The following is a 144,179-nucleotide window of genomic DNA, read 5'->3' as shown; positions in this document are numbered from 1 at the left end:
AAAAAAAAAAAAAAAAAACCTCAATAAACTAGGTATTGATGGAACATATCTCAAAATAATAAGAGCTATTTATGACAAACCCACAGCCAATATCATACTGAATGGGCAAAAGTTGGAAGCATTCCCTTTAAAAACTGGCACAAGACAAGGATGCCCTCTCTCACCACTCCTATTCAAAATAGTACTGGAAGTTCTGGCCAGGACAATCAGGCAAGAGAAAGAAATAAAGGGTATTCAAATAGAAAGAGAGGAAGTCAAATTGTCTCTGTTTGCAGATGACATGATTGTATATTTAGAAAATCCCATCATCTCAGCCCCAAAACTCCTTAAGCTGATAAGCAACTTCAGCAAAGTCTCAGGATACAAAATCGATGTGCAAAAATCACAAGCATTCCTAAACATCAATAACAGACAGAGAGCCAAATCATGAGTGAACTCCCATTCACAATTGCTACAAAAAGAATAAAATACCTAGGAATACAACTTACAAGGGACATGAAGGACCTCTTCAAGCAGAACTACAGACCACTGCTCACAGAAATAAGAGAGGACACAAACAAATGGAAAAAAATTCCATGCTCATGGATAAGAAGAATCAATACCATGAAAATGGCCATACTGCCCACAGTATAGATTCAATGTTATTCCCATCAAGCTGCAAGTGACTTTCTTCACAGAATTACAAAAAACCTATTTTAAATTTCATATGAAACCAAAAAAGACCCCATATAGCCAGACAATCCTAAGCAAAAAGAACAAAGCAGGAGGCATCACGCTACCTTACTTCAAACTATACTATAAGGGTATGGTAACCAAAACGGCATGCTACTGGTACCAAAACAGATATAAAGACCAAGGGAACAGAATAGAGACCTCAGAAATAACACCACACATCTACAACCACCTGATCTTCGACAAACCTGACAAAAACATGCAACGGGGAAAAGATTCTCCATTTAATAAATGGTGCTGGAAAAACTGGCTAGCCATATTCAGAAAACAAAAACTGGACCTCTTCCTAACACCTTATATAAAAAATTAACTCAAGATGGATTAAAAACTTAAGTGTAAAACCCAAAACCATAAAAACCTGTGGGGAAAAGAAAGCGAGATCAGCCTGTTACTGTGTCTATATAGAAAGAAGTAGACATAAGAGACTCCATTTTGTTCTGTATTTGAGATGCTGTTAATCTGTGACCCTACCCCCAACCTTGTCCTTGCAAGAGACATGTGCTGTGGTAACTCAAGGTTTAATGGATTTAGGACTGTGCAGGGTGTGCTTTGTTAAACAAGTGCCTGAAGGCAGTATGCTTGTGAAAAGTCATCACCATTCTCTTAATCTCAAGTACCCAGGGACACATACACTGCCAAAGGTCACAGGGACCTCTGCCTAGAAAAGCTAGGTATTGTCCAAGGTTTCTCCCCATGTGATAGTCTGAAATATGGCCTCGTGGGAAGGGAAAGACCTGATCATCCCCTAGTCTGATACCTGTGAAGGGTCTGTGCTGAGGAGGACTAATATGAGAGGAAAGAAGGCCTCTTGGCAGTTGAGATAGAGAAAAGCATCTGTCTCCTGCCCGTCCCTGGACAATGGAATATCTCGGTGTAAAACCTGATTGTATGTTCTATTTACTAAGATGGAAGAAAACCACCTTAGGACGAAAGGTGGGACGTGCTAGCGGCAATGCTGCTCTTTATGCACTAAAAAGATTTATGGAGATGTTTGCATATGCATATCAAGGCACAGCACTTTTCCTTAAACTTATGTCACAGAGATCTTTATTCATATGTCTTACTGCTGACCTTCTCCCTACAATGATCCTATTATCCTGCCATTTCCCTTTTTCTAAGATGGTAAAGATAATGATCAATAAATGCTAAGGGAACTCAGAGACCGATGCCGGAGTGGGTCCTCTGTATGCTGAGTGCCGGTCCCCTGGGCCCACTTTTTCTTTCTCTATACTTTGTCTCTGTGTCTCATTTCTTTTCTCAAGTCTCTCGTTCCACCTAACAAGAAATGCCCACAGGTGTGGAAGGGCAGGCCACCCCTTCAAAAACCCCAGAAGAAAGCTAGGCAATACCATTTAGGACATAGGCATGGGCAAAGACTTCAGGACTAAAACACCAAAAGCAATTGAAACAAAAGTCAAAATTGATAAATGGGATCTAATCAAACTGAAAAGCTTCAGCAAAGCAAAAGAAACTATCATCAGAGTGAACAGGCAACCTACAGAATGGGAAAAAAATTTTTGCAAGCTACTCGTATGACAAAGGTCTAATATCCAGAATCTACAAGGAACTTAAACAAATTTACAAGAAATAAACAAACAACTCCATCAAAAAGTGGGTGAAGTATATAAACTGACACTTCTCAAAAGAAGACATTTATGCAGCCAACAATTATATGAAAAAAGCTCATCATCACTGGTCATGGTGAACAGTTCATAACTTTAGATAGTTTTCTATAAAAAACATTTTACTCAAATGCATGTAATTATAATAAATATAATTTCAAGGACATAAGCCAACAACACCTGGAACTGCGATTAAAATAAATATTTTAACATGATAGGAAAGTATATCTCCCTTTTGGTTAACTAACTGAGATATAAACTCCATTTCCTTAATAATTAGATGCAAATAAGTACAGATTTACTTACATTTTGTGGTAAATGAAGATATGCAAACATTTACGAACCTTTTCCTTTGTCAGTTTAAAAATCAGCTAGTAATTACCTGCTATTCTCAAAACACTTGTGTCAACAGCATATCAGGCTCTCAAGGTTCCTGCTTTAAAAAACAAAAACAAAACAATACAAAACACCTTATAGCCTCAGACTTCAATTTTCATTTTAATCAGGGCTAAATCAAAGATAGTTCAAGGTTTATATATAATATATTTCTGTAGAAATAATAATTTCTACAGAACTATACAATGACAGAAATTTTAGAGAAAATCTAGCCCAAATCCCTTAATTTTATAGACAAGAAAAGCAATGCTGAAAAAAATCCACCAAAAATAACTGAGCAAATTAGCACCAGAGTTAGACTTGAAAACTCAGGGCTTTCTTGATTTCCAGACCTCTGACTACTGATTTGCCCAAATTTCTTTTAAAGTCATGTTTCCAACTAGGCAAAATAGAGCTGAGGGGAATAGGCATCTATTATTTTCATCAGAATATAGGGAATTCATTGGTTGCTAGATTTTTAAAAAAAATATATAAGCACTGTTCTCAAAGAGAATGTAACCAAAAGAGGAATCCAGGTAAATACATATAAAAGATAAAATACAGTAAAGTAACAGAAGAAAACAGTGGTGCACTTATGTAAAATACATATAATCCTAAGAATTACATTTATATTAGCATCACCTTCTCAAAAATGACTGTTCTTTCTTTCTTTCTGTCTCTCTCTCTCTCTCTCCCTCCCTCCCTTCCTCCCTCTCTCCCTCTCTCTCTCTCTCTCTCTCTTTCTTTCTCTTTTTCTTTTTTTTTTTGAGATGGAGTTTCACTCTTGTTGCCCAGGCTGGACTGCGATCTTGGCTCTCTGCAACCTCTGCCTCCTGGGTTCAAGTGATTCTCCTGCCTCAGCCTCCCCAGTAGCTGGAATTAAAGGCACTGGCCACCACGCCCAGGTAATTTTTTTGTATTTTTAGTACAGACGGGGTTTCACCATGTTGGCCAGGCTGGTCTGGAACTCCAGACCTCAGGTGATACACCCGCCTTGGCCTCTCAAAGTGCTGGGTTCACAGGCATGAGCCACTGTGCCCGGCTGAGTGTTTTAATAAATACAACACACAGAAAAGGACAGATATATCTGATGCAATATAGAAGGAAACAGATGTGAGATGTTGGTGGTTCTGAGGACAAGCTAGAGAAAGCAGTCTGGCTCACCATCATTTGGGAAATATTATGGTCCTATAGTGAGGGACTGTGTGGAAGAAACAACGTGACAGTGTGGCACATTTAGGATGTCTTTGATATGTAATTTGACCTACATTTATGAAAATCACTTAAAAATTATTTTTTTAAGTGTAGCAGGAGGTAAAATTTTTGATGTCCTTACTTTTCAGGGCTTGGTCTTTTTTTTTTCCTATGGTAAGTAACAATACTAAGTCAGACTCTGATATTTTCAAGCCTTGTTGCTTTCATGTGTCATAATTAGCACCATGGTTTGTACAGATCTGAAACTGCCTGACCTATATATGCATGGGGCTTAGGAGAGTGGTACATGTTCCCATCAAGGGTTATATCAGGCCAGAGAGATGTATGGATATCGGCAAAGACACTATTGTTAAAACTAGGAAGAAAAGCAAAAAGAAAAAAAAAAAAGAGGAAAATTCCATATATGTAGATGCATCTTGGCAATAAAGATTTCATCTTCAGTTAACATCAAGTTCTTTGTAATGAATGGGGGATTACGACTCTTGACTATTTGTCTGCATAATGTATCCCACTTTAATATCAAACTTTAATATTTCTAATATGTCTTAGCAATAATCATTACCACAATTGATAATTAAACTACTGTCCTGGAAGCCAGTGCAAAAAGGAAATTCAAATTGCTGAGTTCACAGTGGGTGATAAAACAAATTCATGTCAGATCATACTACGTCCATTAAGAGAGTAAGACTTTCAAAAAGGTTCCTATCACATGCAATTTGGATAATTAAATAAACAATATCTATAACACTAAAAATTTAAGTCCAGAGAGTCTGGAGATGCCTAGGTTTCACCAAGAGGACCCAAGCGGAACGATGAGCAAAGGTTAAATGATACGTCGACACATTTTATCTTTCCAGTAAAGTCCCTTCTGCCTATCCCATGTCCTGATCTTGTGATGTTGTGGCAGAGTGAGGGCTCATATTTCATATCTCCCTTGCGGATTTCTGGTTTTAACCAGATAACAAAACTTCTCAATTTTCTGCAAAACAAATTATTCTTCATTCTCTTAAGGAAGAACCCCAAAGAGCCATGGAAATAAGGAGTACTGATGAAGAGCGCTCATGGACTTTATCCTCAGAGTATATTAAAAGAGATATTTGCTTAGAGGGGAGATGCATGGATGGCAAAGTTGACTGCCTTGTCTTCCCCACTTCCTCACAGGGACATTACGTTATGGCTCAGCTGAACAGCTCATCATTGCCAAGGTGTGCAATACATACCCTAATGTCTCCCTGTTCTTTCTCTGGCAACTCATTCTCTAAGACCTGTGATGAATGTCATCCACACATGAAGTCCTCCCCATTGCCACTTCCACCATCTGTCACCTCCCCACTCCCACAGTCACTGTTTTGGAATTCCCACAGCACCTTTTACTTATCTTCATTGCACTTAGTTCATGGTACTTGTTTATACGTCTCAATACGACATTGGGCGGAGACGTCATTACCTCCCTGAAGATCTGTCCCAAATTAAGGACTGAGGAAACATTTGATGAGAAAGCAAATATTACATTCTCTCTGTATGTAACTTCCAGCTCACATCTGCCTCCAGAACATAGCTGTATACATTTTTATCTTTTCTTGATCCTGACACTGCCACTCTTGTCTTCTGGTCTTCCTCTCTGTCTGGAGCTTCCCTCAATTCCAGGACTTCTCTGACTCTTCAGTAACTGCCAAGTAGACAGCAACTGCTGCTCTGCTGCCCCCAAGAGGACCTTGACCAACATAGACATGGTGTGGTTGGTGATGTCATACACCTCACTGGAGAAGCATTCAGGCAGTCATACATGGACCCACCCAGGAGAACAGAATGATGTTTGTCTCCGGAAACAGTTGTAGGCAATGGATATAATAGTAGGTTAAGCCTCAGGGTTGAAACTGTCTCTGCTCATGGAGTTAATCTCTAAGCCTCTCAGACTCTGTAAAAGGTATTGAAATAAATTAATGTCCATTTAGGCTTCCTTATTATCTAGACATTTCCCTTCTGTTTAATCTTCAACATTTCAAATAATTTCTCCAAATGCTTGACCAAAAAGCATAAATGAGAAAATGCTAGATTAGTCTTTCAATCTTCCTAAGACACTTATTTCTCTTTCCTTTCCTGTTAGCCTAGAAAAGCACAATGAATTCATACAGAATTTTAATTGTTTTTCCTTTCTGAAAATGTTCTCTACCAGGCAATGCCTATAAAGTGCTCTCAAAGTCTCTAATGAAAGCAACTACCACACAATGCAAAAGATTTTCTATATTACTATTATAGGGATCAGGAGCTTTAAATAAATATCTTTTAATAACTGTTACAGAAGGCACAAAAACCAAGGAATAGAATAGAGAGTAGAAACATTCATACATCACCAGAAATTCACAATAAAGCCTACAGAGAAATATGTGGTATAGGTTTTTGTAATATTTAAAATTCCATACCTAGGAAAAGGTTTACTCCTAAATTTGATATCTAAATTTTGAACAAGTACAAGTGGCAGTCACTGAAGAAAACATATGTAGAAGAACGTACTCCGAACTCATAGGTAAAATCCAAGATTATGTTATGTTCAAAAGGTTTGAAGGTATGAGTACGAGGAGACATGGATGAAAATATCCACAATAGTATTATTAATAAGTACTAGGGACGAGTTAAATATCCATCAACAGCAAATAGTTAAGTAAATAGTGGAGTGTTTATGCAATGGAATATCAGACAGCATTGGAAGTTAACAAACTACAGCTTCCTGAAACACCATCGATGAATCTCACAAACATAAAATTGAGTGAGAGAAACCAAACATGAAAGAATGATTCCATTTATACAAAATGTTAAAACACAGTCAAACTAAACCATATCATCTAAAAATGCAGAGGGCTACGGAAAAAAACATAAAGAAAATAAAAAGAAGAGATTTTCATAAAATTTGACGCCGTTACATTCATTAGGGGAAAAGAAGGTTGGAATTGGGAAGACGCGCCAATGGGCTCTGAGGGTGCTGGAAAGGTTCTATTTCTTGACCTTGGTGGTGGTTACATGGGCGTTCACGTTTACAAAACTTTGTGAAAGTGAAGCTGCATATTTACCTGTGTATGTATTTTACTTAATGGCATATTTCACAATAAAGACTGTGTGAAAACACCATATAGGAACTGTTTTTTCATTATCTGCCCATAACTATATGTGCTTACTCTTGGGAGTATTATCTCACTCACTTAAAGACTATAATCTCGAAGGTATAAAATAATTTTATAGTTCTCCTTTCGTTATGAAATATAAAATAGAAGAGAAAATTATATCTCAGTAATTTTCCTTACTATTCTCGTTTTGCAGTCTATACTTTCTCTTATTCACCATAAATTACAGTTGGTTCTGAATGACAACTTGGTATAAAACTGAGCAAAGGTGGAAGGTTAGCAAGATGAGACGAGATGTCTTGAGAAAGAAGCAACTTCTGTAATTTCTGTCAGTCCCCAAATACGGAGTTGGAAGGCTGTCACATGGCTCTTTCAAGCTCCTCTTTATAAAGAAGCGCTAGGAACCATTGTCGGGCATAGAAGAAGAAAAGGATTATCTAGTTAAATTGAAAAGGAAATTTAGCTCCAGGCAGCCAGATCGGCACTATCTATAGTAGGAGCTATGTAAATTAAAAGCTGCCTTCTTCATAGGTCTTAAAAGAGATTCAAAGGGACACTGTCCTTAGCCTAGTCCAGAAGAAAGACCTAGCATTTAAAGTGAGGAGGCTGGAATCCACGTCATTTTATTTAAGCCTCAGCCTTGTCAGTCAATTGTAAAATGGAAAATATAATCTTTGCCCTAATAATGGGATAGTCAGGACAAAGATTACAATGATAAGCGAGTGAAAAACTGTTACTTGTGACTTCATCTTACACATAACAAAACAGTAAGCATACGTGAGGGAATTGTTGAGTATTATAAGCTCTAGAAAGATAATTCACATGTGTAAGGTGGATGGTGGGTAACCAAGATGCAGCTTCTTTCAACTGTTCTAACACTAACCCAGTGAATCACTGGCATTAATAGTATTGCATAATATCCCTTGAGAAGGCTGGGTTGGGACAGAAATATGATTGAAAAATGCTGCTTTACAAGTTATGACGGGGACTGAAATAGAAAGCTAATTAATAATTCATCTGAAGATTATAGCACTCATCCTACCAGAATTAGTTTAAGTAGTGATAATATCAAATGAAAGATTTGTCAAAAGAACTTAAACTCAGGTTATTTTGCCAGTTTAATCATTATTTAACATTGGGATATTTGCCAGTTTAATCTGTTAAAATAAATTCCTAAGAAGCTGAGAAGCAAAGAATATGTCTTACCTCAGTGTCCCCAAGACTGCGCAGTGTTGACACATGATGTTTATTAAACAACTGAATTAAGTAGATGGTTTTGTCTCTCTTATGACCTAAAAAAACTATTAAAAACTCTTTTTAAAAATGCAAATGCAAGCCTCCCACAACATGGCATCAGTCCTAGTTGGTTTTAATAGAAATTCCTTTAAATAATCAAGACACAGATAATTCTTAACATTTAAATCCTTAAAATTAATTTTTGATGGCCATCTTTTCAGTTAAATTCACAAAGCCTGCCTTACCTTGATACTAATTTTTTTTTCTTTGAGACAGGGTCTCACTCTGTCACCCAGGCTGCAGTGCAGTGGCACAATCACAGATTGCTGCAGCCTCGACCTCCTGGGCTCAAGTGATCCTCCACCTCAGCTTCCCCAGTAGCTGGGACTACAGGCACACACCACCATGCCCAGTTAATTTTTGTATTTTTTTGTAGAGATGGGGTTTCACCATGATGCCCAGGCTGATCTCAGATTTCTGGGCTCAAGAGAGTCATACCCCTTGGTCTCCCAAAGTGCTGGGATTACAGGCATGAGCCACCATTCCCAGTCTATACTAAATTTTTTCTATAGCTGTTTAACTATTGAGAAAATATATAATGGAATAAGAGTGGAAATCACATTTGTAGTAATGGGAATCGTGAAGAAAACTAGAACATCTACTGATATATTGACACGAAATGAATTCATGTTTCTGAAAGGGACCTCAAGGGTATAAAATATCAATTAATCAATTTAACAAAATACCTCAAAAATATCTGGACTAGCTAAAATAAAAAAATCTCAGTACATGAAAAGACAAGATGTGAGTGAAGATGGGGAAGTGCAATGATCTTTGGTCACTTCTTTTAGTGATTAATTGAAAGCAACAATTGAAGTTAAAAAAAAAAACTTATTTCTCTGAGACAAAACTAGGAAACACCCCTGCCTCTAAGTCACACATATTTGAAGAAGAGCTGTCAAGAGTGGTGAAAATTGGACCAGGGGAAGGTGAGTGGGGAGGGGCCATACCCACTACAGATCTCAAGTAGCAGCAGCTGGCTTCAGTGGCCTCCCAAATATTAGGCACATTAAGAAGGGCAAAAGCAATGACCTTTAGTTTGGAGATGAGGAAGCAGCACCTGGGAGCCTCAATGAACTGCTTTTAACACCACAGCGAAGCCAAAGAATTGAGGACAAATGAGGAAAGGAACAAGAGAAAGCAAGCTTCTGAGATGCCACGTCTGCTACCATGTGGAAGGGTGGGAGAAAATCTGTGATGGCCAAAATGCTCTGCGGTTGCTAATTTTTCTTAGTCAACGTGAATAGGACTTAACCCCTTACAGTCACAAATGCTGCTTTGTGTGGGATTTCAATCTGAGGCAGAGAGAATTCCTGGCCCTTCCACACTCTCCTGTTTCAAATAACTAGCCCAGGAAGAATTCACTTCATTGCAAAACCAGGAGCACATGCCATGGGTCAGGACAGAATGAGGTAGTTTTTAATTTTACCAAAACTTTCTGAGAAAAAAACACCTCCATTAGTACAGGGGGGAACATACATGAACAACATCTTCAACAATATTATCCTAAAAACCATTTGTTATCAAGCCATCAACAGCAGCAGGACCTGCATGAAATAACTGTTGAATAGTGGAAGTTCACTACTGTACCCTAAAAGCTATTGAAACTAAAAAAATATCAATGAATGCTCATCCACAAGAAGAGAAAACACCATTCTGATTGAAAACCAGTATGGGTTGTTCTGGAAAATATTTGTTAAACAAAGACCCTCACAGAGTGAGAACTGTAAATACGAATAGATCAAAAAGTGCTGCAGTAAGTCAGGGCCTTTGAAAATTACATAATCACTAAGTATTCTCTTCCAGAAGGATAAAGTCCTATTTTGGGGAGGGGGGGGCGGGGGGTTAAATACTGGAAACAAAAATCAAACTGAGCAGAGCAGAGGGCCACTGATGGCAAAGAAGAGCGAGAAGCCTCCATAGTTAGGGGAGGGAAGTCTTTGAGGAGGCGGATTCAAGGAAGTACTCTAACAGCAAAACAAAGTCTAAAGCAGAGAGCACCAACCAAGGCCCAGACAGGTTGAGACTGGTGCACACAAAGCTAGAGGCAGGAAATGTTACTGAGTCTAACTCGGCCACACAGAGAGGCCATGTTTTAAGTTTTCAAGGTGATAACAGAGAAGAGCGTTATTGAGCTCTGAAGCTGGGAAAGAAACCCTACTTCCTTTCTTCCACCCAATAGGAAACTCCTTTGTATAGCCCAGAAAAATTCACCTTATTTAAACATGAGAAACAAAAAGTGAATTCAATTGAACCCCTTAAATACAAGTTACAAGAAAACTATTAAAACAAGCCCTGTCATATCTGACTGCGACACAGAAAAAGGTGGTCATGAAGCACTTGAAAATGAACTATAACGCATGAAGAAAATGACTGAACCTTTGAAGACATAGCACAGATCAGAGATAGAAAATCTCAGAAGTGAAAAGACAGAAATTATATATCTAGGAAGAAATGAAACAAGAACTCAGAGATCTCTGAAAATAATTAAGAAAGAAAAAACGTCCCTCTCCTCAAACGATTCAGTCCAAAAATTATTAGACAAGGCCAAGTGTAGTAGGTATTTATGTGAATGATGCATGTTTGTTGGGGAGTTGAGGGAGTGGGCATTTACCCCGGAGAAGGTCCATTACCAGGTAAGGAGAGTATCAAGAGGGAGGGCAGCAGCCCAGGGACCATGTAGGATGAGAGGAGATCCACACTGCGGGTTGGGTGGCAAAGACGTGACAGAAGGAATAGGAGATTAGTTACACACAGAGAGATTGATCAAATACAATATATCAAGGCCAGTTTTCTCAGAAAATAAACATACACCATGAAAACTGAAATGAAAATGAAGGAAACTAAAATGAACCCTTCAAAAGTAGATTACATTTGGGGTATTGGTGTCACCTCATTATTTTCAAATTATAAATGGATATAGAAATAAATACTGGGGGGTGTGTGTGTGTGTGTGTGTGTGTGTGTGTGTGTGCGCGTGCGCACTGTAGTTCTCTCCACTAGAGGACCTGAGAGAAGTAACACACTAATGGCAATTAGCATACCTAGCACCTGTTTTTAGTTTCTATACACCATTCTCTACCAAAAATAAAATTAAAATAAATGAATGATTGCAGGAATGAATGATTGCAGACCTGGGCCAAGGCAGGGAAAATACCAAAGAAGATAAGCACAACATCTTGTTGTGCATGAAAATAAGGAAGTGCTCAAAGAGTGATGGGGATCAATTCAAGACGACATAGAAGCCATCTTTAAGAAACTCCCACTGGACAAATCTGGGACAATTTGATTATCGAAATAAACTATAATAATAATGGATTATAAACTTTTAAATTAAAAACTACGTAAGTCTATCCTAATTTAAGTAAGTGGATTAAGTAATAATATGATGAAGAGCAGGATATTTACAGTTTGAAAGTACCTCCTTACAAAACACTGCAAAAATAAAAAAATAAAAAATAAGCTTCACAATGGAGAAACAGGCAGACAACTTCTTTTTTTTTTTTTTTTTTTTTTTTGAGACGGAGTCTCGCTCTGTAGCCCGGGCTGGAGTGCAGTGGCCGGATCTCGGCTCACTGCAAGCTCCGCCTTCCGGGTTTACGCCATTCTCCTGCCTCAGCCTCCCGAGTAGCTGGGACTACAGGTGCCCGTCACCTCGCCCGGCTAGTTTTTTGTATTTTTTAGTAGAGACGGGGTTTCACCGGGTTAGCCAGGATGGTCTCGATCTCCTGACCTCGTGATCCGCCCGTCTCGGCCTCCCAAACTGCTGGAATTACAGGCTTGAGCCACCGCGCCCGGCCTCAACTTCTTAACTGAGTGGAAAAAAAATGTAAATAATGTACCACAGGATGGAATGCATTAAAAACTCAGCATCTAGTTGATGTTTTTACTGCCAATGATGTAAAAACTAATCCTAAACATGTAGGAAAAACCAACAAGTCTAAATTGAGAGACAGTCTAAAAAATAACTAGCTGGTAATCTTCAGAAGTGTCAAGGTCCTAAGTTTAAGGAAAGACTGAGAAAAGGTGCTAGATAGCAGACTGAAAAAATGTGACAACTAAACGCAATGTGAGAATCTGAACTGGATCTTTTTGCTATAAAAGACAGTATTAGAAAAACTGGCCAAATTTGAATGGAGTCTGAGGATTAGATAATAACAACAGACCCACGTCAATTCTTTAACTTCGACAGCTGTACTGTGGTTATGCAGGAAATTTTCCTTGTTAATGGGAAATAATTATTCAGTGGTGATGGGACATTGTATTTACTATGTACTTGATATGGGCTGCCTCTGTGTCCCCACCCAAATCTCATCTTTAATTATAATCCGAATTGTAATCCCCACGTGTTGGGAGAGGGATTTCATGGGAGGTGATTAGATCATAGATCATGGGGGCAGTTCCTGCCCCGCATGCTGTTCTTGTGATAATGAGTGAGTCTCAAGAGATCTGATGATTTTATAAGCATCACGCATTTCCCCTGATGGCACTTGTCTCTCCTGCCGCCATGTGAAGAAGGATGTGTTTGCTTCCCTGTCTGCCATGATTGTAAGTTTTCTGAGGCCACCCCAATCATGCAGAACTGTGAGTCAATTAAACCTCTTTCCTTTATAAATTATCCAGTCTTGGGTGGCTTTTTATAACAGCATGAGAACAGTCTAATACAATACTCTTAAAATATTCAGAAAAATAAAAGTCTTTGCATTGTACTTGCAAACGTACTATGAGTTGGACATTTCTTTTTCTAAAAAATAAAAGAGTAAATTAGAAGTAAGATAAAAATAGAAAAAGAAATCTCAATAAGAAAATGATTTTAAATAGCAAGAAATAAAAATAAAATAAATAAAACACAAAATAGGAAAAAGAAAAAACGATTTTAAGACAATGAGAGAAATAAAAGACAGGCAAAGGAAATAGGATATGAGTATTAGTAGATTTCCAGAAGGAAAAAGTCAAACAATGCTGTAAAACAAATATTCAAAAACTATAACTCAAGAAAGATTTCTCAAGTTTAAAAAAACTCTTATATAAACTGAAATGAAACTCTAAGTAACTAGTACATACTTCCCAGAATGGTCAACCTGTAAACATAGTTTAATATGGAATTTTAAGGCTAAGAAAGAGGGATCTTAACAGAGGACAAAATGAAGCCAGAAGCAAAATCAACAGTCACTTTTTTTTTTTTTGAGATGGAGTTTCACTCTGTCGCCCAGGCTGGAGTGCAATCCACGATCTCAGCTCACTGCAACCCCCACCTCCCAGGTTCACGTGATTCTCCTGCCTCAGCCTCCAGAGTAGCTGGGATTACAGGCGCCTGCCACCACACCCAGATAATTTTTTGTATTTTTAGAAGAGAAGGGGTTTCACCTTGTTGGCCAGGCTGGTCTTGAACTCCTGACCTTGGGTGATCCACCCGCCTTGACCTCACAAAGTGCTGGGATTACAGGCATGAGCCACCACGCCCGGCCATCAACCGTCACTTTTAAAACAAGACAAATAATTGTAAGTGTTTTTCCTTGGCTCTTGCTGAGCTCACAGGTATTACTAATATTGCTCAGTGATGTTTATTTGAGGAATCAATGCAGAGTTGGATGTGACTAAAGAGTTGGCCTCTAGTAGTGTATGTGGAACAATTATGGGTGAGAATATTTTCAAAGACATTGAGAAAAACACTAATTCTGTACAATCTGAAGCGGAATCTGCAAAACTGTGTGACAACTAATAATGATAAAAATATGGGTGGAGCAGAACAAAATTTTAGTTGGATAAATTTACCAAAATTTATGAAGATATACTGCTTAATCCTACTGTTGTTCATTGTACTATTCATCAACAAGTACTTCGGGCACCAATTTGATTATGTGTTATAAACCAGTCACATCAACAGTCAACTTCATATGCTCTTGTATGCTTAACTGTTGGCAGTTCTGAATATTTTTGTTGATAAATAGAAGTGGAATATTCTTAATTGCCCAACCACACAGAAGGTCAATAACATAACAATGGCAAACATTTTTTGTGTGTGTGACATTTTGGGACACTGGCTGAGACAGAAATTTATCGGGATGAAAAGAATTTCCCTTAGTGACTATTAATAAACCTTGACTGGCTTTGGAAATTCGTGGTTGCTAACGACTTGATAATGTTTCTTTATGAATTCAACCAAAAATAACAAGGTAGAACAGTGTTCACACGTGAAACTTATTTAATAATGAAGTCATTTCAATGACAACTAACTTTTGAATCTCAAATACTGTCAAGCTGCTTTATATATTTCCCAGGCTGACAAAAGTTAAGATCAGAAGTGAGGTTCCAACTCTACTCCAATCTGCTGTAGCTATGTTTCCTGAGTTCAAACTACAGTTCAAGAACCATTTTCAGACCTTTAAGATCAGAAGTGAGGTTCCATCTCCACTCCAATCTGTTGTAGCTATGTTTCCTGAGTTCAATCTACAGTTCAAGAACCATTTTCAGACCTCAATGAATGAAATAATATGATTACTTCTGTTTCTTGCCCTTCTTTCCCATGCGTAGTCTTTCCATGTCTTATTCACTATTTTTTCCTTCATTCTGTAACACTTTTCCAATTGTCTCCATGGTTTTAAGCTACTATCCTTCAAAATCTTCCCTAAATATTCCAGCCCGAGATTTCACCCTAGACTCAATGTCTATGACAACTATTATCTGGTCTTTCATTTAACCGTTCCAGTATATTCGTTTTGCTACTCATTATACTTCTACCTACACAATCAGTTATCTTCGTGTATACACTATCAGTTCCTTAAGAAAAAAGCTACATCTTGAAGAGTGTAACCAGAATCATTGGAAATGCTGGTTGATGAGCTGGTTGAGCAAGCACTTCAATAGTTACAAACATAAAAGCGATGAATGAAGAACTCTGGAAAGCCTCATCAGCACTTCATCTCTTAAAAATGTAATACAACCAACATTAGATGGGCATTGTTACTTTTAGCTAGTCATAATTGTCTGTATCCCCAAGGAAATAACAGGTAAGGTAAAATGTGTCTATATCCCTAAAAAAATAATAAGTAAGGTACAATTATTTACTACAGTGGTTCTTAACCAGAGGCAGTTTTGCTCCCCAGAGAACAATTGGCAATGTCTGGAGATACGTTTGTTTGTCAAAACTGGAGGTGCAGGATTCTACTGGCATGTAGTGAGTGAGGCGAGAGATGCTGCAAAGGGGTCCTGTAATACTCAGGGGAGCCTCCCGTAACAAGGAATTATCTGGCCCCAAAATGTCAACAGTACCAAACTTGAGAAACCTTAATTTACTGTGCCAATGTGGGCTGAATATGTGAAAATAGATTTCAATATTTGTTTTCGACTTTTAAATTATGGCATTTTTACATAACTGCTAGTTTCTATATCTGAGCATCTAGGGTAGATGTTCTCTTCCACATTCATCCGCATTTCACTAGACTGAAAACTCCAGAAAGCTGGAAAGTGGGTTTTGTTTGTTTGTTTGTTTTGTTTTTCAAGGTTTGTCGAGCCTCAGTGCTCAATAAATATTGTTGAGTGAATAATTAAGAATTGAAGTGTTTTCCACTCATCCTTCACTCCCCAACACATCAGCATTTGCTTTCCAGAACTACTGACCCTTAGAAAGCTAGAAAGGCCTTTAGAGATAATCTCATCTCATGATTTTTAATACTTAAAACAGTGACATCTTTTTTTTTTTTTTTCAAATAACTTCCTAGAGGAAATTCTAGTTCAGAAAGCAAATAATCCTAGCGCTGCCCCCATTGAGTGAAAGGTGAGGGATCTGGAGCCCAACCACCTGCACATCGTGGTGTCCCCTAAAGTGTGCATTCAAAATCTAACACACTCACATAGTCCTTGGGAAAACCGAAGTAGAGAGAAAAAGAAACCGGAATCAAGTCACATGACCAGTAGTGGTAGATGGGTCACCAGCTGAAGCTGCTCTAATCATACCCGGAAACACAGGTGCAGAACAGAAGCTCTTATTTGTTTTAAACTAACCTAATACCACACTACGCTTTCATATAAAGATGTGTGTGTATGTGTATTTGGAACCCCTATTTTCTAGAGCTGATTTCTCCCTTCATGTTCAGTCCCATTTCACTAGAATAAAGCTCCACAAGTGCCTACCCACCATAGGAAATTCAAGACTTGAGCAAAGTCTGTGTAGATCAACAAGCTATAGAGACATTTCTTTATAAATAATTCTTTCTAGTGAGGCAGGTTCTTCTATGAGACCAAATTAGGCAGAAGAAATTTAGAAAAGTCCTTCAACATCCACTTGGCCTTCCATGTATGTAAATTATTCTTAATGGAGGTAGGGGGAGGGTTATTGCATCATGATGTTTTAGAATTAGGAGAGTGTGTAGCTTGAAAAAGCACAGTCTCTAAATTTATTTTAAAATCCCCTAATACCTACAATTTTTACAGTACAAACCTCAGAAAGCTTGTCAAAATATTTTTGGCTGTCTAGCGGGAGTACTTAGAAGATAGTGATTCTCTAACAAGTCATAGGAAAGTGAAAAAGGAGAGTCCAAAAGAATTAAGGATAGGCTGAAGCATGAGGTTTCTGTGTTGTTCAAAAGACTCCAGTATATCTAAAAACAGAAATTTGAAAAGAGAAATTAATGTAGAAACTTGGGTGGGGTCTCTTCATCCACTTAACAGTCGATACAATTGTCACTAAGAACAATATAAGCAGACTGGGTCTGGGCATAGAACTATGTGAAACAAACAGGCAGGTGATGCCAAAATTCAGACACCTTCTAGGCCAGGACCTTCACTGTTAAGGAAGCCATTCTTAGACTGTGACTTTGTTATTTATTCTCTTATATTTTGTTAGTTTCTCTTCCACACCATTAGCATAGAAAAACACAAGATGACTGCAAGGTCAATATGACAGCAAGGAAGATTCCGCTGGCTGGAGTCATGCCGTGATCTTGTCAGAGTCACAGGATTAAGATGGGAGACGCTGTCCCCAAAGGTTTCTACCACACAGAGAACACATGGTAGGTAGCGATCAAATTTAAGCAGGTTATATACCCAACCTAGACTTACCTTCTTGTCACGCAAACCCCCAAATGGCTTACTTTTAGGATTCTCATATAAAAAAGCTGAACAAAACTGATGTGTGAATTAGTGAAGGTCAATGCTTGAACTATATTTAAGGACCTGAGAGCCAAAAATAGTTTCTGTTTTCCAGTAAAATCCTTTTGTAAGCAACAGCTTTATAAAATGTCACAATCACAGCTGTGCAGAGGGTACAGAGAGATCCGTGACTATGACCATGAGACTGGCCTTGGAGAGGTCTCAGAACAATGATACCACCCTGATGTAAAGGACGAGACAAGCAGAAGCACCGTCCTCTCATTTATTCCAACCTATCTGAGCACTCCCTGCCACTTCTGTCCATCTCAGTTTATCTACAGCCCCAGCCAGGATCTGCAAATCCCATTTAACCGTCACAGTTTATCATTGCTTAATCTTTGTGGGTAGCTGTTGTCTTGGTGTTTGTTCTTTTACAGCTAACAGCTCTTCATGAAGGCTCTAAAGACAGGCCACACATCTCATCCTCAATTTACAAATGATGAGAGCAAACAAGACCCAGAGAAGGGAAAGCTTTGCCTGAAGTGTCACAGCTAATGTCAGAACCGTCTGCATCCAGGTGGTCCAGCCCCTTGTCTAAACACTCACTATCGGTTCACAGGTTGCCTCAGCACGCCCTTTCCTCCCCAGTACAGAACATTCTTCCGTCAACAGGTTCCTCTTCAGAGGACAGTCATTTGGTAAATTTCAACAATCATTATAGAAAGTACCTGCCCATCACCACAAAAGATCAGATGAGTCTGACTTTATTTTTAATCATTATTATCTTGTGAGATGGGAAGTTTCTCTAGATGTATTAATTCCCATAAATGAAGAGTTTGGCTCATGATAGCAGATACTTGCTTTGGTCCTCCAAGCATAGGCCGTGTTGAGGCTGGAAGGAACAAGGATCAGAAACAAGCTTCTGTTTATCTCAGGGTAGCTTCAACTATCATAACCAAGGAATGCTGTCTTGCCTCTTGGGTCAATCACCTAGGACATCATTCAAACCACACCTCAATCTTCAGTTTGGTGATAGTCTGGAAAAACTAGTTTGAGATTCCAATTTCTATTAAAAAGTATTAATGCAAATTATAGATTTATAAAATGCAAGCAGTAAGATTTTTGTAGTGGGTTTAGTCTACCAAAGTCTACAAATGCTCGGAATTTTTAAAAGGTATCATATCCAAAAAATATTCAAAAACCCCCTCTAAATTACAGAAATAGTGTTTTAAAAATACAAGTGGTCTATTTACATGTATTTCATTTTTACATCAAGGCCAGCTGAAAGATCCATTAAAGTTGTCATACCTTTCATTTGTAGCTAATTCGTAAATACCTCTCTCCCTGTATCTTTAAAAAGAGTAGTATTTTGCTAATAGTAACAGTTCTACTGCCTACTCCTCTGAGCTCAGAAATTAAAATGATAGAGACATTTGTTCCATTTCCTTGCCCTAAACAGAAAATTTTCCATAAATGGTCATTTATCTTCTCTTAGCATTCTCTAAATGATCCATCTATTCTGCTGATGAAAAGTTCTGGAAATACTCAGGGTTCTGTCATCAGAACACAGTCCAAGGTTTACCTGTTACCTGAATGCAGCCCCCCCATGCAGGTACATAACAGAATTGTTCCTAAACAATAAAAATAGATTCTAATACCAGAGGCAGGATAACACAGAAGAAAGTTCCTAATTTTTGAAACAGACAAACAAATGGGTTCAAGCACTGACTCCGCCCTACCACTTAATTACCTATGTGACGTTGAACAGGTTACCTAATTCCTGAGTCTTGAAGTTTAGACTCACGGTGTTTAGAGTTGTTGTGATACTTAAATAGGCTCATGAATATAAAGCATCTAACAAGAACTGTACATGCAGGTGTTCAATGTTTCCTCTGCCCCACTGTAGGTGTTGGTGCAACTTAGTAAGATTTTTAAAAATAAGATTCTGTCAAAATGAATGTTCCAAGTGTGTAGATAGATGTATAGATCTAAACTTGAGGTTAATTTGGAAACTGAGGCAATTTTAGTAAAAGCTAGAACAGCTACCCCAATCCACATTTTATGGATAAGGATATAAAATCAAAGAAACAAAATTTCAACTACAACCAAAGTTAGCCCCTTTTATCTTCTGTGACTAATGGCGAGGCAGAAAATGGCAAGTGAAAAATATATCAATGCACCCTCACCAAGGTCACATTAGGAGTCCATTCATCTAGAAAAGAGAGGGAGAGTGGTCCAGAGGGCAAACATTCTCATCTTAGCTGCCATACCAAATTACGGCTACATATGTCTTCAGACATCTTTGAACAACCGTGTATTTACATGATGGTTAACATTAGACTTTTCTGAGATTTCTTGCATATTCTTAACCACACAAACCCAGTCACACGGTCTCTCTGATGATCACTGAATGTCGAGACCCAACCGCGGAGAAAAACTGTCGATTCAAACGCAGAAAAACAGTCACATTAAATCAACATAAAATTTCAGTGTGATATAGGAAATGGTTTATGAAACATGCTGCTTTTGAACTCATTGCTAATAGAATAGCACTGGAAATGGGCATAGAGAAACAAGACTATTGTAAATTATTACAGCTTCAGTCCTAAAAAATAATTTTTCCAGGTAATTAACATAAGGTAGAATTTTAGATATGTAAGTAATTCTCCATTGGTGAATATTTATTCTAAAGTGTTTAGATTATACATTATCTGTTTAACTGTTGAAGAAATTACAGCATAAGAGTTGCCTCTTTTTTTTTTGAGGTGGAGTCTCACTCTTGTCACCCAGGCTAGAGTGCAGTGGCGTGATCTCAGCTCACTGCAACCTCCACCTCCTGGGTTCAAGCTATTCTCCTGCCTCAGCCTTCTGAGTAGATAGGATTCCAGGCACCTGCCACCACACCCAGCTAATTTCTGCACTTTTTATTAGAGACGGGGTTTCGCCATGTTGGTCAGGCTGGTCTTGAACTCCTGACCTCAGGTAATCCACCCGCCTTGGCCTCCCAAAGTGCTGGGATTACAGGCGTGAGCCACCGTGCCTGGCCAAGAAATACATTTTAAAAATTAACTGTTTTCCTCAAAGAGGGGCATTGATTACATCCCTGTAATAATCTAAAAAATACATTTGTATTTACCTGACGTTAATAAAGAAACAGCAACAGAGATTGATCCCTATTCTTCCTTTAATGTAAGTAGTAGCTAGTGCTCCATTTAATGACAGAAAGGGTTGTCCTCTAGGCAAGACTATGGGAGAGTGAAGAAAGCGTTTCCCAGATGCTTACCTGAGACAGTCAGACAAACAGCCCCTCAGTGACTCAGGGAAAGAGGTTCTGGAGAGAGCTTACCCGGATGGAACTTGAGGCACCTGCACCTTCTCTAAAGACCACTGCTGAGCTTTGAAGACACAGGAAGCCCCCCAGGCCCTGGGAGACCAGCACCGCTGCTTAACACGCCTCCTTTTCCTTCCCAGCATTACCAGCAAAGGCTGAACTCCAACTCAGAAAATTCCTCTTGGTGAGGCAGTGATCCGATTCCAAACCACCAACGTTTAGTTATGACCAGGGGGCTTAATTCTTCAAGGAAGTGCATCATAAAAGTCACCCCAAAGAAACCTCCAATTGGTGACATAAAAACGTGTGTGTGTGCTCACACTCATGTATGTGCGTGTGTGCCTACGGTACACAAGTGACTAGGGGCTCTTACCCTCCTTTCCACTTTTCCCACCTCTCCACACAGAAGTAAGATTAGCCACATATGCCTGCTCTTGTTTTCTCTGAAATAATTCTGTAATTTCAGAAATATTTTTAAAATGTCTGGTCCTGGCTCTACCCACTTCTAAGCCAACCTTTACTGGCATCTTTGGATCTTCCATTTCAGAAGAGAAAGCCAGAGGACAGAGAATAACCTACTCTCAAAATAGGTGAAACAAGGTCTCATTGGAGAACTGAAGGCCTGTTGAGTAATAGCTTATAAATCCCCCCGATCAAAAAGTCAGCCATGTATCATGTTAAAATTATGACTCCAGCCTCAAGGCACTGTATTCTGTGCTTGAAACAGAAGTGATTTTAACCAATCTTCTGAACTTCAGAAGGACAGACTGGTTAGTAACTCAATGGTTTGCTTAAATTTCAGATAAGAAAAGGTATTGGACTACATCCCATTTCTACCCCTCTCAACATCTGAGCCAAAAGTCCTACGTTATGGTACCAATAGGAAATTCCAGGAATTGTTTAAAGGATTTTTAAATTACTAGAGCCCAGAGGCCTTTGGACCTTTTTTGATAAGTTTAACCAAGAATTTGTACAGTGATCTTCACTAGGACTAGAAGTGGCAAAAACAAAACAAAAAACAAAACAAAACAAAACCAGGGTCAAGAGGATCTTTGAAACCAGTTTTGGTTTTTTTTGGCCTGTAATGGAATTTTATCTGAAAACACGGCACTTAAAATATTGCAAATATTGCTAAGTGTATGTGAGACACCAGTTCAGAGAATAGTTATGGTAGTTTATAGTTTAAAGGAACAGTTGCTGTAATATGCTTGCTACTTTGATGGTTTATAACTATTTTAATCTACAAAATGTAATGTAATGGTCAAAGTATGATACATTTTTAACAGGAGTTAGCAGAAGCATAGTTATTATAGAGGCTTTTTTAATTAATCAAATCGGATAGCATAAACTAGCTCTTAGATAAAATACATGGTAACCCTGATACCTATCCCAAGAAAGAAAAGAGGCACACGACAAGTGCAATAGTTTAAATATACTGAAGTAGTTTGGTATACCAGTTTAAATATTTTGATGAGCCAACAACAAACTGGCTAAAATAATTTAGGTGTTGACTCATTTCACTAGGAAGTCTAGAGGAGGAGAGATCTAAGACTTGGAGGGTGTGGTGGGTCATGTTTTAATTCCCAGCTCCCATAACGCCATCCAATGTCAGCGTCATCCTAAAGCTAGCTCTAGCCAAGATTGCCTGATACAAGCTCAGAAAACCAAACGCCGCATGTTCTCACCCTTAAGTGGAAGTTGAACAATGAGAACACATGGACACAGGGAGGGGAACATCACACACCTGGGCCTGTCGGGGGGTAGGGGGCTGGGGGAGGGATAACATTAGTGACGGGTTGATGGGTGCAGCAAACCACCCAGGACGTGTGTGTACCTATGTAACAAAACTGCACGTTCTGCACATGTAACCCAGAACTTAAAGTATATGAAAAATAAATAAATACATAAATAAATAAAGATTGCATGATAGTTGTCAGTAGCAAAAGAATCCAAATGCTTTCTCTTCCATATCGGGGAGAGTGTATGTTTCTGTCCCGGCATTCCAACTTGGAACGCTGAGCATGGCCCTGACTGGAGCGGCTTACGTCCTGTGTCCCTTGTTAATGTTGTGGCCAGGGAGATGGTTTGTGCAGATTGGCTTTTCCAATTATGATGCGTTTCCAGTGCTGGGGATGAAATCACTTCCTGAGAAGGACAAGGATCATGTGGAGGATAGACACTAGTAGTAAAACTGGGGAACGAGGAAGACTGAATGTTGGATGTTCACTATATGGACAACTGGTCTGAAAGACACTAGCAAGTCCATGGCTGCATTTATTGAAAACTGCTGTTAGTATAATACTAATAAGAAAACATACTAATACTAATAAGAAAATAATTCCCAGATTACAAACTAACAACAACAACAAAATTTCAAGGCCAGTATGTTTCCTTTTTTATTATTATTTTTGTGTTTGACTTAAATGGTTGAATGTTTTCATTTTCATTTATAAGCATTACATTAATTTCCATGCAAAAACCCAAGATCGCATATGTCTGATTTCAATTGGCCGAAATCCAACCCATGAGTTTGGACATTCAAGACCAAAATGAACACGTTGCTTGACCTTTCCATGAGTAGACATCATGGGTGTCCTTTGAAAGATCAGCAGGCCTCCTGACCTCTTAAACACCAGTTTGCCATGAGTCCATATGAAAACAGGGAGCCAATGCCTTACAGCACCGAAATGAGGCAAGTAACTTCATTCATGAAGACAGGACACCTCTAGACCAAGGATTGCACCCACAGATATTTCCTGGTTCCTGCTCTATAGTGATACCTGCTTTTGAACAAACGTGGTACCTTCTATTTGGGGATTATAAGTTCTTCCCGCCAGTTTTCCTCAAAACTCTCAGGAAGAGTTAGAGACTTTACAAAAAAAGCTTACCTCGACGACCCCAAAAGGAATAAATACAAAGACACCTACTTTATCCAGTATGTATCTTCCCCAGCTTTAGATGGAGTCAACATGTATAAAGCTTTAAAAACTTCTCTCAGTAAGACAGGAATCAGGAATATCAAAGAGGGTAAAACAGGACCCCACTATTGAAGGAGAACGAGGCAAATGCAAAGAAGCATTCCACTGATCGAGAGAAATGGGCAAAATGAAAAAATGATAGAATTTCAAGAGTGGTTGTTAATTTATACTGAAACACACTTTGCAGTTCTGACAATGGCAAAGATTAGTGCAAATAATAATTATAATGGTATGTTCTTTAACAGGATTTAAATAAGGCTTCAAATAATTACATATGCTAAAACTAACATTTGGAAACCGTAATTCTGTTTGGAAAACTCAAACACACCCTTCCAACCACCCAGTGTTCTCTGATTTGAGGACAATTACATTCAATGAAGTTGCTCCAAAACACAATTTGTAGTATTATCACTTTCAAAGTTTACATTGTTTGGTGGAAAAGGGGGAAGCTACTCTGGTCACTGGTCAAAATAAATAAATCCAGCTAACACGCCAGGTAGTTCCCAGGTTCATATGATTCTCAAATATCAGTAGTGGTGAAAGCTCGCAAGAAAAAAAGACAAAAGCAAAATAATAAAAATAATACAATAGAATCGTTAAGCATCAGAGATTTGTTTCCTCATACCCATGAACAAATCTGCACCAAGCATGAAACAGAAAACAGCAAGAGGACTCATGGGCATTTTCATCTATGGCTCAAGATCTCCTTAAAAAGAAAAAAAACTCCAACAAACTAAAGAGCATGACAATAACTACAAAAAGTAAACAATGAAATCAGAAGCAGAATATGAAATAGTAATATACTGTTTCAGAGCCTGCACCATCCTGCAGAACCAGGAAACTTAAAATTTGTTCTTAACAAATCCAATCTAGGCTGGATATGTAAAAAACAGAAAGATAGCATCATAAACCAACATGACACATTATCAGAGTTTAAGAACCAGGGAAAAAAAAAAAAGTCAGCTAACACTCAGAAAAATTTGTCATCAATTCTGAAATGGGGCCTTGTGACATCGTCAGGATTGATAAAGACAGAGATGGACTTTCCCGGGTTCTCAGTCACTAGCTGCTGCAGTTTTTTTGCCAAACGGTCATCAGGCTGGTTGGGGTCCCCTCCGTCTGACTGTGGGGAGGGGATGCTGGTGGTGCTACCTCGCCTCTGGAGCTCCAGTGTCAGCCGGTTGGCTGCCTTGACATGCTCAATGGCAGTGCGCAAGTGCTCTGCCGGGTCTGAGCGCACAGAGGACAGCTTCCGGGCGTGAAGCATGACTGTCTCCTCAGACAGGTGTTCCAGCATGTTGCACTGAGGGATGAAATAATTGGGGCACATCTTGTTGACCAGACAGTGTTGCAGGTCATCGATGAGGCCCAGCAAAAAGTGGGCTGCATAGTCTTCTTGCGCCAAGTAGTTGGCAGGAAGTCTGTCGCAGGCCCAGAGCATCATGCTCCGCAGGTGATAGGGGCTAATAGCCTTGGGCCGGGACAGCAGTTTAATGATGATGGCTTTGCAGGCCTGATAGGCCTGCATGAGGCTGCTGGAGATGCACTTCTTCAACTGCACCTCGCTCCTGGCAAAGGACAGCCGCCATTCATTGTCCTTCTTACCCTTGTAGGAGCAAGCAGGCACCAAGTAAAACCCACTGATGACCTCTTCCTCAGTAATCTTCCCATCCCAAAAGTGGTTCTCCATGAGCCAGCTCTGGGCCACCGCAGGCCAACCTTTGAAAGACACCACAGGGACAATATCGTACAACATGCGGCTACTCCCTACACCCAGAATGATGGAGATGATGGTCCCATTTTTTTCTACCTTCTCCACCTTTGGCATCCCTCGCTGGGGTTTCTTCTGTATTTCTGATAGGACAATGCTGATAGAATCATAGAACCAGTCAGCCACTTTGGTAGGTGAGAAGAAGTAGTTGGTGGCACCATTGATGTGATCTACAATGGTGCAGCAGTCTTTCCATTTACTGATTGTCCCCTCATCAAAGAGCCGAAGGCTCAGCCAAGAGTGGCACAAGGCTGAGTGGCGCATGTCGAGTGTCACAGGCTGATTACGGTCATGCAGCTTGAGGGCTGGCACCAAGAGGGTAAAGTCCATATCATAGTCAGTCCCCCGGGCATAGACATTAAGCTCGTCTAAGTCCAGGTCCACCACGCCTTCCCGGACACCTCCAGAGAGCAACAGGTACTCATTAGCCACTGGAAGCTTTTGGTCCAGCTTTTGCACCATTCCTAGAAATAAAAAAGGAAAAAAAAACAACATTATTATAGGAAGCACAGACATAAAGAGTCTTATGCATGAATACAGAATGTTCTGAGGTTCCAAGAACCAAAATTCATTATCAGTACAAAATCAGATCTCAGGCTGCTGCACAGATCTGGTCAACGGTACTTTTACACTAGTGCTAGAATCCACCCTTTTCCAAATGGAAGAATTATGATAGATTTTTCTCTCTTAGTGAAAAGCAGTATCATTTTCAATAATAAACCAGGGCCCTTCTTCCCCCAGTCATCATCTCAGTTAACGGAATTGCCATCCACTCAGTCGTGCAGACTGAAAACCTCAGTACATTTCAACTCTTTGCTGCCCTTCTACTGCCAAATCTTTTCCATGAAACCTCTGCCAGGGTTCTCACCTCCTTCCCTGTTCTCCATCTCTCCTGCCATCATAGGAGGTTCGGCCTTTTTTATCTCTTGCCAAAGCAGTTTTCCTTCCCCAGGCTCTTCGCACTTCACTTTCCGTTGTACCAGCGGTTCTCAGTGTGGGCTGGAGACATTTTCAGGGGTAATGAGTTCATAACTCTCTTTATAATAATACTAACACATTGTTCGACTTTTTTTTTAAGAGACAGGGTCTTGCTATGTTGCCCAGGCTGGTCTCAAATTCCTAGTCTCAAGCAATTCTCCTACCTCGTCTTCCCCAAGTGCTGGGATTACAGGCATGAGCCACCATGCCCAGTCTTGTTTGACTTTTTTACTGTGTTGCCATTGTACTAATGGCACAAAAACAACGGAGGATAAAACTCCCAGTGCTTTAGCAGCAGCCAAGACACTGATGCCAAACTCTACTAGCAGTCAGTAGATCCTTTACCACTGACATGCATTAGCAATTTTTTTAAAAACCCAGTTTTACTTAAGAAAATCCTTGATGAAGAAAAATAAGTTATTTTATTGAATCTCAACCTTTGAGCCATTAGAAAGATTATTTTCCTAATAGTCTGTGTGAGGAAATGGCAGTAACCATAAAACCTCTCTTCCTTATACTGAAATGGGAAATCTGTTTTCAGGAAAAGCACTCACGTAACTGAGTTGTGAGCTGAACTAGCTTCTTTGTTCATGGAACACCACTTTTACTTTAAAGAACAATGGAAAACTATGGGCTATTTAGATTTGGGTATTCGGCAGACATTTGCTTCAAAAATGAACAAAATGAGCCTGGCTTCAAGGAAACTACTGACAATATTTATTGCCAATGATAAAACTGAAACTTCTAAGAGAAAATTAAATTTAGAAAATTCCGCACCGTGAGCGTGACAGCTTCCCGAATTGTATACGTTTCTGATTAAACTGGCGGTGACATTAACGAATGTGATTTCTGATGAGATTGTGAGTCCTTTTGAGAACCATGTCTCATGTATTAAGCAGGCATAGAAGACTCCGCACATGCAGTAGGAACATAATTGAAGCTATGACTAAATGATAAGGGAACGAATGCATGAAATTAATAGGTGGATAGCATTAATAGATAGAATGAATTAACATAAATACTTAAAGGCTAGACTAAAATGATTGTTCCATAAACAACATATACGTTTTCCCTCCTTCATTATATATGTGCTTATGCTTGATTAGCTGACAAACTACCAGCATCATCCTGTGATTTATTTAACAGCGTTTCCCCAAAGATCATAAAGACCTACCACAAATGATTATAATATTCCATTATTCATTGTAATTCATAGTTTACTCGTCATAGGAGAATCCCAAATCAAATAAACCATATGCACGTGTTTTGTTACTATTATCGTTACACTCTGAATGTTTGTGCCCCCTACTCACATGTTGAAATCCCAACTTTCAATGTGATAGTATTAGGAGCTGGGGCCTCTAATAGGTGGTAGGTGATTAGGCGTGAGAGTGGAGCCCTCATGAGTGGGATTGGTAGCCTTATAAAAGAAACCTCAGAGCGCTTCCTCACCCCTTCTGCCATGTGAGGACACAGCGAGAAGACAGCCCTCTATGAACCAGGAAGCCGTCCCTCACCGGACAATGAATCTGCAGGCACCTTGATCTTGGCTTTCTTGACCTCCAGAATGGCGAGAAAGAAATCCCTGTTGTTTATAAGCTACTCAGTCTAGGTCCTTTGATATAACAGCCTGAATGAACTAAAACAATTATACTTTAAAATTTAACGCTCATTTATTAAATTGTGCTCGTTTTCACTCTTTAAAATCCTATTTTCCAAACCACATGAACCATGAAAAAGTCTTTTATTTAGTACCATTTCCTTACACACAGAAATATGGCACGTTATCATTTTCTTTTTAAAACCGTAAGTTAGCCAACATTATAGTGTCAACAATTCACCACAAAGAACATCCAGCAAACCTGACTTCTTGGCTGTTTCTCACACTATCTGCACTGTGATATGGCATCCAGGTCCCTCTTCAATAAAGGACTTATGCCAGCTGCTTAAATGCTATCCCTTAAGGATTGTCTCAGCTGCAGAAGGCCGTCTTCACCAGGTCAGGTCCTGTGGCTGGGATGGGGGTTGCAGGTGCACATCCAGTAAATGATTGGTGTGGGAGTGTCCCAGCTCAGGATACTCTGAAGGGCCATTCAAACTGAGTTCCCAGTGGGGTTGGCTGTGGCGAATGATGCGCCTGCAGGGAAGCTCAGCTTCTCCTACTTGAACCTGCTTCCTTCCCCACTTCGACAGGTGTAGATCCCAAGGGTGCTGCCTCATAAACATCCTAACTCCATTTCAGAAGCTGCTTCCTGAGAAACCCAGCATACTAAATACTATCTAAGCAAAACAGAAGATACTACCTACTCCCCAAGCAAAAACTGTCTTCAGCATGGAAAATATGTTTTCTTTTTAAGCCAAACTTAATCTGGATTGAGAGTTCTTATAAATGCCAAGACAAAGATCCGTTTCTCAAATGTCATTATCTTTTAATATTAACCTCATCTTTGCCAGGTAAAGAAATACTACCACCCTACGTTTTGGTTATTGCTTTAAAGGATAAAATTGATTTCTCAGATTCAGGTTAGGTTGTGAAAATCATTTTCATTATTTTATGAACTCACATGTCAGAACAGTCAGTTTCAGTGAGATATATTTGATAATGAAACAGTGTACTCCTCATTATTTCAAACATTCTTTCATTCTAGCATTCAGAATACCATAAATATACGTGAGAAACACTGTGAAATGCTGTGTTGTGGTTAGTAAGTAAGATCTGAATCTATTAAAGCTATATTGTTATTTGAGTACCACACTGCTGCCTCCTCTTAGGCACAACTAACTCAAAATCCTATGTATCCTTTTGTCCTGGACAGAAGAAAACCGGTTTTGAGCCCACCAGCTAAGACTTGTCTATCTAATCAGGGTAACTTGTGCATTAACAACCTAGAGATAATCTGTCTACAAAAGTGCCACTGAATTTTGCCTTGGATTGTCACAATTCTGTTTGGAGAGTCTTGGGTAAGCCATAGCTAAAACTCCCTTCTGCCCTCTGCTGGATATAAGAAGTTTTAATGTGTTTTCACTTGTCAATATATACACTAGAAAATTCCTGCCAATGATAAAATACTCTCTTTCCTCCCAACTGATGCTTATGCATCTCGTTAAAATGGTGATCCTTTATTCAAAGGAGTCAACATCAAGTATTTGGCTAAATTCTAATTTTCAGGAGGTAGGGTAATTTTGAACACTTCTTATTCCTTTTAAAGTGAAGAAAGCCCTTTAGCAGCAGAAAGAATACTGCAGACACACATTTACTAAGCCCCTAGAAGTTAGAAACAAAGTCCCTAAGGCCACACTGTTCCAGAAGCTAATCCCTTCTTACATCCACATTTCCATTTAGCCTCCCTGAGCGCATTAGTCTGCAATTTTACAAATGATACGGTAACACAACTCGAGCCTTCCCCAGCGTTATACAAGCCCAAATGTCTTCCTTGAAAACTTTCCTGGGCTAAGTTTAAGTGAAAATGAGCTGACATCAGCTATCATGGCAGATGGGTTGCCATGCAACCAAAACACAGGGCTGGAAGGGAAAAAGACAGAGGAGGGAAGCATTTCAACTGTACGCTTTGGCTGTACGGATCAGTTCCAACAAGTGCCATCTCTGCAATGATCCAAGGTTTTTTGTGTAATTATGGGAGGATAAGACCGAGTGACCCTGGCTATTTAGCTGTGAGATTATCCAAAGGTAGGCGTGGGAACAAAAGGAAGATGCACATACACCACTGAGCTTGTTAGCAGCAAAACAAAAAAAGGATAGAGGATAGCTATTCCCTTGGGTGGGTCTCTTCTTTTCATGGAGGCACTGGCATATGCCTGCTCTTAAGTAAAACTGCCACTCAACCTCCTTTCCTGTGATTCTCCATTTCTTGGTTTTGATATATTTCAGAGAGTTTTTACTTAAGAATATCTTAATAGTACCCTTTTATATAGATACTCAGGTCCTAAGTTTAAGGAATGTGTTTCATGTCATGCTTTCAGTTATCTGCTGATTATCTTTAGAATATCAAGTGAAAAATGGAACTCTGTCTCTGACTTCTTTATGTTCTAGTGAATAAAACTATATCATATTCCACTAAATTGAAATTGCAAACCTTCATCATGCAAACATATAATGCCAGATTGCTAATACTAGAGCACAAAAACTAAGTATCATTTCTTGTTGTCTTTACAAGCCCACTCCAGTAAGTCTGTGAAAGCTCAAATAGAGAGTTCAAGAAATACTAAGTAGATAAGTCAAAATAGTACTTGTATAGATTTCTTTAAAACACACACACACACACACTCTTACATATTTTAAGGGAGAAAGATTTAAAAAAATAAAATTTTTATGTCTTATAATTAAAGTTACAACATTAGATAAATTTTATCTTTTTACATACTTTTGAAACTATATATATATATATGCCTGAATATCTCAGTAATATTCATTGTCTCATATAAAAGAGCTTCCTTTTTTGGCTCCAACTCATGTAGCACACACCAGTAACAAACAGGGTCTTATTCCAGCAGTGGGTTTTAATGGAAGGAAGGGTACAGGGCGGGATGATGTTGACAAAGTCCTTCTTTGATTCTGATGCATCCCCTAGGATAAGTCTCCTTGGTTGACAATAAACAATATAAAACCTTCCTATAAAAATATTATGGTTTATGTTTCCAGGGCGGAAGTATTTTCGTCAAACTTACTTGACATTCTGAGAAACATCTGAGATGTGGGCATGGCCACCTTTTTCTAAGAAAGTCACTCATCTATGAAATACTTAATGACCCCAGTTGGAAAAGGTTTTAGGCCTTTCCTCGTTCATGCCCAGAAATCATCTCTCTGAAGAAAAAACTGGTTCCAAGAAGAGAAATCACTCATTCGAGGTCATACGGCCTTAGTGACAGACTACCAGCATTGTTGCATTCCAACATTTGTGCAAAGATCAGAACGGCACATGCGTACTGATCTCCCCACGACAATGCACAGTGGCTTCAGGGGGAAGCAGCAGACGTCTCAGGGCAACGTGCCGGCTTTGCATTTTTATTGGTCAAATCTTTAGCAGGACCTGGGACAACTGGCAGAACATGTCTGGCCATCCACACTTATCGTAAGGAAGAAGGGGCCTGGCTTGCCTTGAGAGAGCCATTAGTATTCCCAAATAGACTGTGAGACCCTGGAAATACAGAAGACAAAAACGGAGCTTTCCAGTTTTTCAGTAATATTCTGAGTTATTAGTACTCACAATTATAGTATGTTTTATATGTCAAAGAGTCTGTTTTATTTTGCATAATTTGAGACAACTGCATGTAATCTTACTTTTTAGAAAACTGATTAATTCACATATGGTAATGGCAATGCCCTACTGACCAGACTATATATATATATACACACACACACACACACGCATACACACACACACACACACGTGTATAGTAAGAGGGCTGATTCAAAAGATATCTCTCAAAGGAGTCTTTCTTTGTACTTCCCCATTCTGATACTGATATGTATGCAAGAACACTGGACTCAAGACAGGCTTGGGCTTGGATCCTGGGCTTGTCATTTACTATTTAAGTGAGGCTGACAAATTAACCTCTCTAAGCAATTCTTTATCTATTAAAAAACAAACAAATTGATGAAAAGTAAGTAAATGCATATAAAAACCCACCCTTACAGGATTGCGATGAAATGTCTAAGCACATCTTTGATATTTAGCTCATTTGCCCCATATGTTCTTCCCTTTTCCTACCACACATAAAACTGGAAGAGCAAATAACGCAGACTCCACAGAGTTATTTCAAAGGTTTAATTAAACAAGATAATCTATTTAAAGCCTCTAGCACATGCAAGGCACACAAAACATGTCAGAGGAAGGGAAATGAATGAAGTATTCTCTCCCCCGGCTGTACCAAGACTGCTGCTAGCCAAGGCTGCTTTCTCTGAGTGGATGCCATCGTGTGGCACGACACACAGGGTGGCAGGCAGAGGGCAGGCTGCATTCTAGCTCTTTCTTGTCCTCTCACCCAGGTATCCCATGGAATGAACACCCTGTACATCCTAGTGGAGGGTCTTGACCTGAACTCGTAAGTTAGCACTTTCGACACCTACTGTCATTGTGAGCTGTGTTCATGGTGTATCTTTCCTCCAAAACAAGATAACAATACACAATCATCCCTTGGTCCCAGGAACGCCTACATATGCCGAAACGTGTGCATACTCAAGTCCCATGGCTGACCTTGTGGAATCCGCTTACACAACAAGTTGGTCCTCTAAGTAGGTTTCATATCCTTTTCAAATAGTATATTTTCAATCCGCATTTGATTGAAAAATAGCCACCTATAAATGGACCTGTGCAGCTCAAACCTGTGTTGTTCAAGGGTCAACTGTGAAGCATCTGGCACAGTAACTCACAAAAAGGCATGGCAAATGAAAGATCCTATCTTAGGTGACATCTATAACCTCCTTGTGGTCAAGATTTTTTTGCTGCATTGCTAGTGTAGACTTTAGATTAGAAGGCACCTGTTTTTTGTGTGTACCATTTCTTTCAATCAACTTGAATATCTCATTAACCATAACCTAGGATTATGGAATCTGCTGCATAATAGAATATGAAATCCTGTCAGCATATGTGTATAAAAGTGTTTACTAATAATCTAAAAGACGGGAAGAAAAAAATGCCTCTCTAATCTTCCATTATTTTCCTTCTTAAAAATTAAAACTGAAGGTCTTAAAAATGGGTGGGCTTTGTCAAAGTCTTACAAGCTATTTTAAACAGAATGAACATGAGTTAGACCTGGATTCAAGTCCAATTCATTCATGCCAACATCAACCACTGTGGACCTTGGTTTCCTTAAACAAAATTGTAGAATAACAACTGGTACAAGTTTGTTGGGTGGTCATGGGAATAAAATGAGAAAATGCACAACAAATTACTTAGTGTGTGGTTTTGTGCTTAGTTGGTAATCAGTAAACAGGGGTTGCTGGCACATGCATACACATACCAATATATTATCAATATTTTTTTTCCCATCAACTAAGTCCTGACCTTTCTTTCTTTTCAGTACTTAGGATAGTTTAAGAACTCATGGTTTTTGCCATTCAGAACTTACCGGCAAGACTCAAAAGAGAGTCGTATTAGCCCTACCTAGCAGCTTCCCAAAGTCACAATAGGGTACAAAAGTTACAGATTGACATTTTATAGGAATGGTGTTCACTTGAGAAGGCTCATTCTTGAAAGGCCAAAAAGAAAAAAAGTGAAAAGCAAGAGTAATGCCAATATGGTGTCAAACAGCTACGTAAGGATACAGAAATGTATCAGGGATGACCACGTTCATGCTCTCCTGCTCTTCAAAAGAACACACAAGCTTGTGATAGAGATGTTCGAAACAAAGTCAACTGTACCCCATCACTGACCCTTTGCCCGGGACCCAGCTGGGTCCGGTTTCCATTCCTTTCTCACTTGGAGATGTATACGTAAACATCTCAAATTACTCTGTATACATAAACATCTTAATTACTCCGAAACTGGAAAGCTGTGTTTAATTGGGGAGGAGAAGGGGGAAGTCTACATTTTAGAAGAAAAATAATGAAGTAGGCCAAGTCCAATAAATTGCAACAAAGATAAAAATAGGATTCAAACCTCAGATTTTACTTATTCACGCAGTAAGTATGAGCGTCTCCTTTGAGCCAGTACTGGGCTAGACACTGAAGAGACAAAGGTGAAGAGAAACACACCACCCCCACTGCAGAATGCTGATTATTTAGTGAGAAAGCCAAGTGTTAACTGTATCAATCAGGATGGGTGAAGTTACGCTGAGTAACAAAGCTAATACCTCAATGACCCGAAACAACCAAGTTTTATTTTTCACTCACACTAGATGACCCTCAAGGGTGAGTGGGGCAGGAGGGATTGGGGGTGCTTTTCTTTCCTTCATTGAGGACCCAGATGGATAGAGCAAGCCATGTCTAGAAAGAACTTCACAGTCACTCTACTGGAGGAAAAGAAGGTTCTAGAAGTTCTCTTTTTGGCAGTTAAATGCTCTGGTATGGAAATGACGTACATCATTTTCATACACAAATCATTGGTCAAACCAGTCACATGGTCCCATCCACACCCATGAAAGAAAGCCCAATTCTACCACATGCTGGGAGAACTGGGAATCTGCGACATGCAGCATGAACAGCTCCCACACGAATCAGATAATTACACACGAATCAACATATGATTAGAAACTGAGATAACAGCACTGAAGCAAATGAATAAGGTCCTAGCCAAAATGCATAACAGGAATAGGAGGAGTGAAAATTGTTTAGCCTGAAAAACAGAAAATTCAAAAAGTCTATGAGAGCCATCTTCAAACACCTGATAAGCTGTGCTAGTAAAGGAGAAATGGAATTTACCTATATGGTTTCGCTGAGTAGAACATAGAGAGACGTTTTCAGTGTAATGTTGTGTACTCACTCATCCGGCAGAATCTTCTAGCAAGGCTGCCTGTGGAGGCAGTACCTTTCCTATCCCAAGAGAGGATCAATCAGAATCTTCAGCAGGGACGGAGTCTCAGTATAGATGTCTTCCGAGGTGGCTGCCCATCCCAAGAACCTACTACTTAAAACAGACAACTGTAACGTAGACTTCTAGAGCCACCTATGACCATCCAGGGTGGGCCCAGTCACAGTGGCTGTAAGAAGACCATACTCTGAGCATTACGCCCAAAGGCTGGATGCCGCCCTTCCTTCTCATCTGGCCTACCCTATGTCATTTGTAACCTGCAGCCCTGCTGCTGTCACATCCTCCAGTCGACTTCACCAACTTTACAAAGAGAGAACTAGCACTAGCAATGACACACATAACAGCAGAAGAAGAGCTGAATTTATAGTACGCGTTTGAAGTACATGCATCTCATGACAAGGACTCTCTGAGAAGGGCACAAACATTCATGCCACTACCATGCACTAAGGCACAGGCTGAATGCTTTACCTGTGTCATCTTGTTCAATCTTCTCGGCCCTTTCAAGTGGGCAATAGTGTCCCCCCCACTCCTTTTTTTTATGAGACGGAGTCTCGCTCTGTCACCAGGCTGGAACACAGTGGTGCAATCTCAGCTCGCTGCAACCTCCATCTCCCGGGTTCAAGTGATTCTCCTGTCTCAGCCTCCCAAGTAGCTGGGACCACAGGTGTGCACCACCAAGTCTGGCTAATTTTTGTATTTTTAGTCGAGACGGGGTTTCACCACATTGGCCAGGATGGTATGGATCTTTTGACCTCGTGATCCACCTGCCTAGGCTTCCCAAAGTGCTGGGATTACAGGCGTGAGCCACCATGCCCAGCCTAGTGTCCCCATTTTACAGATAAGAAAATTAAGAAAAATAGCAGCCAAATAAATTGTTTATGGCCATGATAGCTGACCGGGGATCCAAATTCAAGTTGATCCTCTGCTGCTTTCCTGTATTAAATGGGCTTTCCTAGGAGAGAACAAACAACGTAATACCTTGGGCCTTTAGAACTGCCACATAAACAGTATAGGAAACAGTAAGTAGAAATTTATTTCTCCATCCAAAAATGGAACAAATTCTATTTTGGAGTAAACAGATTTCTAGAGCAGATTAAAAACTGACTTTAGTCATCTCTGGGGAATAAAGTATATGAGCAAATGGGTCAAGGATCATAGGAAAAAGATGATTATAAATGACATTATAAAAAGATATGTAGTGCTGAGATACACAGCTATGTGAGTGCACGCGTGTGCAAGTGTGTATGTGTTGCATACTTAGCTCTTGGACAACTTTCAAAGAACATTCCACCAGTGTTTTAATCACAACGGCATCCTTGAAATTCTTTCAGGCTCCCAGGACAAACTCTGAAAATATTCCCACGTATTCAGATGCGTAGTCTAAGATGTTATTTTAACCCAACATCAGAGCCTTCATTTGAAGGTCATACGCCCTAAGTTTCTACTACGAGGTTGAGGAGGCAGGTGGAGGTAGCCAGGAACACGATTGCCAAAAACATACTAACCGCAAGGCCAGGAGCTTTTACTGAACTCTGAGGCAACAAAGTCTTTTCCCTTTACAGACAAGCAGTATCTATCACGGTCACATTATGTCTCTGTACAAAACTCTTATCAGGCACACTGAGATATGGAGAAAGAAACAAAGAATTCTGTGTCTTCTCTAAAAACAAAAACTGGTATCCATCGAACTGTGATAAGGGATAATGCTCCTTGTGACGAGCACCCTAAAAAGATGTGTCACTATCCATGTAAAAGAGACCCTGAATTGGTGATCTACATTACACACTCGAATTTGCTAAATTAGTTTAAAAATGATCCCAATTTATATAAAGAAGCCTCCTCCAAAGGACTTACAATCTATCATTGGCAAGTCAAAGAAGACCCTGTCTTACTTTAGACAAGTTTACTAACTTTGTAAACTTAGGAATTTTCAAACATACACGCTAGTAGGTATAACAGTATAATAAATTCCCACATATCCATCACCTAACTTCAACAATTATGTTTGCCATTCTTATTTCATTTATTCCATTTTTTTGGCCCAGTATGTTAAGGTAAATCTCAGACAACCTATAATTTTACCCATAAACAACACTTTCTCAATTAGACAAAGACATTTGTCTAAAGACTTTTTAAGTATAACCACCACTCTCATATCTAAACAAAATTAGTAACAGTTCCTTGTTATTACAGACCTCACTTGACTTTACATTGTTCCTAATATATGAGTACGCTTGTGTGTGTGCGCACGCACACATGCATGTATGTGATTTTGTTGATATCCTGCCCTGTGTCCCCAGCCCATCCCTGGGTCCACTTGCAGCTGTGACAGGCAGTCCCCCAGATGTTCCCAGTCCCTCTCCTCAAGTGCCAGTGACTCTGCCCCTTTGCCTAAAGGCAACCTCTCTCCAGCCACTGCCAGGAAGTACAGGGGAGTTAATGCAAGAGAACCGACACCATAGGGGCAACTGTCAACCAATGGGGCAGAATCAGTAGATAAATGCCCTGGCTTCTTCCCCAGACTCTGTGCGCGATTCTACATTGGGTTCTACACAACCTCTCAGATTAACCCATTCAACTGCTTATTAATAGACAGAACCTTTATTGGCTTTTCTCCCTTCTGTCTCAATTGCTCTGTTCCCTCACTCCTGTTTCTTTGTGTCACCTCCCATGTGAACTACCACAGCAAAGTAATTCTTGTTTCTGGAACTGTAGTGGATGGGGGGTGTAAATCAGGGACAGACAGGCTCATGTCTGTTAATAATTCTTGATGAAATTATATTTCATACGGACAACTGGCCATGAGCCTGGAAGCCTAAGCTGATGATAAGGGATTACTTGCTCCTTCCCACAACCAGTTATAGATCCATTACACGTCTTATAAAACTAGATCTGAGAACAATTCTCAAAAATAGTTCATTAGCCTTCTCAGAGCAGCAAGCTTGCTTTTCTGTGCATTTACAGCTGGCATCTTCCCTATTATTTCTTGCTTTGTTGTTATCTCAATTCTCACTTCCCAAGGGACATTTTTAAGACCTCTGGAAAGCTCTGGAGAGGTGAAAATCCATATATTCTTCAGATACAAGCATTTTTTTCCTTAAATTCCAAAGAGAACAATGGGGATTAAGGTTGGGGAAGGTGAATTTAAAAAAACAACTCACTCCAGGAACCAACCTTCAGAGTGGAGTTTTGTTCAAACAGACTCACCTTACTCATACATAAAAGCCTCAAGCCAAATTTAAAGACCAAAACGACGTTTCTCTTTCAGCCTCTGTTGATGATTATTCCGTCTCTATTCCTCTAAATTGTACAGAAATAATTCTAAATGATATGTTTAGTCTCTTTGTTCAATCACCTTTTGTCCGTACTTTCTTTTGTGTGTGTTTGGTTTTTTGGCGGGTTTTTTGCATTATTGTTATTATTATTATTATTATTATTATTATTATTATTTTGGAGATGGAGTCTCACTCTGTTGCCCAGGCTGAAGTGCAGTGGCACGATCTTGGCTCACTGAAACCTCTGATTCCCAGGTTCAAGCAATTCTCCTGCCTCAGTCTCCCAAGTAGCTGGGATTACAGACGTGTGCCACCACACCCGGCTAATTTTTGTATTTTTAGTAGAGACAGGGTTTCACTATGTTAGTCAGGCTGGTCTCAAACTCCTGACCTCAAATAATCCACCCACCTCGGCCTCCCAAGCTGCTGGGATTACAGGCATGAGCCACCATGCCCGGCCGTACTTTTTTTTAGTGTAGTGCTTACACTAATTATCAATTATGTGTTTACCTGTCAGTGTCCCTCTGATGGCTTGTGTATCTCCCACCCTAACACAAGAGAGGTTCAGCAGAGTAAGCTGAATCAATAAACAGATGGTGTAGCCTAATTACATAATTTACTAAAATAAACTCTTTTTTTTTTTTTTTTGAGATGGAGTCTCGCTCTGTCACCCAGGCTGGAGTGCAGTGGCACGATCTTGGCTCACTGCAAGCTCCGCCTCCCAGGTTCATGCCATTCTCCTGCCTCGGCCTCCTGAGTAGCTGGGACTACAGGAGCCCGCCGCCTCACCCGGCTAGTTTTTTGTATTTTTAGTAGAGACGGGGTTTCACCGTGTTAGCCAGGATGGTCTCGATCTCCTGACCTCGTGATCCGCTGCCTTGGCCTCCCACAGTGCTGGGATTACAGGTGTGAGCCACGGTGCCTGGCCAATAAAGTCTCTCTTTATAGAGGATAAAACCATCAGGTGCTATAGTTAGACTGACAACACTGTCATTGTCAGACATGATGAAAGGCTCCAGAGCCTCTCTATCTGCAAGCAAGGGAATCACATCACATGCTCAGAAGAGATGAAGGAGAAGCTAGCGGCTTGTTAATGAACTGTACTGTAACTACACAGACACGTCCCCTCTTGTTCTTTGAGGATAATTTAGCTCTAGGACATTCTCCAAAGCACCAATTTTTAGTCAACAATCTCATCAGGGAAGCAGGAGAAAAGTTACTATATAACTATAGTGTGATCTATGATCAAAGTCTAATACCTGATTTCTAAAAAGATTAAAACCATGTATTTTTTTTCCCTTGATGTGTAAGTGGAGAACCTATAAATCAATGGATTCCTTACTAAGCCATTCCCAAAAACTGCCAGGAGATGGCATCCACACTCTACTCATTTACTAAGAGTTTCTAGCTGGGCTCCGACGTCTTACAATCCTAGAATAAAATCTTCGGGAAAACAAGCTCATCGACGGGCTAAAATATGATAAGCCTACATTAAAAGCATCAGTCCCAGGCCTATTTACTTTGAGGTTCCACCAGTGACTTACAACCTTTTCCGTTTAGTTCCCCTGAGAAAATCCTCCTGATAATTTAGGAGCTGAAGGGATCATCTAGGTTGAGCCAAGACTGAAAGACGCTTTGTCTTGGCAAGCAACGTGGCTGACAATGGGTTCCCAACGCATATTCAGGAGCTCTTCGCAAGGCAGAGTGGTCCGCTTGCACTTACTGCAGCTAATTTTTTTTTTCTTTAATGAATAAAGCTTCAGGTTCCAGGAAAAAAAGAAAAAGAAATCAGAGGAAACAGCCTTTGATGTTATGAGGTTAAGACACTACTCTTCCTTCTAGACTGTTTCATTCTGACTACAAGTGAATAAATACACTGAAGACTTTAGAAGCTCAGATGATTAATAAAAAGAAAAATTTTTAACCTGTCTTCAATCAAGTCAAAATAAACAATACATATATTGTGTGATGCTTTGCGGTTTCCAGAGAATGGCCACAATCATTTCCCATTTGCTCCCTATAATTACTTGAAGAGGAGCTCCGGAATTCTCACTGCAGGGACGTGGAGGCTGAGGCTCCTGGCCCTAAGTAACGAGTCAAGATGAGTACACAGAGTATCCACCTAGTTCTTTGGCCTAAACCAGACTAAAACTAATCTGGCCACACACAATTATGTTGAAGGAAAGATAAAGGATCATTTTTTTCCCCATCAAGTTGTCAATCTGTTGCAAGGTGGGAGAAAGGGCTCAAACTGTACAGTGTGCTCTATTGGGAGGAATCTATGACAGTTAGAGCCAGACTGCCTGGGTTACTGAGAAGATTCCCTTCTTTCCTTACCTATGCCAGCAAAATACACACACATCCTTCCTGAAAAATAACTTGTCTTTAAGTGCCGATAGCCAAGTGCTTAATAGCTATTAATCAATTTTCCACACGGCTTATTCACAATGACCTCCTGCTTCTTCCACATGGTTTATTCACAATGACCTCCTGCTTCTATTGTTTTTGCCTTCATTTAAATAAGTAAATGTTATTTCAAATATTAATTTCCTCAATCTAGTTTTCAAATCACAAATCAGTAATATCCTAAAAATATGCTATTTTGAAAAATAATGAGTACGTTATTAAGTCTTAGAAGTATTTCCATCGTGTAAAGCTGGAATGTTCGATACATCCAGAAGATACATCCAGATTAGTATAGCTACACCCATCACTGTAATTTAAGAAAGGACTAAGGGATCAAATGAGTTTTTCCAAGGAAAACAGACATTAAAAAAAAATACTGACAGGCTAACAGACTAATAAAGAGCTGAATCTACTGAGACAGAATTGCCCACCTGATACTTGCTTTCAGTATGTGGGTAAAAACATACTTTATTGTTTGAGCTTGAAAATGTTCAGACCAAAAGAAGTCAGACTTAACCAGCCAAAGGCCTCTGCAGAAGTTGAAATTTGCAGTTTAAAAGCACGGGTAGATCATTTAAGAGGGCAAAGCTGCAGTGTTTTTAAATCCACGCCTGCTCAATAAAAAAAGTCTTAGACAAAGTCAAAGATGAGTCTCGTAATGCTGACATGGGAGAGTCATATTCTGAGAGATGGCTTTTTTCATCTACTTTCCCCCAACCATCTAAAAATGGATCAAGTTGGTGGATGAACAGTGGCATTCAAATATTCTAGCCAGAAATTATTAACCAAATGATGGCTACTAAGGGAGAAACGGAGCCAGAACTGACTTTCAAGGTTATTTATTCAACTGCCATGGTACATATGAGGTTGCTAAGGCCCAAAAAGCAAAGGTGACACAGCACTGCACCTGGCACAGGTGCCAGAAATAGAACCCAAAGTCCTCGATTCTCAATCCAGACCTCTCTACTTCATATATGGCTCTCGAACCGCGAGGCTTGTTAAAAATGCAGGTTCCCATGTCTCACCCCACAAGGACGGAAGCATAATCTCCAAGGAGACATGTGTTTAAAACTAGCAATGTTGAAATGCTTTTAAAAATTGAGACCGCCTCTCTCTCAATTTCAAAGTAGAAAGTTTAACTGCATGAAATCAGTAAAGGCAAAGCTGTCAAGTTAGAGGAAGGAATTTACTGTCTCAGTAATTTTCTAAGATCTTGAAGAGCTGAGACTGGCTACTCTTCAAATCAGGAAAGACGGGCTTTTGGAAACACGGTAGTAAATGAGATTCAGGAGGGATGTGGCAGGTCTCATTCTGTACCACCAGGGAATTCATTCATCTCTAACCACCCAGGTATTCATTTACTTTGAAAGAAAATGATGTTTTTGTGCTAGATTTCTGCTATTTTTTCAGGGCCTGTTATCTCCCTCTACCCATCAGATAGGGATGGATTTTTGTCCTCTATTCAACCTCAAGCATAGACAAAGTGATTGCATCACCAGCCGAATCCTTAAGGACAACTGGCGCTCATACCACACTTTGCATGGGAGCACATATGTGGGTCAGTGAGTATCAAGTGTCAAGCTGACTTGGCAGCCAAGCAATAAACCTGCAGTGATGGCCACAATTACAGCTCAGCTCTCAAAACCAAAGATCACACAGTTTGAACAGAGGTGTACAATATCCAAAGCTATCAATTGTCCCAGAGTTGAATTTAGAGACGATAGATTAAATACAGACACCTGTATTTATACTGTGTCCCTTCCAAAAGTCCAGTTTGGGTTTTATAGTGAAGTGGCAAAAAGACTAGAGGACAATTTATTTTTTTTTTTTAAAGATGGTGCCGACTTTAAAAAGGTTATTAAAGGACTCAAGTGTGCTATGATTGTGAGATGCAAAAATCCCATTTTTAAGATAGTGACAAAAATGACATTTTGTACACAGACCCAAGTCTTGTTATGAGAGTAACTTTCGGATGAAAAATTCCGTAATTCCAATCTAAAAAGAGGTGGTTTGAGGAGAAACTTGCCAGTAAAATCATATGAAGTTTTCATTCTTTCCACTAGAGGTCATGCCTTCCTAATTTTTTTTAGTTATTGGACTGGCTCCAATCCAAAGAGTAAGGCCTGAGGTTGAACATACATTTTTAAAATTAATACCTGATTTTACTGGTATGCTTTCAAAGTGAGTCAGAACACAGTGCTTCTTGCTGGTGAATTTCAAATGCCCACATGCTGTTTGCAGCAATTCTGCTGTCACCATGGGATGTCACATCTGTTGTTGATAAGATTCACAGCGTTGAGGTGAACAAGGAAGACAGAAAAGAAGGATGCCAGAAGAGATGATGTGGATGACGTGATAGAAAGATTATTAATTTAGGATACAGGCAAGCTTGAATGTGGACCTTAGCTTCATGATTTATTAGCTGTGTGACATTTGGATAAGTTACTTGACTTTCTGAAACTTCAGTTTCCTCATTAAAAAAAAAAATTCGGGGTAATATCAATCTTTCTCACAAGGTTCTTGTGACACTTGACTGAAATAGTTACATAAAGCTCCAAGTACAGTTTCTGGAACTTTGCAATACTGAGAAAATGTAATTGCATTTTTAAAATCATATTCTGTTCACACTTCTGTAAGTTAATGAGTAACACTCTTCCTTATCCTGTTATTTGGGCGTCTGACTTTTAAAAATAAATATTCCAATATTTTTTCTATCTATTCTACCACCTTCCTCCTTGTTTTTCTTTTAATTTTAGTTTTTAACAAGTAATGTAGTCATGTGGTTCAACATTCAACAGCACAGATGTGACTCTGGAGGGGAGGATCTGTGTTTGAGTCACCCCTTTATTACCAAGAGCTCCTCATGCAGTGCTTTGTAATGCAAGTAACTGTGTGTCAAGTAATGTGGGTTGAGTGGGTGAAACCTCTTGACAACTCTGACAGCTTTGTAAGGGACAGAAAACACTTGGAATGAAAAATTACCACAAAGCACCTGGTAGATAGGAGAGAGGGAAGGAGGGAAGGAAGAAGGGAAAGAAGAGAGAAAGAAAGGAAGGGGAAAAAACAGACACACGGATTTAGCTTTATATCATCTTTTACAGGACTCAATGATGACAGCTAGCATCACCGCAAGCAGTAAATCTGTCATCATTAAACAGGTACCACCAGAGCCCTGCACCATCATTCAGGTGACAAATACTTCAGATTCTGTCCCTAAAATGTTTGTGGTGTAGTGTGCTCCCCGTACACCCCATGCCACTGTGTGTCCCTGTAACAGTCCAGCCAGGGTCCCCATGCCACTGTGTGTCCCTGTAACAGTCCAGCCAGGGTCCCCATGCCACTGTGTGTCCCTGTAACAGTCCAGCCAGGGTCCCCATGCCACTGTGTGTCCCTGTAACAGTCCAGCCAGTGTCCCCATGCCACTGTGTGTCCCTGTAACAGTCCAGCCAGGGTCCTCACATCTCTCACAGGGACAACTGCAATACCTCCGAACTACACTCTGCTCCCACCAGCGCATCCAGCACGGGCTGCCAGAAGGAGCTTCTTGAAAGATGGGCTCTAATGACATCACTCACCTGCTCAAAATCCTCGCACGGTGCCCCCATCTCCATAGCCAAGGCCTCCCACACTCTGAGGCCAACCTCCATTTTCGTCCCTGTCTTAACCGCTCCCCTATGTTCTGAATTGTCTCCAACCACCAAACGGATCCCCCACAATATGCTAGTCCCCCAAATATGTCCAGTGCTTTCCAGTCCCCAGCCTCTACTCGTTCTCTTCTGTGTACCCTCCCTCCTCCTTGCCTGCTGAAATCCTGCCAATTCTTCCCACCTAAAAGCTTTTGCCTCCTCACCCTCCACAGTCATACACATTATTTCCCGTCCCCCTTCGTACAGCGTTTGTACTACAGCTATCTGAGCTCATTCTCATGTCTCACACGAGACCATGAGTTTTTTGAAGACAGGAATGGAGCCTTATTCACCTGCATCCCCGTGCGTTGTGTGTCTGAGGTTTAGGCCACTGAGATCTAGAAACAGTCTGACCTGCTACAGAATATGTCACGGCAACATGAACTGCTTATACAGGATTGGCAGACAGAAAAATGACGTCAGCACAATTAAAAGTTGTAGTGCTTTCACATGCAGTTTTCCTAGAATGCTAATATTTTGTACAATCAAGAACTAGCAGCTTTAAAAAATGTACTCAAACACAGAACACAGCAAGTCACAGAGTCCTCAGCTCAGACGGACATGTGGTTCTTGGTTCAGAAAGCATGTGGCGTTTCTTTTTGTACTGCTGCCTACTGTATCCTTGTCTCCAAAACTCAACAACTTAATCTATTCCTTACAGTCAATCAAGCCATGTTCAACCATTTTTAAAGGTAAAGTCCTTTTTAGAGTAGTATTTCTTTTTTTTTCGTGTTTCTTTTGCTTTTGTTAATGTCCTGCTTACAAAGTCAAATAGGTTTTGGGTGATATGCTCATAAGCCTGCTTTTCCTGTAAGTCATGCTTGTTTTCAGAATGCAATTGTGCAGAATATGAAGATTTTAAGGAATATATATATTATATTGTTATATAAGTGCCTAGACCAGTGTTCCGTTGGAGATAGAAGGCCAACTGCTGGTCTTAATAAATGAATGATTACAAGGTCCCTCAATACAGTTCCCTTGAATGTCAATTGTTTGAGCCAGCTCTCACCTAACTGAATATCCGAGAGGCAGGAATAGAGCTTTTTTTTGCTAGAATCTGAACTGCCAATGGAAACGCTCTTGGGCAAGACAGGCGGACCTGACCTGGCACTGGAATATAAGTGACTCATAGTTTTCCTGGATAGCTAAGCATGTCTGAAGAATGCTAGGTCTCGGGGCTCCTGAAGAGGGAGAGGCCATCTGGGGGCAAAAGGGAAGGGAGAAGAAGAAAAGAGAGATAGGAATCCATGTTTACAGAGAATCTGCTAAGGCCCAGTTATATATTAAGATTTATATGCAAACATCTTTGAGACTTAATCCTCAATTGACATTTAGAAAGGCAGGCTCAGTGGTGAAGGGGTTTACCCACAGTGACTAACACAGGGTTGCCTGAATCCAAAACACTGGCTTTTCACGGCAATGGTGGTTTCCAAACCTAGCTCAAGGGCTGGACCTCCGGAGGAGCCCTGTAATAAGTGGAGGGTAGAGGTGGAAGATGAAGTGCAAGGAAAGAGTGTGAGAGTCAAGTGAGCAGAACCTGGGCTTCCTACCCCCGCTTCAACCACGTGGATGGGTTTTACACATTGGGCTTCCTCTTATGCTTCTATTTGAAGGAAGAGTCCTATAGTTTTAAAAGGGAGATGGGGAAAGGGTTAGAAAATCACTGCATCATATCAAGCTGCCTATTTCCCAATTCTGCCTGAGGCTGGCCCCTCAGCAGAAAAATAAATCAGTGCTTACAAAAGATCTTCTATGCAGACCACTGTTGGAGGGGTCCCCAAGTTCCTTCTCTAATCATTCCAAAGCTGTCTAAAAAGACTACTCTTCACCAACTGTACCCACTTGTTCAACTATTTTTACCCATTTCCAGGTATTCCAGCTTGGGAGGCACCTGACATCCATCTGTAGAAGTGCAGGCAGCTTGGAGAGCAGGCCCTGCAGCTCCTGCTCTGGGGACGAGCTCTGAACCTGAAGCAGGACACCCAGGGCCTAGTCCTGGTGCTCCCTACGAGGGGGTAGGAGGATCACCTCCTCTCCTTAGGCTTCTGTTTCCTTGGCTACCAAGTAAGCTGGGTGGAATACATGGTTTTTAATGTCCTTCTGACTTTCCGGACTCTATACATAAATAAGTGTGTTTGTGTTTCTGTGGGGGAGACAAAGGGGAGGGAGGTGCGGTATTAAGAGTGAGTTTGTATAACAGCAAGTCAGGGCTAAGATGTATAGAAGTACACACCCCCCAGAAACACATAGAGGCATATGCAGATCCTTCAGACAGATTTCTCTAAAATTTATGGGTGTCATGAAACAGACTGTAAAAAAGAAAACAATGACATTATGAATGCTGATTTAACTTAAGCACAACAGAGGAAGGCAGACCTTGAACTCCTCAGAGATAACAACTTTGGATAATATAAAAGGTAATTTCAGATCTTTCCAAAGGCCTTTCGAAGTCCAGGGATGAGGTTCTGTGTTGCAGGGAAAGGACTCACACATAATTTTTGTTAAAATGATTAGAAAGAAAATAACAGGCACTGGATATACAGCCAGTCTCCAGGCAATGAATGATTTGTCACCTTCTTCTTCCGTTATTGATTCTCGCCTATAGACAGACAAGGAATGACTGCTGATGAAAGTGCCTGTGTAGAGGCCACTCAGACTGTGTCAAACATTCCTCCAGCGTCCCGCCCCGGGCTCTCTGCAAAGGCCCAACCTCCTCAGAGATGCTCTGCTGCCTCATTCAGCCAGCATTTGGAGGTTCAACTTCTGACTACCTATCTCGCAGCTGCACCCTGCTTTCCATCCCCACAAATCCTATTTTCTGACACGGGGGCTCGCTCTGTCACCCAGGCTGAAATGCAACGGTGTGATCATGGCTCACTGCAGCCTCAAACTCTTGGGCTCAAGCAATCCTCTCACCTCTGCCTTTTGAGTATCTAGGACTACAGGTGGTGCCACCACACCCAGCTTTTTTTAATTATTATTTTTTGTAGCGATGAGGTCTTGCTATGTTGCTCAGATTAGTTGCGAACTCCTGGCCTCAAGCCATCCTTCACACCCATCCCTCACAAATCCATTTTAAACAAATAGAACATTATGTACCCTTCAAATAACAATGAACACATCATTTATTTGACTAATGCTGCTGCCTTCCAGAACTTGCTAATGTCACTATCCACTGGCACCTGGGCTCTTAATAACATCACTTATTTACTGGGCACCTACTTTGGGCCAAAAGGTTTCTTGTGAATTGTTACAAATCTTTATAATGCCCTCTTATGATGAAGACCTTGAGGTTAAACAAATGCTCAAAGTTACATAGTCAGTGGATCTGATAGCTGAACCAAGCTGTCTAACTCCAAAGGTGGAGTGGACTCACAAACATCTCGTCCAGAGTAGTGTGAACTATCCACACCTGCTCCCGCCTCATTCCTCAACCTCATCTCACAACTTCACTATTGCCCTGGGAGACAGCAAAGCACCTGTAGCTTTCAAACACTACAGGATCCAGAAATGAAGGAATCTGGGAGATCCAGGCACAAGCAAGGAGCACCAAACCTAGAGGCAAGTTCTCAGTCCAGAATTTTCTGCCCCTTCCCTCTCTTCTTGCCTAATTCTACCAATTAGGTTCACTGTCACACTGAAAAAGAAACTGGAAATTGCTTCCCGGAAGTTAAGGCGCTAATTAACATTTACTCTTTGGTTTCGATGTCTGGAATTGGAGAACAATATTCTTAACACAGCAGAGAACACCTGCCCTGCCACAATGGGAGTTTGATTCAGAGTTGACTCAGTGATTTGGAGGTTTACAAAGTACCATGATGGGCCGTCGGGGTCCTGGAAAGTCCTGAGGACAGAAAGTAGGAGCCAGGGAGGCAGCAAGAGGTAGCACCCAGGAAACGCTTTGTCAATTTCAAAACTGTGCTCAATTTTTTTTTCTCTTCCTCTTCCTTTCCCTCCCCTCCTATATAGTCTCCTACTCCCCAAACCCAAGATAACAGGATGAGTACTGCATTCCAGTTGCAAACTGAGTTAAAATGGCACCTGTGAGGCCGAGGCGGGCAGATCACAAGGTCAGGAGATCAAGACCACGGTGAAACCCCGTCTCTACTAAAAATACAAAAAAAAAATGAGCCGGGCACGGTGGCGGCGCCTGTAGTCCCAGCTACTCGGGAGGCTGAGGCAGGAGAATGGCGTGAACCCAGGAGGCGGAGCTTGCAGTGAGCCAGGATCGCGCCACTGCAGTCCAGCTTGGGCGACAGAGCGAGACTCCGTCTCAAAAAAAAAAAAAAAAAAAAAAAAAGGCACCTGTGAACCTAGGCATTATTTGAAATGTCTTTACATGGAAATACATGATCTGATTCTAAACAAACAAGTGTATACCTAGTGCATTTCTAAATGTGAGGGAGGTATTATTCACAGCAAGTCCCTGAGAAGCTAATTCAATGTGCCACAAACAAGCATAAGAGTTCAAAAGAAAAAAGGTGGGGTGGGGTGGGGTGGGAGGTTGGAATGGGGCATCTGCTTAAAGTTTTCATTCCTAATAGGAGATATTTCTAAATTGAGTTGAAGAGAACTTGTGATACATTGGAGAGTCACTTACACTGTTTCACTTCAATTATTGGTTTCTCCCCAAAATAAGATTCAACAGAAAAGGTAACAAGAGTTCACCTCAGATACCAGTCTCAACAGGCATGGAGGTAGAGACCTCATTAATAGCATAGGAACTCACCAAGTAACTTTATTCCTCCCACCTCTTTTGAATATCCACATAGGAGTTCTCCTAATAGATGTAAGAGCAAATGCAAATGACTCGCATTGTCAAGAATAAGGTCCACCGCGGGGAAGTTCTACCGGGGACCACGAGGAAGCATGAAGGCCAAAACTTAGTCTGACCTATTCCCGATGAGCCACTGGTTTTCCCCATGGCCATGGTCAGGTCACTTTATCCTTTATGGCTTTTGCTTTTCGGTGTGTAAAACGGAAACATTCCACTGATCACATTCATTCACCTTATAACTGCACAGGCCCTTAGAACATCTAATCTAACTGCTTCCTTGTATGGATGAGAACCCTGAATGCCAAAGAGGTACTGCTGGTAGTTACAAGCCACGCAGTGTCCGAACTAAGATTAGAGCAAGGTCTCCTGATTCTTAAGCAAGCACTCGGATACCCTGCTATCAGTCAACTATTACCATACAAAGGTGATGAGATGACCTGAAAATGTGTAAAGCTATATCCTTACAGGACAGTCTGGCCATCACCCTAATGGCAACATTCAGTTGACATTCAATCTCCATAGTTTCTACTAAATGGATATGATAAAATATGCCATATCTGATACATTTATAAGCCAGTATAATATTCATTTAAAGTTAAAATTTACCTTTAAAATACGTATCTGAATTATTTTCACACCAAAGATCCTATGTTCTAGTGTATTTATAGGTAGCATTAACCAAACACATTTAAAATAAAATCACAATTACCTGCAAAGAAATTGTTTAGGTTTCATTTTAATTAATGTCATACAAAAATGAATCCAATTTGCTTTAAAAACATTGAGTAAATGTCTGACAATCTCTATAATGACTTGCAGCTAGAGCATTCCTAACTGCATCTACTCACTGCTTCACAAAATCCATTTCTCTGGCCGGGCACGGTGGCTCACGCCTGTAATCTCAGCACTTTGGGAGGCCAAGATGGGTGGATCACCTGAGGTTGGGAGTTCAAGACCAGCCTGACCAACATGGAGAAACCCCATCTCTACTAAAAAGACAAAAAATTAGCCTGGCGTGGTGGCGCATGCCTGTAATCCCAGCCACTACGGAGGCTGAGGCAGGAGAATCGCTAGAACCCGGGAGGCGGAGGTTGCACAATGTGAGCCAAGGTCACGCCATTGCACTCCAGTCTGGGAAATAAGAGTGGAACTATGTTTAAAAACAACCACCACCACCACCAAGAAAAAAAAAAAAAAGAAAAAAAAACCACCCTTCTCCAAAATAAGTCTCCTCTCCTGGCTGAGAGCTTAAGAGACAGGAAAAAGAATATTTATGGCTAGCTTGGACTGCAGGACATCTATTCATGTGTATAAAAGGTTAATTTAGAACTCTGGTACTCATGTTAACCTGTTTTATTCAAATAAACTTATTTTTTAATAAAACTAACAGATTAAAAGAGTGAAAAAAAATTAAAACTGTGGAAATAATAATTGTTTCCTATGCCAAAACATAGCAGAAATACTTCTGTCTGAGGACATCCAGATGGTCTAACAACCTTTAAGGAAAAGATAGTGAAAATCACTGCATTTCAGGGACTTGTTTTTGAGAGAGCTCAGTGAGTACAACTGGCAATGTCTAGTTTAGTAATATATCCAGCTTCACCAAGAGAACACTGAACAGTGGGAACAGGGTCAGATCACTGAGGGATGTAAATTCCGGGGAAGAATTTAAGACTCTTCACCCCTTAAAACCATGTTATCCATCCTCCCACTTGGACCTGAAGCTTTTTCTGGGGACAAGAACAATGTCACAGCCCAGTGTCTAAGGCCCTCATTGTAAAAGTTCAATTTGTTGGATCAAAGAAAAAATAAATTGCTCAAGTAGGTTGGGAGATGCAGTTGCCACAAATAATATGGCAAAACATTCATGTATTTTTAAATTTTTTAATGATGGAAAGTTTAATTAAAGTTTGTTGTTCCTCTTCTATGCCACATACAGAAAAGGTGCACAGAAAGTCCTGAGAGGTACACAAAACAAAGTCTACCCAAGCGCTTATTCCTCCCAATCTTTACCTTCTTATGTAAAAGATCTGCCTAAAACATTACATACCCCGAGTAGCTGTCCTTGATTATGTCTAGCTTAGGGGTCCTCCTATGTGCTCATGTTCTGCCGTGTAGAGGAGCCCCAATATATTCTACTTTCCTGTCTCCCATTCAGAAAGCCAGCTCTTGAGAATCGAGGTCTGGTGATATTCAGGTCACTTACCTACTTAATTTTTTTGAGACAGGGTCTCACTGTCACCCAGGCTGGGGTGCAGTGGTGTTATCATGGCTCACTGCAGCCTGGATGCTACTTTACTTCTAGTTCCTAACACAGTAATCGGCACATGGTAAGCCTGTTGAGTGAATGAGTAAATTAGTGGTTTGGAAAACACAGGACTGGATAAATGTGTGCGTAGGGGAATGCAGTTCATGTCAGGCAAATCCTCATGCCAGAGCAAGTCAAACAATGGAGTATGGAAGAGGCCTCAGAGATCATCTACTCCAATTCCCTCATTTTCCAGAAGCCAAGGAATGTTGGCATAGTGCCCATGAAATAAAAAGAAAAAAATTAGAAAACATAAAAGAAAATTAGGAAAAGCAAACATTCTCTCCTATTAAATGAAGCTTCCAGCCCACACGATCTGCAAGTGGAATTTAAATAATTAAAATGTTCACAACACTAATTGCATTTGGCCCTTATTAGTGACTTCAAATGTGTCCACCTATTACCTAATGGTGTCAAGTCTACGTCTTCCAGGCTCAATTACTTAGTATGTAGATGAGGCGAGATTCTCCGTTCTCTCCCTTCTGCGTTTCTCCAGCCTTTCAATGCTCATTAGCACCTCCAACAGAAGGCAGAGGAAATGAAACTCCGATTTATCAATGTCAACTGTTGAACCAGCAAATTGCATCAGTCCCGCCCCCACATGGAAGTGTTTGGACAATTCTGAATAAACAAGATGTTGGCAGCTGTATTCCAATGGTTCAGTAATTGCATTGTTTCCTACTGTGCTCTATGGGTTGTGAAATGAATTTATTAAATAACCTACACAAGGGGAATGTGGTGTGCTCTAGCAGACACAGCTCTGGGCTGCTGCTGGGAAACTGTCCATAGTCTCCCATTTTGACCACTAGTCTTGACTCCAATTTTTCTGGTCCTCAGGCTCCTCAACTATTCACAAGGATAGTAATTCCGCCCTGGGCAGTAGAGAAATCTCTAGTACTTAAAACACTATGTGCTTTTTTCTCCCCATGCAGAGGTTTAACATTTATCATATTCTCTATATACTAGAACCTTGCATACTTACTTTCAGACCAAACTATGCCCTTTGAGTACAACATCCATAACACAAAATGGTACACAGGGCTTGTAGGAATGTAAGTTTAACTGACCACTTCATACTGGATGACAAGTCAGGAAAGGAAAATTGAGTCAAGGCACGTGTAGCAAATGGTGGAGGGATTTAAACATATAGAACGGGAAGCAATTCTATTGTCTTCAGTATGTTTGCCAGTTGGTATTTTGCCAGTTTTCTTGGGCTATTAAAACTAGTTGGTGTTTTGTAAATTTAGCCTGGCTGTGTGACAGAATGAGAAACCATTTTCAAGTGAAGATGGAAAACCTACTTATATATCATTGTGATTATAAAAGGGAAAAATAAATTAAGTTTTAATATAAGTCAAGCCTAAACCTAGTTGACCCCATGTCAGCTAGTGTTAAACTGGCCTCTTCATCTCAGGAGGCGGACGAGTTTGAGATTACAGAGAATGCCCTCAGAGAGAATCTCCCTGCAAATCTGGTATTAGCTGGAACCTAAGTAGCCCAAGGTCTCCTGGTGGTTGGAGCATTTTTTCTAGACGCAGAAGGAGGCTGAGTGCAGATAAGATACGGGAGGACAGCTTCCTTTCAGCTGAAGTTTGGCACTCACTCGGCATTCCAAATTAGGCGTCAATTGTTTTCCCTTTCCTTGGTTTTTTTTTTTTTTTTTTGAGATGGAGTCTTGCTCTATCACCCAGGCTGGAGTGCAGTGGCCGGATCTCAGCTCACTGCAAGCTCCGCCTCCGAGGTTTACACCATTCTCCTGCCTCAGCCTCCCGAGTAGCTGGGACTACAGGCGTCCGCCACCTCGCCCGGCTAGTTTTTTATATTTTTTAGTAGAGACGGGGTTTCACGGGGTTAGCCAGGATGGTCTCGATCTCCTGACCTCGTGATCCGCCCGTCTCGGCCTCCCGAAGTGCTGGGATTACAGGCGTGAGCCACCGCGCCCGGCCATCTTACCTGCTTTCTGCAACAAAATGTTGGTGTTTATAGAACATTCTGTTCTTTCTAGACTGACTTAGTGTCCTTCAAGGCACTCTTCTGAATAAACTGATAGTTTTGCTTCCCCCTCCCCACCATAAAAGTAGAATGACATATGTGCATAGAAGTTCCTGCTGTAGCTTTATGTTCCATACGCTTTGGCTGTGTCCCCACCCAAATCTCATCTTGAATTTCAGCTCCCATCATTCCCACGTGTTGTGAGAGGGACCCGGTGGGAGGTAATTGAATCATGGGATTGGTTTCCCCCATACTGTTCTCGTGGTGGTGAGTAAGTCTCACGAGATCTGATGGTTTTATTTGGGGAAACCCCTTTTGCTTGGCTCCCATTCTCTTCTCGGCCGCCATATAAGACATACCTTTTGCCTTCCGCCATGTTTGTGGGGCCTCCCCAGCCGTGTGCAACTGTGAGTCCATTAAACCTCTTTTTCTTTATAAATTACCCAGTTTTGGGTATGTCTTTATCAGCTGCGTGAAAATGGACTAATACAACGTTCTTTGGATTCTGGCTGAATGCAAGTTTGTTTTATTTTCTAATTAGGAGCCCTCCAGCTAAACTGTAGGTCAACAGCCCAAAGGGCAGCACAGTCAAGTGTGGGTTTTAAAAAGCCACACACAATGACGCATGGAGAAGTGAAGATCAGCATCTGAGTCCTACCTGGAGTGTGCTCTGGAATGGGACAGGAGACCAAGGATCCAGCGCACCTCTGCAGCAGGAGTGGGGCCCGAGATGCCTGTGTCCCTGACTCACAAGAGCTAGCAAGCCGTTTCCTCATCTGGGGCCTGTTTTCTCATTTGGAAAATGGTAGATTTGGACAGGTTGATTTTTTTTTTAAGTCATACTTATTAAAGTATACTTTATATACAATAAAACTCACCCCCTTTTAAAGATGCAGTTGGATAAGTTTGGTAAAGGTATAAAGTTGTATAACCTCCACAATTAAGACAGAATATTTCCATCACCCCAAAAAGTTTTCTCACACCCTTTGGCAGTTAATCCCCTTCCCAGCCCCCAGGCAATCTCTGTTCTGATTTATGCCTGTAGTTTCACTGTTTCCTGAATGACATATAAATGACACAGTATATAGCCTTTTATGACTAGCTTCTTTCACTTAGCATGATGCTTTTAAAGTCCATCCACTTTGCTGAGTATCAATAGCTTGCTTCTTTTTGTACAGATGTGACACAATTTATCCATTCACCCGTTTCTGGGTTTTTGCTAATACGAATAAACCTTTTGTAAACATTTGTGTACAGGCCTTTGTGTAGAAATAAATTCCATTTATCTCAGATGAATACTTGGAAGTGCAATCGCTGTTCCATTTTTTAAGTGTGGGTGTGTGTTTGACTTTCTTATAAAGTGTCACATTATTTTCCAAAGTGCTTGTACCATTTTGCATTCCCACCAGCCATGTATGGACTGGATGACATTAAATGGGCAGCCTCAGATAATGACCGTTGTTACTTTGACAAATCAGTGCCTCATGTGTGCACTCTTCTGGAGCATTCCTCTGTTTATGTTTGTATGTATGGTGTATCTATAAATGGTGAGACACGATCTCACTCTGTTTCCCAGGCTGGAGTGCAGTGGCACAATCACAGCTCACTGCAGCTTCAACCTCCTAGGCTCAAGTGATACTCCCACCTCAGCCTCCTGTATAGCTGGAACCACAGGCATGCACCACCATGTCCAGCTAATGTATTTGTTTATTGTAGAGACAGGGGGGGTCTTGCTATGTTGCTCAGGCTAGTCTTGAACTCTTGGGTTCAAGGGGTCCTCCTGCTTCAGCCTCCCAAGTAGGTAGAACTACAGGTGCATGCCACCATACCCAGATAATTTTTTGTATTTTTTATTTTTGTAGAGTTGGGATCTTGCTATGTTGCCCAGTCTGGTCTGAAACTTCTGGCTTCAAGTCATCCTCCCACCTTGGCCTCCCAGAGAGCAACGGTTACAGTTGTGAGCCACTACACCAGGCTACATTCTTCATTTTATTCAAAAAATATATTATGAACATAGAGTTTTTCTGACTTTTAGTATGTTAATGCTTCAAAGATGTGTGTGTGAGTGTGTGTGTATGTGTGTCAAAGGGAGAGAAGAGAAAAAAGATGAGGATCCACTGATGGACATCTGAGCTCTGAGTTCTGAATAATGCATTGACATGTTTCATTTTAAGCACTGTTTGGGTTCCATTCCACACCCCCACCCCCTGCAAGCTAATGACCTCACCACTTTGAGCACCCAGCTGTTGCTGTCTGAAACCTGACTTTCACTATGAACAGACTCACAGCTGCAATACTCTGCCTACCTAATAATGCATGGCTCTTATCTGCTTCATACATCCCTTTTGTTAACCAACTTCACGAGGCAGGCTCCTCTGTTTTTCTGGCTATTTCTCCCCAAACCAGTTATCTCTCTGCAAAAGAAAAGGAAGAGGCAAGTACATCTTGAGAAGGAGAAGAGTTTGGGTTGCAGTGCAAGTGCTATTGGAAGTCTGCCTGTCTGTTCATTTTGCCACTCAAAGTGTTGTTCATGGCCCAGAAGCAAAGGCATCATCTGCTTGCTAGAATGAAGAATCTCAGCCTGCATTTGGGACCTGATGAATCAGAATCTGTGTTTTAACAGAAGACCCAGTGGATCTATAGGCATGTTAAAGTTCTAGAAGCGCTGGAAAGGAAGATAAATCACAAGGAGTTTCCATTTATTCAATTTAAGGACTGACCTATGGGTATGAGATGGCCAAGCTAATAAGGACAAAACCATGTCTAAAAGGCTGGGTGGTCTGAAGGAAATAGCCGACACCCAGTGATCCTCACCTCCTGATACCCGTACTCCTGTGTAGCCCCCTGGAACACTGAATGAGGGTTGGCCTGTGTGGCAAATCAAATAGGTAAATGTGATAGTATGAGACTTCAGAAACTAGGATATAAAGACACTGCAACCTTTTCTTGCCTTGATTCCTTGGATCACATGCTTGGGTAGAAGCCAGTCACTATGTTGCAGCACTTCAAAGGAACCTTGTGGAGAGGCCCACAAGGGGATGAGCTGAGGCCTCCCAACACTAGCACCAACTTGCCAGCCATGTGAGTCCGGCGGAAACTCTAGCCCCAGTCAAATTTTAGATGACTGCAGCCCTGCAACCTCATAAGAGACCACAAACCAGAACTACTCAACTACACCACTCCTAGATGCCTGACTCCAAGAAACTGTGTGAGATCACAAATGCTTAATGTTGTTTTAAGCCACTAAGTTTTGGAATAATTGATTACTCAGCAGCAGAAAACTAGTACAGGAACAGAAAGATGGATCTGAGGCTGAGTTTTCTCAACTAGTAGCAATTTTCCATAGTCACATCACCTTCTTAGTATCTCAGATGACTCATCTGTGAGAGGAGCCATGGCAGTTCGTCAAATCTTCAACACTTTTGAATGTAAGATGCACCGTTACTTTACAAATCACTAGAATAGCGAAAAATATTCATATTTAGACAATCAATTCTAAGATGCATACTATTATTAGGGATGTACAATTGTGAGAAAGGGGAGCATCTTAAAAAAAAATCAATGAAATACAATTATTTTACTTGTTCTGCCCACCACACGGAGATGGTGTAAGGATCAATGGAATAACAGATGCAAGACACCTGGAAGGAACTTGCTGGGCAGCATCCTGAAGCGCCACAGCTTGAGAAGGGGAAATGCCATTACAGTTATCCAAAGTAGCTAATTAAACTGGCTCTGCTGGGCTTTGCCAACTCACTTTTAATGCTATTGCCTCAGGCTCCTATCACAATTTATACTCAAAATGACTGCTACAAAGCCCAGCTGAGAGGAAAAAAATAGTCAAGGAAAACCATCTACAGCAGTGTTCCTTAAACCTGTTTGAGCATAAGAAATCACTTGGTGCCTTTGTTAAATATACACCCAGGCCCCTTGCCTAGAGACTTTGATTCAGTAAATCTGCAGCTGGCATTGGAATCTGTATTTTAACAAGGGCCCCAGGCAGTTCTTACGAACATACAAGTTTTAAAACACTGATCTAAACAAGATAATATTGACACACTTACTGATATTTTTTCTTGGATCAAATTGTAATAGAAAATCACAAACTTAGATTGCCTTAGTTACATCCCCTCCCCATATAAAAATGTTTTCAACTAAGTGAAAGATTTTACTGAAGGCCAATGCAAAAAACTTGTCTTACCAAGTAAAGTTTATCATCAGCTGGAAAACTTAAGTGATGGCAAATTATACTATTCAATGTTTATAATATTCACAAATCTGCATAATAAAGATATGAAAGAGTATGTCTGGTCAGGTGCGGTGGGTCACGCCTGTAATCCCAGCACTTTGGGAGGCCGAGGCAGGCAGATCACGAGGTCAAGAGATTGAGACCGGCCTGGGCAACATGGTGAAACCCTGTCTCTACTAAAAATAGAAAATTAGCTGGACGTGGTGGCATGCGCCTGTAGTCTCAGCTACTCGGGAGGCTGAGGCAGGAGAATCACTTGGACCCAGGAGGCGGAGGTTGCAGTGAGCCGAGAGATCGAGCCACTGCACTCCAGCCTGGGCAAAAGAATGAAACTCCATCTGGAAAAGCAAAAGAAAAAAAAAAGAGTACCTCTACTGACAGACCTGTCTCTTTTAAATCAATCAATAAAAGTTGCTAGGCAACCATTTTTTCCTTTTTTGCATAGACTGCCAGGAATCTTTTATCTAAAATGTATGCGCTCAAACAATAGCTATCTACCTATGTCAAATAAAACATGTCCTGCTACATAAACCTTCCTGTGAGACTTTAGCTTTGCCCTGTATTTTAATGGACACATTACAGTCAAATCTTTTTTCTTTAGACCTTTTTTTTTTTTTTAGAAGAAAGCAGAAAACAAATTTTAAAATCAATAATGTTAGGTAATTTTTGTTGTTGTTTCTAATCACATTCAGACTAAACAACTGTACCACAATTTCTAGCAATTCTTCTTCCAGTTGCTTGGGTTGTCTCCCCTCATGGCAATCCCTTGGCCTGCTTTTAAAACACAAAACAAATGCTAACCCTATCTTGGCAAGGAAAGTCAATGACTCATTCAAGCCAAAGAGTTAAGAGACTAAACAAAAAATAATTTTAGAGCAGCTCCTCAAAAGGCTCTTCTTTTTTTCCTCCGACGTACAACATAATTTTCTGACAATCTGACGCAACTATGGCAGCACCTTCAAGCCATTAAAAATCATTTTTCTGCAAAAACAAAACAAAAACAAAAAACTTCCACTTCGTTTTTAAACATCTCACTTGTGTGCCTTCAGTTTCGCAACAGAAATTCATCCTTGACCTAAACTTCTAAATATTTCACAAACAATAATTAAGTCACTAGAACCCTGCTGTGAAAAGGGCATTTTCTGACAGATGGGCAAGGAAAGTCAGAGCACAAAAATAGATTTGATGCTTTTCCAGCCTTACAGAGCAAGGAGGCATGAGGCAAGGGTTTCCATATCAACCCGCAGATCAACCCTAGAGCTCTGGGGGCACGTAGTGTCTCAAAAGCACACGACTAAGTTGTCAATACTTTAGATCATGTGGTAGTGTTACTCACTGTTGTTCCAATGGAGTTTCTCAATCTCTATGATTCTTCTCATACCAGCCTGGCTGCCCAGGCTAACTTCACCTTCTTCTTCTAGGGAAAGATCTTTTCCTCTGTTGAGTCCTGCAGACTTCCCTCTCTTTCCATCAAGGCTAATCCCATCCTTATCTGTATTCCCATGACACTCACAACATGGCATCACAAATGGTTGTCTCATATGTCTGTCTCTGCTACTGAACCAAGCAGCTTGAGGTCAATGATCTCAGTTCATTCATCTTTGAATTGCAGGATCAATCACACTGCAGGCACATGGTACATGGCAGGTACTTGGCCAATTGGTGTGAATGAATGAATCGAGTTCAGCGACACTGAGGTCCCTCAGATTCTCTGACTCAAATCCAGTTATGAGGCCGGGCATGGTGGCTCAGCCTGTAGTCCCAGCTACTCGGGAGGCTGATGCAGGAGAATCGCTTGAACCCAAGAGGTGGAAGTTGCAGTGAGCCAAGATTGTGCCATTGCACTCCAGCCCAGACAACAAAGCGAGACTCCATCTCAAAAAACAAAAAACAAACAAACAAACAAATCCAGTTATGATGCAAATAAGGACATGAAGACGGAGGAAGTAATTTTCCCCAGTTACATCAAAAAAAAAAAAAAAGAAGACAAAAATCCAGATTTTCTCATCCCCATTCCACTGCTTTTCCATTATGCCTCCTCTTTGCACATGCTGTTTCTCCTGTGGGGCCACTACTTTTTGTGTCTTCTGTCACTACTTTTCTGACCTTCCCAAGGTTTCTCCCAAGTCCTTCACATCTCAGCCGAGGAACAAAAACAAGGAAGCCAAACACAACAAGGAAATGCCAGCTGTTCTACTGTGAGAGCAAGACAAACTCAGAACAATAATACAATGCTGGTGAAATTTCTTTCTGGGATACACTGAAATGTTCCTTGGATTGTGCAGACAATTTCTTTCTATCAGAGGTACAGATGTTTGAGAGGACTGTTCATTTTTTTTTTTTTTTTTTTTTTTTTGAGACAGAGTCTTGCTCTGACGCCAGGCTGGAGTGCAGTGGCGCAATCTCAGCTCACTGCAACCTCCACCTCCCAGGTTCAAGCGATTCTCCTGCCTCAGCCTCCTGAGTAGCTGGGACTACAGGCGCACGCCACCATGCCCAGCTAATTTTTGTATTTTTAGTAGAGACAGGGTTTCACCATGTTGGTCAGGCTGGTCTCAATCTCTTGACCTCATGATCAGCTTGCACTGGCCTCCCAAAGTGCTGGGATGACAGGTGTGAGCCACTGTGCCCGGCCAATTAGTCACATTTTATTCGCCCATGGATCTTTAGAAAGTGTCTTTAAAAAAAAAAAAAAAAAATCTTAAAAACATACAACCACATTTGCAAATTTTATTCCACTTAATTCAGAAAAATGCTAAGCTCTGATTCCCAAGTCACTTATAGATTCCAGAAAAAAATGATAACAATTTGATCTAATTTCTTAAAACATTTTAACTGTCTGTTGGTCTAAAACTATTTATTAAGACATTAAGAATCATTTTCAGTCTTAACTCTGGAATTAAACTAAAAAAATCAGATGAATCACTTCTACTATTGTCTCTGTTCTACCTCTGGTTAAATATAACAAAACTCTGCCAACTTACAGATTTACTAGCCTTGATCCTAGAACTCATGGAGAAAAACCTGACCTCCTTTGGAAGATCAAGAAGAAGAAAGGATTGGAGGAAAAAAAAAAAAAGCCTTCCCTCAGACAAAAAGCTTTTGATTACAGGATGCCACTATTTTCAGAATGTTCTTAGCACATTCCCAGTAAAGCACCATTATATCCTCCCTCTCCGGAGTTGAAAAAAAAGTCCCACCACTCCTAAGCTGGGTGTCTCTGAGGTGTTGGAGTGAGGCAATAGTGAGGTCAGAGAATATGGTTATATGCTCTGGTTTGTTTCTGAGTGGATGGAACTGGGTTATATATCAAGAGATCTAATTATAGACATAGCTCTATCCCTACCTGGACCTCAGCTTCCTTTAATATTAAATAGAGGGCATTCCTTGAAGGTAGCATTCGGTGACTCCCTAACACAGAGATAATCTCAGAGCGTGTTTCTGAAAAAGCAGAAAATGGATCAAATGTCTTTAGGGAGTTCACTCTATTTTACTTCTGCTACAGAAACCCAAGAGTGCCTGGCACCCACCCCAAGCCATTGCTTCACACAGAACTCTGACACACAAAAGCAACCTGGGCACTTGTTATGGGCTAAGTTGTAGACTCACAAATCCTTATGTGGAAGCCCTAACCCCCACTAACCTCAGAATGTTACTGTATTTGGAAATACAGCCTTTAAAGAAGTGATTAAATTAAAATGAGGCTGTTAGAGTGCGTCCTAATTCAATCTGACTGGTAGCCTTATAAGAAGAGATATCTGGATGCACAAGGGTGCACATACACAGAAGGCGGCCATGTGAGGACACAGCAAGCAGGCGGCCGTCTGCAAGCCAAGAAGAGGGGCCTCAGGAGAAACCACACCTACTGACACGTTGAACTTAGACTTCCAGCCTCCAGAACTGTGAGAAAACAAATTTCTGCTGTTTAAACTACGCTGTCTGTGGCATTTTGTTATGGCAGACTTAGCAAGCTAATACAATACTGAACAGATTTAACTGTTTAGATGGTTCAATCATCCTGCCTAGGTTTCTCCTTTCTCTAAAGAAAAGACTTTCATCTTAATGCTCGTAACTAATTTTCCCAAGGTCACACAGTCACTTAAGTGTCAGAAGAGGTACTCGAACACGGCTCATGGGAAGAAACAGGTACCCTCAGACATCTGTACGTTTTTCTTTTTAAAAAATGCAGATGATACAACAAAACACCAAAACACTTGGCATAGACATCCAAAGACCATACCCAGGGTACGGTCATAATGCTTGAAGAACCCATTTTAAATTAGGATTATGACACTGAAGAACTAAAAAAAATACATGTTAAAATATGCCCTGTTTGAGCTCAGAACTATGTCAGCATCTGCTGACCACAGTAAGTATTAGCAGTTCTTCTTTCCCCCTAGAAAGCCCACACGTTTCCTCCTGAGAGAGCTCTCCATTGCTACTTATTCTCCTTTCTTTCCCAAAAGGGCCTTCTGAAGGCTATAAACATGGAGAGACATTCCCACATAAACACGCCTATTGTTAAGAGTATTACCACACATCAGTGTCAACATTAGCGCTGGAACATGTCTCCTTCTCGGCTCCTGGTCACACTCAAGGCCTGAACAGGCAATCCTCCATCCCTGTCCAACCTGGGCTCCCCACCAAGCACAAGACGCAGCTCAAGGGGAGAACTAGCTGCAGACTGTAACAGTTCATCATTCCAAGGCACGCCCCTCAGCGGAGAGGCATGAAGATGAGCTCCTGGGAGAGAACCCAATGGAGGATTCCTGTAGCAAACCTTGATTGTCAGACCTGAATCAAGGAAAGGGCTCTCGCTCACTGGTTTCCAAATGACATTCCCTGGATGAGTCTGGGCTTTCTGCATCTGAATCATCTCAAAAGGTTTTGCAAAAAAAATATAGATTCCAAAATGCCATTCTAGGACATTTCACGTCATGAGTCTGGGGCTTTGGATTCTGTATTTTTAAATGATCCCCAGGTGACTGTCTAATCTGAGAAACACACAAAACTGCCACACATTTTTTAGTTGAAAGACAAAACAACTGAGAAGAAGCCAATGCCAACAAATCACAGTTCTTATCAAGTCAGTATCAGAAACATCAGAAACCCGGAAGTACCGCCCATCTACTTCTATATTAGTTTTCTATTATTACATGACAGAACACTCCCAAACTTAGGGATTTCTAACAACAAACACTTCTTATCTTTTCGTTTCTGTAAGCTGAGAATCCAGGAGCAGCAGAGCTACATGCCTGCACAGGCTCTCTCAGGAAGCTGCAGCGACTGGAGCTACAGCCATCTGAAGGCTTGACTGGGGCTGAAAATCTATTTCCAAGTCATTGACCAGAGGCCTCAGTTCTTCACTGGCTGCTGGCAGAAGGCCTTGGTTCTTTAACACACGGGCATCTATATAAGACATCTTAAGCGTGCTCATGATAGCAGCTATTTCCCCTACAGGAAGTGATCCAAGAGAGGGCAAGGAGGAAACCACAGTGCCTTTATTTATTTATTTATTTATTTATTTTGAGATGGAGTCTCGCTCTGTCACCCAGGCTGGAGTGCAGTGGCCGGATCTTGGCTCACTGCAAGCTCCGCCTCCTGGATTCACGCCATTCTCCTGCCTCAGCCTCCCGAGTAGCTGGGACTACAGGCGCCCACCACATGCCTGGCTCGTTCTTTTTTGTATTTTTTTAGTAGAGACGGGGTTTCACCATGTTAGCCAGGATGGTCTCGATCTCCTGACCTTGTGATCCGCCCGTCTCGGCCTCCCAAAGTGCTGGGATTACAGGCTTGAGCCACCGTGCCCGGCCACCACAGTGCCTTTAATGACTAGTCTATACAGTTGCACACTATTGCTTCCACTTTTGTCCATGCATGAAAAGCACGTCACTAGGTCCAACCCACCTTCAAGAGAAAAATGGGCTCCATCTTTTGAAGTGAATATCAAATAATTTGTGGACATATTTTAAACCAGCATACTTTCCAATGTTTCTGTCACGCCAAGAATGAAGTAGAAATTAGAGATACAAAAATACATACACGATTTTGACTCTGCCCTCATGGAATCTTGGAGCAGGGATAGAAGGGACAACCGAAGTATCCACTGTATTATCTTCCTTTTTGGAAGTCAAACTGGTGAATGCCCATTTAGGTCAGGAGCAGAGGCACATCCTGTACTGAATTAGAAGTCAAAAAAGCCTGGGTTTGAGACCCTGGTTTCCCACTTTTAGCTATGTACATCACTTAGCCACTAAGTTATGACCTTTTTCTTTTACAAAAGGAAAATTACTTATGACTTCATGGTGGTGAGGGGGGAGTGGGAGGCCCGGGTTTTGTGAGGGCTAAAGAAGATAAAGTACGTGGCTGTGCTGGAAAACCAGCTGAGTACTGTAAATATTAACACTTACAATTACTAGCATGCTTATTAGAAGCAAAAATACATACATATCAGAAGGTGAAGAGGTCAACACACACAGGTCACCTTAATTCCTTTTGCATGTACCCACTCTGGATTTGTATACCTTCCTTCTTGGAGCAAAACAGCCTTCTGTGTCTCTCTGGGGCCCTCATCTCCCTGCTCCAAACTATGTTTTCCTTCTGCTAAACCTGTCCTACCTGTGGTGTTCCTGGCAATTAGAGCTGGATGGGCCCTGTACAGTATACTTAAACAAGTACCCAAAGCTACTTCATCAAGCAACTCATCTTGAAGACTTACAGTTAACTGCTCCCTAAATGTTTAAATGTTCATTTATGTTGAAGGTGACAGTAAGAAGGAACAGCACATAAATATAGAAGTTTCTGGAAATATGTTGTATTTGCAGATATGTCTACATATACATTTATGTGTCTGTATGTGTGTGTATCTATTATTTACCTAAGTCTAGATCTAGGTATATGTAAAAACAAACTACCAAGACACAATTCTACTGTCATCAGAATGGGAGCTTTCCCAGAGCTCCAGAGGAAGGAATTTGATTCAGAGTATAGCCGCTAAAGAAAATGTCAATCTATATGTCAATCTATACGGAGAACAACCTTCTAACCACCTAGGAATATAGATGTATTTGAGAAAGTTCATTCTCAATTCTTTTTCAAATCCCTTTCTCATCTTTTCCCAGTATGTTCAGACTCTTAAAAGAGATCCAAAAAATTCTGTTTTAGGGAAACTCACCGTGGAGAAGCATGTAACGTTAAACCAACCCCCGGCCACTGCGGGTAAAAAATAAAAAGCATCTCTATGCAGAGATAAGAAAGGAGGTTGGAAAACAATATTCAAAATTCCTCCAACCATTGGGGGGTAGAAGACATACTTCAATAAAAATGTTTCAAAAAGATATGTCTTTAGCGAATAAGCCAAAAATCTAAAGATCATTACAAGAATAAGTCTAATGTCCCCTGCAGATATAAAAGATGATCATGAGAGGGAACACAAAAACTCGAGGCGTTCAAGTTTCAGAAAGCCCCTGCAGTGTTCCCCTTTCTGCAGAAAAGGGCGAATAACTGAAATTAGAAACATACACATTACACATTTTCAAAGTCAACCAAAGGGACCAGTATTTTGTTCAAAATGAAAAAGAAAATCAAAGCTCCTTTATTGAATTCAACCACCATAACTTTGTGCTTGGGAGTACGCCAAAGACTTTTTTCTCTTTTTTCTTTTCTTTTCTTTTCTTTTCCTAGAACCTCCCTCTGAAGCTAAGTCGCGGTATCCAGAGTGCGTTATTCGGAGAGTTTCCAATTGAATTTCCAGCACAGTCCCTCCAAACCTAGAAAACCCAGAGACTGTTCACAAGAGCATGACTTGTTAGAAACAGGTGAGCAAGGCGCTATGGTAGAAAGTTTCTTGTGGTGGGAGGAGGTGACCAGCTGAATCTCCCCAGATGACTTAGTAAGAAAAAAACTGCTAAAACACAGTATTTGTATGGGCCTCTTAAGCTCCCTTGATCAGCAGAACAGTCAAATAACTCAGAGGCTTTGGCTAGGCAGCTGCTGAACAGATGAAGGCCAGGAAGATGAGGTTTTAGTTGCTTAAGACAACGTCTCGGAAACTTTTCCCCCCTTAAAATTGTTATACACAAATACTTCCCTGCAAGCACCGGGAGCTTCCAAGTTGTTCCTTTTAATGAACACCAAAGCTTACAGACAAGAGGCAGGTTGTAGAAAACATATTATAGAAAGTGAAATCAGCATACCATTTGTATAGTGGACAGAACACGGGTTTTAGATTTAAAGACTCAGGAGTGAATTCACGTGCTCTGTCACACGGTAGTTGACTGACTTAGATAACCAACCCTTCCGGGCCCCAGTTACCTCTATCTCTTAAAAAAGGAGGAGAGGGCAACAGATATTTCTGAAAACAAAATAAGTATCTTCATGAAAAGCACTTTGGATGAAGGGAACCACACAGTCAAGGAGACCAGCCTGCAAACTTACACAGCGCAGGCTAGCTGGCAAAACAGACCACATGCGTGCAAAAACAATATAAGGCAGGTATGGCAGCCCGCCTCCCCGGTGGCCCCTAACAACCCCACCTTCTGGTGTTCACACCCTTAGTCACCTCTCACCTTGTATCAAAGGTAGCAGTCAGTGTGATAAATAGGAGTGATAGTTTTTGCATCCAAGATTGGGTTATAAAAGGCATTGCAGCTTCAATCTTAGTCTTTTGTCTGTCTCTCTTTCTCTCATCACTCACTTTAGAAAAGCCACCTGACATGATGTTGAGTAGCCCTACGGAGAGGACGGAGAGGACGAAGTGAAGAAGTGAGATTTCCTGCCAAGAGCCTCACAGGCGAGCTTGGAAGTGGATGCTCCGGCCCAGTCAAGTGCTCCAAAGGCTGCGACTCTGGCCAACAACTTGACCACAGCCTCATGAGCAACTCTGAGCCAGAGCCACCTGCTAAGCCACTCCCAGATTCCCGACCCTTGGAAACTATGGGAGATAATACATATTTGTTGTGTTACAGTGTGGAGTAATCTGTTACACAACAATGGTAACTAATACATCAGGCTACGCTGGGGGTTGCTAGGGTTTGGAACAGGAAGAAATCCCTGAAAGCTAGGGGTTCTTTGTCAAAGGAACAGGTTTTGAAGGAAGGATGAGTTTGTAAGAAGTGGCAGAGTCTAATGTGCTGTAGACACGAGTAGAAGTGAACCAGGCAGAGGGGTGAGAGGGTTTCAAAAAAGCTCCATGGGCAGTGGGTCAAGAGCCAGGGATGGCAGGCCAGAGTGTCTACACTTTATACAGGCAATGGAGTGCAAGTAGGGTCCTTAAGCAAGGAGATGACTGGGCAGTAGCTAGGAGTGCAAGTCACCACTAGGGGGACATATAAAAGATGAAATAGCTGTTGTAAAACCAGAGGCAGAGAGGTCAACCGGGAGCCTTCCGTAACGACCCAGTGGGGGAAACAAAGAGCTGAACTGGGGCATAGGTGAAGTAGGAATGGATTGAAGAGATGAATGGGAAGTACGGCAAGAACATGGTCTACCGCGTTGAACACTGGCCTCCCGTGGCTGCCTGTCAGAGCCAGAGGTTTCTAAGCACTCACTTGGTCATTTAATATGTGTGCATATTTAGTTCCATGCCTGAGGACAAAGCTACCGCAGGACACATTTTTCAGTCAAAGCACCACCGTTCATGCATATAACATGCTGTTCTGGTACACAATGCATTGCACTACAAAATTAATGCCATAAATATTGTAGATGTTACAGACACAAAATTATAGTAAATATGTAAGCTTCATTTCCTCTTAAATCAACTTGGCCGCAAGAACTGACTCCAAATTACACTATCTTTAATAAAATGAAGTCAACTAATAATACTGATAATAAAAGAGAACACATGGAAGTAATACAGAGAAAATTCAAAAAATAATCCTTTATACCAGTGACAGGTCTGAGGAGGAAAGGCCTGAAGAACAATATTAGTATTATCAATCTCATCAAGTCATCCTATGCAACAAAAGAAAAATCATCAATGGAGATTCAAAGAACATTTCGATCCTGGAATTTTTTGGTTCTCTGGGAAGTGGACATGGTCCAATGACTCCGAGGTTGTCATATCCACTGTGCATGTTAAGTGCAATCAGGGCCATTCTAGTGGAAATTATGGCAGGAAAACTGACAAAAGGGCCCTAGCCTTTGGCAGACTGTGTCTTTGACCAACAGAAGTCTTAAGAGACTGGAGGTAAAGAAGTAACATGCCCTCGGGGTGAAAAGAACACATGTGGCCTTTCCTTCCCAGATATACGAGGTTAGTGCCCAGCTAGCTTAGTGTGCGTGGGAGGTCTTTTAGCCTACACTCATTCTGTAGTTAGGAAAGCTGAGGCTGAGAAATTAAAGCTACTAACTCAGGTCAGAGAGCCTGAAGATGAGGTCAGAGAGCCTGAAGATGGCATCCAGATTTACTCAGGGAATAACATACTTCAACCCTGGGCAGCGAGAGGCTCAATCACCCACATCGGCAGCTTCGCTAAAGGATCCTCTGTCACTAAGTTAGTCCTGTCAATGGAACAACAAAAGACAAGTGCTGAAAGCAAGCTCCTTCCTGTCTCTGACACGTCAGAGTGGAATGTTCGTCGGCTTTCTTATGGGGAACACGTGCTAAAAACCCAGCTTGAGTAACCTATGCTTCTCTGCTTGCTATGATCAGACAAGGAGACTGTCATCACAGCGTAGAGGCCAGTCCTGCTAACATCATACTGTGCTGGGACCACAGAGATGCTCAGCAAGCGTCCTTTTAGATTAAAAAGCAATAGAGGTAGGGACATTTGCTCATGAAAGTTAGACACGATAAATTCACAGAAATATAAACATATCTCTACTTGGGAAACAGTGACGTCTGTATACAGTATGTACATATAAATAGCAAGACAGCTGGGTCAGGGAAGAGAGAGTCCCTCTCCATCCCAAAAATTGTAACAGAAAACCTATATTCACATCCTGGCTTTACCACTTAGCCATGTGACCTGCAGGTTACTTCACTTCCTGGAGCCTTGTTTACCCAAATTATAAAATAGAAATAAATATCCTCTTCTTTGCCGACCTGCCAAAAAGACTGTGAGAGAGAAGTACCTACACAGCCCCCAGCCAGGCTCACAAGCAGCCATGGCAAACCTCCATGCACAATCAGACAAGGAGCCTCCTGAAACGTATGCTCCATTTGTATGTGAGTCCCACACTAGCAGACTTGGGCCAGAGCACCTGTCCTCCCAGCCCCAGAACTCCCACTCCTCCTCTCCTACCATGCTTACTTCATCTGCTGATTATGAAATGTGCTATTTCTGTCCAGGGTTTGATTCCTGCTCAACTTTTTTCTTTCTAGTTCTGCCTCTCTCAGCTAGAAACCTGTCCTGACCCCACCTGAACCCCCCCGTGTTGCAGCCACACCAGCCCACGGGGCATCTAGTGCAGCCGGGCACTCTCACTCACACTGTCCTTACCTCGGTGATGATGAAGCCTGGACACACAATGCCCATTAACAGTCGAGCTTATTTTTATTTTACTTCCGTACTTTTGGAGGCAAGGAGTGTGGACAGCTTTGGCTGCCCTGAATGTCGCTTGGTGCTCATGTGAATTAGATGTCCCATCTTCATCACCCTGTCAGGAGACGGATGCCCCCACTCATGTGGTTATTTCAGAGGCAAAAGTATCTCTTCCATAAGACCTCTGCCAATCTCTAGTTGCCTCTCCCCATTGCTGTGTGCTCTTTAGCTTCCCCTGTCCCTTCCTTTCACCAACTGATTAGTAAATGAGCAGATGCAAAAGCTTAAAATCCAATTCATCGCAAGAACAGAAAACCAAATACCGCATGTTCTCACTCATAGGTGGGAATTGAACAATGAGATCACTTGGACACAGGAAGGGGAACATCACACACCAGGTCCTATTGTGGGGAGGGGGTAATGGGGAGGGATAGCATTAGGAGATATACCTAATGTAAATGACGAGTTAATGGGTGCAGCACACCAACATGGCTCATGTATACATATGTAACAAACCTGCACGTTGTGCACATGTACCCTAGAACTTAAAGTAAAATAAATTTTTTAAAAAATGCAATCCAAAGACCACCCATCCACTTCTGTTTACAAGCTCATGTCTCCTGATACCTCCCTCCTCTGGCAGATGGAGCCAGCACAAGCTTTTGAGGGAGATTAGGTGGAGCCCTGGGACACCTCTAAAACAGAGCTCCCCAATTCTGATGGGCTGGAGACTCCAGGGAGACAGGAAATGCTTCAACACCCTTTCCTGTCAACCTGACCCCTTCTTCACATTAACTCTTACGGTCTGATTCCAGCCTGTTCCTTCACAAGGACACCATTCACATACAACCATGTTTTGCCTGAAAAAGAGAAACCTGAATAAGCCAAGAGCCCTCCTTTGATGTGTAGGAGAAAGTCTGTTTCCAAGCCTCCCATCTCTCGGCCAGGCGGTTGGCAGCCTCTTTCTCTTTTCTCCTCCAAAGGAAGGCCAACATGATTAAAGCTCTGCCCCTTTCGTTCCCACTTGGAACTTTTACAACTGGTGATTAATAGCCTCTTAAACCAGAGTGATCCTCTACTCACTATTGATTTGGCTGCTAAGTCAACTTGATTCAAAAGTAAAAGAAACATGTATTCATTGTCTCAGTTCCTTGGGAAACTCGGAAGTTGCAGACTAAATGATGAAGAAACCTACAGAACAGTAACAGAAGGATGATACGGTGACCAGCACATATTCCTCAAATGACATAAATTACTGAGTAAGGTTTTTTTTCCCTTTATAATTAAGAGCCAGGGTAAAAGTAACTTCCATCAGTTACATGTCACAGGAAGGACAAGGTACCATTCCTAACTCGGGTAACTACCTTTCGCACCCCCAAAGGTTCTCATTTCACTGTAGAGTCAAGGGTAAGCTTTGTGGTAGAGAACATTTTGCAGCTATGAATCACAATTCCCATAAAGAAGTGGTTCCCCTCCACTCCCTGACTTGCTGAGCATCCTCATCTATGCTCCAATTATAAATTCCCATCCCAAGACCGAAGGGTCACAAAGGTGAGCAAATCCTCCAGCTCTGCTCCTTAGCCCATAATTCTTGCCTCAGGTCTGAAGGTTCCCCACTCTAACAGGTTGATAATCTCTGCCTTCCCCACCAGAGTGCTCAGAGGGCCTTAAGGGAAGGAAAACGGAGACCGAAATGTCAAATATTACTGTGGTCTACTTCACTCCCCTCCACCAGAGGCTCAGAAAGAGTGGTACACAAGAGTCCACATTCTTTTATGCTCTCAAATCATGCCAGAGGCCAGGGGCCAGTGACTGGAGGCCAGGTGCGATGGCTCATGCCTGTAGTCCCTGCACTTTGGGAGACTGAGGTAGGGGGATTGCTTGAGCCCAGGAGTTCGAGACCAGCCTGGGCAACAGAGTGAGACCCTGTCTCTACGAAAAATAAAAAATAACTTAACCGGACATTAGTAGCACACACCTGTAGTCCCAGCGGCTTGGGAGGCTGAGGTGGGAGAATCACTTGAGCCCCTGGAGGTTAAGGATGCAGCAAGCCATGATCGTGCCACTGCACTCCAGCCTGAGACCCTGTCTCAAAACTATATCTATGAAATAAAATAAAATAAAAATAATGCCTTTAGCTAAGTCGTTGAAACATTCTGATTAAATGCCCAATCATCTGTCTGGTTTAGACTCTAATCACAGTCATTATCTCATCTTTTAGTTAAATGTTATAAAACTTACATAGCATATCTTATTAATCCATATAAGCCTTTCTTCCATGCACATCTGAGATACATACAATAACAGTAATAAAAACAAGAGCAGTAACATTAAAAACAGTATTTATAGAGTGCTTACTCTAGGCCAGGCTTGGACTAGTTCATATACATTACTTCAATGAATCTTCATAACAAAGTTTTGGTATTTTGTTTATTTTGTTTTTATATATAATTACCTGCTCCACTGTTCTTCCTTCTCTCCTGCCCCAAGGCCACAAACCACGCCCTTGGCCCAATGTGTTCACATGTACCTAAACAAATCCACCCCACAGGGTCACTGGCAACACAGTTCCAACTCCCAGCCCACTCACAGCATCACCTCTTATGGAACCTGGAGATTTGGGGTCTCAGAAACATCTTTCTAAAACCTACCAAGAATACCCTGAACAGGAAAGCCATGCTGTCTCATTCAGAATCAGAGGAACAGCCATCATCTGACCAAGCCACATTCTGAACATGCACTACTGAAAAGCACTCCCTAGAATAAACAAAGCCAAGGACCACTTTTATCATTCCTGCTCCTCATACCAGAAACTTTGAGTCTGTGGTTTTCTTGAGGCTTCTCATTTTCACTTTTCTCTTGTACCTGTTTCAAGATAGGAGGTGTAAGCACAAACACTGGCAGTTGCATGCATGGGCACCTTCATCCCTGCAAACATTTTGATTAAATGCCAATTAATTTAAAATCTCCCACGTGGTCGATTTGAGGGTTCCCTAGACTCCTTTACTTAGAGGTAGCAGTTAGAGCCCCATTGGGGGAAAACTCATCACCATATGGAAGCAGAGGCTCCGGAAATACCTTGGAAAGAGTCATTCCTGAGTCTTCATCGTCTCCAGGTCAAGGGAGCTGTAAGGAATCTAAGCCTTCATTAATCCCCCAGATACTCACACGATTATTTGTCAAACAAGATTCAGATGATTGGGGCTCAGAGACCCAACATTATTTTGCTGATTCAATGTTGAAAATGAATTCATAAACGTGTAAAGGCATAGTTTCTCCATTTAATTATCTAGAGATTAAGAAACACTAAATCTGTCAGACCTTATCATTTGGGACATGCTTGACAAATATCACCTTCTTCCCTCCCTGAAAACAACCAGAGACCGTGAAAAGAGAATGGGCTCTTCAATAGGTTGAAACTGGGTCCTTACCCTAGCTGTGCCACTAACTGGCAGTTAGGATCTTGCAAATGGTGTCTCCAAAAGGCGAATTTTCCTCACTGTAAAATAAGATCAACTCACATGAAACATTAGGATTAAATGAGACAGCCTGTGACACACAGCAGATACTTAACTTCCTTTGTTCTACAGTTATAACCATGAAACACCCCTCCCCATAGTGCTCCAAAATCAAAGTTCTTGCAGGAGAAACAGCAATTCCCAGTTCAACACAGCAGCAAATCAGTTGTCCAGACTCTATAAACTCAGTAACTCCTCAGCCTACCTGACAACTTACTTTATTAACTGGCTAAAACATCCTAAAGCTGTTTGCATAACACTCTTCCCTGGGGAACTAGAGGTGGAAATGATTATTTGGACATGATCTGAAAAACAAACAGTCGCATCCATTTTACATGGGGTAAAAATATCCCAGACAAGAAGGGCAGGTAAAAATCCATATAAATATGAAGGACCATCAAAAAAACATTCAAACAGAATTCAATGTGGGCTTAACTCTGATGAACTGTACATGCTCAAAAATAAAATATAACCAACCAAAATACACTAATGTCTATAGCTGTAACATTAACATTGGTGGCAGCTTGTTTACATTTTCGGCCAAGAAGTGTTCTTCCATCTGGTCACATACCCGGCATGACACACATATTTTAAAGTTATTTAAATATTTCATGTGTGAAAACAGAGAGGTTACTTCATGTAGGCAAATTTGGAAGAAGTCAAGTGCTAAATATGCTGCAAAGATCCTGCTTAACCCACGGAAACTGACATTTTTCTTTCAGCCTGCCAGTTAAATGCCTACTCTGCTTTTTAATTCATTCACCCACTTCTACAAACATTTGCACTGACATTTTGCCAAAGAGCTATCCCACAAATCTCTAATGGGGAGGGAAGAAAGGAGTACAACAAATACAACATAAGTTTTAAACTCTGGGGGCATCTTCAAAAAACTCTGGCCCAGGTAAGGCTCCAAATCAAGCCAGATAAAATAAGTACTTTTGATTCTTGTAATTTTTTATTTCTTGAGCTAATCTGTCTATTCTAATTGTGCTTAACATATCACAAATTCAGTTTCATTATGAGATTCTCAATGGGGCAACCCATTGAGAACTTTAAAGCACATGTCTACATACGGCACCCCTCTGCTCAGTCCTGAAATGGCTGGGATTCCACTATGAGGACAAACCAAGATCCTCTGGCTAGCCAGAGGAGTGACAAGCCGGCTTCCAGGCTTCCCACCACTCCTCGCTCCCATGCTCACACCTGCCTCCCAGCCTGTTACTTGAACCTTCCGAATTCTGCACTGTGAGACTCTTCCTCCAATGCTCCCGTGGCTAATTCGTTAACCATCTTCAAGTGCAAGTTTTTCATGTCTTTTTTTTTTTTTTTTTTTTTAAGATGGAGTCTCGCTCTGTTGCTCAGGCTGAAGTGCAGTGGCACGATCTCGGCTCACTGCAACCTCCGCTTCCCGGGTTCAAGCAATTCTCCTGCCTCAACTTCCTGAGTAGCTGGGATTACAGGCATCTGCCACCATGCCCAGCTAATTTTTGTATTTCTAGTAGAGACAGGGTTTCACCATGTTGGTCAGGCTGGTCTTGAACTCCTGACCTCGTGATCTACCTGCCTCGGCCTCCCAGAGTGCTGGGATTACTGGCGTGAGCCACCATACCCGGCTGTTACCATCTTACTTTATTTAATATTTCAACCACTTTACATCCCTTTCTACTTTGCTCTACTTCAACTTTTTTTCATAACACTTATTTTATTAAATAAAAAAAACATAATTTATGTCTATTGCTTATTATTCTGTTTGCCCTGCCAGAAGAGTATAAAGACAGCAAAAGTCCTTCTCTGTATTATATTGCTCACTCACATGTCCCAAGTGCCTAGAACAATTCCTGGCACAGAATATGCCTCATAAATGTCTGTTGAGTGAATAACTAAACTGTCAGAGACAGAAACATTATGTCATAGAAAATTTTTCTTTTTTTTTCTTTTGAGACAGAGTCTCACTCTCTCATCCAGGCTGGAGTGCAGTGGTGCGATCTCAGCTCACGGCAACCCGTGCCTGCTGGGTTCAAGCAATTCTCCTGCCTCAGCCTCCTGAGTAGCTGGGACTACTGGTGCGCGCCACCACGCCAGGCTAATTTTTTATATTTTTAGTAGAGAGGGGGTTTCATCATGTTGGTCAGGCTGGTCTCGAACTCCTGACCTCGTGATCTACCCGCCTCGGCCTCCCAAAGTGCCAGGATTACAGGCGTGAGCCACCGCACCTGGCCCATAGAACAATTTTCTAGGGTTCCACTAAGAAAAGACTAAGCTGGGAATTCTGATCTCCCAGGAGATAGACTCTACACTGAAGGAAAACACCTGGGTGATATCTCCTACTAGAATCTAGACAGCAAGCTCAAGCAGAGTAACAGAGAAGTGGACAGACTGTATACCTCTCAAGGCAGGCCACTGCAGGGTCTCTTCAATTTGAGGTTCAAGGCTCTCAAATCTAGTACCCACCTACCACATCTCTTATTCATTCCATCATTCATCGCATGTGTGGTGAGCTGGGCAGCGTGGTTAGACCTGCTTGTACTTCTCCACATTCCACAGAAAAGAGGTGCTTCCTATCAAGTCCCTGCGTGCACAGGCCAGGCCCCACCCAGATACACATACATGCTGAAAGCCTTTGGCCTCAGGCTCAGCCCTGCAGGCTGCTGAATCAGCCCTGAGCAATCCTGTCAGTGGACCGGAGCCCACCCCATCTCCCTGAGGCCCAGATCACTTGTGCTGCCCTAAGTCCACTGTGCACCATAATCTGAAGGGCAGTTTAGACAAAGGACTCGAAGTACAGCACACTGTAACAGCCACCCCACACCACAGGCCACCCCCAACTCTGAGCTACTGAACTCCATAGTCAGTTAAGACCTTTGTAACTCCCTCCCACGTTTATAATCATTTTTAAATACGTCTTCTATCCGGTGACTCATGCTGTGTGCCGGGAAGAGTATGGTTAAGAGCGCAGACTCTACAGTTAAACCAAGCTTGCTCTGCCACTTACTAGCTGTGTAACCTGTCTACGCCTTCTTCTGTTGCTGTGTAACCTATGTGTGCCTTCTTCTTTACCGGCAATATGGCAACAGTAACTCTGCCTAGGAAGTCGAGTAACTGTGAAGACAAATGAATTTAAAAGGTAAAGCTCATGGAACAATGAACATAGAACACCCTCAAGATATGACTCCTATAAACAAAATGTGGTATAGCCACACCATAGCATATAATTAAGCTATAAAAATAAATGAAGTATTGTTACACGGATAACCTTAAAAACATTATGCTAAGTCAAAAAAAAAGCCAGACACAAAAGGCCCCCTATGATACAATTCCATTTATATGAAATGTCTAGAATAGGCAAATCCATAGATTCAGAACAGAGATTTGTGTCTGCAAAGGGCTGCTGGGGAGGGGGGAGTAGAAAGGGACCACTAATGGGTATGGGGTTTCTTTTGGGGGCAATAAAAATATTCCAAAATTAGATAGTCATCAATATGAATTTTGTATATATACTAAACCACTACATTGCACACTTTTTTCTTTTGTCTTTGTCTTTTTTTTTTTTTTTTTTTTGAGATGGAGTCTCGCTCTGTTGCCCAGGCTGGAGTGCAGTGGCGTGATCTCGGCTCACTGAAACCTCTGCCTCCTGGATTCAAGCGATTCTCCTGTCTCAGCCTCCAGAGTAGATGGGATTAAAGGCATGCACCTCCACATTCCGCTAATTTTTGTATTTTTTAGTAAAGACAGGGTTTTGCCATGTTTGCCGGGCTGGTCTTGAACTCCTGATCTCAAGTGATCCCCCTGACTCGGCCTCCCAAAGTGCTAGGATTACAGGCGTAGGCCAGCGTGCCTGGCCAATTTTTAAAAGGTTCTTATTATTTATCTTCCTCCTCTTTGAGCTACTCCAAGACAGTGCCCAAGTCTTATTGCTGTATCCTCTAAAGTATCCAACACAAAGCAAGACATGCTGTCAAATAAACTAAGGAACCACGATAAACGTGGAGCCAAAATTTTCTAGGAAACATCAACAAAGACTGGAACAACTGGGCAGCTTCGAGGAATGACTGGCAAACTCGGGTGAAGTTTTATCCCCCAGGCATCTGGAGTCGTGCCAGTGTACACAGATTCACTGTGGCCAAGGGTCAAGGGCAGGTTCTGCCAACAGGGGAAACGATCAGAAAGCAGAACTGAGACAGATCAGTTCAGGGAGAGAAAATACGGAGCGAGACGCCTCCTTCATCCTTTCACCAGGATTCACACTCCAGAGACACTATTTAGGATGCACAGCACCCATTTCCAAAATGCAGACCTATATGTATGGTCACTCTTCGATCGATGTAATTGCTACAAAAGCGAAGACACTGGAAAGAAATGTTGTGAGGCGAAAGAACGCCACAGGAAGCAAACAGCCCTTACTTCAAAGCCGCAGGTTTTTGTTGGCTTTGCTTTTTGCTTGAACTGGCAGTCAGCAAAGAATTCTTCAATTTATTCTAGCACTCAGCTGAACCACCCTTGCAACCTGTTTCATATACAGGTTCTAGAGGTCACTTCGTAGCAGAACATTTTAAAGGAGGAAAAAACAGAAGAGGGAGAAATAAGCAATTGCCTCAAACAAGGAAAACAGTCTCTTTACTTCAGAGTGAAAAGAAAAAATAGATTCAGTTTCTTGCATCTTTTTGAATCCAAAAGCAATAAATACAGGAAATGTTAAACAATGAGAGCAAAATAAAAATCAATGTCCATTTGTTAGCATGGCTAACGTAATTTGGAGATGGACGACTGCCAGAAGCAGGTGAAGACCAGTTGTCTGGCAAGTTCTCCAATTTTGCCCTAGAATTTTCAGAACGAGTTCCCCACCACTGACCCCCACTTCCCGTCACTTTAACCAAGATGCCCGCCATCCTCTGTCTGTTACAGTCTCGCTGCATTTCCAAATTACTCCAGGTTTTCCTGTTCCTACCTTCATGACTGCCTGGAAATCCAGATTCTTAAAAGTGCTTTTTAAAATATTCCATCATCTTTCATTTCTGTTAACTACTTTTCTTTCTCCCTATCGCTGCCCTAAATCCAGTTTTCAGTTCTCTCTCTCTCTCTGAGACCATTTTCATGGCCTTTGACCTGGTTTGTATTTAGTATATTGACTCTCTGATCCCTCTTCCATATAGTCCCAGCATTATAAATGGACAAATGAATGAAAGCAGTCTAGACTCCTTAACCTGGCCTTTGAGACCAACCACACTCACCAACCACACTGCCCCTCTAGGGTCTCCTCCCACTTCAGGACCCCTCACTCCACATCTCCACACCAACCAACAGTCATTCCATCCCACGCTGACCCTGTAAGAATTTAACACTCCTTTCTCTTTAGGAGGCACTTCTGTGACAAATGCTTTTTCACACTAAGGTAGCATTTAACATAAGGTAACTTTTATCATCGGACACCTGCGGAGTTTCAGCTCACCACTCACTGCAGATTTAACCATGTCTTATCTATAATGCCTTATTGTGCCCCTAAGTACCCATCATGGGACAAAATAGGGATTACAACAATAGCGGTGGTGTTCCCACCTGAGTGTCACTCAACGAATGCACACTGAATATGTAAATGAATCAATGAACCAAACAGAAAAATAGCTGAAAATATTTATGTTGCACTATGCTAGATGTTCCACATACATCTCTGGTGTTTTTGTTTTGTTTTTTTTAATTCTCAAAAGACTTACAGGTACAGGTGCATCTTGTTTGATGGTGCTTTGCTTGATTGTGCTTCTCAGATAGTTGTGATTTTTACAAATGGAAGGTCTGTGGCAATCCTGCATCAAGCCAGTGAGCATCATTTTTCCAAAAGGAGGGTTCACGTGCGTCTCTGTGTCACATTATGGTCATTCTCTTAATCTTTCAAATGTTTTCATTGTTATTATACGTCATGGTGATCTGTGATCTCTGATGTTACTATTGTAATTGTCTTGGAGCACCAGGAATCACATCCATAGTGTGTTCTGACCGCTCCACAACCAGCTGTTACCCCAGCTCTCTTCCTCCCCGTGGGCTTCCCTATTCCTCGAGACATAACAACTTTGAAGTTAGGCCAGTGAATAATCCTACAGTAGCCTCTAAGTGTTCAAGTGAATGGAAGAGTCACATGTCCTTCACCCTAAGTTGAAAGACAGAAATGGTTAAGCTTAGTGAGGAGAGCATGTCAAAAGCTGAGATGGGCTGAAAGGCCTCTTGTGCCTAACAGCCAAGTTGTGGATTCAAAGGAAAAGTTATTGAAGGAAATTAAAAGTGCTACTGCAGTGAACACATGAATGATAGCAAAGTTAAACAGCATTGTTGTTGATATTGGGAAAGATTTACTGGTCTAGATAGAATACCAAAAGCCAATGTCCTATCCAGAGCAAGGCTCCGACTCTCTTCAATTCTCTGAGAGCTGAGAGAGGTGATGAAGCTGCAGAAGAAAAGTTTGAAGCTAGCAGAAGCTGGCCCATGAGATTTAAGAAAATAAGTCATCTCTGTAACATAAAAGTACAAAGTGAAGCCACCAGTGCTGCCGTGGAAGCTGCAGCAAGTTATCCAGAGGCTCCAGCTAAAATAACGAATGAAGGTGGCTATAGTAAACAACAGCGTTTCGATGGAGATGAAACGGTCTTCTATTCAGAGAAGATGTCAATGCAACTTTCATAGTTTGAGAGAAGTTAATGCCTGGCTTCAAAACTTCAAAGGGCAGGCTGCCTCTCTTGTCAGGAGCTAATGCAGCTGGTGACTTGAAATGGAAGCCTATGTCCATTTACCATTCCGAAAATCCTAAGGTCTTTAAGAATTACGCTAAATCTACTCTGCCTGTGCTCTACAAATGGCAATGCAAAGGCCAGATGACAACACATCCGTTTACGGCATGGCTTACTGAATATTTTAAGCCCACAGTTGAGACCCACTGCTCAGAAAAAAAGATTCTTTTCAAAATAGTTCTGCTCACTGACAATGCACTTGGTCACTCAAGAACTCTGAAGGACATGTACAATACAATTAATGTTGTTTTCACGTCTGCTGATACAACATCCATTCTGCAACTCATGTACCAATGAGTAGTTTTGAAGTAAATGTGAAGGCTCAGATACTTATCAGCATTTCTTAGCAATGAAGTTTGTTTGTTTGTTTGTTTTTCCAAGATGGAGTCTTGCTCTGTTGCCCAGAGCTGGAATGCAGTGGCATGATCTTGACTCACTGCATCCTCCGCCTCCCAGGTTCAAGCAATTCTCCTGCCTCAGCCACGCGAGTAGCTGGGATTACAGGCGCCCGCCACCACGCCCGGCTAATTTTTGTATTTTTAGTAGAGATGGGGTTTCACCACGTTGGCCAGGCTGGTCTCAAACTCCTGCCATCGTGATCTGCCCTCCTCGGGCTCCCAAAGTGCTGGGATTACAGGTGTGAGCCACCGTGCCCAGTCAATAAAGTATTTTTAAATTAAAATATGTACATTTTTAGACAAAATGTTATTGTACACTTAATACAGTATAGGGTAATGGGTAATAAAAAATTTGTGCAATTCACTTTATTGCAATATTCACTTTCTAGGGATGGTGTGGAAATGAACCCACAATATCTTTGAGGTATGCCTCTATGCAGTATCATCTCCATTTTACAAATAAGGAAACTGAAGTTCCAGTTTCTAAAATCAGAGTGAAAACATGGAAGTGCCAGGATTCAGTACTAGGTCCGTGTACTCTAGAACCCATTCTCTTGATGACTAACCTCCTCTCCACTTTCCCCCTCCTTTTCTACCTCTCCATTTACAGGATAGATAATGAAGCTTCAAAGAAGCTATAAAGCAAGACAGACTGGGCATGGTGGCTCCTGCCTGTAATCCCAGCACTTTGGGAGGCCAAGGTGGGAGATTACCTGAGGTCAGGAGTTCAAGACCAGCCTGGCCAACATGGCGAAACCCCGTCTCTACTAAAAATACAAAAATTAGCCAAGTGGTAATCCCAGCTATTCAGGAGCTGAAGCAGGAGAATCACTTGAACCCAGGAGGCAAAGGCTGCAGTGAGCTGAGATTGTACCACCGCACTTCAACCTAGGTAATGAAGCAAGACTGTCTCAAAAAATAAATAATTAATTAATAAGAAAATAATAGTAATAAAGCAAGACAAAGGCAGAATCAGAGACCTACATGCTGTCATGTTTCCAAAGTTCAGAATAAAATCAACCAGGAGGAGACTCTGACTGCATTCAGAGGGGATGCTCTGGTCTTATTAGAGGTCCGTTTGAGGCAGTAAGATACAGTCCTTTGTACACAGACTCTAACACTAGACCTGGAGACTCTACACTTAGGTTTAAAATCCAGCTGCAATTCTTTTAACTATGTCACTTCACTACTCTAAATTTCAGTTTTCCCATGAGTTAAATGAGAATCACAATGCCTATCCTACCAGACTGCTATAAGGTGAAATAAGGAAACGGGGGAAATTAGGCAATAAGCACCATGAGGATGAGACCCAGTTAATCTTTTTCATGGCTCTACCTCAGCACCTGGCATTGCCCTTGCATGTTTTCTGAAATCTGAATTACAGGGGTTGTTTGTTTTTGGTTTTTCTCTCTTAAGACAGTCTTGCTCTGTCACCCAGGCTGGAGTGCAGTGGTGCAGTCTCAGCTCACTGCAACCTCTGCCTCCCGGGTTCAAGCGATCCTCCTACCTCAGCCTCCCGAGTAGCTGGACTCCAGGTGCGCTCCATCAGCCCCAGCTAATTTTTGTATTTTTTGTAGAGGTGAAGTTTCATCATGTTACCAAGGCTGTTCTTGAACTTGTAGACTTAAGCAATTTGCACATCTGGCCCTCCCAAAGTGTTGGGATTACAGGTGTGAGCCACTGTGCCAGGCCAAATTACAGCCATTTTAAGTTTTTCTCTTATCTACTTATTATCTTCTGTCTGTTTGAGATCTAAGCATAGTAACTGATTTAAAAAGAAAAATAATAACAATGATGATGACATTATTATTACCCTAAAACATAAGCAAAGGAAAAAATGATCACATACTACAGTCAGCAAACAAGAAAAAAAAAGGACTTGTACTTCATTATAGCTGCTATGACTGCATACTTTTCACAATAAAAGAGACTGAAAGGTAGAAAAAAGAAAGGCAAGCAGAAATATGAATAAATAGATTAAGAAACCCAGCTGATATTCTAACTGTCTAATCAAAAACAACAGGCCCTGCAAAATAAATTGAAAGATCTGCTCAGAGAGAAGCAATTGAAAGCTCAAATTGAACAGTCTCGGCAATTTGTGGGAGAAGAGAGATTCTGAAATGGGATAATGTAAGAACAAAGAACAAAGCATTTTTATCCGGCTCCCAAACAATTAAATGAACCTGCCAATTCCATGTGGAAGATGAGCTTTAAAGAACTGCAGTCATGTCAAAGGAACATTCAAAGCCAGCCAGAATTCATTAGATGCCAGAGGAGAAACGGCTACAGATTTCTAAACAGGCATCTCCAACCCAAGCCAGCAGGAGCCCAGGGCAGCCTAGAGCTGCTGGAGACTCAAAGAGAAACCACTCTTCTATCGCTTTCAGAGTGCGCATCTTGCCCAACCTCTGGACCCGGTTCCTCCCACAGGCACGACTAGTCCACATGTGTGAAATTACAGCAATTAGGCTAAAGAGGAAAAAACCCTGGTTGTGGGTGAGGAAGGCATATGATCAATCCTGACTGTCTTCCACGTAGACAGGGAGGAAGATTCTTTAAGATTCCTCCTTCTGAGACCATCTCATCTGTGACGTGGGACAAAGGTGGAAACACGCTGCACGAGGAATTCAGTTCATGAGTCAATGGACCTGGCAAAATCACATACAATAAAAGTGGCCTTAGGCCGGGCGTGGTAGCTCATACCTGTAATCCCAGCACTTTGGGAGGCTGAGGTGGGTGAATCACCTGAGATCAGGAGTTTGAGACCAGCCTGGTCAACATGGAGAAACCCTGTGTCTACTAAAATTATAAAAATTAGCCAGGCGTGGTGGTGCACGCCTGTAATCCCAGCTACCAGAGAGGCTGAGGCAGGAGAATCGCTTGAACCCAGGAGATGGAGGTTGCGGTGAGCCGAGATCGCACCATCGCACTCCAGCCTGGGCAACAAGAGCGAAACTCTGCCTCAAAAAACAAAACAAAACAAAACAAATAAAAAAAAGTAGTGGCAGAAATCTGTAAATTCACTGAAAAGGCAAGGTTGACATGTTTTAATGCATATATCATAAGAGACACATGGGACCTGAGGCCAAAAAAGAGAACAGACTTATGTCTCCCACCAGCCGCCTCCCTGCCCCTCAGGACACTGCCTCATGGCTGGGGCTCCCAACCCTATGTCGCCAGCGCCATTTCCACTGCTCTCACTCCCTCAATGTTTTCCAAGTCACATTCCTGGAATTTAAAGGACATGAAATACAACGTCATATTATAATTCCTATCGGAATCCTAGAGATGTCTGAAGATCAATACATCAAAACAAATGTGATTGCACCATGCAAACAACAAAGTATTTTACTAATAATGTTATTTCTTTGACAAGTTGTGAACTTCTGCAGATCAGGATTCACATTTCCCCCTCGGCATTTCTAGTATTTAATATTGAGTGCCTCTCATACTTTCTAGGAACTCAAAAAATGGACAGATAGACAGATGGAGCTACGAATCAACCAGCCCTGAACGCGCAGTCTATTGCAGGTTATAAAGGACACAAGGTATGTCCCCAGGCCTGTCATTTAACCGCTCACAATCTACTTGGAGAGGATATCCTCCCAGGAAGATGACAGTGTCCAAGACAATATACCTCTATTTACAAGTATACAGGTATTGCAATAAAGGCTCTATTTACAGCGTACAAACCATGGAACAATCTGTGAGCTGGAATCATCCACAAAGGATTCCTGCACACCGTGAGAATTTTATCATACAAAATGGAAAAACTGGTGCCAGGAAAGCTCTTAGGAACCAGTTAGACAACTTCTTGATTTTAAGGTTGAGAAAACTAAGTCTTTGGTAGGGGTTCACGTGTGCTGGGCTCACAGAGCAACTCCCACAGCAAAGCCATGCTGGCCGACTCCAACATCATCATCACAAAGCCCGCAGACCCAGAGGAATCCCAACCCATCCCTGAGCAGTACTGCACAACACAGAGCAAATCGTGTTTCATCTCAATGAGCAGAGCAGCAAAACAAGCCTGTCTCTACTAAGAAATACAAAAAACTAGCCGGGCGAGGTGGCGGGTGCCTGTAGTCTCAGCTACTCGGGAGGCTGAGGCCGGAGAATGGCGTGAACCCGGGAGGCGGAGCTTGCAGTGAGCTGAGATCCGGCCACTGCACTCCAGCCTGGGCAACAGAGCGAGACTCCGTCTCAAAAAAAAAACAAAAAAAAAAAACAAGAAATATTCACTCCCAAATCATGTATTAAGCACCATGAGGAAAAATGCTAGACGGCAGTGGAAGAGTGGACACACAGAGATACATGCATACTCTCGTATCTTTCACTGTCTCTCAATCTCTCCCTCCTGTCAAACCACCCCCACCCCCGACATGGTTGCTGCCCACAATAGATCTGAGACAGTGCCGGATGAGGAGCGGGGGAAGAAGACAGCACTTTTGCCGTCAGATCCTAACTCAAATTTCACCTTCCCAGCAAGACCTCCCTCTTGGAACACTCTATTTAAAGTTGTAACGCCATCCCTGCCCTAGCAGCTAACATCCCACACATACTTTTTTTTTCCTCTCTGCCCTGAGTAAAGCAACGGCTCTGGGCAATGATCTGTGTGTTTCCTTCAGCACTTCATCCACAGCACCAAGCAAAGAGCCTCAGACATATTAGGTACTCAATAAAATGTCTTCTGAAAAGGATGAATCAACGAATGAATAAAAACAGAAACCAGAGGCGGCTTTGTGAAGAAGACACCACTTGAAATCCCCTTTAAATGGATGGTGTTCAGAAAAAGGAGCCATTGACAAGAACTGGGACCACAGTTAAACATCCCAGGTGAAAGAAACAGTAGGGAAAAGTATTCAGACGGGGAAGTGTGGGGCTGGAATAACACCAGTGAGGGGCTCCTTTGTCTGAAACGTAAGATGCATAAATGACACTAAAGCAGAAAGGATGCAGAATGAAGCCCAAAATGTGGAAAGCGTATAAGCAAGGGTGGAGGGCCACCGCTCACTCTCAGGAGACCACCTTCGTGTCCCCACAATTACACAGGCCCTGTTAGAAAGCAGTTCAGCGAGGTGGGAAGTGGGGGGAGGTGGAGGATGATTCCTGAAAGCCAACGAACGCAGGACAGGCCTCCAAACTGGTGCCCACACGGCCAAGCAGTTTTCTGAGCCAAAAGCCTACCTCCTCTTCACTCTTGGCGATGTGCTGACCCACCAGAGAGGCCAACAGGGTCTCCCCAGCACAGCAGAGCCGTGCTGTTCTACCTCCAGTTCAGATTCATGCCACAAACTGCCGGGCAGAAACTGACCCTGATGTAGAAGGCTCTTTTTAAAATGTGGGGGTTATTTTATTTATTTATGTATGTATTTATTTTAACGGTGCAAAGACTGATCTGGGAAACAAGTATATTTCAAAAGGAGAAAAGTCATTAACATGCATAAAAAATAAAGGCAGTAGAATATTGATGGTGGCAATTTAAGAAAGCTGGCACAATGCACCTCGCCAATTCACAGAAATTGAGAGAAAATATAGTCCACATTGCAAATTAAATGGAGACAGTGTGGCTTTAGGATGCAAGCAATTGCTGAATATGCAGAGACGATCTGCACATGGTGCCAGCCCGCCCGGGGAGCCAGCTCTGCCAGCAGAGGTGGGAGACTTTATCAAGTCTTGAGAAAACGTTAAGGACTGGGGCAACTTCCCCTCCTTATGTCCCTGTCTCAGAAGGCAACAATGTCTCCCCGCTAATCCAGACACATCTGAAATAAATCCATAGACACCACAGAGGAACCCAACCAGGATTTTAGTGAGAAAGGTTTTAAATACCAATTCTATGGATTTATCTTCCTTTACTCTGTAAACAAAAGCAGAATGAGAAAATAAATAACATAAGCTGATGATTTCTAAAGTGTTAGAGTAGTTTTAAAAAAAAGAGCATTAAACTAGAAACGAAAAGGCTGAACATCGTTGCTGGTTTAGGTGGACACACAAGTGGCCTCAGGCAAATCCCTGGACTTCTCCGGCTCTTAGATTCCCTTGGTGACTGCATCTTGGCTAAAATTAAATGGGAATTATTCTAACAACCCTACGAGTTGATACTATTATTAACCCAATTTTACAAAGTACTTTCTCCAAAGTCACAAACAAGAGATGGAGCCAGGTATGCAAATCCGATTTCTGGGGCTCGGTTCTCAATCCTTCAAGTTACCATTTCCAAGTCCCCTGTGGTTCTAGTTCTGACCATCTATGTATTCATTCAAATAAAAAGGGCTAGAATTGCCAGCATCTATGTGCATCTAATTAGTACCCAAGTGTCAGAGGAGACCCTGCTAAATGGTAGGAGAGAGCTGCATCCTCCTCAGTTGCCTAGAATAACAGTACAAAATCCTAAAGCCTTTTCCATAGCTATCCCCAAATTTAAGGTGTTTGGGAATGAAGCAGCAGCACAGTGACCTTTAACACAGACCCATTTTGGGCCGGGCATGGTGGCTCACTCCTGTAATCCCGGTACTTTGGGAGGCCGAGGCAGGCGAATCACCTGAGGTCAGGAGTTCGAGCTAGCCTTACCAACACGGAGAAACCCTGTCTCTACTAAAACTACAAAACTAGCCCAGTGTGGTGGCGCATGCCTGTAATCCCAGCTACTTGGGAGACTGAGGCAGGAGAATCACTTGAACCCGGGAGGTGGAGGTTGCTGTCAGCCAAGATTGCGCCATTGCACTCCAGCTTGGGCAACAAGAGCAAAACTCCGTCTCAAAAACAAAAACAAAAACATAGACCCATGTCTATCATGAACCATGTCTCTACTCTCCCCCCACCACAATCCATTACCATGCAAGGTGCAATGAAACATTATGATAAAAGTGTTTCAACAAACTGAGGCAACAGGCCAAGTACAGCAAAGTCAAATACAATCATACAAGAGCCAAGCCCTGGTCTTGGGGCCAAAATGCTCAACGGTACAACGCTCAAGGAACATGGTTCAGCAACATTACATGAAACGAACGGTAAATTCAAATGTTTCAAGAGTGCGCTTTGGCGGCCAAGACTGTGTGAATGAAGCTGCATGAACAGAAGTAGACTGCCTGGATGGAAATGTACCTGCTTTCATCTGTGCTGCTCTTACCACACCTGTTTCAACCAACATCCTGGAAGTTCTGCCAATATGGAGGAAGTGAGGTAAGGAAACGACAGACTGGATGACGATTTGAAGGAACTGGGAACATTCAGAAAGGAGGCCAGGAGCACCATCTTAAAACTTTAAAGCTCCCTCTCTCCTCTGAAACATAAGTAGGATTGGATTCCACATTCATGTGAATTGTAGAATAACAGAAAAAGCAGGGAGACAAATTTGGGTTCAATAATAATAATTCTCAGAAAGCTGCCGCCCAAATATAGAAATTCACCTCTAGAACAAGTAACTTCCTCAGGGTGCTGAAACAGATGCTGGGTGACCATTTAGAGGAGAGACTGAGGAGCTCAGGAGTCAAGATTTCATGATAAGACCAACGTACTGTTGTCAGTTGAATTGTGTCCTGCAAAACAGGTATGTTCAAGTCCTAACTCCCCCTGCTCCTTAAACTGTAATAGAGTCTTTGCAGGCCGCTCACTCTGAATTAGGGTGGGTCCTAAATCCAATGACTCATACACTTCAGAGAAAAGGGAAAGTTGGACGCAGACGTACACAGATGGGAGATGGCTATTGTGGTCCATTTGGGCTGCTATAACAAAATACCTTAAACTGGTAATTTATAAACAATGTAAATGTATTGTTCACAGTTCTTGAGACTGGGAAGTCCAAGGTCAAGGCATTGGCAGATTCTGTGCCGGGGGGAGGCCTGCTCTCTGCCTCAGAAAATGGTGCCCTGCTGCGGCACACTCCCATGGCAGGAGGGAGAGGGAGCTCCGGGAGGCCTCTTTTATAAGGGCACTAACCCCACTGACAAGGGCAGAGACCTCATGAGCTAATCACCTGCTGAAGGTCCCATCTCTTAATACTATTGCACTGGGGATTAGGTTTCAATACATGAATTCTGAGGGACACAGACGTTCCAGACCGTAGCAATGGTTACAGAGGCAGAAACTGAAGTGCTGCGGCTACAAGATAAGGAACACCAAGGGTTGCCAGCAGCCACCAGAAGCTAGGAAGAGGCAAGGAAAAACCCTCCCCTAAAGCCTTCAGAGGGAGCACTGGCCTGCCAGCTTCTTGAGTTCAGACTTCTAGATTCCAGAACTGTGAGGGAATACGTCTGTTTTGGGCCACCAAATTTGTGGTGATTTGTTACAGCTGCCCTGGGAAACTAACACATACACGAACACCCAACTCAGGGACATTCCAGCTGTATCTACGGGACTAACAGTTGTTTTCCAAGTGGGAATTGTGATGGTGCACTAACATTAATTCTTGAATCAAAAGGAATGTTAGCACATGGTGTAAGTTTAGTTTTTTTCTTTTTAACTCATTCATACACTTATTAAATATTTACTGAGTACTTAATATGGGACAAAACTTCTGCAGTGCCCTAAGGACAAAGAAGACATGATTCCTGTCCTCGAAGAGCTCATTGTCTACTACAGTCTGAGTGTTTCTGTCTCCCCAAAACTCATATTGAAATCCTAATCCCCAAGGTGATCATTACTGGGGGATGGAGCCTCCAGGAAGTGGCCAGGTCGTAAGAGCAGCGCCTTCATGAGTGGGATGTCTGTACTTGAGACTTCAGAGCTCCCTTTCTCCTTTCATCAGGGGAGGACACAGTGAAACAACAGCTGTCTGTGAACCAGGAAAGGGAGCCTCGCCAGACACCGAATCTGCCCAGATCCTTGATTTTAACCCTTCCAGATGCTAGAACTCTGAGAAATTAATTTCTGTGGTTGATAATCCACCCAATCTATGATATTTTGTTAGAACAACCTGAATGGACTAAGACACTCCCCGCCAAGAAAATGTAAACACATAACGTGACAGATCTCTTTACATCAGTAGTGGAAGCTGTGACAGAGACACTTACACAGAGGTGAGAAAAAGTGAAGAATGATCCTCTGTGGCAGTGGGTATCAGGGAAGGCTTTCTGTCAAGTTTACGTTTGTGCTAGATCTTTAAAAAGTAGGTGTGCGTCAGGTGAGCCAGGTGGGGAAATACTTTCTAGGCACGTCAAAAGGCCTTGGCCTAACTCTTCCAGATACAGATAAATGTGGGGAATAAGGAGGGAAGGACAAGAAATAAACCTCAAAAGCTGTGCTGAGGCACCTCAGTTTGTGTGTGAACCGGTCCAGGAAATCCCGCAGGTGCTCAGACAGTCCTCTTTTTAATGTTATCATTATTACCATTACTGTTACTGGAGAAATGGGGCCTTGCGGTGTCGTCCAGGTTGCTCTTGAACTCCGGGCCTCACACGATCCTCCTCCCCTGCCCTCCTAAAGAACTGGAATTACCGTGCCTTTTTTTTTTTTTTTTTTAAAGTGTGAACTACCGTGCCTTTTTTTTTTCTTTTTTGAGACAGTTTCACTCTTGTCATCCTGGCTGAAGTGCAATGGCACGATCTTGGCTCACTGCGACCTCGGCCTCCTGGGTTCAAGCGATTCTCCTGCCTCGGCCTCCCAAGTAGCTGGCATTACAGACACCCGCCACCATGCCTGGCTAATTTTTGTACTTTCAGTAGAGATGGGGTTTTGCCATGTTGGCCAGGCTGGTCTCGAACTCCTGACCTCAGGTGATCCGCCCACCTCAGTCTCCCAAAGTGCTGGGATTACAGGTGTGAGCAACAATGCCTGACCTCTAACTCCAATTTTTAAGAGTCGTATTCAGCGACTGCCCTCTCACCCAGAGCACTGTTTTTTCTACTGTTTCATTTTTAGAGCGACTCCAGTTCCATATTCCTCCTCCCACACTGCTTATATACCCACCTTACGGTTTCAGTGGGAATATTAAAATACTCGCAGATGAAAAGCCAGACAGAAGACACCTCAGATGGTTTCCCCCGCCCCCCAACAGATTTTTAATTCATTCATTTCTCCTCAATCTGGCCTACGGAGAAGGGAGAGGCTGAAATGAAAGTAACAGCTGCTTCTCAACAGTGGAGGTGCATGAGGATGTCAGTGTGTCGCACTTGACAGCTGTGAAGGATCTTAGAACATAATTATGTAACCTCCTGCATGTGGAGCTCTCCACCCTTCCGGAACACTCTCATGTGTCCCTGGGCTTTATTCTTACAGCAACCCAGGGAGCCGATCGGCACGAACGAGGCTGGAAGGAGCCTCAGAGGGAGGTGAACTGCAACATAGAAGATGACCCAAGGTTCCACCTCAGTCTCCTGCTCCCGGGATGCTGTCGCCTTTCATGGTTTTGCTTGATTTTCATAAGAAGCATATAGAAGGGCTTGTAGGATTGTATATTGGAGAAACGGTTCAGCAGGAGTATGTAGAAATTCAAAGTGCCTGCATTAACATTCCACTGGAAGGGCAAAAAGAGCAAGTACTGCTTTGCTTCATCTCACAAGTAAGAGAGATTTCAGAAACATGATCAAAATAACCACACCTCTGCGTTCTGAATTTGGGAGTCCTAAGAAAAGTGTTAAGGATAAAGTGAGAATTGAAGCTGTAAGATGTCTATGGCTGTGATGAAGCTTAGAGAGCAGGTTTGGTCTACCAGGCCCCCTCCCCACCTTCCCCGACCCCCACCCCACCCCGCCCCCACCACTGTTCTGTGCGCAACATATGATTGTCTCTATCAGCGGCCTTTAAGAAGCTGCTGATCCCTAATGGAAATGACGAGTTAACGGGTGCAGCACACCAACATGGCACACGTATACATATGTAACAAACCCGCACGTTGTGTACATGTACCCTAGAGCTTAAAGTATAATAATAATAATAATAATAATAATAAAAACAAAATAAAACAAAACAAAAAACAAACAAAACAAAAGAAGCTGCTGATCCCTGCCTGTCATCTCAGCACTTTGGCAGGTGAAGGTGGGAGGATCGCTGGAGCCCAGGAGTTTGAGAGCAGCCTAGGCAACATAGTAAGACTCTCTCCCTACAAAAAATTAAAGCATTAGCTGGGTGTGGGGGCTCATGCCTGTAGTACCAGCCACTCTGGAAGTTGAGGTGGGAGGACTGCTGGGGCCCGGGAGGTTGTTGAGGCTGCAGTGAGCCGTGATTGTACCACTGTACTCTGGCCCGGGCAACAAAGGAAGACCCTGTCTTAAAAAAAAAAAAAAAAAAAAAAAAAAAAAAAAAAAAAAAAAGAAGTTTCTGATTCCAAGGGTAATGATGAAATCAACTCATCAGAAACTGAGACTAGAGCCACTGAGCTTTGTGTACCAATAGATTTTTCTTCTTAAATATCATTACTTCAAGCTAATTGTTCATCTCTAAGGCTCCGAATTTCCCTATAATGCTCAGGTTAGGAAAACACTTCCTAAATATATACTAAGTATATATTTAGTATATATGTTTAGCAAACTTTAAATATATACTAAAATTACAATGTACAAATGTAAGCGGGAATCACATTCTTCTTGAAAGAACTAAAAACATCACTGGCAAAGTCTCTTTAATTTGCTAGGGTTAAAGAAACAAAAGAACATCAATTAGATTGCACCTTCTGGTTAGAAGATCTCTCTTTCTCTGATTAAGAAGGGAAGGAAATGATGCAAGGAAATAAAAGACTTACATTTAATTAATTTATTCACCTCAACCTACTCTCCAGCCCAATATGTATGCTGTTGAGATTTCCTTTTGCCTGACTTACAATGTTAAAGATACAATGCATCTCAGCATGCACGTGTGCTCGTGTATGTAGACATGCACGGACACATCCACATTTAATTCTGAATTAATTTATTCTTTCTCAGGTCCCCTAGGTCGTAAATGAATTCTAAATCAACCTAACAGTCGGGCTTATCCATCAAGGCTGCCTGTTTTTGAGGCATGATACATGAAATGTAAGAATATTTAAAAAAATAAAAATTGTCCTCACACCAGGTAAAAGATAACTCAGGAGAGAAGAAAGTTCCCATCTTTAGAAGAGACTTCATTGGATTTCTGACCAGTTGCTGAAATACCCTCTATTACCATGTGCTCTGACCATCTCTCCCCTCCTGCTTCACACACCTAGAAACTGACAGCAAGTCCTACGTGAGGAAAGAATGTACATTTTCCTTCCTCCCAGAAGGGAGAAGGAACGGGTAAAGCTGTTTTCCTTCCCTCTCAGCTTTCTCCCTTGTGCGCATGCATGCACACCAGAGGTGTGAAGCTGCAGGCTGGAGGGAGATAATAAACCCAGAAAATATTGTAAGATTAGGTTATAAAAGGACTGACTTTCCAACAGGCATGCATCAGTGGACCACTAATGAACGGGAGGAGTACTGGGTAAAGGGAGGAAAAGGCTGCTCAAATAAGGAGCTGTAATCCTCAGTCCTTTGTACCCCAACCTCCACAGCCCTCCCAGGACACAAAAATGCAACAAGCAAAGATGCCCGCTACAACGCAATCAAAACGGGCTCGCTCTCTCTCTCTCTGGCTGAGAAAGGTGTCCCAGCAGAGCCAAGGAGCCTGAGGCTGATGCAAAGCAGCTCCCTCAAAACTGACAAGCAGCATTTTGTCAGCATCTTATTTGCAAAGAAAAAACAATATACCCTGTCTGTCACCTCAGTATGTACCTCCATGGCTCAGTGACACAGAGCAAAAGGGGAAGGCGGCAGAAAGTGGTGAGTAGAGGTACTCTGGCTGCTTAGGGTATAGGCCTCTGTCCTGGTTGCTGTTTTTTATTTGATTTCTAAAAAGAGGGCTCAGAGAAATTGGACTAATTGCTGCTCCTCTCAGGCCTCAAGTTTTTCATCTGAGAAAAGGCTACATGACTAGATGGCCATGGCAGATGCAAGATGGCTGCATGCATATTCTTTGACACTCTCCCATCAAGAGGTTGGGGCTAGGTCCTGTGCCCTTGAATCTAAGAGGGTTCTGTGACTGCTTGACAAACAGAGTAAGAGGGAAGTGACGGTTTGCTCGTTTTCAGCGTTAGGCCTTCAGAACCTGGCGGCTTCCACTTCGTATCTCTTGGAATGTTCTCTCTGGGAGCCCGGATCTTCCACATAAGGAAGCTGACTTAGACTAAGGCTGCCATGCCATGAGAAAGGCCAAGCGAATCACACAAAAAGGCTGGGGGTGGGGAGGGAAGGAAGACTGGAATGAGGGAAGGGAAGAAATGTTTGGTCAGCTACCAGCTGAGGTCCAGAAATCATAGAGCAATTGTAGGCCATCCCCTTTGTACCCTGTCTGAATTTCTGACTCCAAGAATCACCAGATATAATAAGGTATTATTTTAAACCACTAGGTTTGGGAGTAGTTTTATGCAGCAATCAGTAACGGATACAGGGACCTATAAATGCCCTTTTAGCCCTAACAACTCTGATTCCGTGATCTTCATGTGTGCCAGCGGTCCTCCACCTCTTAGCCCATCCTCACTACGGCAGTCATATCCAAAAGACAGAAGGGCTAGGTGCATGCTTACATTGGACTCTCATTGTCTGACTCTTCAGAATCCATGTCCCCACTGAACTTGAAACAGAAGAAGCAACTGGAGCAGAAGGGGAGAGAATCTCTTTGAAAATGCAGTGGGAGACAGAGCCAAGTAATGGAAAGAAACAAGGACTAGTGACATCATTTGACTCCTTTGATCAAGCCAACTCTACCCATGAACTTATCACTGACAGTTAATAAATTAATATTTTGCTTAAGCAAGTTTGTATTAAGTTTTTTAAAAAATTTTGCTGCTGCTGACACTCCTGCTAGTTAATGGAAAGAGGGGTTTCACTTGCCCTTGATTTTTTCCGTTCCTAAATAATCAGTCATCAGTGGCAAAATAAGGAATCATCTTAATGGGGGGGAAAGACATATAGGCAAATTTTTAAATATACCAAGGCTCCATTTTGCGGTCCACAAAATGAAAAGGTTGGTCTGCGCTATGCCCAGGGAAGGATGGTCTCTAATATCCCTAGGATTCTATCAGTGCAACTCTTTCATACAATTCACTGCCACATAAAATCATGAAAAATAAGATAACCCAACAGACTGACATGAGTGGCTAGCTAAGCAAACCATCATAGAAAGCACAGTGGGGAATGACGTAGTCAATGAAATGGTAAGTTTGGGGACTATGCTACTAACTGGAACTATGTCCGTGAAATGATACATTAAGTAATTAGGTAGGCCACAGACTAGTTGTTAAAAGAAATATACTGCATTTAGTGATGAAATAAGAGGAAGAGGGCAGACCACTTGAGGTCAGGAGTTCGAGACCAGCCTGGCCAACATGGTGGAACCCCATCTCTACTAAAAATACAAAAATTAGCTGGGCGTGTTGGTGTGCGCCTGTAATCCCACTTACTCAGGAGGCTGAGGCAGAAGAATTGCTTGAGCGCACGAGGTAGAGATTGCAGTGAGCCAAGATGGAGCCACTGCACTCCAGCCTTGGTGACAGAGTGAGACTCCACTGCACTCCAGCCTTGGTGACAGAGTGAGACTCCACTGCACTCCAGCCTTGGTGACAGAGTGAGACTCCACTGCACTCCAGCCTTGGTGACAGAGTGAGACTCCACTGCACTCCAGCCTTGGTGACAGAGTGAGACTCCACTGCACTCCAGCCTTGGTGACAGAGTGAGACTCCACTGCACTCCAGCCTTGGTGACAGAGTGACACTCCAAAGAAGAAAAAAGAGACAGAGAGAGAGAGAGAGAGTGAGAGGGAGAGAGAAAGGAAGGAAGGAAGGAAGGAAGGAAGGAAGGAAGGAAGGAAGGAAGGAAGGAAGGAAGGAAGGAAGGAAGGAAGGAAGGAAGGGAGGGAGGGAGGGAGGGAGGGAGGGAGGGAGGGAGGGAGGGAGGGAGGGAGGGAGGGAGGGAGGGAGGGAGGGAGGGAGGGAGGGAAGAAAGAGGAATAATGTGATAGGCTTGAGTAGTGGAGGAGACTGACACAGTGAATAAAACAATCCAACACCTGAAAGCTGGCTCCAGCTGAGGTCTGATGCTGTAACCATCCTGTCTCCCAATCACTGGAACAAACCCCAAAGCACTTCTATCCAGAGTCATGTAGTATGTGTCTGACTCAACCCAGGCTCTAGTCACAGTTGGGTTTCCTGGCTTTGCCAAAGGAAACTAAAAGCTGCCAATTACCCAGATTCTTACTGGCCTCTTGGTTCTGAAAACTCCCCTTTCTCCTCCCCATAAAAAGACACTTGACCTCACCTTGCACTTGGGGCCATGGCCAGTTCTGCAGGAAGGAAGCATATCTGCCATCAATGAGCCTATTCCAGCCTGCACAGGACACAGCAACAAGCCTGCCGCTGACATTATCAATAAGGAAAAACATCACTGCGCTTTGAGCAGCCATCAGCACTGTCTATAACCTGCTGAACTGAGCTAGGAAAGATACTCAAACAGCAGGAAATAAGGGAGCTTCAGCCTTCAAATTATATTACAGCCATGCAGAGCAATTCCAAGAAAAAAAAACAAACTGCATATCAGTAATACTTGGATGGATGATGCTTAAGCTTGGAGCAAGATGCTGAGATTTATCAGAAAGGCTAGCCGAAGAATAAGGCTCACAATTATCATCAGGAAATAAATTACACAACCAAATACTGATGCTCTTGGCCCACGACTGCTTAGACACACAATAACCTCAAAACCACACAATCAGGACTGCCCCTCTGTCTCTTCTAATCCACAGGGAGGACTTCTGTCACACAAATCCATAACACGGGTCAGGAAACCTAGTCAGGATTCCTGACTGTGTCTCTCTGGTAAATGGCAGCCTCTGACCCTCCGCTTCTCATCTGTAAAAGGATTAAATAAGCCAGAAACATTTAAAGCCCAAGACTAGTGAGCACGACGAGTGAGCACATTGGATCTGATGGGTATTTCTGTCATGCCTACCCTTATTCTCAAAAATGCAAAGGCTGGCCGGGCATACTGGCTCATGCCTGTAATCCCAGCACTTTGGGAGGCCGAGGTGAGGTCAGGAGGTCAGGAGTTCGAGACCAGCCTGGAAAGACGGTGAAACCTTACCTTCACCAAAAATACAAAAATTAGCCAGGCATGGTGGCGCACGCCTGTAATCTCAGCTGGACATGGTGGTGCAAGCCTGTAATCCCCGGCTGAGGAAGGAAAATCACTTGAACCTGGGAGGTGGAGGCTGTAGTGAGCTGAGATTGCACCACTGCACTCCAGCCTGGGTGACTCCGTCAAAAAAAAAAAAAGAGAAAGAAAGAGGAGAGGAGAGGAGAGGAGAGGAGAGGAGAGGAGAGGAGAGGAGAGGAGAGGAGAGGAGAAGAGAAACTGCAAAGGCTAACAAGTTTGAGGAGTTAAAAAAAATGCAAAACCCACATAGAAGCAGGCAGACAGTTTCTCATCATATGTCTTAAGGCCAAAATACATTATGACCCAACTGGGAATGGTTTCCTATAGCTATTTTAATCCCATGCCTCTCTCCTCCCAACCAGTGTGAGGACAGTTGGTCACTACCACCCTCAGAGCAAATGTTGGATGCAACTTCCCAACCAGACATTGTTGCTGTCATCACAAATGGATCTTAGTTGTAAGATGGGGATAAAGACGTCTGCTCTGCCAAGTTCAGAGGTTATTAAAAGGCCATGAATGGGGATTATGAACGTGAAAGTTTCCACCTGTGAAGCTTCAACTCACATGGAACACGGGCATATTCACGAAGGCAGGGGCTGAGTCCATCTATTCTCACAGAATCCACTTTCCACCCACCCCGCCCTTGTTGACAATCACCTGACATGAAAAGTTACACATATTTGCAGACTGAATGTACCCAGGCTTATTAGAAGAGGAAGGATACTAACTTATGAAAAATGACAGTTATTTAGGGGTTGATGGGACCTACTAAATATAGATTACTTATGCCAAAAGTGTGGCCCCTGTAAACTACATATTTCAGTTTTTCAGCAAATCTCTCTTGAGCGTTGACTGTTTACCAGACACTGAGAGGGATACAGGGATACAGGAGAACACGGAATAACATAGTTTGTCCTCATGGGGATTATGTTCTATAAAGAAGAGCTGATATTTTATAACAACAAATAGATATTAGAGGGGCAGGTATGGGAATAAAACAAAAACCTAGCCTCATTTACAGAGTCAGGGAAGAAAGCCAAAGAATAAGGAAGGCAGAGCATGTTCCAAGGTCTGAAGCCAAGAGTGGTCAGGATAAAGGGCCTCAAAGGAAGTCAGAGCCAAGAGAATGAAGAGGGTGGAGGCCAAAGATGGGCTGCAGAGGTGGGGAGAAGCCAAGTGGCCCTAAAACAGGTTAAGAGGAATGCTTTTTTTTTTTTTTTTTTTTTTTTTTTTTTTTTATTTTTTTTGTTGAGACAGAGTCTCGCTTTGTCACCCAGACTGGAGTGCAGTGGCCGGATCTCAGCTCACTGCAAGCTCCGCCTCCCGGGTTCACGCCATTCTCCTGCCTCAGCCTCCCGAGTAGCTGGGACTACAGACGCCCGCCACCTCGCCCGGCTAGGTTTTTTTGTATTTTTTAGTAGAGACGGGGTTTCACCGTGTTAGCCAGGATGGTCTCGATCTCCTGACCTTGTGATCCGCCCGTCTGGGCCTCCCAAAGTGCTGGGATTACAGGCTTGAGCCACCGCGCCCGGCCGAGGAATGCTTTTTGAGTTAACTATGGTGGGAACCATGGAAGCTGTTATGCAAGGGATATGATAGGGACAACACTGTTGGCAGCAAGGGGTGGGAGGGGAAAATTACTCAGACTCTCCCGGGTGGTTTAAAAGGCCCTCCAGTAACTAGAAATGCCCTTGGGTACTGGATAGAGACACCACATGGTGCTGAAATAGAAAAACCACTGGTGCAGTAGATGGAGGTAGAGCTGAATTCATCTTACTACATATCCTAAACATTTCACTCATTTTCTTTTATATAATCATGATCCAAGTTTGTCTCTCATAAAACTGAGGTGTGGAAATAATCCTTACCTAGCGTTCTGGCTGTTTGGATTTGGATAAAGAAAAGTTTACTCATTTATTACGCAAAACCCCACCTGTTTCTAAAAAGGATTTGAGGTCGTTTACAATAAAAAAGGTAAACAGAGACCAACCAAATGTATCACAAGGTAAGGGAGATAATTGTTTGCCTTCTGCACTAGCCCCCTAGGGTCTAAGGATCAAAAGTTACAAAGCCAGCCGGGCGCGGTGGCTCATGCCTGTAATCCCAGCACTTTGGGAGGCCGAGGCGGGCGGATCACGAGGTCAGGAGATCGAGACCATCTTGGCTAACACGGTAAAATACAAAAAAAAAAAAATTAGCCGGGCGAGGTGGCGGGCGCCTGTAGTCCCAGCTACTCGGGAGGCTGAGGCAGGAGAATGGCATGAACCCGGGAGGTGGAGCTTGCAATGAGCTGAGATCGCGCCACTGCACTCCAGTCTGGGCGACAGAGCGAGACTCCATCTCAAAATAAAAAAAAAAATTAAAAACAAAAAAAGTTGCAAAGCTCTGACTTTATGGCTAAATATTTCAACACAGAGAAAAGAATCATGGGTGAAGGTAATGTTCTCTACGGGGGTGGCTAAAATTATGAAACAGAATCAGGTTCTAGATTTTCTCTGGGCTCATCTTTGGACAAGCCCCTTCCCCAGTCAGGAGAGCAAAACAATAGAAAATTAATAACTCAAAAGCAGGGAGGTCCCCACCCTACGTCTTTAAAAACAGGGGTCCCAGCCAAGGTTTCATTCACACACACATTAGCGGTGCCATTAGATCCTGACCTCTGTTCCCTTAGGAAGCTCACCAAAAGTGATTCATTAGCTCCCCAGTAGCTTAGTCCAACAGATCCCAAATTTGGTGATACTCAGCAAAACACTAAACATAAAATTCACAAGTTTAGAAGACACACACCCCCAGGCAAGCAACTCAAAATGCTGCACCCCTGCCTGTACACCCTCGTCCTCGACACCCATCGCGTGGGGACTGCTCTTGTGCTACCCTCCCCACTGTCTCCAGAATGAAACCCTAGTCTACCCCGGCTCTGTCTGCCTCCCTCCACCTTGACAAGGGCTACAATAGAACGGTCGCTGTACACACAATTACTATTAGTACGATTACATTAGAGTTAAGTGACGGTTAACAATACCCAAGTGTGTCACTTCCTATATTCCAAAGAGCATTTCTAGAATGACAGTACTCGACTGCACGGTCCCCTGGAAACTTCCCAACTTCATCACAGCACACACAGAGAGTGATAATGTAATTTATAATATTTATATGATACTAGGGTGAAGGGGAAGAGGCTCCTCAGGACCAGAAGTAACCAGTTGCAGGTCTCCACACTCATTCTCTACCTACAGCCCATCCCTACCCCAAACTGAAAAGCTCTGCCTAAGGAACAAGTGAGTTCACCATAACCTTCCCTTCTTCCCACTCCTACCATTCAGGCCACTTCACCACTGGAGAAACCAAGCAGCCCCTGTTGGGCCACTCTCCTGTTATCTTGTTATCCCTCCTCTACCACTGTCTGACCCGCTGTCCTAGTCTGAGGGCTTCACTCCCTGGAAACAGAAGGCTACCTTAGTGCATTTCTTTTTTTTTTTTTTTTTTTTTCAGTCAGAATCTCACTCTGTTGCCAGGCTGGAGTGCAGTGGGGAAGTCTCAGCTCACTGCAATCTCTGCCTCTCAGGTTCAAGCAATTCTCCCGCCTCAGCCTCCTAACTAGCTGGCACTATAGGCGCGCACCACCACGCCCAGTAATTGTATTTTTAGTAGAGACGGGGTTTCACCGTTCGCCAAGCAGGTCTCGAACTCCTGACCTCAGGTGATCCGCCTGCCTTGGCTGGCCGAAGTACTGGGCCTTAGTGCATTTATTCTCTTCACTTTCACATTGAGCACAATGCTTGCCTAGCACACTGAAAGTACTGTAAAAAATGTCGTTGATTCCCAATGGAAATGAGTGGTATTGTCTACTCAAAGACCAAAGAGGAAGTGAATGGGAAAGGCACAAAGAAGCATCCAGGGGGTCTAGCAGTTTCTCTCCATAGACCTGGGTAGTAGGAGTTACACAAGTGTATACTGTGTAAAAACTTATTGGGCTGTACATAAAAATTTTGCCGTTTACTATGCAAAAGTTGTACCTCAGTAAAAAAAGAAGAAAAAGCATTTGTTGAATGAATGGCTGAACAAATGAATAAATGAGTCAGAACCACAGCTAGAATCAAGGTCCATTCCCCAAAGCTCTGTCACTAACAATGACTAGGATACCTTATAAAACTTAAGCTGATAACACTAATGACACCTCACGCTGTCTTACGTTTAAAAAAAATGCATCCACAAACATCAAAATTTACCTAAACGATGTCACTAACTCCCAGTTTCCCTATTCCAGCCCTATCCCCACCACTTAATTATCCTGTATGTATAGTTGCTTATCCAGTGCTTCCTGTCAAAACACTCTTAAAAATAACTTTTTATGGACTGCCTGTGCTAGATATCCTGTGTGCCCCTTCATATTCACTTCCCCCCAGCTCCTTGCCCTGGAAAGCTGACCTCTACAGACTGCATTGAGACTCTATAGCTTGCTGGCTTCTAGTAGTGTCCAGCCAGTAGGGAGCACAGCAGAAAAACAGAGAAAGATTCGAGGAAGACAGGAATGTAAGCTTGGAGCATCCATTCTCCTAACTCCTCTGCAAGGTCAACTGGGATGGCTGCTTTCCTCAACCAGTCGCTCAACGCATCCATTCTATCAAATGCTCTTCAGGGTTTCCGAAATCTCTCCTCCCCTGGCTGTTAGGCCTGGGGTGCTTTACAGCCACTGCACTGACGATGCACCATCCTGGTGGTTTCCTTTCACCCCAACCACACCTTTGTAAACTGTCCCTTTAAAAATAAAAAAATAAAAAAAAAAACTCTTCTATTTATCCTAATTTGGGTGTGCCACCTGACTTCTACTGAGACCCCGACTGAAACAGTGATTAACAAACAGAAAGCAGTTATGTTACATCTGCAACATGGAAAGACCACGCTACGCCATGTTTACTGCCTCCACTGCAATTTTTATGGGTCATTATTTATTACTTAATGTGTAACGCATGCAGCCATTCCCCTACTCTCCAAGTGTCAGCTTCCTGAGGACTGACACTACTATAAATCTTAATATCCTTCAGATTACCTGGCATCTAGAAGATACTCTGCTGTTTGCTGAACGAATGGATGAATGGATGAATAAACAGCATGGTAAAATCCAGGGTGAAAGAAAAAAGTTAGAAAAGAGAATATAAATCAGGATTGCCATATGGATGCATAGAGAAAAGGATTAAAAGAACATAAAGCTTGAATTTTTCTTGTTGTTGTTGTTTTAGAAAGACTGTAGATGGATTTTTTAATTTTAATTTTTCATTAAATTTGCTATGTTTATACAGCAATAATACTTTAAAAAGAAAATATTTTGTGTCCCTGAAATCTGGAATGAAATGGAAATGTAGTAAATATGCATATATACATTTAATGGATGTACACATGGAATACTAAATTTTTTTTAGAGACAACCAAATGATTAAATATTAACACTTTCCCTCTGTACGTAGCTATTAAAGAGTAATTAAGACTTTCCACGGTGTTAAGCAGCCACTTGCCTAACAAAGTTGCCATAATCATGTTAAGACAGGGCAGGTGGAATCAAGTGAGATTACCTGGATTTATGGCCCACATTTTTATTATCAGCAGTTCTTCCCAAGCAAGGGACAACATGGCTACATACACTCATTTCTACACATTTTTCAGAGGTCACTAAACCAACAATAGAAGTGGAAGTACTCCCAGACAGATGCTGAAGACGTAGGTACTTGTCCCAGATTAACCAGGATGTACCTATGTGCCCCTAAGCCAGTTATTCCACCTCTCTCGAGTCCACTTTTCTCATGTGTAAATTAACAGTCCCTTGCCAAACCACACATCCCTACAGTTCTGACACCTTCTGCTCACTACCTCCAGTGTGAAGACATCCAATGGCAATGGTAGAAAGTCAATAAAATTCCTTGGATGTTCCCCCAGGCACTGCCAACTCAGCAGTCCCCAATGCCAAACTCTATCTCATCCTGAAACTTGCTTCCTTTGGCTGTCTGTAGTCCTTTCCTGAGAATGACCCCACTACGCATTCTTGCGCCCAAGACAGAAACATGGCTGTCATCTTGAATTTATTTCTGCCTTTGTCCTTACGACCCACATCAAAACAACTCTGCTCACTTTGCCTTCTAATTAGCTCTTGAATCTGTCTAGTTTTCTCCGTAATTGCTGCTCTTACTCCAGTTCAGGCTTCCTGGATTATTGCAGCAATCTTTTCTCCTGGACTACGTCAACACTTTCCTAACTGGTCTTCTTCGTTAGTCCATTCCACCCCTTCTCAACCTTGTGGCCGCAGTGGTTGGTCTTCCGAAAGGGCATTTCACTTCCCCACTTAAAACGCTGCAATAGACACTGCCCTTAGGATAGTGCCCTACGTCCTAAGGGCTGATGCTTTATGATCTAGCCCCTGCTCCCTCTCACTTCTTGACACTCCCCTAGTTATACTAAGCTTCTTGTGGCTCCCCCAGGAGCCACGTTTTTCCTGGGCTCATAGCCTTTGAACATAATATGTTCTCTGGCTACAATGCTCTCTTTCCCACTCCTTCCTCCCTTTTGGTCTGGCTACCTCCTACTACTGCTCCTTCAGGCTCTGGCTTTCTCTAAAAACTTCCTTACAGGCTCCAAAGTGGGTTGGATGCTCTTCCTATGTGCTCCCATGGCACCTGCTATTTAATACCCAGAATTCTAAGTCTGCTGGTTGAGTGAAATGATGAGCCACCCTCTGCCCTCGAGTTTATTTCCAGATTCTAGAACAGCGTCTGCCCACAGTGAGTAATTAATATATGCTTATGGGTGGAATGTATGAAAGAGAAGGAGAGAATCAGGAAGAAAGGAACGGAAGAAAAGCAATGGATTTCTAAGCAATCCCAAGACCCCATACTACAACAGGATTTGTGTCAGCCAGGGCCTGAAGGATTCCACAGAAACCATGGCTGAACACATACTTTCTTCGTTTATTTAATTTAAAAGATGGAAGAAATTCCTGGAGGTTACCATCTCCTATGCTGTATTTAAATTGTATTACCCTCTCAAATCATTCAAGATGATTCTGAGCTCATTAAAACAAACAAACACACAAAAAAGCTCATAACTCTCTAGGTCATAATTTGAGAAAAAATATGAAGTTAAACTTTCAAAATAATAAAATCCGACAATCATTTTGAGTGTTCAAACCATTTCAAACTAGTTACCCTTCACCACGCAGGTCATGCGTATCCTTTAACAATATCTGAAATTCTGTTCATGCCAGTCCCACTTCTCTACCCTGAGCTCTGCCCGTCGTGTCTACCAACTCATCCACAATGGCCTCCTTGGCCACCAGTGTCGGTGACACTATAGTTATCTCACTGTTCTCGCACAAGACCTCATCTAGAGGCTTTCCCATGGTGTACTGTATATTCATAATTATATATTTGACATACATACTGTACAACATGTATCTGTAGTTACTCAGCTCAAGGAATCTAGCTCAAACTCCTATACAATGTGTCTTTATGAATAAGTAATAGCTTAGTGACACCAAATTACTCAGATTGGGGCTGAGGATCTAGCAAACGCACATGCAAGTACTGCAGACTGATATACGTGTTCTGCACATCTTTGTGTCCAGACGTTGCCATGTCTAAATTCTGATGGGCATTTCTGTTGTCAGAACTTGAAAGGGCCAAAGATACAAGTGGTTAGGGATTTGCGGGTTCCCAAATAAATCATTACTCTCCTTTCACATGAACCTGTTATTGAAAAAGAAAAAAAAAAAGAAACATTGAGAGGCAGCGACGGTGGGATAAGCCATATACTAGGCAGAAACTGCCCCTACGAAACGTCGTCAAGCAATTCTTCCTCTTATCCTCACCTCAACACCCAAAAAAGGAGAGAGCGACAAAATGACTCCAAAAGGCTTGACTCCGTGGTGTATTATCTACTTACGAGTTCTCTTCCCCCAGGCAAATTCAGTGGCAGGACAAGTCATTTAAAAAGTGGACACAGATGAACGCCTTTATAGACCTCTCTCCCCTTAGAGAGAAAATTGGAGAAGAAATAAAAAGCTTAACAATTTCTAAGGTATTAGGTTTTTGCCTATTACTTTCAATAGAATAAAGACTTATTCAGCAGCATCTTCTGGTCTAGTTTGCCCTTTCATAAAAAATTAACTTTTTTATAGCCTTAAAAAACATCCATTAAGCAAGTGAGGTCTTTGAATGTGTCGGCACTTCTATAAGCTATGTCTTGCAGACCTGACTGTGAAGATCGCAATTCTACTTTTCTGTCCTCGCCAACATGCTAGCCATGGGATGGGCACTTTGTGCTGAAGAGCAGGTGTGGGGGCTCAGGGCTATAACCCCAGCACTTTGGGAGGCCAAGGTGAGCGGATCGCTTGAGGTCAGGATTTTGAGATCGGCCTGGCCAACGTGGCGAAACCTGGTCTGTACTAAAAATACAAAAATTAGCTGGGCGTGGTGGTGCACACCTGTAGTGCCAGCTACTGGGGAGGCTGAGGCAGGAGAAATCGCTTGAACCCGGGATGCGGGGTTTGCAGTGAGTCAAGGCTGTGCCACTGCACTCCAGCCTGGGCTATGGAGGGACACTCTGTCTCTCAAAAAAAAAAAAAAAAAAGAAGAAGAAGAAGAAGAAGAAAGAATCACCAATGTCAGCGTAATTCTAAAGGCGCCCCCACTCTCCTCAAAAAGAAAAAGAAAGAGGTGCTCAAGAAGCAATGGTCATACTTCTGCAGGCGCTCCTTATCTCCCTAAAATTCACACTGATTCTAAAATCCACACAGCAGGGGCTGGTTAAGGCTCAAGGTTAAAAGCTCCAAATTAAACTGAGCTTCGTGGGCTAGAAGGAAAGATCAAAAATCTCTTTCTCTGCCTCCAGTGGTACTTTGTAATAAAGAGAAGAGATTCCAAGGGACCAGACAGCACCTGTGGCTCTCTTCACACCGATGTCACCAGCACCACAGCCTTCAAGTGAAGGGCGAAGTTCTGCAAGGGGACTCTGAGAAGATGGAGAGCCAGGTCCACCAATACTCCCAGTATTAACCACGGACACAAAGCATTTGAGCAAATGCAGTGACTAGAACAAACCCCCGCCGGGTCTCAAGGCCTGAACTGTGTCTTCATACTCCCATCTCCACATTCCTTTCTAGGTGATTCGTGAGATTACAATTTCCCCTAGAAATTAAAAAGTGATTGGAGAGGCTGTACAAATAGAGGGCTTCCCAGAAGACACCATTCATTAAGTGGCAGGTTGGAAGCAGGAAGGGGCAGAGAAGGGGATATCTGTTGGAGGCCAAAAAAGAAAAATCTTTCTTAATCAACTTTTAGGCAGAAGCTTTCAATTGTTCTAGAGAAATTTCTCCCAAAGCAGATAAATCTTTCATTGATTAATGTCATAAACAATTAAAATGGATTTTTATTGCAGAGAATACCCATAGCAAGAAAACCTTTTAAGCTTTTCCTTAAAACCACAAAGCAGTCAACTTCAGCACCTTGCCCAAGGCCAAATTCCTCAAATGCCAAACCTCTGACAAGGAGTAGACAAGGAGAGGATGAGCTCACTCGGAGAAGAGGAATGGCCTGGCAGATCCTCAGCTTCCCAGGATTCCACCAGCTCCCAGGACCACTCCAGCAAGAGAAATGGCAGGATTTCTTGCCTCACCAATGGCTAGTAAACCACTCCAGAAACAAACAATAAGGCCGGGCGCGGGGGCTCACATCTGTAATCCCAGCACTTTGGGAGGCCAATGCAGGTGAATCACAAGATCAGGAGTTCGAGACCAGCCTGACCAACACAGTGAAACCCCGTCTCTACTAAAAATACAAAATTAGTATTTAGCCAGGCGTGGTGGCAGGTGCCTGTAATTCCAGCTACTCGGGAGGCTGAGGCAGCACAATCGCTGAAACCCAAGAGGCGGAGGTTGCAGTGAGCAGAGGTCACGCCATTGCACTCCAGCCTGGGTGACAACGCGAGACTCCATCTCAAAACAACAACAACAAAAAAAAAAACCCACAATAAAATCCACTGTTGCAGGTTGGATTCTTCAGAAGCAGATGCTGAGACAAAGTTTGAGGTTCAACATATTTATTAGAAGAACTACCCTTTTAAAGGAAGCAGGACGAGGCAGAGAAAGCAACCCACGAAAGCCTCAATGGGGTGTCTGGTGTCCAGTGAGCCTTAATACTCCAACCTTGCCTGTCACCAGATGTCTCCAGATGTGAGTCCCCCAGGAAAAGCATGGCCTAGGGCGAGGAGCTCTCAGAGGTGACGGATCCTCATGGAGCTGACAGGGAGCAGAAGGCTGTCTGCAGAGTGCACTACCTGCAACTGTCAGCCAGCCCGCCCTCAAAGGGAGCCAGGCTGGCACATCCCTGCAGTTAGCACATCCACCTGTTCCAAAGACATAACCTGTCCTTAGATTTACAGTGAAGTTTAAGAAGATTAAAAGTTTAAGTTATGTTACTGGGAATTTACTAATATGAATAAAATACAAACCAATAGGAAATATTTGCATTAGTGCTTAAGATGACAATCATTTTTCAGATTATAGAAAAACCAAGTGCAAGAAAATTTTGCTCTTCCCACTTACTGAAAATTACAAGGAACAGACACACACACACGTCTGTGTATAGATATAGATGTATATATTTAAACACACGTCTGTACATAGATATAGATGTACGTATTTATATAGAAGATGGTCTGGATGTTCCGAAAATTGTTCACAGTAATTATCTCTAGGTGCTATGATTTCAGAAAGATTTTGCTCTCATCTTAATATCCTTCAGTATTAACTGCATTTTTGGTAGCAAGTTATCTGTCTTTGTAAACAGAAACAAAGATACAAACTTAAAAGCATCCTTTATCCCCTCTGGAAGACTCCTATATCCCACCCACGAATCCAGCTGAGAACCAGCATTATGGAGGAAGGACCCCAAAACTAGACAAAAGTCTTGCATCCAACCGTGAATCACCAGGAGAACAAAGGCTAATGACTGGTGGCTCTGCAGCTCTGTTTCTGAGGCAGGGGGAACCCAGAAGATCCCTACGGCTCCTTCCAGCTCGATGTCTTAGGGTTTTAAAACAAATGGCAGCCACCTTCCCTCCTCTTTTTTTTTGTAATGAGAAGCTAAATTTAACTGACACACACACAAAATACCCTAAATGTATAGCGTTACTCTCAGAAAACTGTACTGACAGCTATGAAGTTTGAGCCGTCTACCAGTTACCAAAACCCTTCTGGGAAAACAGCAGCCTCGCTGGCAGGTCTCTGTCTCAGAAGCTGCGGAAGCTTCCGTCACAAACTGGCCAAATCAAGAGAAATAAGCTCTTCGGTACCTGTGGAGGCCAAGAAAGGAAGGCTTCTGGAGAAACCTGGTAGCACTGGCCAAAGACGGCCCGTCATGTCAGATGGCCAACACAAAACTCCTGTGAAATGTTATCACTAGGGAGCTATAAATGCCACATGAACAAAACGAGTGGCATCAATGTTTATCTGTTCTTGTCCCCAAAAGTATTGGGCTCTGGTTGTCATTCTCTGTGATATTTGCATTTTATCCCAGTCTTATAAACACTGGGATCCAAAGGAACGGTGAGCCAAAAGGATGATTCCTCTGGCTTATCCCACAATAAAACATTTCCCAAAGGGAACTCTTGCCTGGCTACTTCCTTTATAGGATGGAATAGCCTCTGAACGCCTTGAGGGCAAGGGTCGTCTGTTATTCAGTTATGTATGTCTAATGTCTACCCTAAGACTTGGCACAAAACTGACATTCAGTAATTTTTTTTTTTAGACGGAATTTCACTCTTGTTGCCCAGGCTGGAGTGCAATGGCGCAATCTCGGCTCACTGCAACCCCCACCTCCTGGGTTCAAGCGATTCTCCTGCTAATTTTGTATTTTTAGTAGAGACAGGGTTTCTCCATGTTGGTTAGGTTGGTCTCGAACTCTTGACCTCAGGTGATCCGCCTGCCCTGGCCTCCCAAAGTGCTAGGATTACAGGCATGAGCCACTGCGCCCTGCACATTCAGTAATTATTAAACAAAATGGCCAAATGAATGAATGGGTATGCTCCTTGGCTAAATGCAGTGACACTAAGGATAAGACGAAACACTATGCAACACTTGGAAATAAGGCAAAAGGCAGGCAGCATGTCCTTTCAATGCCATACTGGTGTACTGTCTAATCGGTGCGCCCAAGGGTTACCTGATTCTCTCGGAGATGATGCACCTGCGTTTCACCGACTGTTCGCCATGGTTACAGCTCAGACTTTATGAAGTTACATGTTAACTTGGAGATTTTTATCCATTATAGATGTATATCATTTCTCTGCCTGGTAGAAATAAGATCCCCAGATGTTACTGGTTTATTGCCCTACAGGACATTAACAAGTTTCCTTTTTTTCCGAGATGGAATTTCGCTTTTGTCACCCAGCACCCAGGATGGAGTGCAATGGTGCGATCTCGGCTCACTGCAACCTCCACCTCCCGGGTTCAAGCGACTCTCCTGCCTCAGCCTCCTGAGTAGCTGGGACTACAGGTGCCGGCCACCGCACCCAGCAAGTTTTTGTTTTTTCAGTAGAGATGGGGATTCACCATATTGGCCAGGCTGGTCTCAAACTCCTGACCTCAGGTGATCCACCCGCCTCAGCCTCCCAAAGTGCTGGGATTACAGGCATAAGCTACCACACTCAGCTAATTTTTGTATTTTTAGTAGAAATGGGGTTTCACCATGTTGGCCAGGCTGGTCTCGAACTCCTGACCTCAGGTAATCCACCCACCTCAGCCTCCCAAAGTGCTGGGATTACAGGCATGAGCCACCATGCCCGGCTAATTTTTGTAATTTTAGTAGAGATGGGGTTTCACCATGCTGGCCAGGCTGGTCTCGAACTCCTGACCTCAAGTAATCCACCTGTCTTGGCCTCCCAAAGTGCCGGGATGACAGGCGCAAGCCCGTGTCCCCGGCCTGACCAGTTTCATATCTAACCTAGCAATCTTATGCCGGTATTCTTCAGGGTCTATTAACTACACAGCTCCTCAAATGCTCTTTGAACCAGCTTTAGCTTCCTACTGGTTTCCTCATTAATGAGTTAAATACATCGTTGCTATGTACCTATTTTGTATTTGTATGAGAGTCATGTTTAAAACTTTAAAAATTACCTATTGACAAGAAAAAAATAAGAAAAGATCTAGTTTGTAGCATAGCATGAGAGTAAGACATGTACATAAACGTTTATATTTTAGGTTAAAAATGGTAGGGTGGAAGACAGCTATTGACAGCTGCTGAAGTGCAGGGAATTTTAAAAATGGCTTGTAGCTTAGTTTATAACTAGGTTTTGTATTTATTGTCAGGAATATAAATCCTTGGCCATTCTCTGAAAGAATGGGGAAAAGGAAACAATGCATTAGAAGGTATCTGGAAACATGACCCGGTAGTTGTAGTTGTGTCTCTGTTAGAGTTTAGTGGGATCACTAGAGCAAAAGACCAGAATTCCAGTCCCAGGAATGCCTTTGTAATACTAGAAGAGTCACCTCTCTCTGAATGCCAGTTTCTAGCTCCAAAGATATATAACTATTAAATAGTTCCCTGATTTGAGGCTTAAATCACCTTGATTCTGGCTTCCTTGATTCCCCTTTAGAGACATCTCACTGCCGGAAACAGGGGGGTCTTTTATTCCATTTAAAATAAAAAAATAAGCCATGTTAATAGTGGTGTTGCTGCCTGAAGGCAACAATCAAATCTGGATGAAATCTCACAATGCTCTCAAGCTTGATCCGTTTCTGTGGTTGACTCTCGGCATCTGAGACTCCTTGTCACAGCAAAGTAGGTGAACATGAGTCAAAACCATTTAGATTCACACACATGAAAAGCCATGTCCAAAGCCCTTGGCATGGGCATGTATCAGATGAGACATTCCCCTACCTTTCAAAGTTAGGGTGCGGTGTTCATGTGGGGATGGAAAACTGCATTTTCCTGCATTTCCTTCATTGCTATTGTTTACATTCTAGACCTATCATTCCTTAACTTCTCCACCATTCAAACACTGTAAATCATTCTTTAATTTTGCACTAATCCTCTCTCCTTTTTAATGATATGGCAACTGAAATTGAAGTGAACTTCAACAGTGTTGGAGATTCAGGTAGGTGGAGGTGCATGTCTTGTTCCATCCTGATCAAAGTCGAACAGAAAATCTGAGGCTGAATGGAGCCTCTTTTTCTCTCGGCACATGCACACATGTGTACATTTCTCCCCTTTCCATGCCTGCCTTCCCCATAACACCCACCACAGCACCCTACACATAAGAGGAGCCCAACAGATATCTGAATACGCGGACAAATCTGTGAATTACTCAGATAGAAAAGGACAGAGCGTCATTCCTGTTCTACAGAGGTAAAATCTGATACAAAAAGATTTAGTGTCATGCAAGAGCCAGGAAGCAATTCTTCTGCTACATCTGGCACGATTCAGACCCTTAAAAGATAATTATATATGTTTCTGGAAGATTAGAGATATTTGAGAGTTGAGGTAAGAGCAATAAATATGACTAAGAGGACAAAAATTGGTTCTGTGAGGGAAATAAAATCATAATAGCAAGGGTTAGACTAAAGACAGACTTCAAGCTGTCTTCAAATACCGGATGTGACTACATCGTAAGCCCAATTTAATTACTAACAATAAAACATCCACAACGAAGAGATCTTGATACAGACAACCTGCATAAATTGCACATTATTTAAACTCTTGGCAAGATAAATTCTATCATTTTTGTCAATGTGGCTTAATTAACAATATTTCTGCTCTCCACTCCCACAACACGCACTCTGATTTAAAATCCCAAATCTTCTCCATTGCCAGAAAGAACATCTACAGTGATGGGTTTCAGTTCTCTACTCATGAATAAATTTGTGACCTTTATCACACCCTTTAGGCGAGGATTATTATAATGAGAACACTGATCAGTTGCCTCCACACGCACAGCAGGAAAACCCTGAAGTAAGGGAGGCCAGCCTACAGGGAAAGGCAATTAAACACACAACAGCCCTCTAAGAAGCCCCAAGAATTCCTTCTCAATCATCTTTAAAACCAACATTCGCCTCAGATGGCTCTGAAGTAGTGCTGCCCAGAGATGGGACAGGCACAAATGACAGGGCGATGTGCAGGCTGTCTGAGTAGAAGATGCTTTCAGGGCCACAAGGCCACAGCAAGCTGGGACTCTGCCACCTCAAATCTTCCTTGGAAGCAGCACAACTATACATTCCAATAAAAACAAAAATGACCACGGCCCACCATTATTAACTCTTTGGAACCTCACGTGAGTCTCAAGTGATGAACAGAAGGCTTGTTCAAATTTTGGACAACCCCACACACGTCACAAATGGCTCTTTTTAATTACTTTCCTTACATCTTTAAACTCCACTAGTTCAATTATTTTTATAATTTTTTTTTCCTTTGGAGATGAAGTCTCACTCTGTCACCCAGGCTGGAGTGCAGTGGCACGATCTCGGCTCATTGCGACCTCCACCTCCCAGGTTCAAGCAATTCTCTGCCTCAGCCTCCCGAGTAGGTGGGATTACAGGCACCCGCCTCCACACCCAACTAATTTTTGTATTTTCAGTAGAGACAGGGTTTCACCATCTTGGCCAGGCTGGTCTTGAACTCCTGACCTCGTGATCCACCTGCCTTGGCCTCCCAAAGTGCTGGGATTACAGGTGTGAGCCCCTGCACCTGGCCTATTTTTATAATTTTTTTACAAAGTCTCCATTGTTTTGTGATGAGGTGGGAGTATAAATAAAAATCATACTTGCTCACATTCTTGAGTACTTGAGTTCACAAAATATTTTCACATACATTGACCAGTTTTCTTAAAGTATTTCTTTTGTAGTATTTCCAAACACATAACAGAACTAATACCATGAGTACTCATTCATCCATCAGCCACCTTTAGCAAATCTTGACACTTTGCTACATTTCCTTCAGGCTTTTGAATAATAATAATAACAAAAGCTACAGATACAGTTATTCCATTCCACTCTCCTGTCATTCAGAGAGATGACTACCATCCTGAAATATGAGTGTGTCACTCTAAAGTACATTTCATACTTTTACCACGTGTGCGTTCATAAGCAATTTATAATATTAACATTCAATAAATGGTGTCATGTACTAGTCATTCTACAACTTGCTTTTCTAAACCTTACGTTTTTGAATTTTACCTTTGTTGGAAATATAACTCTAGTTCATTAATTCCAATTTAATTCCATTTTCACAGTAACTTTTTACCTAAAATAACGAAAGAGTAAATATCTTGCCTGATTCTAATAAGCAATAACTAATTCAGATTTCGCCCTCATCCATAAGTCCATGTTCTTCTACCATAAAACTCTGTTTTCTGAAATTAGAAGACTGGAAATTACTAAGTCTTCATTTAAAATCCCATCAAGCTGTAAGTTAAGGAAAGGGGAAAAAAAATCTCCACTTTCGCCACCGTCCCTAGATTCTTCACTATACAAACAGGGCTACCAATTCATTTCAAGAAGATGCTGAACTAAATTCTTTGGTTTCTTTATCCACTCTGGGAAATGTGAACACTAACCAGATATCTGATGATATCAACGAACTTTACTTTTTAAGAGACAAGGTCTCGTTCTGTTGCCCAGGGTGAAGTGCAGTGACGTGATCATAGCTCACCACAGCCTCAAACTGCTGGGTTCAAGCAGCCCTTATACCTCAGCCTCCAGGACCACAGGGACACGCCACCACACCCAACTATTATTAACTTTTCTTGAAGAGTGATAATGGTCTGTTCAAAAGGAAAAAGAGGTTGCTTAATATTTATAGAGCTTCAATTTTACAAGAGGAAAAGGGTTCTTGAGATTGATTGCACAAAAATGTGAATGTACTTAACACTACTAAACTGTACACTTAGAAACTGTTAAGATCATAATTTTATGCTATGTGTATTTTACCACAATATTCAAAAAAGGAAAGAGATATATTTAGGGATAAATTATATGTCTAGGTTTGATCTAAAATAATCCATGGTGGGGTAGAGGTTACGGAGAAAACAAAACTAACTATTAAAGCTCAGTGATAGGTATATGGGGGTTCATTATACTAGCCTCTACTTTTATGTTTGAAGTTCCAAAATAAAGTTTTAAAAATGGCTTAGCCCAACCTTACTAACAGGTTGCTTTGCTCTTAGGTTAAAAATAAAAAGCATTATACTTTTTGAATGCTAGCAGCCCTAAGACCTGCTTTACCTTTTGCAGTTCTAGAAGGGACATGCTTCTCAAACTTGAATGTGCATTTGAGTCACCTTGGGATCCTGTGGAAATGCAGTTTCTCTTCAGTGAGGCTTGGGTAGGGCCTGAAATGCTACACTTCAAACAAGCTCCCAGGTGCTGGTGCTGCCTCACAGGTCCCACATTGAGGAACAAGGCAACAGGGGACTCGAAGGCTGCAAGTATTTGCAAGGGGACAATCTAGCAAGGCTTTATTTAAATTGCATATCTGGGGACTAGAAGAGCACCAACACTGCTCCTCCGTTCCGGGAAACAGTCTCCTGACTCCTTTGCACCCCAGCACCAGGCATCACTATTCACTTAGTGAGAAACTCTACAATGGACAGCATCATACAAAAACATCCTAGCAATCAGCTTTATTCCTTCAGGACCAGCCTGACACACCTAAACTCCTTAAATAGCCATGAAAATCTAATGCCCTGAAAGATTCTGCTCCTCAATCTATTAAGTAATGACTAAGCCAAAGAAACACATCCAGAGACCAAAGTGCAGAGGCCCAGGCAAGAGCTGGGAATCATTAACAAACTATAGGAAGGTTAAACGCAGAATATCTTAGAAGCTCTAGTAAATTCCATTAAATGAAGAAATAACATTCATTGAAGCATGCACGCTCCTAAGCAACCATCAACATCTCTGAAGAATCAAAAGAATTTCTACCCATAGAAAATCTTATCCACAAAATACAGTTATTCCCTCTAATGTTTTATGGTTGTCAGGTTGACTTAACCAAAGTCTTCTGTCCTCACAGAAATGCTCTATTATCTGCTAGACTATGAATGCCCGGAGGACAGGGATTATCACTGACGATTCTTAAGCTGTTACCATAGGATCACACAGCTCCCATTTATTGTGCTTTCGAGGTGAGTACGAAGTAGTTTATATGACTTATTTCACCTAAAATACTCTGTCACTATTTTATTTATTGGGTCTTTACTCACTAAATCCCTCCACTCTTCGCAAGTACTTTTCCTAAAATGTTAATTCTTAGCTTCTTTTTGTTTCTTTTTTTTGAGATGGAGTCTCACTCTGTCGCCCAGGCTGAAGTGCAGTGGCGCAATCTGGGCTCACTGCAAGCTCTGCCTCCCGGGTTCACGCCATTCTCCTGCCTCAGCCTCCCGAGTAACTGGGACTACAGGCACCCACCACCGTGCCCAGCTAATTTTTTGTATTTTTAGTAGAGACGGGGTTTCGCCGTGTTAGCCAGGATGGTCTCGATCTCCTGACCTTGTGATCTGCCCGTCTGGGCCTCCCAAAGTGCTGGGATTCCAGGCTTGATTTCTTAGCTTCTTTCAGCAGAATGATGTAAAGGAGCAGGTGCTACCCTCTTTGACCTGTGAACTCCAGACCCAAGCTCTCTAGAGTCCAAGGGACTCTCCCATCTCTACCAGCTCAAATCATGCCCCTTATGGTTCACACAGGAACAACAGGGAGCCAGCCACGGGGAGGAGCATGGAAAGAACCCACCCAAGTGCCTGCCCTCCGCACGCCCGCAATCCAGTGGAAAGGCCACCAGGCAGAAAGATTAAAATATATCTATGATTGATCCAACAGATACACACACACACATATATATAGGTAGTTCAGGCAGGCAGAGGAAACCTTTCCGACAAAAGGGTTAAGGAGTTCTCTTATTATGATAGTTTTGGGGCTGGACCTTCAAAGAGTACTTATAACACATAAACAAGGGGAAAAATGAACTAAGACACTGAAGCACGTAAGAACAGACTAGAGAGTAGCTTGGAATGGTTGGAATGCACAGACTCAGACAGCAGGAGCTCCTGGCAGAAAAGAATTCAATGGGCTGGCTATTAAAAGAAGCCGTTTTGCTCTGAAGCTCTAACTTTGCAATTAATACTTAATTTTTACTTGAGAGTGTTATTCTTTTTAAAAAGGCTTATTGCACCTAGTTCCAGCAGCATTTCCTTGAGGCTGCAGCCTGTAGGGAAATTACAAGATACTTGCCCAGGACAGGTCCTACCTCTGCTGGCCCTAGAGTTTATCACAGGAAGATTTTTTTTTTTTTTAAATGTACAAATACACTTTCCAGAGGCTTGTTCCAGGGTGACTCTCAAGCCCAAGCCAAAATACGTAACAAAGAAGACAAATCCATGTATGCAGAGTATAAAGATGTGAAAAGTGTTTTGTGAATTATTTGTAAAGCCTGCAACATAACAATAAAACATTATAACTCTTATCACTGCTGGAATTAAACTCAGTCCAACGACCTCCAATGTAAAAGAATTAAGGTCCTGAACACCCACATCCAGAGTCAACACTTAGTTTAACAAAATAAAATAACAAAAGTGTTGCTTAGTCAGTTAGGGAAAAAAAAAAATCCAAGGACAGACATCAGAAATGACTTCACTGTGAAGGACATTTTTTTTTTTTTTTTTTTTTTGAGACGGAGTCTCGCTCTGTGGCCCAGGCTGGAGTGCGGTGACGGATCTCAGCTCACTGCAAGCTCCGCCTCCCGGGTTCACGCCATTCTCCTGCCTCAGCCTCCCGAGTAGCTGGGACTACAGGCGCCGCCACCACGCCGGGCTAGTTTTTTGTATTTTTTAGTAGAGACGGGGTTTCACCGTGTTAGCCAGGATGGTCTCCATCTCCTGACCTCGTGATCCGCCCGTCTGGGCCTCCCAAAGTGCTGGGATTACAGGCTTGAGCCACCGCGCCCGGCCGAAGGACATATTTCAAGAAATAAGAAATGTCTAATGCTATTTCTGAAACTACAACTAGTCAGAAAAAAAAAAAATTCTTTTTACTTTTATTTATTCCCAGAATAATAGAAACAAGAACCAAGGGCAACCTTTTCTTGACATCCTTCTGGTGTTTCTGGAAAAATCTCTTCACGGAATAAACAGTGCAGCATGTCCCTGCTTCCCTCACAGAACAGGTATGTAGGATCATTTTCAGTATATAAAACGAGTTAACGGTAATGCGCAAACAGAAATTCTCATCATTATGTAGATGATCTATCTGCACTGATCACAGATGCCAGGGGAAAGTCCCAACATAAATAAAAAGACTAAGAAGGTTTTTTGCTGGTATTTTCAATGCGATATACCTAGGGAAATCATAATTTGAGCAAGTCTTGGAAACTCAAGACACCAAATAAACAAAGAGCTTGTACTTGTCCTTTAAGGAGGCCGGGCGTGGTGGCTCACGCCTGTAATCCCAGCACTTTGGGAGGCAGAGACAGGCGGATCACGAGGTCAGGAGATCGAGACCATCCTGGCTAACACGGTGAAACCCCGTCTCTACTAAAAAATACAAACAACTAGCCGGGCGAGGTGGCGGCGCCTGTAGTCCCAGCTACTCGGGAGGCTGAGGCAGGAGAATGTGGCGTAAACCCGGGAGGCGGAGCTTGCAGTGAGCTGAGATCTGGCCACTGCACTGCAGCCTGGGCGACAGAGCGAGACTCCGTCTCAAAAAAAAAAAAAAAAAAAAAAAAAAAAAAAAGAAAGCCTGTGTTTCAGAAGGGGGCAGGCTTAGCTTGTAGTGTCTGATGGGGCATCCTGACAAAAGGGAAACCTGAACTTCATACGTGAAAATTTTCTAGGTACAGAAAAGTCTGATGCAATCTGATCTGTAAGCAATGATTACAGGAAGGAAAAAAAAATCCTACCTCTAAAGTTAACAGTTGGCATACCCTGCCACTCCTGACTGCGCAGGTACAAACTCGTAAATTCTGAAAGCCATGAAGCCAAGTGATTGTGCTATCTGGTAAAAGCCTTTGAAACAAGCGAATTTCAGCAAAAATGATATATGCTGTGAGGATATGGCATTACATCATCATGATCCTCCTTACGTCCTCCATGGCAGGCGGTTATTGACATAAGATGTACGTGCTTCTCAGGAGTCCCTAAATACTAGGTCCACGCAGAGAAATGGGGAGAGGAAGAAAGAATGATGATTTTAAACATTACTCATAAAAACTCAGTTTATCCTGAGTGGGGGAAAAATGATGGCAATATCTCCTATCCAAGTCTAACGTTGTATTTTTAGAGGTCATTTACATTATTTCTTAGCAGCTTATCTCAAAGAAAAGGAATACCATTCAGGGGAAGACTTATTTAAACTACAGAACACCTTCTTCTGACTTGTACAAAGTTCTTACAGAAGTTTTCTGGTCAAATTAATTGGGTGAGTCATTGTATCTCAAACAGGTAGGTGTATTACGCAATTTTTCATGAGAAACCACAAATCCATATTTATATATGGTCACCTGAAGTTTTACACATTGCCAACTAATTCAACCATGCATTTGTAATACATTGAGGGTCAAAACACGACGAGGCTGCAAGCTAAATTCAGACTGCAGGCAGCCGATTCATAATATCTGGATTAGAATAATTAATGTAATAGAATGAGAGCAGGAAAAGCATCATCAGAGGCACTGACATTTGCTGTTTCCAAGCTGGTAAAAGAAAGGCAAAAGAGAGGTATTTGCAAATCCACTGCAAGAGAAGAGAGATGATAGGAGTCCTCCATCTGCATAACATTTTCAAGGGCTTCCCTTGCAGGCTTGGTGTGACACCAAATGAGGTTCTAGAGGACACTGTTTAACATGATGCCTGCCACCTAGCAAACAGCCAATACACGTTAATGCTTTTATTACTGTGATTAAGATAGGAAAAGCTTAAATGGGTCTTCCACACCAGCTGCATGACCTTTGATAAACTACTTAACATTTCTACCTCAGTTTTCTCATCTGTAAAATGCGTCGGCAAAGACCAAGCTTCAGTAAATGTCAGCTGTAATTACTGGTATAGAGGTGATGGGAATCCCTTCCCAAAAATGTGATCCATGAGAAAGAAAAGCTCTAAAACCTGTGAACACAAGGCAAAGTTTTAACAAATTATATATCAAATGGTTGATTTGATTTGAGGCCTATTATGTAACCTACCTGCACTTTTACTGCTTGGTTTGTAGAGTAGAGAAAACAAACTCATTTACTTCATAGAGTAAAATCATCCTATACATTTTCTTGTGTCAAACAATTATAACAATTATTAGCCCAGATATTAAACATTAACATTTCTATTTCATGACACACACACCCAAGAACACCACTCAGAAATTCATGTGGCATTGGCAGCTCCTTTGACCCACACTTTAGGAATTGTGCTACATTATAACCCCCACCGCCCATGTTGCAGGGTCCACCTTCAGCTCCCAAGGTGCCTTCACACCCAGCAGGCTCACTGGTCCCCACATCCAGCGACCAGGAGTTCAGACAATTTTGTCCCCATTTTACAGATGAGGATTTAGATACTGGGTCCTTGAATTAATAACCCAAAGCTCATCCCAGGTTATGACCTTGCCTGCCTCTAGTAGCAAATTAATGCTACAGAGAAAGGCTCAGTCTGCTAAACTTTAGTCATTGCTTTTTTTTTTTTTTTTTTTTTTTTGAGATGGAATTTCACTGATGATGCCCAGGCTGGTGCGATCTCGGCTCACTGCAACCTCCACCTCCCAGGTTCAAGGGATTCTCCTGCCTCAGCCTCCCGAGTAGCTGGGATTACAGGCACCTGCCACCACACCCGACTACTTTTTGTATTTTTTAGTAGAGACGGGGTTTCACCATGTTGGCCAGGTTGCTCTGGAACTCCTGACCTCAGGTGATCTGCCCTCCTCGGCCTCCCAAAGTGCTGGAATTACAGACATGAGCGACCACACTCAGCCATAGTCACTGCTTCTTAATACAGCTGGTACGAGCAGACTCAGGGCTAATATTATAGCAACTGAAAAGTAGAACGTAGCTCTATAATTACCCTAATGTTTCTAACAGAATTACACAAAGGGCATAGAATTATGTACAAAGGGGGGAAAATTGTATTAGACACCTCTGAACCTTTGAAATTGTATTACTTAGAACCTTGGCAAATGAGCAGTAAGTATTTAAAGAAGATTAAGATGAATTTCCCTTTTGGTGTCCTACTTAATTTGCACGACAATATTTGGCTCCCACAGTCAATGCAAACTGCTCAGGGCCTTTTTGGTGCCTTCCAAGGCACAGTTACATTCAGCCCAGCCAGCTGCCCAGAGCTTTCGCACCACCAGAAGCAGCAGGGGCCAACCTCCCAATGCAGGTCAAAGCGTCCCTGGAGTTTAATGAGTCACCCTTCTGAGAGTCACTAGGCAGGGCTGTGGGCTTCCCCATGTGTCAAGTGACACGACGTCTTCACTTCTTCGAATGAGAACAGAAACTGCTCTCCAAAGATTTCCTGGAAATGTAAATCACTGCCCTCAAACCGACCACCACTGCAAATCTCTACATCTAACCCATCATTTCAAAAGTATAGCTACCTGACACAGGTTTTGATATCAATAAGAGACGACTCTACTTATGGAGTCCTAAAATCACAGACTAGGAAGGGAAGCCTAATTTCCTCATTTTATAGCTGGGGAAAGTGAGGGCCAGAGAGGGGAAGTGATGAGCTGAAGATGACACAGTAAGTGACAGAAGACGGCTGCCAACACCCTTGATTGCATGGGAGAACACTGCATTTCCTGAAACATCTGGGAAACATCCTTAACAATTCTCAGAACTTAGCACTCAGCCTCAGGTGGGCTTCCCTGCCCATTTCTCAGGGTCCGGTCCAGGCATTCCCCCATGTCCAAGCACTTTTCTCCCTTTCAAAACCAGTGCGTGATTCCCACCCCCCACATCTTTAAAGAGCCACCCCTGGCTGGGAGGCGGCTCACGCCTGTAATCTCAGCACTTTGGGAGGCTCACAGTGGAGGATCGCTTGAGGTCAGGGGCTTGAAAACAGTCTGGGCAACATAGTGAGACCCTGTCTCTACTACATATTTTAAAATTAGCTGGGTGTAGTGGTCTGTGCCTGTAGTCCCAGCTACTCTGGAGGCTGAGGCAAAAGGATTGTTTGAGCCCAGGAGTTAGAGGCTGCAGTGAGCTATGATCGTGCCACTGCACTTCAGCCTAGGGAACTGAGCAAGACTCTGTCTCGAAAAAAGAAATAATTTAAAGAGCCACCTCGTTTTCCCATTCTGTTCCCTGTTCAAGCTCTTCTCTCCCCAGCAAATTTTTGTTGTTTCTGTTTTGTGTTGTTTTGTTTTTGAGCTCTGTCACCCAGGCTGGAGTGCAGTGGCGCAATCTGGGCTCAAAACGACCTCTGCCTCCTAGGTTCAAGTGATTCTCCTGCCTCAGTCTCATGAGTAGCTGGGATTATAGGCGCCCACCACCATGCCCCGCCGACTTTTTTGTATTTTTAATAGAGACGAGGTTTCACCATGTTGGACAGGCTGGTTTCGAACTCCTAACCTCTAGTAATCCACCCATCTTGGCCTCCCAAAGTGCTAGGATTACAGGTGTGAGCCACCACGCCTGGCCTCCAAAGGATTTTTGAGTAGAACATGGTTTCTGCAGCTTTTTGCCCAATCCTGTACCTGGCTTCCCTTGAAGACAAGCACAGGGACTATTTTCACCTGAGAGGTGTTCACCTGTCATTTTAATAGGGAGACGACAGGTAATTGGAGAAACAAACCTGGAACATTTCAAAGCTGCCAGTCTGACAAACATCTTGCCCATGTCCGTAACATAACATTTTTTTCTGAGAAAGCGACTGGAGTTTCCACTTTATTGCTCAAACTGAGATGAATCTCCACCCCTCCACTCTTTAAGAATCCTTTTGCTGCTTCCCACCCCATTCTTCCATCTCTCCCCTGAGTAACAGGTGCATGCATTGTAACTAGGGTGCACCAGTTTCACCAGGCAGCTCTCCTTCAAGGGAAACCTCCCTTTAGGCTTTTTCTCACCTCATCACAACACAAACAGGTAAGACTGATAAGAAAGCCAAACACTGATAAAGAAATCTCCTCTTCGTCTGACATCTCAGAGCACATTCCTGAGCCTGCCTCAGTCTAAGAGGGTTCTCTGGGCATCAAACTCATCACCAACTCTTTCTTCACCAACCCTCCCCACATAACCAGCCAGTCCCACACAGAAGCAGGAAACAGGTGGCCTGGGTTGGGGGGAGGGGGCCTGCTAGGGAAATCACTCCATGGCTCCCGCTTCTCGAGGGGCCTGAAGGAACAGCAGTGTTTTCTTAATACCATTCCTTCTGGTCCAGCGCTCACCTTCTTCGTTTCACCAGCAGGTGCCCAACCCACCTCACCAGCTTCACCCTCAAGAAGATGAGTGGAATCTTAAATCTCATATGCAGACTTTCAAGAGGGAGTTCCACACTCCCACACCCAGACATAGTCCCATCATCTCCAAATCAGGTCTCCCTCAATTATCTCTCTTCTGTTCTAAGGAAAAACTACTAATACAAGCATCCGTTTGAAACCTCAGCTTTATTTCAATCTATTTCAATCACTTCAATCCAGCCAGGCAAGAGGTCCTCAATCAATGAAGCCAACGACTGACTGCGGAGAAGCAGAGACTCTGTTCCGCTTCTGAAGGCCCTCTTGGGCTTAGTTTACAGAGCGTCTGGAATAAGCACCCTGTTTGGCCAATTATATACCTTTTAAAACATCCAGAAAACTATTAAAGAAAAAGACAATTTCATTCAGTTTCCTGGAAAATCTAGCTTTTTTGTATTTATAAGATATTTAGAAAATCACTAGGAACTTCATTCTACCTACTCAAGTTGTTTGGGGGGCTTTTTTGTTTTGTTTTGTTTTGTTTTTTTTGAGGCCAGCTCTTGCTGTGTTGTCCTGGCTGGAGTGCAGTGGCACGGCCCTGGCTCATTGCAACCTCCGCCTCCCAGGCTCAAGCAATCCTCCCACCTCAGCCTCTCAAGTAGCCGGGACTACCGATGTGTGCCACCATGCCTGGACTAAGAAACCGTTGAGTCAAATTCTTCGCACAAAGAATCACACTAGACCTTTATTCAGACAACTTCATGCTACTTTTCTTTTCACAGGCAACAAACTAATCCTACTTCAGGAGAGAGAAAAAAAGGATTTTCCGCAAAAACATGGAAGAGAAGTGCAGTTTCATGTATTCTGCGGCTCGTTGAACACACGACACAGGCATTAAGTTAATCCTTAAAACAGCCCTATGAAGTTGGCATTCATCCTCTACAAAATCTTTTTTAAAAAACACGGCTATAAAATTAGAAGATGAAACACATTCTCTTATCCCTATTACACTGACAAGGAAACTAATGCTCAGAAAGTATAGTTTGCCCAAGGTCACACAAGCTGTCCCACACAAGCTGTGACAGGTAGGTCGGCCTGACTCCAAAGTCCACGTTCCCTCTTCCCACTATACCACATCACCCAGCGTCCTTCGCCTTTTTTTGTTTTACAGATGGGGTCTTTCTATGTTGCCCCCTGTCGTGCAGTGGCTATTCACAGGTGTGGTCATAGTACACCGCAACTTCGACCTCTGGGCTACAAGTGATCCACCCACCTCAGCCTCAAAGAAGCTGGAACAACAGGTGCATGCCACCACACCCAGCTTTCCTTCATATTTATTTCTTCTTCTGTGGCATTGATGCTCAACTTCCCTTCCAGATCCACAAGGACAAAAGCACTGGTATTGTTCATCTCAAACAATGAAAACTTAACACAGAACCACAAATTTTGCCTCAAAGACATTGCCACTGGAAACCAAATCTTCCCCTACTAGCCCAGTATCCTGTTAGCAGTTCATGGATATTAGCAACACCAAAATAATTACCATCAATGGCTAGTCACTGAGTATCTCAACAGGCAATAATCCAGCTAGAACTCTGATATTCGGAGAAAAGTTCCAGCTTTGGGGTGTCTCGGGTGTCACTGCAGGAGCTTGCTTATGGCTGTGGAGGAGCTCCTAGGAGGAGCAAAGAGCATGGGATGAAAGGAGCAGAGCTGCCTCCAGACACGACCTGTGGAAGAAATGGCAGGATGAGAAAGTGAGGGAAAACCAATGGTTGCCTTCTCGGATTTCTAAAATGAACCATCAAGGTGAAACAAGAAGTAAATTCCTCTATGGAAGGAGGAGAAGAGAGACAAGCAAACAGAAAACAGGGAAACTAATAACAAACAAGTTCTGCAACTTGTAGCAAACAATTTTCCCTCAGTAGATTAAACAATCTCATGGGATCCATGAGGTATTTATTAGAATGTGGTAACAGGTGACAAAGGTCGCATAGCTTGTTCAAAGTCGTCAAACTAGTCAGAGAGACTAGTTTGATGCAACAAACTATGCGACAAACAGAACGGTTGCATAGCTCGCTCAAGGCCACCAAACTAGTCAGCAACAGTGGAAGACAAACACCCAGGTTTCCGGACCCCTGACCCCAGGGCTCCTGCTCACAGCCTCTGTGGAGACTGACAGGAGGCCCCATGAACCTAGGGTTAAAGTCACTCGGTTTTGAGTTCCCATTTTACCAGTAACTTGCCATAAGATAGAGATTAGTGAGGACTGTGACAAACTGAAGAAAACGTGGCACGTCTGGAGGAGGCAGCCGCTATTCAGTCCGGGTGATTATGACCATACAGGAAATCACGTCTAGTTCTTCCAATTTTTCAAGACAATCTCCCAGCTTTTAAATATTTGCTCCAAAATTTTAAAAACAGCATGCTGGTCAGATCGAACACATATGGGGGCAAGGGTGGAATAAGCTCACAGGTAACCAGTTCCAAATATGATGCATATAAAATAAAAAACCAAAGGCTGAGCGTGCTGGTTCACACCTGTAAACCCAGCACTTTGGGAGGCCGAGGCGGGAGGATCACTTGAGCCCAGGAGTTCGAGACCAGCCTGGCCAACATGGTGAAACCCCATCTCTACTAAAAATACAAAAATTAGCTGGGAGGGCATGTAGTCCCAGCTACTGGGGAGGTGAAGATGGGAGGAGCGCTTGAGCCCAGGAGCTGTGATCATGCACTCCAGCCTGAGTGACAGAGCAAGACCCTGTCCCAATAAAAAAAAATTTTTTTTTAAATAAAGGACCAATACTAATAGCTGATTCCTGACTGAGAGACCACACGGGCATGGAGTTATTGGTGCTATAGTATTATCTCTCATGCAAATATACTACTACATTTTAAGTACATGTAGATGCTATTAAGATAAAATTTAAACTAATTTATATAATTAAATTCACAGTAGCATTTTATAACTATTTATTTTTTCAAAAAAAAAAAAAAAACTGATAGCAAAAATACAACTAAAAATACATGAACCTCATGTATTTTTTTCCGGAGATGGGGTCTCACTATATTGCCCAGGTTGGTCTTACACTCCTAAACTTAAGCATCCTCCTGCCTCAGCCTCCCAAGCAGCTGGGACTACAGGTGTGCATCACTATCTCATAATTTTCTTAATTGAGAAAAAAGAAATTCTCATATCTAGAAAAGGCTGGGAATAACTGGACTAGACAATTTCAAAAGATGTCAGTCTTATCATTTCATGATTATATGCTACAAAGAAGTGGGAGACCAGGAAGGAAAGATAAGTTCCCAAAATACATCAAAGTATATACTTAAAGCTCAGAACACTCATAGCCATCTTACTGCCTCATGATGAATGATGTACCACCCAATTGCCCACGTTCAAGAACGAAGGTAAAATAGCCAACAATACCAGCAACATTTGTTGATCTCCTTTTCAGGCAATTTAAAAAAAAAGACAGAAACAGATACACAAAAGGCCATCACTGAGTTTCTATGGCAGTGTAAAATACCAGACATTAAGCACAAATAATTGCAAATTCATAACTGACTGGTACAACTAAGAAACCTGTGATGCTAGAAGGCCAGGGAAAAATTTGACCTGTTCTAGGCTAGCCTGAAAGGCCTCCCCAAGAAGTGGAGATTTGATGGAGCTGAGATCTCATGGATCAGTAAGAGTTAAGTGGGATGAGAGAGATGGGGCATTCCATCAAAGGCCTCTGTAGGCAGGAGGATGTGGTATTTTCAAAGAACTGAAAGGTCAACGTGGTTGAAATGAGAGTAAGAGCTTCTGAGATTTCAGTGTGTGGCCGAAGACGCAACAGGAGAAAGAGCATTGAGGACCTCTCAACATGTTCAGAATGTTTGTGTCTTTACCTTAACATACAATACAAGGCCAGTACCTCACACGGTGCCTATCTCATAGCAGGCATACAAGAAATATGCAGTAAAACTGAAGTGGTTACAGGAGAGGAAGCTAGAGATGTGGGCTGGAGCTGGGTTTCCAAGAGCCTTGTAGAACAGGCTAAGGAGTTTGAACAGCCGGGCGCTGTGGCTCACGCCTATAATCCCAGCTTTCGAAAGCTGAGGTGGGTGGATCACTTGAGCTCAGGAGTTCAAGACAAGCCTAGCCAACATAGTGAAACCCCGTCTCTACTAAAAATACAAAAATTAGCCAGGCATGGTGGCGCCCGCCTGTAGTCCCAGCTACTCGGGAGCCTGAGGCAGGAGAATCGCGTGAACCCAGGAGGCAGAGGTTGTGATGAGCTGAGATTGCACCACTGCACTCCAGCCTGAGCGACAGAGTGAGACTCAGTTTCAAAAAAAAAAAAAAAAAAGACTTGCTGCACAAAGGTTTCCAAGGTCTCTGTTGAAGAAATTGATGAAGGATGGATGTATGAATGCAGGAAGGAAACAGTACTGAAAAAGAACTACAGATGGAGAAGGCAGCAATAATACCCAGGTGAAGAGCCCGAGATGGCAGAGGATGAAGCCAGGGTTGGTTGGTCTTGGATGACAGAGACATTAGGTGGATCATTTCCCATCAATCCTCTTCCCCAAGAAACGGAGATTTTTAAATTGTTTCCTATGAGGTTCTACAATGTCCAGATGGTTCACTATTCCATGGAGAAATGAATGTTTCCATTCCTATTAAGACTTTATTGCCGGGCGCGGTGGCTCACGCCTGTAATCCCAGCACTTTGGGAGGCCGAGGCGGGCGGATCACAAGGTCAGGAGATCGAGACCACAGTGAAACCCCGTTTCTACCAAAAATACAAAAAATTAGCCGGGCGCGGTGGCGGGCGCCTGTGGTCCCAGCTACTCAGGAGGCTGAGGCAGGAGAATGGCGTGAACCCGGGAGGCGGAGCTTGCAGTGAGCCGAGATTGCGCCACTGCACTCCAGCCTGGGCGACAGAACGAGACTCTGTCTCAAAAAAAAAAAAAAAAAAAAAAAAAGACTTTATTGCCAGAAAACCATGAGTAAGTATGTCGGGAATGAGGCTTCTCTGAGAATTTCAATTCCAATCCTCTGCATCACGAGCACCAGCATCTCAAGAAGTCATTTCACCCCAACAACCAATTGTGTACCATCCTATGAATATGCTTCAATGCTTTAAGACAAGTCAATGTACAAACATATGCCCTCGGAAAGCAGGAAAGCTGGAAGGGTTATTCATATTAACAAATAATTAGTCACTTTTTAGTCACTGTAAGAGTCACTTACAGCACTAAAGAGGCCAATCGCTTAGTTCACATAAAACCCAACTCAATTTATAAATTGTGGCCTCAAGGTCAACTTCCTAAAAATACATTTGGCATCTGCCTTTCCCTGAAAAATAGATCTGCTCCCCCATTATCCCCACAATGATAGACTACATTAACTATGTCCTAATTAAATGTTCTACATCTGAAATTAAACCCACTGGGGGAGTGTGGGGAAAAGCCTGCATCTTCATAAGGCTGCCCTAATTTAGTTAGTGTCAAGGGCCCCATTGACCTTTATACCTCTTTAAATCAATCAGTTAGCTGGGACACACCTTCTTACTTTCAAAAGGAGGAGGCTGTAGCTAGGATAAGATTTCATACCAAGGACTTTTCAACAAACAAAATCACAAGCATCAAAAAATGTTTGTCCTGGGAGCTGCCAAGGAAGACTAACCGATAGAGTGAAAAAGGCTCTGGACCAGGAACCAGAACCACATCAGCAACTGGTTTCCAGGACAGCAAAACCGTCATCTCTTCCACCTGCCCACTACCCCTCCCTTCTGTTCCGCTCAGCGTGTGGCACCACCCCACCTTTGTACACCAGCAACCACACAGAGCCCGGCACAGTCGGTTTTGTGAAGGTGCAAAGAGGGCAGGAGCCAGACTGCCGATGTTTGAATCCAGCCTCTATCACTAGCTTGAGCAAAGGGACTTCCCGGCTTTAGTTTCTTACCTATAATGTGTGGACGGGTAATAGCACTCTCCTTACAGGACTGTTGTAAGGATTCAATGGATTAATGATTCTAAGTACTTGGAACATCGCCTAGCAAACAGGAGGGAAGAGTTTCTCAATTTCATCATTCTCATCACTACCATCACTGTTTGACCTTGAGCAAGTCACTGTTCACTAGGGGTTAAGTTTCTCCATCAGTAAAACGATGGGGTGGATGAGCTGATCTCAGAAAGATTCCCACTAGCTTAACTCCTCTCTAATTCTCTGAATCCTATTACAACACCCTAAATCCTCCTAAGCCCTAAGCCCAGCCGCAGGGAGTGAAGGTTATGCTGGTTCTTTCAGGTCTCAAGGAGGTGGTTCAGCCCATGCAGCTGCAACTCCTCCCAGCCACAGGCTGGTCCCATAGTCCAGAGTCCAGCCCGCCAGCCTTGCTTATTATAGATATTAATTGTTCAGAGATCAAAATAGTCATCATGCTATTCAAAGCTGTGGAAACAGCACAGGCATAAGAAAAGGTCACAGTTTAGAGGAAAGAAACCAGAGAGAAAGACACGAGGAACAAATCAAAAGACCAAAGCAAACACGAGAAACCAAAAATACACCTTGCCTATGAGGCTATTTATGTAGCATCCTTCCTCTAATAGCAATTAAGAGAACTTCAGACTACAAGGTGGCTTTGTAACAGGGGAAGTTTTCCCTGCCTTGAAGCACAGCCCTCTCGAGGTGACTTCCCTTGTCTTCAAAGTCAGTAGAATCTTCCCTGGGGCACAAATGCTACGAAGCCAACTGTCTCGGGTACAAGTATCTTTCTTAGAAAGCATTACTTACTCAACATTCACTTAACCTCCATTCTGCCCAAAAGTAAAGGCAGTGTTCAGGATGATCGTGTCCCCTCTTCTTTTTGGCCCTCAGTTTCCATGTCTATCAAAGGAGGAGGGAGGAAGTCAAGCCACCTCATTTTCAAGTTTCCTGGCAGCATTAAAATTATAAGAATCTGTCCATGATTGGTACTTTGCATGGTAAGAGGTTTTGTTTTGCTTTTTTACATGAAGTTTTGAAAAAAAAACTTTGTCAATTTCTGCCTGAAGCTAGACTTCTTGGGTTAAATCCTCACTCTACTAGTAGCTCTGTGACTTTGGGCAAATTACTTAACCTCTCTGTGTTTCAGATTTCCCATCAGTAAAATAAGGATAATAGTACTGATAGAGTTTGGATATTTGCTCTCCTAACAACTGGTATCTCCTGTTGAAATGTAATCCCCAGCGTTAGAGGCGGGGCCTGGTGGGAAGTGTTTGGATCATCGGGGCAGATCTCCCATGAATGGCTTGGGCCACACTCTTGGTGATAAGCGAGCTCTCACTCTGAGCTGTTGAGAGATCTGGTCATTTATAAGTATGGGGGCACCTTTCCCCCCACTTTTGCTTGCTCCTGCATTCGCCATGTGAAGTGCCTGCTGCCACTTTCCTTCCACCACGATTGGGAACTCTCTGAGCCTTTGCCAGAAGCTGAGCAGATGCCAGCACCATGCTTCCTGTACCACCTGCAGAACTGTGAGCCAATTAAACCTCGTTTTAAATTACCAGTGTTGGGTATTTCTTCATAGCAATGCAAGAACAGCCTAACACAAGTACCTTCCTCACAGTGTTGGTGTTAGGACAGATTTAGCTAAAACACATAAAGTACTTAGAACCACACCTGGAACATAGTTAGCAATATTTTAGTGTGGTTATTATTATTTTCAAACATTTTCCCATTCAAAGAGAAAATGTACTCAGAAGACAGTATGCAAGGACAAACACACACACAGCAGGAAAACTGGCTTCTAGTCACGGTTCTGCCCCAAACTAGCTGTATGCTGTGGATGAACTCCCACCCTTCTCTGGGTCTCAGTTTTCAGAGCAGGCTGCAAAAGATCTTTCCTGAAAGTATTCCGATCAGAGGTCATAAGCTGACAGGCAGCGTTCTGTTTGACTTACCGTTTTAAACCCCATGGTGTTTCTTTACAATTTGATTTATTCTCAATACTTAAAACCTGGGGATTTTTCATAAAAATCCAAAACATCCAAAGTTCTATCAGCCCAGACCCTCAGCCCTGGGCCCTTGGCTGTAGTTCTTAAAGTGTGGTCCCTCAACCAGCAGCGGCTGCATCACCTGGAAACTCATCAGAAATGCAAATTCTCAGGCTCTGTTACAGAATCAGAAACTGTGGAAGTGGGGCCTGGCCATCTGTGTTTCAACAAGCAGGACACTGATACACACTGACGTTCCAGAACCACTGCAGTGGAGGAACAACGGGCAGGTGTTGAAGGGCAGTGGCCCCATCACACAACAGGGACAAGAGGTGATCTCCATTTACCAACCTCCCCTGCCTCCCTGGCATCCCCGACTCTTACCGAGGAGTCGGCATTTACTGAGCCACCCACCACTCATCTTCCTTACCATCCAGTCCCTGGGCGGTCTTGGGCTCAGCAGCTCTGACCTAGGTGGACCATCTCTTCTCACAACAGGGTAATGAGCCCGCAGGCACCATATGCCCGTAGGATTGAGTTGTTCCAAATCAAAACTGTATGAAACGCAGGCTGTGCACACCAAGGGCACAGTTGAAAGAACAAACTGTTGAGTTGCCTTTATTAATCACAACACAATCCGCGCAAGCAGCTGCTATTAAGAACAGCTGCGGCTGCTGAAAGGCTGATCTTGAAGCAGCCTACAGTGCTCACGGCTGAATGCCCATCAGGCGCAGGCAGACTTGCAGTCTGCTGGCTTAGTTCTTCCTCCTGAGCCTTACTCAGTGCCTTTCTCCAGACCAGAAATCGTCCCCTTTCCATTCCTTGTGACAGGGTGGGATGGGGTAGAAAAGGTTTTGTTTTGTGTTTAAATTATTGCCAGCTTGGGCAACGTGGCGAGACCCTGTCTCTGCAAAATATTTAAAAATTAGTCAGGCGTGACCGGGCGCGGTGGCTCACGCCTGTAATCCCAGCACTTTGGGAGGCCGAGGTGGGTGGATCACGAGGCCAGGAGTTCAAGACCAGCCTGACCAACATGGTGAAACCCCATCTATACTAAAAATACAATAATTAGCCAGAGGTGGTGGCGGGCGCCTGTAATGACAGTTACTCGGAGGCGGAGGCAGGAGAATTGCTTGAACCTGGGAGGTGGAGGTTACAGTGAGCTGAGATCATGACATTGCACTTCAGCCTGGGTGACAGAACAAGCCCTGTCTCAAAAAAAGAAAGAAAAGAAAAGAAAAGGAGAAAAGAAAAGGGAAAAGAAAAGAAAAGATTAGCCAGGCATGGAGATGTGTGCCTCCAGTGCCGGCCACTCAGGAGACTGAGGTGGGAAAATTGCTTTAGCCCAGGAGGTTGAGGCTGCAGTGAGCTGAGATCGCGCCACTGCACTCCAGCCTGGGTGACAGGGCAAGCCCTGTCTCAAAAAGAAGAAAAAGGAAAGAAAAGGAAACGAAAAGAAAAGAAAAATTATTGTAATATGAAGAATGAGGTGAGTTTCAAAGGATTTGAGTTTGATCCCACCTCCACCATTTAGTGACCTTGAATGAGTTACTTAACTTCTCTTGATTATCATTTCCTCCTGTGTTAAAATAGATACAATAATAATACCTCCTAGGGTTGCTGTGAGTAATAAATCAAATCAGATTATACATATGAAAGTATTTTGTAAATTGGGGAGGACTAGATAAAAATAGAGGCCTATCAGCATCATCCCATGAAAACTGCAGTTTGAACCATAAATCATCAAATGTGGAAGTCACTGTTTCTGGCCTAGGACTATCAAAGGTAAAATCTGAGAATCACAAGGCTACAGAGGGCCTTCTGAGGACTTGTAATCCAACTTTTCTACATTCCTCCTATCCACCCCCGCCATCCCTGAATGCTATTAACAGGAGTCTAGCAAAAGTGTGGTCCCACCTGGAAAACCTTACCCACAGGAAGCTCACTACGTGCCAAGGCAGGCAGTCCCACCCCATCGGAGGACTTATCTGAACACAGACCATTCCTCCTTATGGAGACCAAATTAAACTTGCTAAAATTTAAGGCATCTTGAAAGCTCCTTTCAAGTTTACCCCTCACCTCAGGGCCTTTACACCCGCTGTCTGTCTACCTGGAATACACTTCCAGCCAGTCTTCAGATGGCTGCTGCTGCTGCTGCTGCTGCTGCTTCCATTTCAAACGTCTCTGCTTCAGGGAAGGCTTCTCAACTATTCTTCACTCTATCCTACCCAATTGCCCACCATCATCATATTCTTTGCTTCTTGTTTTTTTACAGCACACACCCCTGTTTACTTGCATGCTTCATTTTGTTAAATCCTCCAGGGAAAAGAAGATCTGTGGAGGTAGTGGTCTTGGTTCTCATTCATTACTCTGTGTACTTACACAGTAATTGCACCAATAATTACACTAGCACGTGGCAGGCATGCCAGCATATGTTGAATGAATTTATGAATGAATGAATGCTTAACACTATTCTACACACATTGTAGATATTCAAATAGTAGTTGGAAGAGACAAAAGTCTTAACAAGACTTATACCAACTCCCACTACCGACTTAACTCACAAGTCTTCTTGCGTTAAGAAAAAAATATAAAATATAAACAAATTGAACAGTTCCCATGCCAGCTTTATTCATAGCAGCACTGTCCCTAGTTATCTCTTTATCTTGTGTAGAGTGAATTCATGAAAAGGCACTTAAGTGGATGAAAAACAGATAGCTGTTTCCTGGAAACAGGGCCTCATAGAAGGGCATAATTATGAACAGTTCTTAAAAGAGATTACTCAGCGGGCAAGTACTTACCCAGGTCTATTGTAAACACTGTCACAAGCCCTAAGGACGAGTTGGGCAAGGCCTAAAAATCAGACCTGGTGAATGAATATGTCTATAGGGCTTGTATCTACTCATTCCAGTCTCAGTTAGACTGACCCCCTATATACCCTTGACTCAGGTGGAGAGCGGAGAGATCCAAAGGGGAATGAAACCTATTATCCTTCCCTTGTCTGCAACTATGGAATCAACCCCCGCAACCCAAGAAAGATGGCGAAGGGTAGAAAAGTCTACAAGCTCTTTCCAGGTGATATACTGACTGCGGCAGAAGACACTGCGGCTGGTTGGAGTCTTGATCTACAACTGATTCTGTGACCTCGAACTCAGTCACATCAGCTCCCGGAGTCTCAGTACTCCCATCTAGAAATGGGGATTAACAGTTCCTCTACAACCTTTCTCAAAGGCCTCACCTAAGGATAATACCATACCAGATGTGAATATTTATTGTAATCTATAAAGCACTGTGCAAAGGTAAATTGTGATTGATGGCAAATAACAGTAGTTTATAATAATAAAGGATTCCTACAACTTGCATTCCAGATGAACCATCCAAACACTTGGGAGGATGACTGATAAGCACGTCAAACGCCGTAATGAGAAAGATAACGTGTGCCCACTGTGCATTCTGGAAAGCCCTGAGTGTGGGCATGCCAGAGGTCTAGAAGTGCCCTAACATGCCTGTGAGGAAACACTGGGGTCCACAAGAAAGGGAACATTACTATGAGTCATGAGTTGCAGTTTGCTGTTCCCAGTCAACAAGCTACAGCAATCACTACGGACATTTCTTATATTGCCCTAGGATAGGTCTTAAGAAATGTGGAAAAACTTGCCCTGCACCCCTCTACCACATAAGGAGATAAGATCAAGAATTTCTTGACTCCAGAAAACATGATATAGCATTGCTCAATGGATTTTTAAAAATCATAAAGAGACAAGGTTAGAAAGTGCTAATTTCTCAGAGACTGCAATAAAAAGCTTCACTGGGAAGAGCTCTTTTAAAGAGTGACTCAAGTCACATCACACTTAGTGAGCAACTACTATGTGCATGACCCCCCGGGTGCTGTAAAGATAAACAAGCCAGGGATTCTTTCCAGCATGGGAAAAAATAGGCTAAGGGCCATAAAAGGGACCAGGCATTAGGCGGAAACACAGGAAAGGTAAATTTTCTTCTTCTCCAAGAGATATAGGCAGGCTTCTGAGTCAAGTGGCATCTGAGCTGGGAGAGAAAAATAAAGCACAGATAAGGTGTCAGAAGGCCATCTGTAGAAGCTGGGACATTTAATTGTTTCTGTGACATGGATCCTCTCCACAGACTGTAGAAGCCTATAGATCCCTGCAGAGAATAGCATATTTAAATGAATATTATAACATCACACAAGATTTCTAAGAAAATCAGTATTAAAATACAAAATGCATTTTAAAGTAAATTTGTGGTAGAGTACCATATGTGATAATTAGCGCCTTAAATAATAAAATCTAGCGGCAAGCATAATATCCACCATAATTTCAAAGCAGCGGTAAACATTTTTTGAGATATCTGCAACAACTGTGATGTGAAATAAAGATGCCTGGGATTTCTATTGGCAACAAAAACGTATGTACCACTAATAACACTATGGTTTCCCACCTTGAAAGAAAATGCTATAGTTAGAGGTTAATACAAATAAAGATGTCCTTTCTCCCCACTCAAGTTCACAGGCTCCATGTTGTTTCCATGGACCCAGGTGAGGGAACTCTGATAGAGAAAAACGGCTCGGCCAGGCACGGTGGCTCACGCCTGTAATCCCAGCACTTTCGGAGGCCGAGATAGGCGGATCATGAGGTCAGGAGATGGAGACCATCCTGGCTAACACGGTGAAACCCCGACTCTACTAAAAACACAAAAACAAAATTAGCCAGGAGCGGGGGCGGCGCCTGTAGTCCCAGCTACTCGGGAGGCTGAGGCGGGAGAATGGCGTAGACCCGGGAGGCGGAGCTTGCAGTGAGCCGAGATCCAGCCACCGCACTCCAGCCTGGGCGACAGAGCGAGACTCCGTCTCAAAAAAAAAAACAAAAAAAAAAAAAAAAAATACAAAAAATTAGCTAGACATGGTGGCACGCAGCTGTAATCCCAGCTATTCCAGACGCTGAGGCAGGAGAATCACTGGAAGCCAGGAGGGGGTGGTTGCAGCGAGCTGAGATTGAGATCGGCCACTGCACTTCAAGCCTGAGCAACAGAACAAGACTGTCGAGAGAGAGAGAGAGAGAGAGAGAGAGAGAGAGAAGAGACAGAAAGACAGAGAGAGAGAGAGAGGAAGATCTGGCTGTGATCTCCTGTGGTCCCAGGTACTTGAGGTGCTGAGGCAGGAGGACCGCTTGAGTCCAAGAGGTGGAGGCTACAGTGAGCCGTAATGGTGCCATTGCACTCTGGCCTGGGCAACAGAGTGAGACCTGTCATTCATACATATATACACAAATAACAGAAAGTGCTCTAAGTTCTAGAAATGCATCTTCTTTGGAACAAAAAGAGATGAATGAAAGAAGCTAGGAAAACATCATTCTACAGGTTTTAACTTATAGCTCCTCTTTTAAAATGCAGTAGATGACAGCATATTGATAAATTTACTATTTATAAAAGGGCATGGATCCCATACCATCCCTGTTATGTAAATGTACGCATATGTCTGGGTATAAGCATATGTATAACATAGATGTTTAGAAAAAAATATGCATCAAAATGTTAATAGTGATTAAAGTTTAGGAGTGATTTTACTTTTTCCTTTATATTTTCTATCATTGGAAAATGGGCAAAATTAGGCCCAACATAAGTCAGGAGACTTAGGGTAAAACACATACCACATAGTATAAAACACAGCTGGTACAATAACTCAGAAATTCCCTTTTCTCATATTTTATATAAAAGCTTTCAGATTCAGAATTGAATGCACCTGAACACATGAAGTACATATAATTATTAACCCCAACTTATATTTTTAGAAACTGAGGCTTAAAGTCTGAGTGACTTGCCCAACATCACACAGCAAATACTAATAATTGCAGATTCAGAGGTAAAATCTGAGTCTCCTGGCCCTCCTGAGCGCAGGATATTGTCCTTGTTAAAAACCAGGGCTTTGTATTCATCCTGACCCTGGTTAAGTCCCACCTATGCCACTCACTTGCTGGTAAACTTAGAGGAATTCCTGTATTTTTCTAATTCTAGGCTTCACCACAGTTTTTTTTTTCCACCTCAAAGTGTAACGGTGATGATTAAATGATACAATCACGTAAAGTCCTATGAAAACCTGTGACAGAGTAAACACCCTTGTCTCACTCACTATGCCGCTTTGTCTCTGTCCCAGGTGGAAGAACTGTTATTACTTTCCAGGAGCAGACAGACATTATCTGCTCATTAGGCTCAGTAGCTTGGTTCTACTCTCAAAAGTCAACTGGAATCACGCTCATTGTGCCTAGAACAGAGAATGCAGAACATCAGGCCTAACACGGGACAGGATGTCGAAATGCTGAGCAGCTCATCTGGGGATCTCCAGGGATTTGGACTCAATAGGTCTGAATGGGACCAGAGATTGTGAATTGTTAGAATCTAATATTTCTGTGAATTTAAAAGGGGCTCAGCCTAACTGCGAGCAATGCATTATCCAATGGGTGGCACGACAAGGAATGACAGGAAGATCCAGGACTGTCAACAGTTCTAGGCCTCTTCTCTCACGGATGAAAGGCAGCCACCGCCCAGAACCACGGAGGGGGAATTGAAACCAATCCAAACTAGCACAAAAATCAATGTTTAGAGGGATCCCCTGTCCGGGATACATAATGTTCTCAGAGATAGAACAAGCTTCTGAGATTATCCTGTCCACTCTACAGATGTAGCACATAAGCGGACACAACTTCTGGGGAACTTCCCAGGCACTTGGAGGCCCATGAAACACCAATGCATGATAAATTCCCACAGTAAATCCTGCTGGGGGAATTCATGAGGGGAAAAGCAGCAATCAAACACTGGAAAGGTAGGGCTTCAAAATTACCCACTCTGGCGATGTGGAAAGTGCCTAAAACTATGGTAGGTCCAGGAGCACCACACCGTGGTTTACATCTTTGAAGTGGCCACGTGGCACTTACTGGCCTGGGAGGAGAAACAGCCAGCAAAATATCCTGCTACAGTTGGTGGGCAAAGGAAACAGGGGAAGGGTCCCTAAAGGCCCTTATGAATTTCTCAAATTTTTGCTCACCATTTTATCCTCAGAACCCTGCATGCTGATTGGCAAACACTATTACATTCATTATTTGTCAGATGCATGAAAAAAAAAAAAAAAAAACAGAGGGAGAGAAAGAGGGACAGACAGGAAGACAAAAAGAAATTATCTCAGGTGGGACATGGTGGCTCACACCTGTAATCCCAGCACTTTGGGAGGCCAAGGCAGGTGGATCACTTGAGGTCAGGAGTTCAAGACCAGCCTGGCCAACATGGTGAAACCCCATGGCTACTAAAAGTACAAAAGTTAGCCAGGCATGGTGGTGGGCACCTATAATCCCAGCTACTCGGGAGGCTGAGCAGGAGAATCGACTGAACCCAAGAGGCAGAGGTTGCAGTGAGCCGAGATCGTGCCACTGCACTCCAGCCTGGGCAACAAGGGTGAAACTCTATCTCAAAACAAAAAAATTATCTTTGCTCCTCCAGGCTAGGCAGGCTACTGAGTGTAGTATGTCTCACCCAAAAGTGATGGAAACCAATTGCTACTACAGTAAAAGGAACATGAGCCTCTGAGTTAGGAATAACTGGATTCAATCTCAAACTCTGAATTATCTTGGCCTAAGTTCTTGACTTCTTTCTTTGAGCCTCACCATTTCATCTTTAAAAGGGGATAATAACACCTATTTCACTTCCAAAATAGTCATGATACTTACACAGTTGTGGAAAAAAGATTACATGAGCTAACGGATTTAGGCAAAGTAGCTAGCACCACGGTCAGCACATAGTACACGCCAATATCCTCCTGGGCTACCCTAATTGTACTCCAAAGTTCTTTCAGATGTCAAGCTGCAGAAATAATTCCAATTTAAGCACTGGATTTTCTAAGAAAGTACATTTTTATCCCAGAACTCTGGGAAGTCGAAGCAGGCGGATCACTTGAACTCAGGGGTGTGAGACCAGCCTGAGCAACACGGCAAACCAAAAATACAAAAAAAGTAGCTGGGCGCAGTGGCTCACGCCTGTAATCCTAGCACTTTGGGAGGCTGAGACGGGCAGATCACCTGAGGTCAGGAGTTCGAGACCAGCCTGACCAACATGGAGAAATCCCGTCTCCACTAAAAAATACAACATTAACCAGGTGTGGTGGTGCATGCCTGTAATCCCAGCCACTTGGGAGGCTGAGGCAAGAGAATCGCTTGAACCCCAGGGGCGGAGGTTGCAGTGAGCTGAGATTGTACCACGGCACTCCAGCCTGGGCAACAAGAGACTCCGTCTCCAAAAAAAAAAAAAAAAATTAGCCAGTTGTCCTAGCTACTTGGGAGGCTGAGGTGGGAGGATCACTTGAGCCTGGAAAGTAGAAATTGCAGTGAACTGAGATTGCACCACTGCACTCCAGCCTGGGTGACAGAACGAGATCCTGCCTCAAATAAATAATCAAATAAATAAACAAACATTTCTTTAAATAATAAACTCATGTATGTATTTTTAATTAGCAAAGTAATTTCACATTCTGACATAACAGTTCTGAAATACAATGCATTACTGTTATCCATGTTTAATAAATGAAAAAACTGGCCAGGCACAGTGGCTCATGCCTGTAATCCCAGCACTTTGGGAGGCCGAGCCAGGAGGATCACTTGAGGCCAGGATTTTGAGACCAGCCTGGGCAACACAGTGAGACTCCATCTATACAAAAATAAAAAAAAATAAAAAATTAGCTGGGCATGGTGGTACACACCTCTAGTCCTAGCCACTAGGGAGGTTGAGGCAGGAAGATCGCTTACGCCTAGGAATTTGAGGCTGCAGTGAGCCATGATCATACTATTGCACTCCAGGCTGGGAAATGGAGCAAGATCCTGTCTCACAAAAGAGAGAGAGAATACTAAAACCACACAGCCAACAAGAGGCAGACTGGGAATGGAACTATAGATTTTAACATTTTATTATAATTACTATGATTTTCTCAATCAAAAATTCAAATAGGAGATCTTATTATAGAATACTTGAACTCAGACTGTTCCAGAAATCTACTTACATTATGCTAAAACTTATAGCTAAAATCAGAAACAAAATCCTGAAAGAAGAAGTGATCTTTTAAAACAAAGCCTCTCCTCTGGATTTTATGCATCTATTGTTAATAGTCTCAAGTAAAAGAAGAGGAACACGTCTTAGAGTAAGGCTGATCTGAGTGTTAGTAGCATCTCTACCATTTATTAGCTACGTGACCCTGGATATCCAGTTTCTTAACCCCACTAGATTTCAATATCTTCATCTATGTAATGGGAAAGCAATACCTCCTGAAAAGTCTATGTGAGGGTCCTGGCCCTGAGAAGACAATTAGTAAATGATTAACTACCGTAAAAATCATGCCATGGTACCGACCACTTGGTCTGTAGGTTAGGTGACGGCTTGTCTGTTTCCTGCCTTCTCCAGCATTTGCATACCCCCTGTTCTGCATCTGTTCAATGGGGACACAAACCAGTCTCCATCCAGCCTCACCAGGGAATGAAGATAACAAAAGAGCTGGCGGAGACATTATGCAAATACCAAATATTATTAAAACATTAATGAACTCTGGCAATTTCCCTGAATTTTGATAAATGGTGTTTATTATGCACTGCCAGCCTCTCGCACAGTCTGGGCTCTCAAATATTAACTAGCTAATAACACCAATCATTCTCCTAAAAGACCAAGGTATAGAGGAATAAGAAGTGAATCTAGACAATGGCAGCTAACACCTGCCTCCAAAAAAAATCAGAATCTCTACAAACAGAGAGCATCAGGACAGATCCCAGAGACCAGAGTGACCACCAGCAGGCTCAGATCAACCCCACAGCTTGTGCGGAACCCTGCTTTGATAAGACAGTGGAGTGTCTTGGTGTTGACAGGTCATTGATTACGACAGCTGTCTACCACCTCCTTGCTCTTCAGTGTAAAATTCCTCCAAACGAGACAAAATGAAAAGGATCTGTGAAGCTGGAGGGGCTTCAAACTTGGCTAACAATCTTACAGAAAGAGAGTAACATGCCTCACCCCTGCCAACTGCCTGAAACATGAGGCAGTATTTTTCTCAGCTCCACTAAAGAGGCTTGCACCCAATTCATGGTTGGCCACTTCATTCTGCGTGAGGGGATAATATTTGTAAGCTGCTAACAATCCTCAGGTGCAGCTCAGATACAGAACAAAGCCAAGAGGACTTGCCCCCCCACAACTCCCTGAAATGAGGGCCTGGTGCCACCCAAGTGACACCTTAACAAGCTAGGGGTCATTAAGAGACTTCATTTGCATATTCATTAAAGAACCAAGGCTGTGGCAAGTGAAACAAAGTGTACAAAAAAATGATTTTGTTCTTTAAGCCAAGCCAAAATCTGCTTTAGAAAAAGTAAATCCACATAGGAACCCTTGCTGCCGCCAAACCTCCACTTGTCTAGAGCAGCCAGCAACTCATTAAAGGAAAGCAAGGAACTCGCAAATGAATGCGGCACCACACACAGGCAAGCTCATTTCGCCATCTGCCTTCTAGTGTCCAGAGGGGCAAAAGGCTTAAATGACATTCTCCTGGCTTTTCTCTCCTGTAGGTGGAAATGCTAAATTCCCAGGGGGCAAGAAAGACTGCTTGCAAGGTCAACTGGGTAAAAAGGAATAGAAGCAAATCTAGTTTGCCTGTCAACACAATGCCACCCATGGCATTAAACACATGCAAAAATTAAGCACCCTAGAATAATTTACTTCTTTATATTTGGATAAAAGCTTTGCTGACTCAGTGTATCAGCTATGGAGTTAAGCACAGAAGTTCCTAATGAGCCAGGCACTTAAACTTACCCTCCCTACATTATCCCATTTCCTGACCTATGACACCTATGACTACCCTAACTGGCGGTGACCCAGTACCTTCTTCTAGTAAATGACCTACGCAAGTGACGTCAGAAATGATCTGGGGCTGTATTAACACAATGGCAGACTTCCATTATTTGTGCCACAGAGAAAAGCTATGATTTACTAAACAACTTAAATACCTGCCCTCAGCCTTCTGTGTGTGTCCCCACCTTCCCGACAATCACTATGTTGGCTTTTGGCTTTGTAAGCATTTTAGGCTTCCCTCTGGAAGCTCACTCCTACCAGGTTATGAATTTAAATATATATACATATATATTTAATTCATCTATTCATCTAAATAGTTGAACGGTCGAATCTGTCAATAAAAAGAGTTTTTCAACCCCATACGCAACGTAGGATACACTTGGAGAGTGCGGCGCAAAAGGTAAAAACCATCCTAGAATTTTAACATGTTTCATCCAACTTCCCAACGCGTGAACAACTACCAGCCGACACAGACACGTTCAGTCTGTATTACCCCCTCCTTGGGCAGTGAGGAAGAGGAAAACCTAGAAGGAAAAACCTATCCCAGGATAGAAGCAGCAACAGCCAACTGAAACCCAAGTAGACTGCAGGAGAAATAGAAAAGCCCTGTTTTCCTCTGTGGCCAAAAGACCTTTTCCAATCAAATGTTTCAACACCCGGAAAATTGGCTGATCTATTTGTAGAGAACACACAGAGACGAGCGTTAGAGCAGCACTACCCTGGAGTACCAGTTCTGCGGAATGTTGACCGCGGGCCACGCACCGCATGACAGCCACGGATCCACTGGCGGAGCCGCAAGCTACAACCCAGGCGCCTGGCAAACTCACACTACACCTCAGTAGCAATAATCCCAACGGCAGGACACCTGGGGAGGGTGGGCTCGGTCTCCCGGGCCTGGCTCAATTATGTTCCTTTACACAGCATTCAATCATGTCTCAGGAGCCGTAGGTGAGGGGCTGGAGGTGGGAGTGGGGGGCACATTTTCTAGCCCCCGAAGTCCCCGGGGTTGGAAATTCTGGGCACCTCCGTCGGTCAGCGCTAAGACAATACACAAAGAGCAGGGAACCGGCGCTCCTCTGCGGCCAGAGCTCGGCGCCCGGTCACAGAAGAGCTGGGAATTAGGAATTCCGAGCTCAGCGAGAGCCCCGGAGAAGCACCGGAAATGCTTCGGAACGCTTTAAAGGGAAGTCAATTTGCAAATCAAAGTTGCAGGAACTCCGGACGCCCAGACTACTTCAGCGGGTGACTCGGGAACACCCAACAAGTTTGGCCACCGGGGGCTCGGCATGACAGCGCCGCGCCGCGAGACGAGAGAAGCAACTTGTCGCTCGGGCGCCAAGCCAGAGCCCTGAGCCGTCTCCGCTCCCCAGCTCGGGAGAGCACCCAAGAGCCGGCGTCGGGAAGGCGCAGGTCCCTGCCTCCGGCAGCCAAATCCCTCAAGTGAAGGCACCTCAGGGGCTCACCTGGACCGCACTCGCTCCCAGGGGCTTCCCCCAACTGTGCAAAGCTTCACCGCGAACGCCTCACCTGCCTGCCAGCCCCCGGTGGCGGAGAAATTAACAAAAGAGCAAGCGAACAGGGGGAAAGGGAGACACGGCGTAAAGTATAGTAAGAAGGGGAGGGCAGGCAGCTCGGCTTTCCGCGGAGAAAGAAGAGAGAGGCGGAACGGAGATGGCTTATACCCCAGGCACCGGCTCGGGAAGGAAACCGAGAAGGGAAGAGGTCGAGAAGGGGGAATAGGTTTTCTACTCCGCTTCCCACCACACACACACCTCCCCCTTTTTCCTCCTTACCCAGCATGGAAAAGATGAAATCCTTGGCTGTGTGAATCTCCAGCGCTCTCTGGTCGTCGTATTCCCGCTGGTCGTGCTTCGTAAATTCTTGGATGAGTTTGTTCAATTCCTCCACCCGAGCTCCCGACCTGAAATCCAGCTCCGGGAACGCAGGCTTGTTGTTACAGCCCAGGGAGGCTGCCTTGCTGGCGGTGGGAGCCGCCATCTTCATGCAAAACGCGCCGAGTAGCAGCTCCGCGGCAGCGCAGCACCCACCCCCGCCCCCCACCCCGCCCCCCTGGGCCTCCTCCCCTCGCAGGCTCCCAGGCTTTGGCCCCGGCCCGTGGGCGGGTTGGCGGGCGGGCGTCTGGGCGGGCGGTCCCCAGCTCCGTGCGCTCTGGGCGTGCGAGCTTCGGGAGGAGCTGGACTGCAGCGAGGGTGCGTGTGTGGCCCCGACACCCTTTTCCCGGCCCCACGCCCGCCCCGATGCTGCGCGTCCCTGCCCTGCCCTGGCCCTCGCTGGCAGCAGCAACAGCGGTCGTAGAGCCAACCGGAGCCTCCCCCCGAGCGAGGAAAGTGAAGTGGAAACAATGTGAAATTCACCAGCTCTGAAATCAACAAGCTGCCGGCTCCGGTGTTACGGAGCCAGCACCAGCGTCTCCATTTAAAGGGACAGCGCACCCAGTGGAGAGGAAAATAAATAAATGACAGAGGTCTGAGCGCATATGCCACTTGCCAATCCGTACTTGGGAAGACGCGCGAGGTGTGGATGCATTCTTTCTCCACCTCCACGGCCGTCCCCCCATCCCCTTTCTGGGCAGGGTTCGTCAAGCGCATTCGAGGAGAAAAAAGTCTTCCTCCGTTTGATTTTAAGGGCGGTGTCCTGGGGGAGGACATCTCTGTGCGCGTTTACCTCTCTATCCCAAAAACTCCAATACCTTTAAATAGTAAAGGAAACTGCCTTAAGGAATATGAAACCTGTCTTCTACTCTTTTCCTCTTGGATTGCCAAGATGATAGGATTGAGCGTATCAAAAAAGAGAGTCCACATCTAACCCAGTATTGGCAACTCCCATTAACCCATAGAATATCCCTACCTTTGCCCAAGGTAATGAATGACCTGAATAACAGTTTATCTTAACATATAATGAGTTAATGAGATTCAACCTACTCTAGTATAAAGACAGGGAAACTAAAGTGTGGGTGTGGGAGAGGGGAAACAATGAATTGCCCCAGGTTCCAAGGAATGTTGAATGACAAGATGAAAATTTTCTCATTCAACGGATAAAATTTGAGTACGCACTATTTGCCAGATGGAGTGACAGAATGTGACAGTGATAGCCAAAAGACATGACTCCTACCATGGAGTTAGGCTTACATGACAAGGCAGGTTCAATCTAAGTCATGGTCCTTTAGGCAGAATAGAGTCTCAGAGGTGTTTTTAGTGTTTATGGGGTGTGTCACTCAAACACTTAGGAGGCCCATTGGCTCTGAGAAACATAGGTTATCTTATCTTCCTCCCCGATTCTCCAAAATCTCTCTTCTCTATCCCACATTCCCTGATTTAAATCAGGCCTTTCTCACTTTCTTACCCGAGTTCTGATGGCCGAGAATGCAAATTGTTTTGTTGGACATGGAAGGAAGTACACGCTCTTCCATGCCTTCCTTTATAAAACGGGAACAATAATTCCTGTCTCACAGGTTGTTTTAAGGATTACATGAGGTAACACAAGCACTTAGTACAAGGACTGACATAATAAGTACTTAGCTATTATCAGCTTCTACTATTGTTATTAATTCTTTCACTTTTCCTCAGTCTAGTAACGACTTGTTGCTATAGTGATCTTTAGAAAACACAGATCTGACCACTGACATCCCCCTGGAATTCCTCTCTTCTTTACTCCCTTTACACCAAAACCAGTTCCTCATCTGCCTTTTTCTTAAAGCTTTCCCAAGATCCTCCCCTCAAGCTGGTGGCAACTTTTCCTTCCTCAGACCCTACTCTTAGAAGCTTTCATATGATGTTAATGAATTTTGACCTTGCTTCATCGTTGTTTTTTGTTTTGGGTTGTGTGTGTGTGTGTGTGTGTGTGTGTGTGTGTGTGTGTGTTTGAGACAGGGTCTTGCTCTGTAGCCCAGGCCAGACTG

At 42.7% G+C, this 144,179-nt stretch overlaps 1 protein-coding gene across 4 annotated transcripts; it reads right to left on the bottom strand.

Annotated features, from left to right (window-relative positions):
- Positions 1–23,151: 23,151 nt before the first annotated feature.
- Positions 23,152–142,591, bottom strand: MB21D2 (Mab-21 domain containing 2). Of its 4 annotated transcripts, none has more exons than XM_028843249.2 (3): positions 142,054–142,273; positions 26,398–26,528; positions 23,152–25,993 (listed from the first exon to the last, which is right to left on the bottom strand). In XM_028843249.2, exons 2-3 carry the CDS (start codon positions 26,429–26,431, stop codon positions 24,729–24,731), a joined length of 1,299 nt encoding a protein of 432 aa, XP_028699082.2. In that variant the 5' UTR covers positions 26,432–26,528; positions 142,054–142,273; the 3' UTR covers positions 23,152–24,728.
- Positions 142,592–144,179: the final 1,588 nt, after the last annotated feature.

This window comes from Macaca mulatta, chromosome 2 (genome assembly GCF_049350105.2).
Source record: "Macaca mulatta isolate MMU2019108-1 chromosome 2, T2T-MMU8v2.0, whole genome shotgun sequence".
NCBI lineage: Eukaryota > Metazoa > Chordata > Mammalia > Primates > Cercopithecidae > Macaca > Macaca mulatta.
The sequence above is the reverse complement of the archived record's forward strand: the minus strand, read 5'-3'. Positions and strand labels throughout refer to the sequence as shown.

Bases quoted from the DNA above. Each gene is read 5' to 3' on its own strand.
- MB21D2 (XM_028843249.2), bottom strand. From the start codon at position 26,431: ATGATGGCAGGAGAGATGGAGAACAGGGAAGGAG. The intron at 25,994-26,397 runs GTGAGAACCCTG...TTTTATTTCTAG, and splicing joins GATGGAGAACAGGGAAGGAG to GAATGGTGCAAAAGCTGGAC.